Source organism: Lycium ferocissimum, chromosome 9 (genome assembly GCF_029784015.1).
Source record: "Lycium ferocissimum isolate CSIRO_LF1 chromosome 9, AGI_CSIRO_Lferr_CH_V1, whole genome shotgun sequence".
NCBI classification, from domain to species: Eukaryota; Viridiplantae; Streptophyta; class Magnoliopsida; order Solanales; family Solanaceae; genus Lycium; species Lycium ferocissimum.
In genome coordinates this window covers 20,473,742-20,617,920 of record NC_081350.1, presented here as the reverse complement: position 1 = coordinate 20,617,920, position 144,179 = coordinate 20,473,742, and the positions used below count along the sequence as shown (strand labels likewise).

The window sequence follows — 144,179 nt, the reverse complement described above, 5'->3', positions numbered from 1 at the left end:
ACCAAACAACCAAACCCACCTTCTTCCGCCCCACCCCCCACCCCACCGCAACGAAAAAAGAAAACTCAAATTCATTGTCATTTACCTCCATTATCATCAACGCTCCATCAACAACAATGGCTACCTTTCTTCTTCCATCAACAACAATGTCTACCTTTCTTCTTCCATCAACAACCATGGAACTCCAAAAATCCGGAAAAATCAACAACCATGGAACTCCAAAACTATCAATAACATTATTAATTACAGAAAAAACCACATTAGTAGGTTAAAATTATAACCCCAGCACCGCCGCCATCAAAACAGCAACAAACAACTATTACCGGTGACCAGACATAGTTATTTCATCACTACCACAAAATAGAGAATGACTCTTGCCCAATATTAGAACGATTACTGCTACGACAATGAATAGAGAGAGAATAAAATTTCATTCAACAAGGAATCCTTGTCACAAGTAAAGATTTATACCACGGTAAAGGAAATAACTTTAATGCCGCCATAAGCAGTGATAAAATAATCCAGCGGACACCCATTGAGATTAAGATAATAAAAAATCACCCCATCGGAAAAAATGGTGCCAGCGAACTTTAATCTTTCCTGCCAATTGAATTTTTTTTTCTCAACCTTTAATCTCATTTGCATTTTTCTCTTTTGCTCATTTAATACCGAAAGAGCAGGCTATGTGATTAATGGAGAAAAGACATCTAGGAAGAAGACAAACATGAAAGGAGAAAAAAACGACCAAGGAAAATGGAAAAGAATAAGAAGAAATATTGCAATTTGGGAAAAGACATCTGGGAAAAAGAAGAAGAAAGAAGGAGACGGAGGAGAGGCGGGTTTGCGGGGGGGGGGTGGGGGTTGGAAGAAGGAGAAAGGGAAAAGAATAAGAAAGAAAAGGAAAAAGTTAATTTAAAATGGAAAATAAAATATTAAGAAAATCTTAATATATCATCCAATTAGAAGATGACATATCTATAGTTGAGACCACTTTTAATGTTTTTTTTTCCTCCCACGCGCTTTTAAGAGATTGGGTACACTTTCTTGCCACGTCACCCGCTAAGGGGGGTATTTAATTAACTTGAAAGTTGTTAAGGGGGGTAAATAAATACAACTTAAGTTTAGTTCTTCAAAGCTAAGTTTTAAAGCTTAAGTCGGGGGTCAAATGATGTCTTTTCTCTTATTATTATTACAGCTAACAAATAGATTCTCTAGTGACCACAACCTTTCCTTTTCTTCTTCCTTTTTTGGAAGCGGAAACGAGGCTGGACGGAATTACAAGGGGAATTGAACCCTTACAAATAAGGTAAAAGTTCGGGTAGCCAACCAACTAGCTACTAAGATTCCCCTAATAACCACTAACCACAACCTCAATCTTGTTATTTTCCTTTTTAATGAAAATTGCTTGTTTGCTAGCCCCAAGCTTTATACGTCAGCCATTGAATTAAGGGCTCTTGATTATTACTTGTCAAATGTTATCTGTCACAATTCTCATTCTCTTTGAAATAAAAAGTCAAATGATATTCTCATTTATATTAAAATTTATGTACAACACCAAAAAGAAATAATATTATAATTTCAATTAAAAAAAAAAAACTTTTCCTAGTAGAACTAAGAACCCCTTTTCTAAACCCGAAATGACCTATTAAGAACATCAGTGAACTTGTTGCCATAGCTAGAGCTGAAGTTAGCATCATCTGTTTTCACTAGGTAAAAAAGTACTAATAGGCTGAGTAAGGGTTGCAAAAAAGTTGCTACCAAGAAGATAGAAAATCAAAATAACTGACAAGTACTTTCTCCAAATGCCGAAATGGCCTATTTAAGAAGGCAAGTGAACTTGCTACCATACCCGGTGCTGAAGTTGTCATCATCATTGACTTTTTTAACCTGGTGAAAATACGATGATGCCAATTTCAGTAGCAGTCATGGTAGCGAGTTCACGACCTTCTTAAATAGGTTGTTTCGTCATTTAGAGAAAGTCACTTGTTGGTTATCCTGATTTTCTCTCTTTTAGATAGCAACTTTTTGCTACCCTTACACAGCCTACTAGTACTGATTTTTTTTTAAAATGTGATGATAATAAGCTAATAGAGAATTTCTTTATGATATAAACTTTGTAATGTAGGAACCTCGTATTTATAGAGTTTTTCCATCACCATGTACCTAATGTGAGTCTTCAGTTTTGGTAGTTGTTAGAGATGAATCTAGTTCATTCATTAATTTTGTATTCACATGGTATGTGAATTTGGATATTTAATCATAGTGGTGACTGCACTATCCATTTTCTCAAAGATTTTCAAAATTTACCTTACGATATTATAACACTACAAGAAAGTACAAAAATGCCAACAACTCTTTGGCAACAAAAATAATATTATTGGCAAAAATCAATATTTTGCAACAACTTAGTTTTATTGTTGGCATATATGATGAAACTTTTAAAAATAAAGTTTTTTTTTTGTTGCCAAACAATATAATTTTGTTACCATATATTGACTATTGTTGCAAAAAGTACATTTGGCAACTACAAAAAGTTGTTGCACGTCGTTGCAATAACAACCGATGCTAAAAGTTTATGAAACAACAAAAAAATGTTGATCCAAAAGTATTTTTTGCAACAATAGTCAATGCTATGGCAACAAAAAGTTTTCTTGGCAATTGTCTTCTTTTTTGTAATGTAATTACAATGGTCAAGTAAGTCAATTTTAGGCCTAGATTACTGATGATTGATTTGGTGTCTAAGATTATTAGTAGTGATTTCTCGGCACGTGCGTTGCTTGTGGGTGCCAAATCATGTAATTAAGATGATTGGACATTGTCGTTTGACATTAAATTGTACATATTTTTGTAAAATAGTAGTATCAATATTATTACTAAAGAAGAAGTGTGGAGTAAAAAATTTATATGACCATAAGATGACTTTTTTTTGTTGAGATCAAGATGATTTGATATCATGATAGCGTGATTTGCAACGATACCAATATTATAAGTTAATCCTTGTATTGCTAATATATGCGTTCTTATTCCACCTTAATAAATACTCCCTCCATCCCAAAAAGATTGACACTTTTCACCTTGTGAGAGTTAAATGAGTTGTTCTTTGACCGTAGTTTTTTCATATGTTGTTTAAATATTTTTAAGGGATAAGGCACCATTACCCCCCTGAACTATACCCGAATTTGCTACGACACACCTTACCTTTCCCTGGCCCTATTACCCCCCTAAACTTATTTAAAACGGAATAATTACCCCCCAAACGCTCGATGTGGCAAAGAGAGTGTGTTTCACACTCTTTGAGAGTGAGAAACATAAAAAAGGGGAAAACTTTTTTTTTTTCTTAAAAATCTGCATTTTCTTAAAATTTGAAAATAAATCTAGTCTTCCACATTTAGTTTTAAAAAACGGGTTTTCCACATGTTAAGAAAATAATTAATTTTTTCAAAATTTTATAAAAATTCAGTTTTTTTCACATTTTGGCAAGAAAAACATTTTTCCGGATTTTATTTGAAAAATAAAAGTGTCCTAAGAAAATGAAATCAAGATTTTTTAAGACATTTTAAAAAAATAATCAACTTTTCCATATTTTTAACAAATCCATTTTTCCATATTTAAAAAAAAATCATTTTTCAGTTTTTTTTTTCTTTTTCAAAAACGGGTTTAAAAAAAAAACAAATTTTCAATTTTTTTTTTTAAAAAAGGGTTTTAAAAATCCTTTTTTAAAAGAAAATTCAGTTTTTTAATCCATGTTTTTAGTTTTTTTTTTTTTAAATGGGTTTAAAAAAAATCAAATTTTCAAATTAAAAAAAAAAGACGGGTTTTAAAACTCATTTTTTTTTAATGAAAATTCAGTTTTTTATTTTTATTTTTAAAAAAAATTGACACGTAAGCTGAAAAATTAAAAAAAAAGAAAAGAAGAAAACAAATAAATACACATGTGGCAAGGAGAGTGTATGTCACTCTCCCATATGAGAGTGGGCATCGTCGTTTAGGGGGTAATTATTCCGTTTTAAATAAGTTTAGGGGTAATAGGACCCGGGAAAGGTAGGTGTGTCGTAGCAAATTCGGGTATAGTTCAGGGGGATAACGGTGCCTTATCCCTATTTTTAATTATTAATAATAGTGACTTACAGTACTTTTTACGTAGTTTCCAAATATGTAAATATTATTTCAAAAAATTTAAAGATTCTATGTTTTAACACACGGTCAAAATTAGAAAACTTGACTCTTGAAAAGCGAAATGTCAAATATTTTTGGGACGGAGGGAATAATACATAGGCTGTCACATAACTTTAATACCGCTATTATTTACCACTGCCAACAACTGTTGCATTGTGATGCAACAATTTTTTTTCTTATGCGGCCAAACAAAATTGGAGAACATTCAATAATGTACAATCCAACATAAGAAATTACATTCACGTAGCCATATTTTTAATTTACATTCGTATAGCCAATTTTTCACAGTATACAACAATATACGACTTTACACATCTATTGTAGACAATGATTGTCAACCTTGTATAAAAGTGTATAATAATGTATAAGACTAGTATACAATATCATACAAACTTATACAAGAGGTGTTTATACATAAGAGGGGATTAACATAATTTATAAGAGGTGTATACACACTTCTACTGTATAAATGTGTATAATAGTGTATAAGAGGTATTTATAAACACTTACCGAAACCCTAGATCTGGTTCATCGGCGCAACCACTGGCGACGGAAACGACAGTGTTCCTTAGAAAGCGCTCAGCCATCGGTGACGGCGCTGACAACAAGGTTTACCGAAACCCTAGATCTGGTTCGCTGGCGCAACCCCCGGCGACAGCAACGTCAAGGTTCCTCAGAAAGTGCTCAGCCCGGCTCTCGCTTCTCTCACATGTAAAAACATCAACTAGAGCTGTAAAAAAATTAAACATGGGCTAATCCGGTTGAATATTTTCTTCAAATTGTCATACAGTGTTATTTTCTCAACAATATTGTTATCATGTTATGCAAAATTTAAAGTTGAGATGCCTGTTTGGCCTAGCGGTTAAAAACTGCTTATTTTGAGAAGTGTTTTTTTTTAAAAGTACTTTTGGTGAGAAGCAGTTTGTTTTTGGCCAATTCATTTGAAAAGTGTTGTTGATTGCTTTTAATAAGCAGATTATGTATGACTCATCTTCTTAAGAAAGTGTTTTTAAGTATCAAATTACGAAAAAGGACAATTATCAAGATTACTTTACAAAGAGAAATTATTTTAAATATCTATTATGAAAGATTTTAATCAAGTTTTTACTTTTATTTAATTAAAATTTAAAATTACATATTAAAATTTTCAATTAATATAATACATTTAAAAATATTAAATATTAATATACTATCAACATAGCGATTTTAATATACTAAAAATCTACAACCTGAATAAAATTCAAAATCATTCCATAAATTATAAAAGTCTATTACATACGCGAAAGCTAAATAAGAAAAAGAATTATTAATTAAAAATTAATGGATTAATGAGGGATATACTTGGTAATATGTATTTATGGTAGGGATATTTTTGTTTTGCAAAAGTAATTTTCTGCTTCTTCCCAACTGCAGAAAAAATGCTTCTGCTTCTACTTAAAAAAGAGTGCTCCCCCCCCCCCCCCCCCAAACAAAAAAAAAAGACGCTTTTAATCTCAAAACCGCTAGGCCAAACAGGCTCTTCAATCTATGAAAAAATATCTTTACCGAATGAATAATTATTGGAAAAATAGTTGACGAGATATAATTTTTCAATAATTTTTTATTTGCTAAAGACATATTGCGGGAGAAAAAAAGAAAAAAAAAGTGACGTAAATAATAGAGGTCAGGTAAATGAGGATTAACTGAAGTTTATCATATATCATCATCTAGGTTTGAAAATGAAAAAATTTCATATCTATTCTCTACGATTACTTTTAATTGTCTAGTCTTATAAAAATAGAGTTTCATTTTTCCTTGTCACTTTTAGTATATCAGGAGAAAATTATTTCTTTTTATTTCTATTTTACCCATAATATTGATTACTCATTTCAAATTCATAAAAATATGCACCAGTTAATATAAATATCATGATAAATTAATCACTTCATAATTAGGGTGTGTAATGTTATTTTTAAATATTTTATGTGTAAAAATGAAAAAAAAACAACTTGTAAAACAATGCAAAATCAATTGACAGAAAGGGTAAAGGAGAATTTACAAGTCCTTAAACAGAGTCCGCGACTTTTGTAGCACAAAAAAAAAAAAAGTTGAACCAAAAAAAAAAAAAAAAAAAATTACTAGGTTTCACGCACTAATTTAGTGCGTGAAAGGACCATCGCAAAAATGCAAGTTGGGCCTTTCACGCACGAATTTCGTGCGTGGAGGAGGCCTTTTGTTTTTTTTTTTTTTTTTTGTGATACCTTTCAAATCACGTTTTTTTCCATACTTTGGGCAAAAATTAGTCATGTTTCAAAACCCCAAAATATCAATATTTTATATAAAACTTAATATCTTTTTTTGCGTATAATAATGTCGGCTCATTACATCAAGTCCACCTAAAGTGCCCCGAAGTAAGTTTTGAAACTTTTCATATTTATAGGGTTTTGATTTAAGTGTTTTATTATATTTGAATGTACAAATATAAATATTTGATTTAATAATAATTCATCAATACGAGAGGTTTATACTAATTAAAAAATAATTCATTCCATTTAATTACAATACTAATTCAAAGCAATATAATAATAAATTACAATAACAATACAATCTTCAAGTTCTAGAGGCTCTATTACTTCGAGACGTGCTTGTACTGCCACGGCCTTGTTGACGCTTGTTATGGCCATATTGCTTACATGTAGAGCACTTGCGAGAGTAAGTTCTTTCACTAACATTCATTTGATTGGGTCTACGACTCCGTGAGTTAATTCCCAATTTCCTGATGTAATCTTGTTAGCAACCATCGAAAACGGCTCGTTTGCCAATAAGCTTCATTACCAAGTGGGTGGAATTGGCGGGAATATGCTCTAGGCACCGTGGACCTTGTATTCCCCCGCCCATAACTTGTTACCGTTTTTCTCATTCTTTCGAAACACTTGAAGCGTGAACACGACATGTAGTACGTTTGCCACTTGCACAAGTGCATGTTCTTGTTGCCTCATAAAACGTATGTACGTTTCCACCCTTATCATTGTAATAACCCGTCCTAACTTCATACACATGTTGAATTGGGTCATACTCGGTCATTTGGTGATGCTCACGTTTTTTTCTATAATGCTCCATATTTTTTAAGGGCTTTGGCATCCGTATCTGCCCCGTCGCTAATATCGCTCTGCTTTGCCTTTTCCTAACCACAAATCGCTCCACAACACGGCTGAAAGTCATTCTCACCATTGCGGTGACGGGTAGTCCTCGAGCAGATTTTAGCAAGCCATTGAAAGACTTCGATGTTGTTGTGAGCATGCCCCATTTTTTGCCTACATCGACATGAAGCGTCCATTTTTTCAACTTCGAGCTTCATCAACCAAACGTATGCGGGTTCACTCACCGCCTGATCAAATCCATTTTGCGACCCATTTTCGTTGTTGATGCTCCATCGCGGCCCCTCGCATCAATTTGTTTAGAGTGCCGTTGTGAAACTTTGATTGCAAATTTGCCTTCAAGTGCCTTAAACAATAAGCGATGGTAAACAAAGGAGAGTACCACCCGGTAGAATTATCCATATTGTGCAATATGCCTTTATGACGATCGAACGGCACGCATATGCGTGTACGATCCTTAATAACATGAGTTTTCAAATGGGTCAAAAGATCCACATGTCGTTGCTCTCGTTAGCGACGATTGCGAAAGCAAGAGGAAATATTGACCCATTGGCATCTATTCCTATTGCAATTAGGAGCTTGATGTCGTAGGCACCATATACGTGCGTACCATCTATGGATATCTGGTCGGCATATGAGCAAAACCATCAACGTATGGTTTGAATGTCCAAAATACGAAAGTTAAAGATTTTACCTCTATAAGCCGCCACTCTGCAACGGTACCATGATTAAAATATTGTGAGCCGCCATATACCTTAGCGGTATTGAAAAAATATGCCAATTTCCAAAGACCATCTCAAAAACGCGTCTAAGCCCGAGAAATCCCTTTCTGTTTCTTATAGTTTTACTATATACGGTTTGAACGTTTCGAATATAATCTTTGATGGAGAACCCGCACAAGTTTAAACAAACAACATTTAGTAATGATCTTTCAATTGATATAAGACATATAATGTACTAGTTAGGATAAGTAACCTTGGCGTTTCGGCAATGTCTTTAAGTAACACTTGAGCAATCATGTTTGTATCTAAATTATAATGATCTTCGATTTTTTTCATATCACGTTCGTGTGTCTTTCGCGAAATTTTGTGATAGCCCTCATACCATCAGGCTTAACAATTCTCCGGAATTTAGATTTATTCTAAAATGAACCTGAAATAAACAAATAATTAATAAATTATTTTATTTTATTGTAAAAATCAAACCTGTGTGTCGACGGCCTCCTGAGATACCTGGTGAGAGGGCTCCTGAGCTGGCTCCTCAACGGTCTCTTGAGTGGGCCCCGGTGCAGGAGATGGGTCCACGGCGTAGAAGAATGAACTCGAAATAATATATAAACAATTTAGATTAGATTTATTCTAAAATGAACACGAAATAAACAAATAATTAATAAATTATTTTACTTTATTGTAAAAAGTCAAACACCCGTGTCGACGGCCTCCGAGATGCACTCCGGTGAGAGGCTCTGACGGCCCGGAGCGGGGAGATGCAGATGGTGCCGTATCAAACACGAAGTCCTCGATCATGGAGTCATCGAAGTGCAGATGTAGGCCACCCTATAGATCACGAACCGGCCGCTCACCCTGTGGATCACGAACTGCTGGATGTGGAAATAAAGGCCAGGGCACATAATCTGAAAAAGGTCCGCGCGTGTATCTGAGAGGGTGTACGTCAAGTCGACGGCCGGGAATGAGGGGATATGCGGGATATCTCGTAGTCGTTGGCCGCAGTTAGAACTCGCGGGATCTGCGAAGTCGACGGAGCCTCATCACCTCTGCAAGCCCTACCACCTCTACGATGGCCACCAGCTCCTCGGCGACCACGACCACCTACTGCCCCAGGTGGGGCACCGGGAACACACTCATGGAGACGCTCAAAGTCATGTGCACATCTCCCGCACCGGTCTCGCAAGCTCAATCATCCGTCTTTGCATACTCCGCCGTCTCGGGGGCCTCCGTACGGGCGGTGCTCTCGTAGCGCATCGTGCGAACGGTCCGTACCACATATGTTTGCTAATAGTTAACAATTGAATAAATTTGTAAAGTAGTACATAAGACGATGGTTTAAGTTTAAGACTAATAAAACTTACCCGGCGCCTCGTACGCTCTGCGCGAGCTACATATCCCGAAGCCGTACGGGACGACGCCTAAGGGGTTGCCGGTAATGATGCGGCCCGATCCGCGTGTGCCACTCCGTACGTACACATGGATCGGAGTGTCATGTCGACCACCGCTAGGGTCGTCGTCCTCACATCCAAACTGCGCCGGACTCGCTCGTATGGAGTCGCCACGAGATGCGCACGCCCGCACGCTTGTCCCTCGCATCGTGGTCGTGCCCCAAACCGTAGCCGCGGGTATATTGCACGTACATACCCGAGGGGCCGCCGTAACACGCGGTCGGGCGCGTGATACTCAACGATATCCATATGTATCAATGGACACCGCGACATCCAAATGTCCGACCTAGCCTACAAAACGCCGGCACTCATCCAAAATATGATCATACGGCGTCCATATAAAAACTTCGTAAAAAGAATTGAACTAGTTAACAATAAAAGACTAAAATAGTAGCTATGTGGTCTAGCGTGTGGATCAAAATATGAACATACCGTCCCGCGCCGTCATGCGGTCTAGGCCCCGATCCTAACGGGAGAAGGGCGTGGGTGCGTCTCCGCACGTCGGCGTACGCCTCGCGACCATCTCCGCGCGTATGGCATTGGCACGGTAAGATAGTCGGCGGGAGGGGTAGCCGGTACGGGCGGAAAAGGTCTCAACCTAGTCCACACTCATATCGATATAGTCATTTAAAAAATATTTTATCGTTTGTCGTTTTTAAAAATATATATTTGTGTTTACCACACACACTTAAATATATTACACCGAAGGAGCGAGCAAAAATGCGGGGACCTCTACCCTCGTGCCCATAGAACATCGGCGAGAATCCTCGATACATGTAGCCCGGCACGGCGAGCGCCCCCCCTAACTACAACATCCTATCTCGGCGAGATCGTCGATATACCGAAGATATGACTCATATGCGAACCCGAAGTGTTCGGGAACGAGGATGGCCCCCGAATATGATGAGTAGGTATAAACGTGCATGTCGGTCCAACATCGGCCTAAGGCGTGTCCCTCCAATCGGATCGACGCATGTACGTGAGGCACGAGCCGAGCGTAAAGGGTCGATTAACAAAAGCCGACTCGGGCCGGAAATATGACCATCCGGAGGCGCGAAACCAGTGAGCCTAGTCAACTCATCCCGGTAGGCGGCGGCGGGGAGGCTCCTCAACATACAATGGGCGTCCATCACACCGTAGCCCATAACGACCTCCACATCTGCGAAGGGTAATGGTAGCCTCGGTGCGGAGATGAAATGTGTGCGTCTCCGGTCGCCACCTCTCAATCAATGCGCGTCGGTAGAGACCTGTCGTGCGTACCGACCGACCAACTTCGACACAGGTAGAGCACGTCCCGACGTAGTATATCCGGGACACGAGGATGTAGTGGGCGGCGGCTAAGATCTCCCATGCCGAGTCCCTGCAACCGGTACGGACACCGAGACTCAAGTGCGAGGTCGGATGTCCATATATGTTGCGACATGCTCGCCGAAGATACGGTAACTCTCGATCGAGGGCCCGGATCGCAGGTGGTGATCCATCTGTTTCTACGCATTTTAAATCAATCATTAACAAGTAGTAGTAGTTATGTAATCTTTTATCGAAAATTTTATTAAGGATTGTGGTGACTCATCATCCGTTTTTTACGTATTTTAAATCAATCATTAACAAGTAATATTAGTTATGTAATCTTTTATCGAAAATTTTATTAAGGATTGTGGTGACCCATCTGTTTTACGTATTTTAAATAAATCATTAACAAGTAATATTAGTTATGTAATCTTTTATCGAAAATTATATTAAGAGTTTTCAATCCTAAGCTACGGGTTATGAATCCTAAACTAAGGGTTTTCAATCCTAAAATATAAAGATTAAAAATTAATAAGTCAAATAATTAACAATTAGTTAACATACAATTAGTATAAATAATTAATAAATAAACAATTAACTAACTAATCAAATAATTAACAAGTTATTATCATATATTTAATAAATAAACAATTAAGTAACTAATCAAAAAAATTAATAAATTATTATCCTATATTTAACAAATAAATAATTAATTAACTAATGAAACAATTAAGAAATTATTAACAAATAAACAATTGGCTTAACAAAAACTAAATAAATAATTAGCCGACCTAACAATTGAAATAGCTAGTCTAACAATTAATAAATACTTAAGTCGCTCATCGAAAAATTAACAAATACTAAATAAACAAGCAATAAATAATTAACTAATTAACAATAGATAAACAAATTTTTTTTTAAAAAAGTAAAGGGGGGCGATCGCGATGGTAGAAAGTGCGAAATTTTGCCCAAAAACGCAAAAAAAAATGCGCAATCCACCACGTATCCCTCCCACCATACCTAAGGTAATAATATATTTAGCAATGTAATAAAAAATTCATAGTAAAATACCTAGAATGAAGGTGTTTTTGAGTTTTCAAAATGAGTTTGCGCTACGCTCTATTCCAAAATCTAAATTAAACTTATTCTCTACACTTTAATATCTAAAGAATATTGAGTTTTGGAAAAACAATACGAAAATAGCATTTTGGGGGGTTGGGGACCACTGAAAACGGCATTAATGGCGGGTTGGTGGGGAAGTGAAATGGTCGGATTTGTGGTGGGGAAGGAGGGGGCGACTTTTTGTTGCCTCCTACGCGCAACTTGCATTTTTGCAGTTTAGTCCTTTCATGCACTAATTTAGTGCATGAAACCTAGTAATGTGTTTTTTTTTTGTGCTAGTTTGATTCAATTTTTTTTTGTGCTACCAAAGTCGCGGACTCCCTTAAACAAGGTGAAAATTGAGACCACGTCAGCGTGTAAATAAATGGACAACATATGAAAACCCCACCAGCTGCTGTCTCTACATTCTTGATTTTCCGGCAATGAAACAACTTCAGCTTCAGTATCATTTGGGGTTCAAACACAATGTTTATGTCCACAGATTGATGCCCATGGCCATGCCACTATCTACACCTCTGCCTAAACTTCCCCTTAAACTCAAAATTTCACCTATTACTCCATCTCCTCTTCTCTGTAAATTCAATGATTCTGGTAACACCCCTATTTCTTTCCTTTTTCTTTTGATATATGGCTGGCTATTTATTAAATTTCCACTCTCAAGTATACTGATTGGTAGTCAACTTAGGACAAGAATTGCTATTCTATCTCTTGTTTTTAGGTTATTTTTGGTGACTCTACTGTCTTTTGCTAGCTAAAATAAAGTCAAATCTGTATCTTTTTTCTTACATTTTTTTTATTTTAAAGAGTTAACAGTAGAAGTGCTAATGATCCTAGGTCCTGTAAATACAAGGGGCTCTTAGATATAAATAACAATGTGGGATTTTTGAGCAGAAAACAGCACTAGTGTCAGTTGAATTGATTATTGAAGAGTTGTATTAATTACTTGGGCGTCTTTAATGCCTTCACATCTATGTATGAACCAGGAAATATACACAATTTCATGTCCTATTTCTAGTGATCAGATAGACAATTCAAACATGAGAAATGCTACTGTGGTAAAGAAAAGGATTGGATAAGAAGCTCTTTTGCAGCTCCTTTTTTATTTTGGGTGGATAAGGTTTTGAAGTGTGTGACCGTATCATCTAAAATTAGTGTGACCGTATCATCTAAAATTATAAGGCAATCTAGATATTTCCATAGTTTTAGTTACTCTACATAGATTGCCATATGTGGCCTGAGTTTATCTGGGATCGGTTGCTCGTGTATTTTCCCTGTTCGAGTGTTTTTTAATGTAACAACATGTCTGAAGAATGTGGCTAAGGAAGTAGTTTAAGCTGCAAAAAATGACACCTTTATTAGATATGACCTCACAGCTAGAAATGCTGAAGCCTGAAGGAAAGAAGCCAGAGAAGCGTGTCAATGGAATATTCTGGATTCTGCTTCTTAACCTTGGACTATATGTAGCAGATCATGTCTTCCAGGTTTGGAGTTTGCGTTTCCCCCTTATTGCAGCTTTCGTTGAATATATTTAATTCGATTGCATGAAGATAATTGGCACAACATATATTTAATGATTCTTCCTGGATGCTATTAAAAATGCACCCAACCCTGTAAGGTGGCTTAGGACTGGTGAGTGCAATTGAACATGGGTGGTTGTGGTGGCATGAGGAGAGATGATCAATTGAAAACATAGGGTCTGTTGGGTACGAAGGAAAATGTTTTCCTAGAAAATGTTTTCTTGGAAAACAGATTGGTTTCTTACCTATTTTCTAGTGTTCGGTAAGTAAGCAAGAAAATTTTATCCCAAAAACATTTATATGTAATCTCTACAAAACACTATAGGGGTGGGATGGGTTGGGGAGTGGGGTTCGGGGGTGGGATGGTTAAGGGTTGGGGGTTGGGGGCGTTGGGAGGAGACAATGAACTTGGAATGTCACTTATGGAACTTGTTTTCCCTACTTCGATTAGGGAAGTCATTTTCCTCATTTTTAAGGAACTTGTTTTCTAGAGCAACCGAACATGGGAAAAGAGAAGTGGTTTTCTAAAAAATGTTTTCCTCCACCACGAATACACCCATAGTGCCACTCGACCATCTGAAGGGTGTTATCCACCTGGACTCTGTGAAGATAATGTTACTCTTGTCTGCTGGATTAAAGGGATCTAATTGAAAAAATACTTATATCAGGTTCAGGCAGTAAAAGCATTATACTTATACCACAATCGGCCTGATTGGTACCAGTTTGTGACTGCAACATTCTGTCATTTTAACTGGTGAGTATTTAAGTTCTTCTTGCAATTACTAGAAATGGAAAGTGAAAAACTCATAATCCAATTATCAGTTTTTTTGATGACACATAATCCAATTATCAGTTTTTTTGATGACACATAATCCAATTATCAGTTGCTTTCTCTCTTCATCTGATATCACTTATGTTTCTAATTGTTTCTTTTTTTTTCATCTGCACTTCACTCAACAGGAACCACCTCTCAAGTAACCTTTTCTTTTTGTATATTTTTGGTAAGAATTCTGTTTCTTGTTATACTTAGGGTATGTTGTTGTTGTTGTTGTTGTTATACTTAGGGTGTGTTTGGTATGAAGGGAAACGTTTTCTTGGAAAACAAGTGGGTCTCTTACTTATTTTCTAGTGTTTGGTAAGTAAGCAAAAAGAATGTTATCCCAAGAGCATTTATGTGTAATCTAGCAAAACACTATGGGGGTGGGATGGAGTGGGAGTGGGGTTCGGGGTGGGCGGGGATGGGATGGTCAATGGGTGGGGGTTGGGGGTGTTGGGTTGGTGGGGAGGAGACAATAAACTTGGAATGTCACTTATGAAGCTTGTTTTCCCTACTTCCATTAGGGAAGTCATTTTCGTCATTTTTAAGGATCTTGTTTTCCAAAAATTTTGACCAACCAAACATGGAAAAATTGGAAAACATTTTCTGGAAAACTTGTTAAGGATGGATTTTCACTATACTTGATAGCAGATGATAAACGTAGATGTTAACCTATTTTAAGCCCCCAGGAAAACTCGTTGAAGAGGAGGAAGGGAACTTTGGATTGTGGCTTTCTTATATATTAACTGGGGCTGGAGCTAACCTTGTCTCGTGGTTGATTCTGCCAAGAAATGCTGTGTCTGTTGGTGCATCTGGTGCAGTGTTCGGACTCTTTGCTATTAGTGTACTTGTGAAGGTGATTCCTGCATCTTTCTTTTTTATTGCATTCATCTATGTGCCTCTGTTTAATATCAGTGTCTGTGTGTAGATTGACGTATTTAGACAGTTTACTGCTGCGCTTGATTGATAAACCAGTCTAACCATCTTGGTTTTTATTGCAGATGTCTTGGGACTGGAGAAAGATACTTGAAGTACTTGTATTGGGCCAGTTTGTCATAGAAAGGGTATACCCTCGCTCTTTCCTTTCTAATTAAAACAATAATCAATCATACGTAACATTGTTACTTATTCAAATCATGCTAATTCTCTTCCATTTAGTCACAAACTTTGATCTTTAAAGGAGCTAAAACTTGATAGTTCACTCTACGATAGGTTTGGTTTCAAATGAAATTCCTCATCTGAATGATAGATTACGGAGTACCATAAATCAATATGATTTTCTAACTACCATACCATATTTGGCCAATGACATTTCTTGAAGTTTGAATTCAGTATTGACTGGTTGTCCCACCTTATCTCATAATCCAAGAAGATGACGTTGCATTTTTAAGTGCTAAAGTTATAGTGGAGCAATAGAAACCAGGGAGGGGGAAGCTAGTAGAGATCCCAGATTCAGTTTTAGTTGTCTTCACTTTGTTTTGTCTAAGGAGTAACCTAGAGTAGAAAAAAGCCAAAAGCTCTATCAACAAAATCAGTTCTTTTTTAGAACCCCAGTGGTGATGGTCCGGTAAACCAACTACTTCTAATGATAAGGATAAAATCAATGAATGCTGCAATTTTTTATCCAAGTAACTTGACCTCTGCTATGGCTGTAACTCGGCATATCAGGTGATGGAAGCAGCCCAAGCTTCAACAGGATTAGCGGGAGGTATTAATGGAGGGTCTGCCTTACAAAATGTTAATCACATTGCACATCTCTCTGGCGCCCTAATTGGTGTTGCTTTGATATGGCTGCTGAGTGGAATTTCTACTGAACCGGATGCACGGAACAATAAAAAGTGACTCCTAAGAGTTGATAACAAGGAAAGATGTTTTACAAACATGTAGTAAATTGCTCATTGAGTAAAGAAAATCAGTTCAATGACAAACAAAGGCATTTTACGCAGAATTTTTAGTAGACCGAACATTACCAAGGACATTTTTGGTGATTTTTGTGTTGATAGGATGTATCAATAGATGATCAGATTTGACATGGTGTATAGATTTTCTCAACTATTGAGTATTATAGCATGGATAGGTAATTGTTTTGTTCAGTTAGCCAACACATTGTCATAGGCTTGTTTGATCTTCAGATTGCACAAATGTGGATCGTACTATTACTGAATTATCGGCAGGGAATCTTTGAAGGGGTTAATGTTTGATCAAATTGAACATATATTTTAGAAATAAAAACAAATTGTTTTTAAAAAGCAATTACATAGTTTTCCCTCCTCAACGTCACTAGTTTTTCTTCCTTAGTTATAAAATCTCCCATTTAAGCCACAAAACTGTAGTAAGAATTTTCTAGTTGCTCTTCTCTTTATATTTTTCGCTTCATTAGGCCAAGTTGTCAAGGACATGTATATGCATTGGATTATGACACATTTTTTTGTGCGGATTATCCTTCAAAGGCACTGGTCTTTAACTTTTGGCCCTCAAATTGATGGTCTTTAATTTTTAGCCTTCGCTTAATATTCCGAGGTTCTGAGTTCGAATCCCAGCTCAGTAAAAAAAAAATTAAAAAAAATCGCAAGGCACTTGCACCTTAACTCTGCATTCAAAACTCTACCTGGCATTCAAAACTCTGTATGAGGCCTAACTTTGGCACGAAATAGGCCTAACTTTGCTACGAAACTCTGCCTTGTGATTTTTTTGTTTTTTGACTGAATCGGGGTTTGAACCCCAAACCTTATGTTATTAGATGAAGGCCAAAAATTAAAGACCACCAATTTGAGGGCCAAAAATTAAAGATCAGTGCCTTCGAAGGGTCATCGTGCAAATGACCCATTATGACATTGCATAGTGTCATATTTCATTTGTGAGAAAAATGTCATATTTCATTTTCCGGCTTATACTTGAAAAAGAGACGGAGTGTGTAAATTAATTGAATAATAATTATTTTTAACGCAGAGATAAGATTTAAAGAATACTGAAATTCACGGAAAAGATACTGGAAATCACCCAAAAAAAAAAAAACAAATGCAAGAAAGATCGACACGTTGAACCAACTTTTTTAAATGTTGCTTGTACAAATTCTACCCAACGAGAAATGGAGGAGTAATATCAGCTGCGACACAGTACTAATTTATAGTCTGTTTGATAAAGTTTTTTTTTTTTTTTTTTTGGGGGGGAAAAGTTTTTTTTCTTTTTTATAAATAAATAATTATTTTTAAAAAGTGAGGTGTTTTGTCAAGCTTTTGATAGAAAAATAAGGAGTCCGGAGCCTAAATGCCATAAATTTGCCACAAAAAAACCAAAAGGGGTTTATCGTGGAGGGGGCAACGTTTTACACAAAAAAAATTGTCAGATCGGAATTAAAATAAAAAAAAAAATTGTCAAGCAAAACGTTGGCTAATCAGATTTTGCAAAACGTTGGCTGGCCAACGTTTTACAAAATAAGATTTTGCAAAAATGTTGGTCACCCAACATTTTACAAACTAAAGTCTTTTTATTTATTTTTTATTTTTTATTTTTATTTTTTAAAGATGAGGTACCTTTTGATTTTTCCCTTTTAAAATTTTAGTGAAGCTTTTTTTTAATTCAAACATACACCACAAGTCATATAATAATTAACTCAAACAAATATTCTAACTCTAACCTTTCATACAATAATTTAAAATGCGTTTTCTAATATGTGAACATAAAAAAAAAAAACTAAAAATATAAGTTAAATAAACGTCACACATTATCTGAATAGTAAATGTTAAATTAAAAACATAATTAAACACCACAAGACATATTATATATTTATTATAATAAAGACAACAACATATTCTTGGAAGATTACATAAGGAAACAATGATCGTACAACTTAGGAAAAAACATAAAAACCAACAAGCAACAACAACTATTGATTTCTATCGGGGCAGCGATTCTTGTTATGACCTGTTTGCTTGCACGCTGCCCCGACAGAAATCAGTAGTTGTTGTTGCTTGTTGGTTTTTATGTTTTTTCCTAAGTTGTACGATCGTTGTTTCCTTATGCAATCTTCCAAGAATATGTTGTTGTCTTTATTATAATAAATATATAATATGTCTTGTGGTGTTTAATTACGTATTTAATTTAACATTTACTATTCCGATAATGTGTGACGTTTATTTAACTTCTATTTTTAGTATTATTTTTTTTTATATTCACATATTAGAAAACACATTTTTAATTATTTTATGAAAGGTTAGAGTTAGAATATTTGTTTGAGTTAATTATTATATGACTTGTGGTGTATGTTTGAATTAAAAAAAAGCTTCACTGAAATTTTAAAAGGAAAAAATCAAAAGGTACCTCATCTTCATAAACAAAAACAAACAAAAAAAAAAAAAAAAATTATTTAACATTTACTATTCAGATAATGTGTGACGTTTATTTAACTTATATTTTTAGTTTTTTTTTTTTTTTTTATGTTCACATATTAGCAAACACATTTTAAATTATTGTATGAAAGGTTAGAATTAGAATATTTGTTTGAGTTAATTATTTTATGACTTGTGGTGTATGTTTGAATTAAAAAAAAGCTTCACTGAAATTTTAAAAGGAAAAATCAAAAGGTACCTCATCTTTAAAAAAAAAAAAAAAAAAAAAAAAAAAAAAAAAAATTAGTTTGTAAAATGTTGGGTGACCAACGTTTTTGCAAAATCTGATTTGCCCAACGTTTTGCAAAATCAGATTTTGCAAAAACGTTGGGCAGCCAATGTTTTCCTTGACAATTTTTTTTTTTTTTTTTTTTTTTTTTTTATAATTTCGATTTGACAAATTTTTTTTGTGTAAAACGTTGCCCCTTCCACGATAAACCTCTTTTGGTTTATCGTGGAAAGGGCAACCCCTTTTGGTTTATATGCATCATTTTTTTAACGAGAGATATATCTGTTCTAAATTAGAAAGTTGGAGGTTATATTTGGAACTTTTCACTTTTTAAAACTTGGTCAAACGGGCTAGTAATTCACTGAGACTGCTGCTAAAGCCCCATTTATTACCATAATCAAATTCAGTGAATATCAACACGTAATTGCCATGCAATCCTTCCCCATTTCCTATAAATACCCCCTTTTCTTCTTCTTCTTCCTTACCAGTCAACCACAATCAATCACATATGGATCAAGAGAACTCCTCCACCTTCAAACACCAAATCTCAGCCAGAATCCGCCTTGTAACTGACCCAAACAACGACATTCCACATCTTCACAAACTCATCACTCAAATGGCTAATTACCATAACCTAACAGAATACCTCACCGTTACAGAAACCTCTCTTTCCAACACCTTATTCAAATCCCCACCTTTCCATTCTTTCACTGCCCTTATCCTCGAAGTTTCACCCAACCCATTTCCCATAACTCCCCACAAAGACCTCAGTTTTAACCCTATCATCAAGAACAACTTCAATCTCAAGGCCCCAGTGCTTGACCCGCAATCAAACACTTTCAGGTAATGGTGTCAAATGGGCGAGTGACGAGTCAAAATGAGTTGAGTTAATGGGTTGGGCTGAAATGAGCTTAAAATGCGGGTTATAACCCAACCCATTTAATTTTTATTATAAGTTTGACTAATGGCTTTATTGGTTCTTTTATACACCCTCAGTCCCAAAAAAATTGGCACTTTTTCCTTTTTGAGAGTCAAATGAGTTATTCTTACCATAATTTTTTCATGTCTATAAAATATTTTAAATTATTAATTATGGAAACTTAGTACTTTTACGTAATTTCCAAATATGTGACTTTTATTTCTAAAAATTAAATAATTCTATGTTCAAACACACGATCAAAATTAAGAAGTTTGACTCTTGAAAAGCGAAAAGTGTCCATCCTTTTGGGACGGAGGGAGTAATTTTTTAGTACCTCAAAAAATTATTATTTTTCTTTATTATAGTTCTATATATTTATATAACATATTAAATGAAACAAACAAAAATTGAAAATATTTTGACAAAATTTCTCATGAGTCCATTTGGGCTACATATCAGCTCAATTATGGATGGACTGAGCTAATAAATGGGCGGATTATGTTTTCATGGACTAATTTTGCCACCTCTACTTTCAGGTCTGAAAACGATGTTTATGTAGCGGGTCATGTGCTGGTTTTTCCAAGCTACAATGGGTTTTTTGAGAAACCAGGTTTAAATATGGACCAAATATTTGTGAGGAAGTGTTATAGGGGGTTGGGTTTTGGCAAAATGCTGTTTTCTGCTGTTGCATCAGTGGCTGCAAGTATGGGAATGGGGATGGTTGATTGGCTTGTGGCTGATTGGAATGAAGAGAGTATTAAATTTTATGAGAAAATGGGTGCTCATTGTGTTAGTGATTATAGACTTTATAAATTGTATGGAGAGAAGCTTCAACAGTGTGCCAACATCTCTGGTTGATATCAACTCCTGTTTTTCCTTTTTCTATTAGTGGAGTACTATTAGTTATGCTTGTTTCAGTTAGACTGGAGATGGATGAAATGGAAAAAAAAATGCTTTCTCCTACATTTTGATGTGCTTTTGACTAGTTAACCACGTTTCTTGTTTTCATTCTTTTTAATTTTCCATCTCTTCATTTTTCCAATCTGAGATTTTAAAGGAACAACTCTCTATTCAATGGAAATATGCTTTTTGATGCATTGTGGTAGTTGCGGGATGAGAAATAATACTCCCATCTTAATTCTTATTAGTCCTAGTTATAATTTGGAGAGTCAAAAAATATTTTTCATTAACCACTATAACATTTTGAATTGTAAACTATTACTGTATCATAATTTATTTTTTATATAGTTTTTAAATATGTCATTTTTTTTAAATATTCCAAATTATAAGAAAGTTATGGTAATTATCGAGAAAGAATAGTTTCAATCTAACAAATAGAAAGATTGACCAAAAATAACTATGCCGGGAGATTTGGTTTTGTCGTCCAATATATTACAGATGTTATTATTTTATGATCTTTAATTTTCACTGAAGACCAACAAAATAAAAAGTTTCTAAATATGTCAATTTTATTTCAAAATTATTGAAGATTCTATCTGTTAATTTTTTCCGCAAGTAATTCCTCTGGATTTTCATATGAATCTAAAAATTCCTAATTTCTAGAATATTTTCCTGCAGATACAGTTTTTGTGTAAATCCACAAGTAAATTTAGCGCAAATTATTATTTGGGAATTCATTTGAAAACATAATCCCCAACTATTATTTTCGTAGGTAATTCTGCAGGTAAACAACCAAAAATCTAAGAAATATATTTCTTCAGTGAACTCGTAGGAAAATTCATAGGTAATGCTACTTGCGGATTTACCTAGGGATTAGTCTTGGGAATTTACCAGGAGATTTTATCACTTAGGGAATTACTTGGGGATTTTGTTCTTGCGATTTAGCTGAGGATTATTTCTTGGGGATTTACCTGGGATTGTTTTACCTACGAAATTACTTGGGGATTTTGTTGGCTGTGAATTTAGCTTGGGATTATAACTTAAGGATTTTATTACCTAAGAAATTACTTGGGAATTTAGTTGTTGCGATTTTAGCTGGGGATTATTTCTTGGGAGTTTACCTGAAAATTTTATTACCTAGAGAATTATTCGGGGATTTATCGCTGTGAATTTAGTTGGTTATTTATTAGAGATTCTAAGAATTATGTATTCTTTACAAGTTAACAGATTAGTGATCGTATACAAATTAAATAATTTACTATTAACCTCCAAATAATAAGAGATAATGTTCGAATAAAGTCCTTCAATATTGATTTTATCAGTGATGTGAAATTTTTGGATTTACTATTACATGTCATTAGGCATTGTATGGTTGGTATTAATATTTTTTTTGGACATCCTGTACTATTTTATATGGCACACTTTCCTTTTCGTTTGTCCTAAAAAGAATGTCACATTTCTATGTTTTAGAAACTGTTTAGTTTTGAACTTTTCACTTTACTCTTAATGAAATGACTCCTAGCAACATAAATTGGGAAGAAGGGAGTAACTCAATAATAAAATAATTGTCACTTTTTTTTTATAACTAATAATTTTATATGATTGACATAAATTGGTTTGATTTCATATGCTGGTTTCATCTTCTAGAACGGTTCGAACTGTTGTAATTAATTGGACAAATTTCGAGGAAGTGAAGACAAAAAAGTTTCATTTGTGTACAATATTTAATAGTTTCTCTAATAAAGTGCTCAGGGTGTAACACAATTTGATTCGTTTGGCTTTTGTTGACAATCCAACATGCAAAAGTTTCAATATTGAAATCACTATTAACTGTTGAGCACAATATGGGGAACACTATCTGCACTAGATTCAGCTAACGTTCAAGGACTTTAACCCTCTTTCCAAGAAGGTTATTACCAACTATTAGTGCGTAAGTAAAAAAAAAATGTCAACATTAGAATTTTGCTATATAAAGGATGTGACGAAGCATACACCAGACAACACTACGGGGCACTTAAAAACAAAACTAAATACAAAGAAATTGTAATTAGGACCCAATGAGGTAATTTGGTACATTTTAATTATTTCATCCAAAACTGGAATATTTTGTGTACACAAAAAAAAGAGAATACGATATTTGCAAGCATTCATTAGAGCTTCTTCGTATATGTGTCTAAACTTTTAACAATAGATGACCTTTAAATTATCTGTATTAAATGGATATTAGGGAATGATCATACGTAAACTTAATGAGATGTCTTTCACCACCGTGCGAGGCATGAGTAAATTACCTAATTTAAATTATAAATAGGGTCGGGCATAAGAAATCGTTTCCTCCAAATATTTAATCAACCATGTCAAGCTCATTAGTGAGCCTAATAATATCTTTATTATGACGACTCATTACTCATTGATTAGTAATAAGCCAAAGTTTACCAGAACCTTCATTCTTTATTCACTCTTGGCCTCCTGGGACAAGTAATGCAAACAAGTTCACACCGGCAAACTTAATGAATCTACAAATTATCACAAAACAAAAAGCAACAACCAAATTTTTTTTTTTTTTTTTTTTGAATTGTATTAAAAATTTAACCCAAATTACTCTCCATTAATAGTTTGGCCTAATTATGACCTTACCGTTATTTTATTGGGTCAAATAACCTTTATTTCACACCAAACTTAATTGAAAACATATTTAAACATGCACACATACTATAACAACAGGTTTTGTCCTATTTAATTCCTAACTGCAATTATACAACAACTGGTAAAATTTGATATTTACTCAATGAAAAAGAAAAAAATAATAACAAATAAAAAATAAAACAAATACTGTTATAAAATAATAAAGTAAAGAACAAGAATAATTGTAGAAAAAGAGAGAAGAGGGGAGTGTTCTTATTTCTCTTGAAGGGATTGATTTACAATGAAGGAGAACCTCTATATTTATAGGGGAAAAGTGACTTGATCCCAAAGTCACTAACCCTAATATTTCTCCTAAAGATAGACATCCACAATAATAAATAATATTTATAACACTCCCCCTTGGATGTCTATTTGATAGATAATGTGCCTCGTTAAAACCTTACTAGAAAAAACCCAGTGGGAAAAAATCTAGTGAAGGAAAAAGAGTACACATTTCTAATAATACGCTATTTGGTTGCCTCATTAAAAACCTTACCAGGAAAACCCAATTGGGACAAAAACTTGGCCAAGGGAAAAAGAGTACAACGCGTATTAACTCCCCCTGATGGGTACATCACTCCAAAACTTGAATCTTCGCATTCCAATCTTGTGCACCATCTTCTTGAAAGTTATAGTTTGTAGAAACTTGGTGAATACTTCAGTCATATTATCGCTCGAATAAATCTTTTGTACGTTGATATCACCATTCTTCTGGAGCTTGTATGTGAAGAACAACTTTTGTGAAATAAGCTTTATCCCTTTATGAATCCACTCTCTAGTTGGGCTATGTATGTTGCTACATCTTCAGTCTTGGGATAGAGTTGCATCAGCATATAATATTGTTGAAATCACTGTAAGTGCATTCCTGAATTGCTTTATGAATAAATGTTATCTTTATATGATTTAACTATCATATAGAACAACATCGTATGACTGTAATCCCTCAAAGTCATAGCAAAATATATAAATGCATCAATCGCATAAAGATATGGCACTTCAGGACCAAAAAATCTTGCAAGTTTCTCATTTCAACTTCTTTTAGCAGATAATCTATTTCTTTTCAAAACTCTTCAAGAATTTCAATAATTCTCAAGTCATCAACTTGCACTAACAATATGACAGATTTTGATTTCCACAAAAACGTAGGGATAAATAGACCCTTAATCATTAAACATTCATTAAGGTGATTAAATCACATTCACCTTGCTTGATTTAATTCATAATAATGAACAAAACTTCTAGAACTTGTATATGCTTCTGCATTCAAAATTCTTCAAAGAATTTTCATATAATTTTGTCAAGTAATTCATATAGGATATGACAACATCTATTTCTATTTAACTATGTGACATCTTACAGTGTCCGGACAATAGCGTGTCCAACAAACTTTACGCTTACCAAGGTGCGTCATTTCACTTGATAATAATTTCTACGTTAGCATGCTTTAATAGACGTAGAATTTAGATCCTCACAATCTTTTATAATATTGCGCTATATTGTACCAAAGATATCGTCGACGATATATCATTTGTATCGGTTCGCAATGTGACATAACTTATTGAGATCTCATCACTTCCGTTATTTTTAGGTACCTAACCTCTCATGAGGTTTCATGAAGTGTTATGTCGCAGGCTCTTCAAGAGCACATTGCCTCCTTATAATGATCATTGATCATTTGCTCCTCTTTCTTTTCCATGATTATTGCGTTTGGAACCGATTAGTCTACCACACTTCATGTATGCTATAGACTCGTCCTTCGGGGACATGAATTTAATAGGAGCATTTTGGTGAAGTTAGAAATTAATTTTGGATCAACAAATGCTTCTAGCATTTGAGTAGAATTATCTTTTGAATGAGGATCGTACTAATGATATATAATTTATCACATATTACTCGTTATTCTCTCCCTTTATGTTAGAAAAACTAACATACACCCCATTTTCTTTGGGGGAATCCATCTTTATGCATCATGGTAGATTAATTAATCGTATACCACATATAAAAAACTGTTAGATGGAAATATCAGGTTCCTAACCCTGAACCAATTGTGAGGGGAAAATTTATCATAATTTAGCACATGAAGCATTGTTCTCATAAGCAATGGTTTAGCTTTTTATCGGAGGCATTCAATGCCAAACCAACTTGGATATAAACTAGCATTCACAAGATGAATTATCTTGATTACATAATCGAAAAGTACGCTCTCAACTCAATCATTTTTGAGCAAGTAACTTTGCATATGTCAAGCTACCGCAGTTGACAATAAACGCACATGTGATCGTCTTATGGATGCATCTATTTAAGACATCACATAACAAAGAACGGGCCCATATTCACCTTTTCTATATTTTCTAATTTGGGAAATTCAATCCCAACATTAGCCAGTATAATCCACTTATCATGAGAACAAGCAACAAAAATAAATTCTTGAAGAATCTTCTAGTTATTCAATATATGTCAAATACTCAATCATATTTGAATCGGGATGGCCGAACCACTCATGCCAACTGATAAAATTATTTATACTAGTAAACTTCAAGTTTACCATGCCATGTGCTATTTGTTTTAGTAAACTTCTGGTTTACTGTGACATAAATTATTATTTTTTGTACCAATAAACTTCTGGTTTACCGTAACATGAGATTTTATCATGGTTATATTTGTGTAGTACAATTTGGAGAATAAAGAGGGTAACCATTCACATACATATTTCTTACCCAATATGGTTTTGAAGATATTTAATACTCTAATCATTTATAGCTTCAATATGATAGCCATTTACTATAGTAAACTTCGGGTTTACTACGACTTGTGTTTCCATCATAACAACTTCGTATACTACAATCTAGAAAGAATGACACAATACTATATAAGCTCTTCAGGAGCCTTTAATTTATTCTCCATAATCACATTTTTTTTTATTTTTTTTTGGACACCAACTAATGTCATGATCCTTGTAGAGAAATAGTTAGCTCTTCTGGAGCTTTGATTAATTTTGTACTACTAAGTATTGCTTAAATACTGCTGGTATCATAAAAGAAATTTTAGTTAAACACTGCTGGTGTCATGAGATAAACAATAGTAGACTTCAAAATTGCTACTTCGGGAGCAGATTTCTAAGTTTGCTACTTCGGAGCAAGATTTCTGGGTTTACTACTTCAGGAGTAAATTTTAGTTCTTACTACTTCGGGAGAAGAGTATTTAGAATATTTCTTCTCAATTATTCTACCTCTTCAGGAGGTGAGGCGCGGTATTTTCATAACCAATAATACGTCTGTATTTATAATCTTTACTAAATATATCACATTCACTTCTGGGAATGGATCTGTATTTGTAACATTTATCAAAAATTCTCATTCTTTGAGAATGGAACGTAATCATCGGAACATGTCTTAAGCATATCAAATTGTGATAGCATAGAACCTCTTTCGTGATATTGCTACTTCAGGAACAAATCGAGACATACATATAATGTAGAGAATTTTCTCTAACATATCTTCTCAATTCAATTGTGACCACTATATGTCTATATAAATATTACCACTTATCGTGATCATAAACATAAATAAATCTGTTATGATTAGACTAGGAACACATAGTCACTCTAGCGGTCAAATATCGTTTTATGCAAAATCTACTGAAACTTTGAGTGCTTCTTTCATTTAAAATACACCATAATAAACATATAGTAAAACGATACAAAGTAAATAGATTGATAATGAAGCCAATACCTGCAATGTTTGCCACATAACAACTTACCAAAGCTACAAAGCTCATGAAGAAGTGTAAACATACCTCTGTAATAATAAATTAATAGGATTTGTTTGATAGAAGATCCTAGCCCATAATTAACTTAGCATCACTTAATTCCTTGTCACTTAAAAAAAAAACCGTCAACAAAAGAAAGACTCTTTTCTTTGCTCTTTGTTGCTAAATATAGAATTTCATTCACTAAAACAATTAAGTTATCGCATGGAAATTCTGATCTAGTTAGTATAATATTATATACCATGAGAAAGTAAGGCTCATTAGATCATAACAGTCAGAATACATACCGTTAGTTTTCTTTGGAAGCAGAAGCACTTCGCATGTACCTTAAATTTTCTTTTCTCATCAAGGCAACCATCTTTAAAAATATGCATGATTATTCCTCAACCTTCTTATTTTCATATTGATATGGCAGACGAAATACCCAGGTTTCCATTGGCTCAACATAATGAATTCGAGGGTTGTCGGCTCACGTAGAAAAGATTAAATATAACTCAGTTTTTTTTTTTCTTCTAGATTTACTGCTTCAGGAGTAAATGTCAGATTTACTATTTCAAGAGTAAATTTCAAATTTTTACTATTTCAAGAGTATATTTCAAAGTTTACTACTTCAGGAGTAAATTTTAGCATTTACTACTTCGAGAGTAAAGTTTAGAGTATTAAGTAATACTTTCCCAATTATTCTACCTCTTTCTCGGGGGTGAGTCGTGATATCTTCACAACTAAGTGCACGTCCGTATTTATAAGTATCATTAAATATTGTCATATTCACTTCAGAACCGATCTGTATTTATAATATTTATCAAAAGTTTTCATTCTTCGTGGAATGAAACATAATCATTTGAACGTGCGTTAATCAGATCAAATTATGATCGCTTACAACCTCTTCTAAGATCTTGCTACTTCAGGAGCAAAGCTAGGCATACGTATAGTGTAGAGAATTTTCTCTAACATATTTTCAGTTGTAGCCACAACAACCCTATGAAAATATTTTCACTTCTGGTGGTTATAGACCGAAATAAATTTACTAATAACGAAATTTAAGAAATATTATCACTTCTGGTGATCATATATTTATTGCAAACTCTTATTCTTTGCCATTAAGAGATATGAATTAATATCATAATCCCTCTTAAAATATTGTTCTTCAGAACAACTTGGAGGCACAATTAATGGCCAAGTGAACCATTGAGGTCCCTTATATCAAACGAACCATAAAGTTAATATCATAAAGTTTCTTGAATCATCATTAGTACTTAAAGAACAACGTTTGGCAATAGAATTATGGGTATCTCAGTTAATCATATAATCATGGAATTACGTACTGCCATAGTTATGTTCATTAATTGTGATCTGCTATATTTACGTGCATAGTAGTCCACATGGCTCAACTTAATTAATGGAAGAAATCACTTACCTTGGTGTCATATGTGGATTTGAGATAAACAAACACAGGCAACTTAAAAAAATGGAGAGAGTTTCGCACTCCGCGTCAAGCTCCATATTTGGAGGTTATTACCCAGTTGGTTAGAATCTCGTGCTGATAACGTGTTATAAAATAATAAAGTAAAGAACAAGAATAATTGTAGAAAAAGAGAGAAGAGGGGAGTGTTCTTATTTCTCTTGCTGATTGATTCCTGATGAATAACCCCATATTTATAGGGGAAAAGTGAGCTTGATCCCAAAGCTCACTAACCCTAATATTTCTCCTAAAGATAGACATCCACAATAATAAATAATATTTATAACAAATACTCTTTAGTGGTAGTAGTAGTAGTGTAGTTACTCGGGGTGTCTACTTTATCACGTCCACTACTTAAGCAGTTGTATTAGGAACTAATTAACATCTATTAATTAATTACCTCATAATCATCTTCTTAATTCTCCATGCATAATCTCACTTCCACTCCATAATATGCCTTCACATTCACCGTCACCGTCACCGTCACCGTCACCTGAAAATGATACAATCACTTCAACAACCACTCCAAAACCGCCACCAACATTCGTTAACTTCTCAATTCCACCACTAACGCCGTTAAAACCAATAACTGAACCAATTGATGATAAAGTGGCTTTACAACCACCACCGCCGCAGCCGGTGAAATTTACTGCTCCGTTACCGACGCCACCGCCGCCGGTAACGGCGTTATCGTATCCTGTTAATGATTCGACTATACAAGTTACTGGAGATGAAACGTCGCCGTTAAAAGTTCAAACGTCATCGTCAAGTACATCAATTGGAGCAGTAATTGGAATATCTGTAGGTGTTACTGGAGCGTTCTTCATTGTTGCTGCTGTTATATTCTTAGTTTGTTGCAGAAATAAGGTTAAAAGTGCAAAATTGCATGATCATGAATCGCCAAGGCCTAAAGGTAAACTTTTGGAAAATGTTTTAGTTATAGATAACTTTTGAATAATTTTTATACATTATAAGCATGTATAGTCCCTCTCCGTGTGATACTTTTCGCTTTTCGAGAGTTAATGTAACTAAATTTTGAAGCTAAATTGGATTAGATTAACTCAATATTTTTAATAGTATTAAAATTTGTGTATTTGAAAACTACATGAAAAGTACTATAAGCTGCTTCAGCTTTTCTCGTATCAATTTGGTGAAAAAATACATCTTAAAATATTAGTCAAAGTTCATGCAGTTTGGATATCGGGAAGCGAAAAGTGTAACATAAATTGGGACAGAGGGAGTAGTAATTTAGTACTATCAAATATCAAAAATGTTGTCTAAGGTGTTGGTTTAAATTGTAATGTATTATACAGTAAAAATTGTACAATATTTGAAGATAAAACTTCTTTTCTTTACTCATCAAGCTTTTAGTATTCTATTTATTTTCAGTTATTTACTTCCTTGCTGGCTTGACATTTTGCAAAGGAATGTAGGTTCAGGGTTAACTACTTAACTTTTCTGGAATTTTTCATTTTGCCAAAGCTGATCTAAGTAGCCATTTAAATTGTTACTCTTCTGTCTTGTGATTTAGTAGGGACTATTAATCCTTTTTACAGATTAAGTAATGACCTTTACCGATCCAAATTGTTATTCTTTCCTTTTAACAGTAACTTCTATAAAATTTTACTGCAGTGATGAAAATAGTGACTTTTGGTTCTTAAATTCATCGTGACAGATAGTCATCAAAATTTTACTGCAGTGATCCAAATGAATTTATTCCTCGGTTCATTTTATGTGATTGTGTTTGAATGCGTATGGATTATGAAGATCTAAGAAGGAAAAAAGAACTTTTGAGACATAATCTGAATACATGTCACATAGCAAAAGTACCCTTAGAATCTTATGCTCTTAAACATGTCATGTCATTTCTATAAAAGAAACTTATTAAGAATGAAATAAGAAACCTAAAACTGAAGTTGGTCCAAATGAAGTTAGTTCAAATATAGAATGTAGCAACTTCTTCTGGACAGATGCTTTGTCATTAGATAGAGAGTTAGAGAGTATACATAAAGTGAGTAACTTTTGAGGTTCTTGTGTGCTATGGCCTTCAGCGAGGGAAATGTCTGGCGAGACACATTTAACGTAGTAGAAGGTTTAATTGATAGGAATAGTTGTAGTGCGCGTGAATTCATCAAAAAGAAAGTTATGGGGGAAGATTCAGAATTGTTAATGCCTTTAGTCAATATACGCTTGAGTTTATAGCCGTTCATGTACTAAGTTTCTTATTTAGTCCGCTCAACGAGCGTGCGCATGTTCGCGCAGCCACCTTGATTGAACACCTAGAGTCAACAATACGGAGGCAGGCATTCCTCGTAAGAAGAAATGTTGGAGCAAAAAAGGGGGGGGGGGGGGGTTGCAGTTGATCAAAGAGTAAAGATCGCTACAAGAAATATTTAGAGATTTTGAAGGTTTTAATGTCTGGTAAAAGGTACTTCTGAAACTAAACTTATTGTTTCTGGGAATGTGACAGTTTGTCACATTATAAATCTTCTAAATGTGAAACTTCCCGTCTAACCAAATATACTGCTTTCAATCTTGTTTAGGCAGGCTCCTTTGCTTCGAATTTGTTTCAATTGATTTCAATTTGCATTTGTAGAATAGGTCTAAATTGTTGATTAAGAATATTAGAAGCTTAATCTATCAACATGTGTTCAAAATTGTTGTTCACTAATCATTATGAGTTCAACTCGGTATATTCATTTGTTAATTGTTTCGATTGATTCATCAGATGACTTGTACCATGTTCTGCATCAAAGTTTAAAACAGCAAAATGTAGCAAACGGTTCTCCTGTTTCCCCAAAGCAAGTGATACCATTCCGGCCACTTCACTGCTTCGACAACAATCTTCATTCCAATACTAACAATTTAGACACTGAAAATCAGTTTTCACCAAAAGACCACATAGTGGCTTTAGCTGTTTCTGGTGGCAATTTCACATATGAAGAGCTGTGGTCAGCAACTAGTGGATTCTCTACGTCCAACCTTCTAGGTGAAGGTGGATTTGGGTATGTACACAAAGGAGTCCTCCCTACAGGAAGAGAGATTGCAGTTAAACAGTTGAAGGTTGGTAGCCATCAAGGGGAGCGTGAATTTCAAGCAGAAGTAGAGACTATTAGCCGAGTGCATCACAAACATCTTGTGTCTTTGGTCGGATACTGCATGACTGGAATAAAGAGGTTGCTTGTTTACGAATTTGTTTCCAACAGGACTTTAGAGTATCATTTACATGGTATGTTCTTCTCTTTTTCCTTAATTCTGGATGTTTGTAGAATCCTGTATCAATAAGATTTTGTGACCAGCTTAAGTCATTTTCTGAATTCTGCTAATATTTATACAGCCGAAGACTGATAATTAAGGTTAAAATAAACTCTTCCTTAACGGGGGCTTCCTTAGTCCAGCTTAGTTTCACTGTAATGATCTTGAAAAGCATGTAATTACACTTCAAGAGTTATGAGGTCCGTACCAAATGGACAATCTTTAAGGGAGTAGTTAACCATGCCTTGTAAATAATATTCCTCGGTGGTCTATGCCTATACCACACAAAGGTGGCCTAGAATTTCATGCAACCATGGTTTTTTAACATGAGACGATAAAATAAGAGCTTGCAAATCCATGCACTTCTTTCTCCCAAAGCCCTTTAATCCTGCATGTTAAAGCACTGCTATTTCTATGCTTTTGGAAAGATCAATTTAATATCTTCAGCTGTCCTTTCAGTTTAATTGCAATTTTCCATGTACTTTTTATATTTTAGGTTAAAAAAAATTGGTTCATCCTGGTATCTGTCACTTGTTTTTCAAACAGTTGGTTGCGATATACCCTTTCATGCGAGGTACATTTGATGGAGGGTCCTCCATAAGTGCAATGCTGTGGATGTTTTATTTGTTTCATCATCAATTTTAAGGCATAGTTTGAAGTGTTCCTAATCATCCTGAAGCATGTTTCTTTTGAACTTTTGTTTTACAGAAATGCTCTTGTATCAGTTTGTACTTCTTTGACCACTCCTAAATATACGACTAAAAAGATTTCATAAGTACCTCTGATATAAATGTCTTTCTACCAAAATGCTTATTAGAACAGATTGTATGCTATGCAGGGGCAGCCCAAACCTTTATGGAATGGTCAGCTAGAATAAAAATTGCTATAGGGTCAGCCAAAGGATTGGCCTATCTGCATGAAGACTGTGAGTGCACTCCGTCTCTGCCTTGGCTTCCTATGTTTGTTCTTAATATGCGTATTCATCTGTTAGTTGACTGGAGGTGTCCCAAGGAGTAAAATGGATATTAAGTGGCTTGGATGCTTTTTAACAATGTTGAACACGTTTCGAGAGGAAACTTTCGTCAGCATGCTTGTAGATTGTGACAAGTTGGGTAGCTTAATGGTGTTCATAGTCATCACCTGTTCTCCTGAAAAACATGTAAATCTAATTTTTTCCTTCCAATAGATGCCATTGGTCCTCACTTCTATAATAGCACCACTTTTCTGAATCTCCTCGAGATTTGAGAGCTGCATACTATCTAGGTTCTAGGGTCTGCTAATGGGTTGCAGAAGGCCATAATAATTCTTGATTTGTCAAAGATATCACATGAATATGCATCAGGTAAATTTTACTTTCTAGGTTCTAGGGTCTGCTAATGGGTTGCAGAAGGCCATAATAATTCTTGATTTGTCAAAGATATCACATGAATATGCATCAGGGAAACTTTACTTTCTCCGTATTATTTAATGTGCCATGTTTCTTTCTGAAATGTCCAAAATACTTGACACACTTATATACAAACACTACATAGTTTTTTGGGCCATTCATAATTTGAAGAACTCAACTTTGTTAACCAATCAAAATTTTAGCTATATTTTTTCCTGTCAAATATAAAATCAAAGATTTTAGTTTATTTTTCTTCTATTACTACCAATTTAATGTAGAATTCAACCTATCTCTGATCTCTGTCAAGTGATTGTGAATAACAGGAAATGGTAGGACAGTTCAATTGTCATTACTTGAATTAACTTCGTGAATAACAGGAAATGGTAGGACAGTTCAATTGTCATTACTTGAATTAACTTCGTGAATAACAGGAAATGGTAGGACAGTTCAATTGTCGTTACTTGAATTGACTCACATTTAATAAATGTCATTTCTTTTGGTGTATCTATCACACGTAATCCTTCTCTAAAGATACGAACCTACTGCAGGTAACCCCACTATCATTCATCGTGATATCAAGGCAGCTAATATTCTTCTTGATTCTAACTTCGAAGCTAAGGTACCTTTGTAATTCAATTTCTGGTGTTGCCACGATATTTTCGGTTATATCTTTACTGTCTAAGAAAGGTCAGGCTGCATTCTTTTATCAACAACTGGCTTGTGAGTACACCTAGAATCCACTGTTGATGAAAATAGTTTTTTTTCTTCAATAATTAAATCCACATGATGAGATTAATTTGGACCCAAATGAGCATTTATGCAGGTTTAAATTTTAACTGCATTATTGATTCTTCTTTTGTTTCTTTAATTTTCCATGTGACGACAAAGTATGTGTATATCGTCGTAACTTCTTTATCATGAACTGAAACTTTGATTTGTATCCAGGTTGCTGACTTTGGACTTGCCAAATTCTTATCTGATTCAAGCCATCATGTTAGTCATGTCTCTACTAGAGTGGTGGGAACATTCGGGTAAGTTCTATTGACACTGTCTCTGCTACCATGAATTAGACATCCGAAGGAAAAAGATTTGACAAGATCAACATAGAATAAGCAAAATTACTTTATACAGGTCATCATATTATGTGGACAAGTCTGTGCTACTTTTATTAAGTAAAAACTTGTGATTCCCTTGTCCTAGAGTTACTAATATTCATTTTCTCATACTTAGCATAGGCTATGCCCTTCCCATTTTCACTTTGTTTCATCCAACTTGCCAACTGATATCATAATTAGATATCCACAGAAAATTTAGCTAGAATAGTACTCCCAAATCTAGGGGATTTTAAAGACATTCATCGCTTGCAAGACCGTGATTTTAGGTCAACCTGCTCATGATGCTGTGGTTCCTTTCAGCATTAAAACAGAGGTTTTCCTGCTACTCAGAGGATGAAATTGTTAATAGTGCCTAGGACTGTACCATTGTTTCACCGTGTCTGATAGTCTTCGGGTTCTTAGTCCTAGCTTATGCCTTGATTTTCCCTTACTAACGGGGTTAGGGTTAGGGAGGGGCTTAGATTTCGGAAACTGTAGATCTTAGCCTGGCCTACTTGAAAATTAGTACTGATTTCTGGATTACACAGCTTCAGGTAGATGGACCACGTAAGAACGAACAAGGAAAAACCTACATTTCCTGATCACTCTAGTTTCTTCATGTATTTGATAAAATAGACGTCTTGCAGGTATCTGGCCCCCGAGTATGCACAGAGTGGAAAGGCCTCAGATAAGTCTGATATCTTCTCCTTCGGGGTCATGCTTCTGGAGTTAATTACAGGGCGTCTGCCTATAATCTCAACTGAATCCTCCGCATGCAGCAGTTTAGTCATATGGGTATGTTAACTGCTCCATTTTCTTGACCGTTATTCAGCATTCTCAAGTGCCTAAAACTAATGGTTAATTAGACGGATGAGTAAAAAGTTTATGCGCAACCTTTATAACTTGTTAGATAACATAATGCTTAAGCTTACTTTCCGTGCAACTACACTAATCATATCCTCAATACAGAATAACATTCATCTATTATAATCTTGTCCTAAACAAGCTATGTATGCACTGTAGTTAATCGAGGCAGAACATGCAAGCACCTGATGCAATTCTCTGAGTTTGCCTTTCTAAATATCTCTGGATCCTCTGGAAGGTTTATCGTTGGTGGTTTTAGAAGTACTGGGTATTTGTTTTCCTTTATTCCTTATCTTTTTCCCTGAGTGATAAGGTTGAGAAACTTTATCATGGCAGCAATCAATATCACTTAATTCAGCCTCTTACAGAAAAGAAGAAAGGAGCCGTGGGGAAGCTCTGCCTTAAAATAAGAATTTGACGGACCACTTTCCTTTTACAAAAGAGATGAGCGCAAATCCGAAAGATCTAGTGTTCTTGAAAATTTCAGCACTGTCAAACCAAAGGCATAAAAATACATGGCCATCATAGAAAACTTCTAAAGGGCTTTGTCATCCTTGTACCAAAAGATCTGGTTTTGGACACCCCTTTTGAGGACGGAACATATCTCAATTTTCTGTTGCATCTCTTTCAACTATTAGATTGTCCAAAATTTCAGTCTTTCCTTGAAGCATAGAGTTTATCGTGAATTCAATATCATCACATTTATCAATTTTTATCAGATAATAAAACCCTTTTTCTTGGAAATCTTGGGGATGTGGGTTCCTAGAATCATTTTGTTAATCTCCAAAGGATTATTATTGGTAATTCTACATAAGTACCACAATTTATCAAAACTAATTACATAAGCTAATTCTAAGGATTTCAGAGTTGGGAGCTTCTTGCATGCCGCCTCCTAGCGCCAGAATTAATTATGTCATTTTAGTTGATCAGAAATACCTTTACAACTCTGCAACGACATAATTTTTTTATAACCTCGTTATCAATTTTTTTTTTTTAATAGGAATCATTCTGATATATCCGCCATTAATGCTTGCATTAGGGTAGGCTGTCTACATCGCACCCCTTAGGGTGCGGCCCTTCCCCGGACCCTGCTAAAGCGAGATGCTTTGTGCACCAGGCTGCCCTGCCCTTCATTCTGATCTATCCGATATAACCAATCAACAGTATCCTTTGTTTCTGGTTTTCATATTCTTATTTTTTTGCTTTAATTATTTCTGAATGTCGTTTAGTAACTAGATTTACACAATTAACTTCATCAACATGTTGGTTTCTTGTAGCAAAATAACAAAATATTTGGGAACTAGAAGCATCTCTAGGCCTCGGCTTTTTCGAGATATGCATGTCATTGTTGTCAACTCTTTTCGCTCTTTTCTAATGGTATACCACTTGTACATAGCATAAGAAGATTATCTCTTTCTGATATGCAGGCAAGGCCTTTGCTTAGAAGAGCGTTGGAAGATGGAAAATTTGACGCTCTAGTGGATCCATGTTTGGGACAAAATTACAACAGCGAGGAGATGGCTAATATGGTGGCTTGTGCTGCTGCTTGTGTGCGTCATTCATCATGGAGAAGACCCCGAATGAGTCAGGTAATTATATCTTCTTTTCTTAAAAATAAAAAATAAAAAATAAATAAAAAATCTTTTGATGCTGCCAAATTTTTTTATAGGGGTTTATAGACCACAACCTTGCTTGTTATTTCTTCTTTTATGCAACCTCTAAACAAAATGCTAAAGGTGTTATACAAAATTGTTCAGGTACTTCGTGCTTTAGAAGGTGATGCCTCTATCCTGGACCTTGATGAGGAAAATAGACCAGGAGAGAGTACCGTTTGTGACTTTGATTCCGATGGACGCAATTTCTTTGAGAACTTAAAGCAAATCCAGCACAGCACTTTGAAGTCAAAAGAAGAAATGGTAATACCAGCACATATTATTCAACCATGCACCAAGGCTTTCATGGCAGTAAGCCAGTTGAAGATGGAGTGAGATGAACGAAGCTCTTTTTCCTTCTTAATTTTCTTTCTTTTCACTCGTGTAGATGATAAATCGAGGGTGATTGAGGGAAAAAAATATGGTCATTACCATCAAAGTTTTGTCTCACTTAGTAACAATACTTCTGCCAGAGGATTGATGTTTATAGTTATTTGAAAGCCCAAAACGAGAAGTAAAAGGAGAAAAAGGAATCAGCATGAGATATTCAGTATATCACTAAGTAAAAGCTTTGTATATAAGATGAATGTACAGATGTACTTATAGGTCTCTTCCCCTTTTTTCTTTTCTTCTTCCTTTGTGCTGTATGAAAAAGAATTTTTGCGTAGTAGCCGTCTCCAGTGACAATTAGAGAGGGTGGGGGAGGGGGGGGGGGGTGTGGATTTTCTTTTTCATGACTTCGTCCAAAGTTGACATTCTTCTGAACCACAAGCAAGACTAAGCAACATTATCTAGGTGCTTATTATTACTAGGTACTTAATATACGTATTGGTGATATTCCAAGGCAAAAGATTTACTACCATTTATACTTGGCTCAAGCCACCTAATTATGAGACGTTTGAACCACAAAGAATAGTCCAAGAATATATCTAAGAATACGTACATGTACCATGTTATGAGCAACTAACATATGCTTAGGAGAGACATAAAAAGCATGAAGCAACATCACTGTATATTTCTCCATTTGAAGCAACATCACTGTATATCTGTCCAGTTGAACTCACTAATAGTGTAAAAAGCTCCTATATTATCGGTGTGTAATATAAACTTGAATCCTTTTATTATTGCTTTCTTTTGTGCATAATAGGAAGCTCCCTGGTTAAACAGAGACTTGATAATTAAGGCAGTCCCCTTCATGCTGTCATATTCAAGTGTTTCCCAATGGGCAGCTTCTAATTTGGTTTGGAAGTCTCATTTGAAAATCGAACTAAGCACTTTGCTAAAATCAAGCTTCGGAGAAGTTAAACTTTTTTAAAAAAATAAAAAAATAACAGTGATTATTTTAAAGTTTTGAGTTGTTTGGTCAAATACTAGCTTTTCCTCAAGAGCACTTTTGAAATTTTAGTCAAGCACAAGTTATTACTACAATCTAATAGATACAAAAATACTTTTCAAATTGATTAGCCAAACATGGCGTTCTTGACACAAAAGCATTTTTCATATTAAGGAATTTTTAGCCAAACAGCCTGCAGTGAACTCAATTTTTTCTTCTTTTAAGCTAAACTAAAGATCAAAACAGAATACTGGAAACAAAAAAAATGATTATATAAATGAAGCAACATTAAAAAGCTTTGTCTCAATACTTACAAAAGAATAAACCATTTAATAGAACAAAAATTAACATAACTATTTAGACACTACGAAGATCATACACCAGTTTCTTGACGTCTCGTCTCAACTCGAAAGCAAAATCTTGAATTGTTTTTCTCCCAACGAATGGCAATCACATCATCCTGTTTCAGATTCCTTCTTTTCACAAACTCCGTAGTCCAGGCTTTAACGAGTTGAAAGTTATTAGTTGCCCATTTCTTGAGGGTCAAAATATGTTCTGTTTGTGTATCCAAATCAAATACAGTTACATCAATCCCACATTTATCTTGACAAACTATAGCTTGTTGTTCCTCATTCAAGAAAGGCAAAATATAACTCTTCACTTCTTGTCTACGTAACAATAGCCTTGAAGCTCCATTCACATCGCTCTTAGTCAATTTCTTAGTTATCCAATGCCCTTCTTCCCCCACCATTAGACATTGCCGTTTGGGGTTGTTCGTTGATTCTTGGAACAACGACCTTTTTGTAGCACAATTACCCGATGATGAAGAATCTTGACTACCAATGAAGCATTGGAGAGTCGTTATAGTCGAAGAGGTATCGGGTGTGGATGGTAGAGAAAGACAGAGAGCAGTGGACGGTGGCGATGATGTTGATGATGGCGGATGAGGAGGAAGAGGAGGATTATTGTTTGCAATTGGTTTCAAAGAACCTAAGTTTTCAAGAAGTTCTGGAAACAGAGACAAATTGTGCAACCTTTTGGGAGCACAATTACCTGATGCATTGTTTGATGAAGCAGAAGAATCTTGACTAATTATAGTCGAAGGTGTGCCCGGCAAAGAAAGACACAGGACAGTGGAAACTTCAGGAAATAGAGAAAAAGCGGGTTCTGAAGGGTTTTCAAAAGTTTCTGGAAACAGAGACAGGGTTGAGTTTGAATGGTTTTCAGAAATTTCTGAAAACAAAGCAGTGTCGTCGTCGTCGTCATCTAGAATGGCCATGGGGTACATTAAAGAAAAATCATCAGTACTAGTACTAGAAAGAGGAGTTGATGTTAGTGTTGATGATAACTGAGGAGGAAGAAAATAGCTAATTGGGTTGGCATCTACAACACTATCTTCTGAAGACAACATTGGAACATTGTCGGGAAATTGATGATCATTCACATTATCAACGTCTTCCATGACGTAAGTGAAATTAAGCAGTAGGAAGAATATTTTTTGGAAAGTAAGCAGTATGAATGAATGAAGAATAGAGGGTCTAGTGACCCTTTTATTGATTTGTTGATTTTTCCCATGTAGACACGGATTGAACTTGAGGTTTCTTGATTTTTCTTCCGTGTCAAAATCAACCTAGGATCAATTAACGCAGTCCGAACCAGGACTGGAAAAAGGAAAATTCGTAAGATTTTGTCCCATGTACTTTCCTTAATAATAATCTCTATTTTTGTTACTTTTATAATAATCTTGAGTTATAACAATGATTTAATCAAATTGCATGAAACGGGAAAACATCAAGCAATTAACCCTTCCAAATTAACAATGTATTAATTAGTTTTTGCTTAATACATTGACAACCCTTTAAACTTGTTAGTAAATTGTATTTAAACAATCGGATCATAGCTTATTCTAATTGACTGTCTGAAAACATGAAAAATTGTTATCATTATCACCTTCTTTAGTTATACACATTAATATCAATTAAGGGTGTTCATTGTTCAGTTTGAGACAGTTTTTTCAATGAAAATCAAAATAAATCCAAATCAAATATAGTGCGCAATTAGTTATTGTTGGTTTGGTTTTTGATTTTTAAAAAACCTAATGCTATTTTCCTCTTTCATTTTCTTTACTAAGATTAGGAAAGAGATAAGGGACAAAAACATATCCTAACTATCACTTTTTTTTTTTTAGTTTCATACCTAAACTATCATAAGGTTGAGAAAACTACCTAAACTATCACTATCTAGTTTGTAAAACACATCTGAACTAAATGTGTGAACTCACTCTCCAAAAGGCAAGTGAAGCTGAAATTTTCTCAAAAAATTGTCCACAGGGCGTAAGTAATGCTATGGTGGCACATACATGAAAATTAAAAAATAATATTTTTTTATAAAAAAAACTGTATATTTTTTTTTTTTTAAATCTGGATTTTTAAAAAAAAAATGAAAAAAATGATTAAAAAAATGAAAAAGTTGATCTTTTTTTTAAAAAAAAAAAATGTGAAACTAAATAATCAGTTTTCTTTAAAAAAAAAAAAAAAAAACTTTTCCATTTTTAAGCTATTTTTTATTTTCTATAATTTTTGATATTTTTTTACAAAAATTATTATTTTTCAGTTTGTTTTTTAAAACAATTAGTTTTTTTTAATAATTTCCATATAGGTGCCATTGTAACATTATTTATCCACGTGGACAACACTTGGCAACATTTTTATATAAAATGGTGGGTGTAGATCACATGCCATTTAAGAATAATTTGAAGTGTGTTTTGCAAACTAGATAGTGATAGTTTATGTAATTTTCTCAACCTTTTGATAGTTTAGGTATGAAATTCAAAAAAAAAAAATGACAGTTAAGGTGTGTTTTTGTCACACCCCAACCTTGGGGGTGTGGCCGGCACCCGGCACCCGAAGGGGCCGAGCGAACCAACTGTGATATCTAAGCTCTATAACGTGAATCATAGGCCGTTCGAGGCGCTCGAATAACAATAGTAAGAAGTATATCATAACAACTTTAACGCAAGCAGAGAAGGCCCAACAACACATATATGCATAACTAGGCCGACAAGGCCACAACCAAGAAAGAAAACTAGTCGAAGCGGCAAGGCCAAACACAATACCCGTACACCGACCGATATACTGCAAGCCTCAAGAGCACTAATATGCATCAGCCGGTCGGGACAAGGGCACGGCGTACGATAGCTATACTCTCTCTATATATATGCATGCATCCTATTTAATGACTCGACCGAAGAACTCCGAGAATGGAGTGCGAACATCCCCGCCGAACTCGGTATCCTACCGAGAAAGGTACACCATCTGTCTACCGTACCTGTGGGCATGATCGCAACAAGACAAAATGCGTCGACGAAATATGTACCGAGTATGTAAGGTGGTAAGTGTAAATATAACATAAGCATAAGAGATACGGATAATCATGGGAAAAGATCTAGAGACAAACCTAAAACTCGAACGAGACCCACCGAGGGCAACCATAACCATGACATAAATGTAAATGCATGCCCGTAAAATCATTCCTCACCGTGGAGGCATATATCGCATCATATAACAATAATAAATCCTACGTAGAGGCGAGCTCATCATCATAACATCATCTCTGTTGATCGGTGGCAATGCCTACGTGCCTACCCGCCGCCTACAACACGGCTCGGTAAAGAAATAAATACATCTAGGTGCACAGCTACGTGCCTACCCGGCCGCCTACAACACGGCTCGGTAAAGAAAGAAACATGTCTAGGTGCACATATAAGTGCCTACCCGGCCGACTATAGCGCGGCTAGGTAATGAAAATAAATACATATATATATATATATATATATATATATAAGTGCAATGCAAGACTGACCTCAGAAGAGATATCATAAGAAGAGTCGGAGTGACCTGTCGTCGTTACCCTCCGATTTTCATTATTGTCGCTACGTTTATCATTATTTGATCATTAGGCCAAAGAAGTAAAAGTACAAGGAAACATCTTGTTATGAATTATTCATGAAGCCAAAGTTAGTCAAACTCTTATGAAATATGATCGACACAACTTTTATCAAAAAAAAGTGTGCCAACGAGAGATTCGTCACCTTGGAGCAATAGACAATTAACTCAATTAAAGGAAGTACAATCAACTCAAATTTTATGTGAAAAGTACCATAACTAATATCATTCTTCATTCCATAAACAAGAGGGATACGAAATGTGAAAGGTACTTCGATACAAACTATTCATGAGAAAAGGGTAAGCTTAACCATTTTGGGACATAATCGACACAAGCTGAATGGAAAGTCTTTTAATCGATAGCCAAAAGGAGATGTGGACCATAATTTGGTATAAGTCATAGATGAGTATGCGTCAGCTCAATTATCATAGAACGCGATCGATCCAAGTTAGCGGAACAACTTTTCAATGAAAGGTCATTTGAAATCTAGTCATGCCACAAAGAGAATAGAAAGCCCTACATACCTCGCCGATGGAGTTATATATGTTTCCCGAGTCCTTGAATGCATTACGAACGATTTCCTACATAATACGGACTATTCAAGATCAAAACCAAGGTCATAGCTTATAGAAATCTTCATCTAGACATTTAATCGAGCAACTCATGGGCATGAATTTATAGGCCCTTTATGTATTGAAATTTTCCCGTAAAACGCTACCAAATTCTACTTTTCTACTTCTCCTCTTCAATATGATCCCATCCATATCACCATAACTCCAAACAACACAACAAAACCATATAAAACATTCCCCAACAAATAAGCTAAGTTCATGAAAGTTTCATAAGAATATAGAAGAGCTTGTTCTATGGGGGTTTTCACCAATTTCTATGATCAATTACTTGTAGAAGTTCAAAGAGATCAAAAGGAAATTAAAATGTACCTTAGGTCATGAAAACCACTTCAAACTCCATGTTACTTCAAAGCAAGGTTTTCCTCCGAAAGGTAAAATAGTGAAGAAATCACAATTTCGAAGTTGCCATGTTGTTCTTCATGTTAAAGTTGATATATTTGCTCTTGGTTTGGATTGAGATTGGTGGAGGATTAATTGGAAAAAGTTTGAGGGTTTTCTAGGTCATGAAGATGATAAAATGAAGGGAAAAATCGTGAAAGGCCTTATATATATACAAGGCAAAAGTGCACCACCGACCTAGAGCACTTGTTCCGTGACCGTTTATGTCCCTGGACGGAAATGCGAATATCTCTCAACTCCGATATTGTATCGACGAACGGTAAAATGCTCTGGAAACTAGACTCGTAGAATTTCGATTTGGTAGGTGGATCACCCCGTAAATCCAAGTAGATTGAGAGAAAAGCTCCGAGACATCTGACCCAAATTTCAGTGAAATTTACAAACTTAACTTGCGACGCCCTTTGTCAACTTTCGTATTACAACTAGTTTGGCTTCCAAACTTAACAAGAGACCATTATACAATTCAAATACTTCATATCATTACTTTCTTAGCATGTGGAGCACCCCTAATCTCACCCAAAAGTACAAGTTATCGTATTCCCAACTTGCCGACTTTTGGCGAAACTCATGCGTCTTTGATTCATTCACCCTCCAAATCTTCCGCCACTTACTAATATTATTTATAGACTCTTGTAACCATTTATATTAATAAAATCAATCCCTTTTATCCTCAACATAATTTCTTTTGAACTTGCGTCGACTAACTCATGATGCGACTTTAACGTGGCAAAAAATCCGAGGTGTAACAGTTTTTGACCCTTATCTCATTAGGAAATAATTTTTCATCGGCTTAATACCTATATAGGCCCTTAAACTTGACAGGTTTTGTAAGATAGACATTCAAACTTTATCAGTGACCAGATAGACCCTTAAACTTGGCGAAAGTGTATCTCATAGGCATCTCATGATGACATGGCAAATGCATGTTTTGTACACACAGCTAAGCGATTGAATAACTCAAATTATGCTTTCTTTTTTTTACTCAAATTACTTTACATATGTAATTGACTTTTTACATTTCCAAAAACAACTCCATGTGTGTCTCGTAACTCCTCCATGATATCCTAATATTCTTCTCCTTCACCATTGGCTTCATGTTCTCCATAGCTACGATGACCTTGTTTTGGTAATTAAATTATTACTATATCACTAGAAAATATAATTTTATAGAAGAAAACCCAATAAGATACAATTATACAAATAAATCGTTTGATGTAATTTCTAATGTGCTTACTGTGAAAATGAAGCATTAAACCCAACACATGGATATTTCTAAACATCAAATCTTGTACTCAAAAAATGGATATTCTTGGCTGTGGTTTATGGCGTCAAAACTTGGAGAAAGTCTGAAGGTGAGGTCCGATTCTAAGCAAAGTTTTTTACTCATATGACCAAAAATTGAGTGAGTATTTTGAAGGGCCGGGTGTTTTTTGGGAAAAGATGGAATTGGTTTGGCGTGGGGACAGTGGCGGAGCCAGGATTTCCACTGAGGGGGTTCAAGATATAAAAAATTAAACATACGAAGAAGCCCAAGGGATTCAACATCTACTATATATACATAAAAAATAATTTTAACCTTGTAAAAATAGTGTTTTTTTCCTCTAAGGGGGTTTGGAACCCCCTCGGCATAGTGTGGCTCCGCCACTGCGTGGGGAGGTGGGGGTGTAAAGGGTTAGTGGGTGGGAGGAGTTTGTTTTTTCTTTTTCCTTATTATATTTCTTTAACATAAGTACTTTTCAAATTTTTAATATATAATTTAGTTATATATTATAAACTTTTTTAAAAACTACACGTGTCATTCAATAATTGGTCCACTCAACACATCATAAGTAAGTGTATTTCACACACTTAGACCTTATGTAAACGAGTGTTTAAAAGATTCACTTTTGCCAAGTTCAAGTGTCTATCTGTTACTAACTAAGTTTGAGTGTCTATCTTACAAAATATGTCAAAATTTAAGGGACTATCTAGGTATTAAGCCTTTTTCATCCTTTTCAACTTATAATCAGTTAATACCCTTCTATTGTGGTTTTGAATTATGAAGATAATGTCTTATGATTTATAAACTTTAATCAAGTAAATAAAATTTATGAAAAAAAAACAAAAAGAAAATCTAGGCAAAACCCACAGTTGTTTCTTTAGAATAAATGAGTTTGGATTCATTGAATCCACATAATTCTTTTTAGAAATGATCTTAACGTGTAAAGTTCATTAGCCTATAAGAGATAAATAAAAGTTTGATGAAAAAGTTTACAAAGTATTTAAGATTGTTTGTAATAACTAATATTTGCATACACAGAACTGGCAATTGAAAATGTATGCAACCCTCCTGGGAAAGGGTACTCTATTACACATTCATCTTTTGATGAAACAGAACAGATATAAGACGTATCATCCTACTCATTTTTGCCAACCTTCTCGTCATATGTAACGAAGGGCAACGGGAGCGACTTGAATGCTCGGTACTCCCCAACATTGTTTAGGTGCTCATTCTCCAATCTGAAAAGAACAATCATAACTCAAAACGTATCCATTTTCATTCGTCTATCATAAGAAACAAGCGGCGAAAAAAGAAGAAAAAGTATACCGTTGAACTCCTAATATAGCACAGGGACAATAAAATTTACCTAAAGAAGTTCCAAATGCCACGACGAAGAATTTCTAAGCTTGCAAATGTGCTTGTTATGACTTTTCCACGTAGTGGGCGCATGTCAAAACTCAATACTACTTGCAGCCACACAAATCTCAGGAGAACCTCAAGAATCTACCATCAAATGAGCAAGAAAATATTAGATTGGGAAAGAATATACAAGGGACTTTGTGTATCATCAACTTGGAAACTTTACCATAGCTATGTAATATGCAGTTTTGTGGGGTAGCAGTAGCTTGTCTCTTAGAAGAAAATTTCTCGACTTATGTTGAAGAAGACCCCAGTCCATCTTGATATCCCAAGATATGTTTGCCAGAGCTGCAACAAACGAGCTAGCCAAAGCCCACACTTTCCAAGTCGTTTTTTTCCGTAGTCTGAATGTTGACTGAAGGACAACTGACAGAAGCATCGAGAAATAGGTGAAACTGTTGAATCCATGCTGCATCTTTTTCTCTTCCACTAATCGTCGCATACACTGGACATTAATTTGATCCATTGAGTACACTCCGATAGGCTAATGTTTTGGTTATGACAAAATGTATGAGTACCTGGAAGAATCGAATCCAATAAGGAATTGCAGCTGAAATGTAATAGAAGACGATGTAGACATCACTAACGTGGCACATTTTTCGTCCAGTAGAGGCTTTTCCCCAACCATAATAACAAATGTAGTATACGAAACTTCTTATCGCTTGTGTCTGAGGTCAAGCAGATGCAGAAAGAGGTCAGAAATTAAAATTAAAAAAGAAGAAGAAGATCCATATCACTTATTGATTGTCCAATAAAGTAAGAAACCTGGCTGGTTAGCTGGTCTGATAAGAAAAAATCTATCATATTGACCTGCAGATAAACACTATCAACTCTTGTAAATTCAACCAAAAGTCGACAAAAACATATTCTACATACAGACAGACCTTTCTCTAACAGGCAACAGCCATTCTCTATAATAACATTTCATTATAACAGCTATGTTTTTTGTGGAACCGATCTTTCATTTATGTTTATATGTTCGTTATAACAACATTTCGCTATAACAATCAAAAAGTATCGGAACAAACGATGCTGTTACAGAGAAGTTTGACTTGTAAATAGAATTCAAGCATGGTAGAGTCAACCACCATTGACTTATATATAGAATTCAAGCATAGTAGGATTAACCACCTTGTAAAAAGGAGCACAACTACTACGAAATAGACTTCGAATAAGGAAGAAACGGCTCGAACGATAGATGATGTTAAAAGGACAGAGACATATGAGGACTAAACCCTGCATTTGAATCAGAGAATTGATTAGACAAAATGTAAATGATTATAGTGCTCAACCGGCATTTAACTTGTATTTGAAATCTCACAATGAGTAAGCCCAAAGGGACCAGTTCGACATATGTCTCGTGATCTTGGATCCTCGAGTCCATCCTGATATGCAATTGTACCAGGCAAGCGGTGAGTACAAGAACTGCAAGACCAGAGACTAAAAGGAAAACTTCCCTGTGATCTAATTCGGTTCCTGGCTTGAATCCTAGTATAAACGCGTAGTTGATTCTATAGCACCTCCACAAGTATATATTTGCAGCACAAAAAAGCATATGTAAGATGATGTATCCGTAGAAACTGCAAGATAATTTAAGGTATATATTTCAGATCTAGCTGTGTTCTTTCATTTTAACCATGGATTATTTGAAGATCCAAAAAATTTCTTAACCTGTAAAGGGGGAAGATGCTATCCAAGTATAATGTAGCCTCCTCCTTGTCCAATAACTTTCTTGTTTGTATGATTAACCCAACCGCAATAATTAGAGCAATTGAGAATCCACAGAAGAATCCTGAACATAGAGAACAAAGGATAAGCTATAAGCTAAACAGATGTTGAGAACTGTGAATAATTTTTTTTAATAAAGAGCAGTTCTCAACCTGAACGAAATCGTAAGCTGTGTTTCTCTCGTTTTCTTTTTGGCCTTAATAATTTGATGCCATCCCCTTGCTCAGAATTGGAAAAGTGCTTGACAAATGTTGCTTCTACCTTCTTCAGTAGACTACTAACCTAGAACATGAAAAACAAACGAAGTGAATCTATAATGGAGCATAAACAAATCCGGAGTATATTAATATGGACAAGGCATGCAAGCTTAGGGTAGTTACTAATTAAGGGTACTACAACCTGCCATCTTATCATATATAGTTTTCATTTCTGTAAGAAAATACTTCTCAGTGTTAATATTCGGAGAATTCAGAGGATTTTTAACATTCAATTAATACACCTTAAGTAAAGTGGCTTTTTGCATTCGTTTGCAGCACAATGAAAATTTCATGCATTTTAACATAACATATACTGCTTTTTGAACCATTAAAATAGTCTAGCTTAAATCAAAACACTTAAATTAAACAGTAGGTATTTGGTCCATCGAATAGCGGTTTTTTTCTTTTCAACATGTATGCTCTTTTCTTTAGCATACTTCCTTTTACCTGACAAACTGAAAAGCACTAAAGAAAATAATCCAAATCCCTTGATTGGATTCAGTGAATTTGAACAGACCTCATCAGAACTTCCAATATAGGAGTTATCCACGACTTTCATGTACGATCTCATCACCTTTCTTGAAGTAATCTGCAGTTGGCCATTCATAAATCAATTAGTGGTAACTAAAGAAGTACTGTTGTTGTCACATAATGCAATTTTTCTATACCTATTCCACGAACTGAAGTTTTATTCAGAAAGCTAAATATGCACCTGATGCGTGTCTGACCTTTTCATATTTTTCTAGGATCTTAGAAAATGCTGAGAGGTTCATAAAACTGGTTCATCAGTGAAAGAAGAGTCAGATAAACACCGAAGAAAAATTGGAAGCACCAAAATATCTCTTTTGCAATTTAAAAAGTTAATTTAGATCCTTTTCTTGAGAACCTGTACTGATTTAGATGGCGAAGTTTCTGGTAGAACTCAACAAAGGCCTTTCTCAACTTTTCTTCAACCTCCTTTAGCTCATCTTGACTGAAGCTACACTCTTTCTCGGTGGTACCAAGTAATAGTCTTTCTACCGATGATTTTGGAGTGCCAGATGTATTTTGAATTTTGACGCATTCAAGAACGTCTGAGGGAGTACGTCCATGTTGATCTAATGAAGGATCTTTATTATTGCTTGAAGAAGAAGCTGGTTTTATGGGGTTCTCGCCAAACTTGTCCACTTCTTTTGTGAAGTCGAGGTTGTCTTTCTCTGCATTTTAGACATCTAATAAGTGCAAAGCAAATCTTATGAAATAGAAGCTTACAATCAGAATGTCAGCTGCGTTTTCACCACCTTGCTAGTCCATGAACCCTTTACATCATAGCAACCAAATATATTATGTCAAAGAATTCTTCTGATAATCATGTTTGATTAGTCCTAGTACATAATCTGAATAAAGAACTATGCACTTTTCTAGAAGATTAGGGTATAATTTCCCATTAAGGCTCTCATTTCTGTTTGTATTCACCATCATTCATGATCAAAAAGCCTTTCAAGTATATGTTTATGGAATATGCGGAGAGTAGCTATGTTGCTTAGATCTTTCAAAAATATCATTATACCCATGTCAGATCCTCCAAAAATGCTAACCGTATCCCAAACACCTTTCAATGAAGTTAAGAGTACTAACTACTAAAGCAAGATAATTCAAGTAACTAAAAATAAAAACTTAAGCCATAATTACACTAATTGTATATGTGATGACGAATTTGACCTCCAGATGTGCACCCGTGTAGATAGGTGCACTCGTATCCGAGCAACATAGCAGACAAGGTTCTACAGTATTTGCACTAGCCAAAGGCTTGTAATGACTGAAAAAGGTGATAGTTTACTGGACCTACCTTCACTCAACGCCCTGCTTGGAGAAGTAATCTTTGAGGATGCTGCAGTAGTAGCTTTGTCTGCTGGCAAATCTTTGGTATCCTTTTCTTTTACCTTTTCCCGGAGAGCTATCAAAGCATCCATTTGTTTGGCCAATTCAGCAGCTTCTCCCTTTTCCTCTTCCACTTTGTCCTTGTAAAAGCTATTAACTCTTCCAAGCTCATTATCCAATTTTTCAAAAAATGACTTTTCAGCTTCTCCTAGATCAGCTGGTACACACAACTTTCCATTTGATAACTTTGTCCAATTCTTTTGTTGGCTTTTCCCAATTTCACTTTCTTGATTCTCAATATCTCCTTTCCTCGTGCAGTTTATACCTTTCAAGAGGTGTTTGAGCTCGCCATAGTCCATATAAGCCTCAATCCACTCAGGCACCATTTGATCCTTAAATTCTCTCCCAAACTTCATTTTTTAAGTAGTCAGCAGCTTGGATTCTCTCTAGCTATTATAGAAGCCAAGATCATGTAAGAACATGTATTACAGACTACCAAATATCCAAATACATGTTCTTTGGTGATAGTTGTACCCTTTTTTTTTTTTTTTTTTTTGGTTACGGTGTTGTCCGGGCCAGTTTGCGCGCATTTGGATAGTTGTAAAAATTATAGGCATAGAAACACATTGTATATTGATGAAAGAGCAGAAAGAGTTGAGAAAGAAAATGTGTTGTACTCCTAACTATACAAAGTTATTTTGCTTCAATCAATGCAAAATTCTTTTTCTTTACAACATTCTTGAGACAATCGAACAATGGAAATGAATTTGTACCTACAAAAACACTTTCCTCAAAACAATTGAGCCCAGACAAACAGAACTGTAAATGGAAAATGAAGAGAAAATGTAAGAAGGCTCACAATTAAGGTGTTCAAATTCTAAGAAAAACATAAAAGAAACAAAGTATACTTAGAACAGTACAAGAGATAGAAGGATGCAGGAGATAACTGGTGCAATCAACTTATGTCAAGTACTTAAAAATCGAAGATCATGAAAATGGAACTATGCAGAACAGAGTTTGACCCTCTAACTTTCAATTTGCCTAGGAAGACCTGTGATATCTATATGAGTTAATTTCCATCGTTTGATCTTTTTAGATGATAAGCTTTAAGCATTATGAATCTAGTTTATAGTTCAGATGAATCTCAAATATTGGCTGTTGGATAACTCAATAGTCATACCTACAAAGTTTTAGGATTGTGATTGGACTGTCAATCATAGAACTTCAATATTAAACACAAAGTATCTCATTTTTCTAAAAAGCAACCACCACCACCATATACCCCCAGCCCCCCAGCCAGTGGCAGAGCCACATGCTATTAAGGGGATTCAATTCGTCAGGAAAATTGTACTGCATAAATAGGGTGAAAACAAACTTCTCTATACACACATATATACAGTAAAATTTTGAATCCATTAATATAAGAGAAATACAGGTTCAAATATCAGGTGTAACATTTTCTATGTATTCTCCTAGTCAGAATTCCTGGTTTCGCCACTGCCCCTTAGAAAGAAATTAATACAACAAAAAGATAGATTAAAAGGTGCAAGCATATACTATATAATACTAATTCTTCTTCCTATTGTATACTTCAAAGGCCATAGAGATTATGTTTGTCTATAAGGGGAACACAATCCATAGGGGTTCTGAACTACTTCTCAATGATGCATGACAAGAACCCATCTTCACACAAACCCCCAAAGGGAAAATTTTCAAGAAACCAAGAAGATGCACATTAAATAACAGCTAGCTGTCCATAATTGTTGGCAAATAAGCAGTGATATTAATGACACAAACTATGAACTCTATCAAGCATCATAGTCACACATTTTTGTATTAAGTGGTATCACATTAAATTAGAAACAAACGTGTGATTTAATGTCCCGGAAGAATGATAGATTACCTTGGAAATCAATATTGGAGAGCAGAAAGAACTTAGCTTTAATTAGGAGCCTACACTTAACAGCTATATATGAAGACTAAAGTGGGTGAGTGATTGTTTTTCCACTTGTAGAAGGGAGAGAAAATACCGAAGCGGTGTCAGACAAGTGAAATTGTCAAACTGGAGTAATATAATATACCCGTAGTAGTAATTTGATTTTCCTTCTACCAGTTGCATGGTAAGTAACTGTACAAAGTCCCAAAACTTAACTTACTTTTTATCTTATACAATACTTAATGGAGTATGGAGTAATAATTAATTATATATGTTTTTCTCCCATTCACATTATGGTTACAAAGTGCTTTTGGACAATCTTAACCGCACAAGTACGTCAAATATTCAGTTTTTGAGTTATTATGATCCGAAGAACTCCCTCTTTATATATAAGTCTGCATTATATTAGGTGACGTCTATAGATTTTTGAGCTAGCTGGAGTCAAACAGTGAGATGGGGAAAAGAGGATTGTACATGTGCTACGTGGCAGCAAGGTACTCAGCGGCATAGCCATCTGTAACCTTTTAGCAATGTATATTATACTCCCTCCGTCTCAAAATATTTTTCGCCTTTTTCATTTACACGCCTATTAAGAAAACATTTATAAGAATAACATTTTGACTATTTCACCCTTTTAACATATTTCATCATGTTCTCAGTTTCATTAAAAATGAAACCTCTTAAATGTTAGTATGTGAACTCACAAAATCAGTCCATTGATGTAATTAATGCAAGGGTAAAATGGAAAAAAAACTATTTAATTTTATTTGAGTAAATAAAATGATAAATATTTTGAAATAAATATTTTTAGTAAGGACGACAAATATTTTGAGATGGAGGACCTACTACGTAACACACTCTTTGACGCTTCTTTAAGTCGTTGGCGCAAATCCCACTAAAATCAATATATTCTGACTTGGTTGAATAAACTAAAAGTAAATTTAGCAGTCAATTAAACCCGATTCTATCCACTCGATCAGCATATACCCTCTCCCTTCGTCTCAATTTAAATATCTTAGTTTGATTTAATATAAAATTTAACGAATACAAAGAGATTTTTAAATTTTACAGTCCTAAAATTAGAGATATGTATAATAAATTAAAATACTCTTTGAATCTTGTGATTTTAAACATGATTGATAAGATGTTTGAATTGTCAACTTACTAAATAGAAAGAGCAGCAAAGGGCCAAATATACCCTTGAACTATCGGAAAAGGATCAAATATACATAGGTTATCTTTAGGTGCTAAATATATCCTCGATTATCTTTTAGTCTTAATATACCTGGCAATATATCTCTTACTAATATAGCTCTCATTTTAACTAGAGATACACGTGTCATTATCCTATTGGTCTATTTTAAACTATCCCTAATTAATTAAAATTCTACCCATAATTAATTATCCAATTAAAAAGACTCATGGCCATACAAGCTTCTTCAATGGCCGACGATGACCATGGCAATAGGTATGGGTAACTTGTTTGTCTCGATAAGAAGATGGAGCGGTTGAAATTCAGAGGCTAGTTTCCAAGGAAGTAATTGCTCAGTTGGTAAACCAGCCATAAAAGTTCTCTCATGTTTTCATATTGAGCAAAGAAATGCCAACTGAAATAATAATTCAATTTCAATAGAGAACTGAAATGGCAACTGAAATCATAATTCAATTTCAATTTTAACCAGTAGTAAGCCAAACAGTAATAACTTTTAGGATCCTTGTGAGAAGATACAGTGCTTCAATCCCCTGATTTGTAACTGATGTTGCTGGATAAGTTGCCACATTCTTGGGGATAGTGTTGACAGTACTATGTCGAGAGTAGATAAACAGCCAGCGGGAGGGTGATGCCATCGCAGTGGTCATCGTCACTCCATGGTTCCATCAGATACAACTATCTTTCATGTGTACGAGTCTTTTAATTGGATAATTAGTTTCAATTTTAATTAATTAGGGGATAGTTTAAAATAGACCAATAGGATAATGACATGTGTACCTCCGTTAAAATGAGAGTACATTCAGATCAAAGTATAAGAGCAAGGGTATATTTAGACCCAACGTATAACGGCAGGGATATATTTAAACCCAAAGTATAACGGCTGGGGTATATTTGATCCTTTTCCGATAGTTCAAGGATATATTTGGTAGATACTTCAAGGGTATATTTGGCCTTTTGCGGTAGAAAGAAACACTCTTTTTGAAACATATTAAAAATAAATAAAACACTCAAATTGGAAAGGAAAGAGTATTTGATTCACAAGGGTCCTACCCACAGTAAAATTTTCAGTCCCCATATTTGGTCTTGATGTTGCTGGTAAAGCACATCAAGTTCGTATTTCTTATTTATTGTGGGTCAAGTTCATCGATCGTCTCTTGTGGTCGTCAAGATTTTTCACTTGAAAATCTCAATTAAATCTTGTTTCATTTAGACACCTAAAATAAAATCCGAATATGTCATTTAAACATTTTTCGCTGAGTTGGCGAGCTGTGTGACTTTCACACGAGAGAGGCTAGTGAAGGACTTTTATTTTACAACTTTATATTTTTTTTAATCTCTTCTTCCTCCTCCTTTCTCCATCCAACACCACCTCTGCCATATTTGGGTTCAACAATGGAGATAATAGTTGTCCAAATTACTTCCTAAACCAAGATTATTATCACAAGATCTTTCCGCAAATGCAAGAAAAGACAAATTAAACAGACCCATTTCAACAAAATCATCACTTTGTAAGGATTTTGAACATTGAGACCTCCGGTCCTACTATATGCAATTCAAATTACCTCGATCATTTTCTCGAATTCTCTGTTGGGAAATGCAAGAAAAACTCCAATCAAACAAATCCTGTTTTCATAAACCCTTTTGGGTCCCATGTCTAAAATCCGAATTTGATGGGAAATGCAAGAAAAACTCCAATCAAACAAACCTTGTTTTTATAAACCCTTTATTAGGGTCCAATGTCTAAAATTCAAATTATTCCCTCCGTCGACTTATCCAGGCTATGAAACTTGAGGCCTTGACGAGCAACCGGAAATGGAGGGGTGGGATTTAGAAAATATGTCTTTTTTATTTACTTTTTTTGCTGAAAAATAGTGTTTTCTTTTCTTTTCCTTATAATTTATTTTAAAATTATAATTTTGCACCCAAATGCTACATGTCCTTTTTTAATTAGTCATCATGTCACGTCACGCGCAAGTGTATTACACACATTTTGTAACTTTAGCTGAATATAAAAAAAAAAGTGTCTAATTAGAACAAATTCGATGTAGTTTGAGTGCTCAATAGGTACAAGGTATTGGCGGTTTAAGAAAGATCATATCAACTACAAAGTGTTTCCTACGCGGCTTCGCTTTATTGTGAGTATTATTAATATCGTTAATGAAACATTATACTAATGATGCAATAATTATTATTTTTTCTCTTGCGGTCAATCAACGAATCAAATGTTGTACTATTGATTTTTTCATAATACTAATGATGCAATAATTATTATTTTTTCTCTTGCGGTCAATCAATGAATCAAATGTTGTACTATTGATTTTTTCATTATACTAATGATGCAATAATTATTATTTTTTCTCTTGCGGTCAATCAATGAATCAAATGTTGTACTATTGATTTTATGCTGAAATTATATGTGTTAATATAAACTCCAAAATACATCACTTTACCTGTGTGGAATATCGATGATTAGGACAACATAATACCTTTATAGACAAAGACACATTCATGGTAGATTCAATTTTGGATTTTGATCCTAGTATTTGGATTTGACTTTTGGTTGACTTTGATTTTGGATTCATAGACTAATCTTTTGAATAGACTGGAGTAGTTTGATGGATTTCAGATGCGGTAAAGATACAAGGGAGATTAAAGCTTTTTTTGATCGAGATAAGTTAAGGCTTTGACTCTAATGAGAGAATCTTTCCCAATTAAATGAGATCTATATTACACTACGTATATTGTTTTTTTTTTTTTTTTGGGGGGGGGGGGGGGGGGGGGGGTGGTAACGTATAGGCGAGGTGATAAGCGCTTTTGCGGGTACTGGTTACATGTTGAGTTATTTGGTTGTTATGCCTAATTTCACGATCCTTTCGTGTTGCATGATTAGCTGGGCATACTTTATTGCTTAAGGTGGTGTTACAGGCATTGATTATACGATAGAACAATATTACGAATTTTCCTGTATGTCGAATTACATGGTTTAAACTGTTTGATTATGCGGTGCTTATATGCCTAAATGATTGTATATGTGATTCATGTTATTATCATGAGTTAGGCTTATGAATCCTTGTGACCCACGACTTGGGTGTCAAGTGTATAGCTGATGAGTCTGCATGATCACGACTTGGGTGTCATCGATTATGTTACCCATTTGTGTGACATTTCACTAATGAGTCTAAGGACTTGGGTGTCAACTGATTATACGTGTGGATATGGATTCGTACCCCTCGGATCACTCTCCAGGGCACCCCAAGTAATGTGGGCACTGTCGTGCTAGGAGCAACAGATACGAGACAATGGTGGTTGGGGGTTGGGAGGGGGAGAAACAGTATCATGGGCATCTTATCCATTAACACATATCATTTGAATATCCTTATATATGACGTTTTGGTGCATTCGATATGTGCTTTATATGTGCATAACTTAATATGCTTTAGCTGTGTACATTTAATTATGATATTTCTGTACTATGTTATTGTTACTGTTGGATAAGATGACTACACAAGTTGATAATGATACTTTTTGGTAAACCCTCGTCACTATTTTGTTGGGGTCGATCGATCATACTTATTGAGTAAGCATTGGTTATTTGCTCATGCTACACTTGTTGCATCACCATGTGTAGATATGAATTTGGAGTGTTGCAGAGTTCGTGAGAGATTCTTAGAGACCAGTGCTCCAATGTTAAGCTGCCTGCTAATCCGTGGTAGCTTAGAGTCTTTCATTTATGTATTAATATTCAAACAAATGTCGTATCTTTAGTAACCGAGTTGTACTTGCTATTTTTAGCAGTTGTGACTTGTGACACCAATTCTTGATGGTTATTTCGACTATTTTTCACGTTGTATTCAATTTAGTGTCATTTTCAATCATATTATTATGTTGTACTTTATTATGTTTCAATAAGCCTGGATATCGTGGTTTTGAGACTGATTCGCCTAACGGGTTGGGGTTATCTATTGTTACGGTTTAGTAGATTCTATATCGTGACATTGACAATGGAGAAAGCTTTTGTTTGCAAAGGGATAAAGTCTTGGATGCATTTCTATTGTTGTGGTAAGTAAAATGGAGATCAGGTCCTCAGCTTGAGTGTTTAATGTATGCGTGTATACATGTGAAGATGAGAAGAAAATGATGGTTATTGAGGAGTTTTAATTTTAAGAGTTAATTAGTGTAAGAATATGAGTAATAAGAAAAATGTTACTGAAACAAACAAAAAATAATGAAAATCTAACTTTATTGCATGTTTGACGTAGCGCTGATTTAGGGCCCATGTAAAGCATCTCACACCATGAAATTGGTATTGTACCTCTCGGGTTGGTATTAATTTCACTTCAAATAAGAATAGGGAGTATTAAGTTGCTCGTAAAATATTAATGTGTAAACGACCTTGTCGGGCAATTACAAAGTGCAACTAATTACTCTCTCTACTTCATTTTACTTGGCACATGTTGACTTGACACACCCCTGAAAAACCTTTTATTAGGAGTGTATTTTACTAAACTAACCTTATTAGTAATGCTTTAGAATTCTAAATTTTACTAGACTGGTACTTTATGTAGTTAAGTAATAAAATTATCTTGATTTGCTAAAATAAATAAGTAAAAAGAAACATTTATTTTTAGTATAGGGGCCAAGTAAAATGAAACGGAGGGAATATATATTTTCCTTAAATCATAATTTGAATACTAATATTAATATTATGATGGTCGTATAAACTGATAATATAATTTCTTAAGAAAAGATTTTTCATATTAGAGTAGCCACTTAATATAAAACAATCCATTCGTAATTTGAATATACAGTCAGACCTCTCTATACTTGCATCAGCATATAACAACATATCTCTATAATAGCTAAGTTTTTTCGGATCTAATTTTTTATGTTATATTTTATTTCTCTATAGCAACATTTTACGCAAATTTTACCTATAAAAACAACATCCAACTTTATGACAGTAGTTTCTTTGTAAAAGTACCCCCATATAACAACTATCTTTCTTTTTTTGGTAATATAATAATGGAAAAAGGGTTCAATATACCCCTCTACTTTGTTTTATTAATTAAATATACCCTTCGTTAGTGAGAGTTAATAAAAATACCCCTGCCGTCTTCAAACTTCACACTCATACCCCTATTTGGATGGAAATCCCCAAATCCTCTCAAATTACCCAATTTCAAAAAAAATACTCACTTTTTTTTGTTGACCCGCCCCCGCCCCGCCTATCTTCATCATCAAGCTCTAGCTTCGTCTTCTTCCATGGAGAAAAAAAGAAAAAAGTAAGAACACACCCAAATGATAAAATCCCAAAACTCACCTCAAATTTAATCTTTAAATCCAACTCCAAATCTTGATATAGCCAGTACTTGAAGTCAGAGTAATTAACAAAGTATAAATGGTGCCAGGAATAAAAAGAGACAATATATTGCAAAATGATCTTTACTGGAATCCCCTATTGACTTTACTCCCGTCCTCAGTAATTAAGCATTATATTTGTATGTTGCCAGGAATAAAAAGAGTAACAGATTCTTATCGCACTTTAGATTAGCTTTCATCTTTGTATCTATTATCATCTGATATTTGCAGCTTGTTTATCTTTAGGGTGTAGTAAGACCCTTCTTAATGATTGTAATTGTAGTTTGATACAACTGATTTGTCACCAACAGGCAACAGTTGAGTAAACTTTATAAAGCTTGATAAACAAACACCGAGATGAATTAAATGAAGGGTTAAATGTTTTAGTTCCAGTCTTTGATTGATAACAGTAAGCTGTAGCTGATAGTTTGGAGTCTAAAATCATAGTCTGCAATCCTTGGCTGCTAATTTTTGTGAAAAATGTGAAAGGATAACACATGGGACCAGTTAAAGTGTTTGGATCTGTTTCCCGAAATCCTATCTTCTGAACCTTGATTCTGCTATGACATCTTTTGCTTAATGACCACCTGAAGATTAATTAACATCTATATTTTTATGTGCGAGGAAGTATATAGGGTTACCTCTGCATTGTGGAAATTTAAGACACTGTTTCTGTGACTTAGATTTCCATTTCATCAGGACAGATTAAAGCATCATTACTGTCAGCTGGATGAGTGTTAGCTTTTTCCAATATGAGAGGGCAATTTAACATGCGAGATCACATTATTTGTGGGGCGCTTTAATCAAAGTGCTCATCTAAGTATCGGCTGCAGCTGCGCCAAGATTTGGAGTTGGATTTAAAGATGAAATTTGAAGTGAGTTTTGGGATTTTATCATTTGGGTTTGTTTTTGCTTTTTTTCTTTTTTTTCTCACAAGAAGTTGTAACTCTAAGTAATGTAATGATGACGAAGGCGGGTCGGGCGGGGCGGGTCAAAAAAAAATGGGTAATTTTTTTGAAATTAGATAATTTGAGAGGATTTGGGGATTTCCATCCAAATAGGGGTAGGAGTGTGAAGTTTGAAGACGCCACATGTACTTTTATTAACTTTCATTAACGGAGGGTATATTTAACTAAATAAACAAAGTAGAGGGATATTTTTGATCCTTTTCCCTATAATAATTAACTATCTTTATAAAAATATAATGTTTATGATTATCAATAATAAGTGCAGAGATTTTGACCAGATATTTAATTTGATACTTTAATAAACTATATTTATGATAGAATATTACATATGAATACATATTTGTAATCTAAAATTATCCCCGTCTTCTATTTTTGTTTATAAATAATTTTCAAAAAGGAAAACAAACATTATATCACCACTAAGAGATTGGAATCTACGAAACAAGCTACAATTATAAATTTCTTCTATCAATCTTGAAATAATTTAATTTTCAAGTAGATTTAAAATGTGTACTTTAGAACTTAAAACTTTATACATTCAGTTATGAATTGATTGAAATTGTATTAAGTTTCCATTAGAACTAGTGTGCGCCCATAATGGATGATACATAAGTTACAAGTTCATGAAAGAAGTTCATGAATGAACTAACATGTAACTCTAATTAAGATAAGAGTTATGTTATCTACCATAAAGTGGGAGTTAAGTATGGAACTCTTTATGAAATAAGAGTTACTTGTCATTTGGCTCTACTAAAAAAGAGAAGGACTTCTGGTCATTCTAAACCAACACATTTGAGCTGGAAAATTCTTTTAGACTAAAACTGTCTTTGTTTGTATAAATTACAAAAGTCCACAAGTGATCTTGTAAGAAACCTCATTCATAATTGGTGGTAGTAACACACAAAGATCCTAGAGAAGAAGATATGTATCATTCCGCATAAATCTTCGAGTTTAAATGTTTTATTGGTACCAGAGTCAGGTTGAGATGTGTTTATTTTTCTCCATTGTATGATTAAAATTTGGTGTACAACGGTATTTTCATTTGAAAGATATTACATGACAAAAGTTTTTTGAAAAATAAAAACATGATTGACAATCATATTTTAGATTGTATTATCTCCTTGTATAGGCTATTTCAGCATTGGGACATGTATTACTTGAAAGATCTTTTCAATAGCTTTTCTAATAGTATTATTTGTAAAATTCCAATATCGGATGAAGGAGGTATTCTCTGAATATAAAGAAATCTGAAAATTTCTGCACAAGAGCCTAATGTATTGACGAGCTTTTCTCCAACCATTGGCTATATTATAGAGCTAACCATATATCATTGGGAAGATATTTTCAAGATCTTTCCAATGACATATCAAATGTAATAATTTTCATATAACATGAGGGAGAAATTAATGTCTAAAGTTGGCTGCTCAAAGAGGGTACAAAATTTTTTAATTTTCACCGGAAGTAAGAAAAATTACTTGAAAATTTACAAATCTGAATTTTTTTTGAAAGAAAAAAATTGTGATAAAATTTTTATGTAACTTATTCATGAACATGTTGCATTTTAAAATAACAAAGTGCGATGTTAATGATTATAGTTTATGTCACTTTTATGAAAAATAATGACATTTTCTTTCCAAGTGGGAGTTCTAAATTGGTAGACAACTTGCTTAGTTAGTACTATTGTATTATTTGATTTGCACATTGTTGATCTAGAAAATATTAGGATGCTTAAGGTTACATGTGATGGAAGTAAGACAAACATAGATCTTTTAACATGGGCCTATAGTAGACAAACGTAGATCTTTTAACATGGGCCTATAGTACACCGATATTAATTTAGATGTAATTTTTGACTTAATGAACAAGCTTTTCTAGTTGAATCTGCTGGGACTTCTAATCCTAAGCAAAAGAATACGAACAAGAAAGCTTGGAAGAAGAAGGGATCTGGTAAGCCAAATCAGAAGGGTAAACCTCAATTTAAGAAGAGAGGAAAACGTGGTGATGATATGACCAAAGTGGAGTGTTATTCCAGCCACAAGATAGGTCATTTTGCGCGGGACAGCCCTGAGCAACAAAAGGCAACACCATATACGGAAAATCCTCAATTTGTTTATGTATCTAGTACAACATTAATAGCTGATGCTAATTCTTTGTGGACTATAGACTCAGGTGCCACAGACCATATAGTCAGAGACAGAGATTCGTTTGTTGAGTACCGTCGGCTGCCTTTAGGAAGCAAATGACTTTATGTAGGAAATAATGCTTTAGTTGAAGTAAAAGGGATTGGTATATGCAAACTATATTTGCGTTGCCGTCGAACCCTACTTCTATACGATGTCTTATATGTTCCAGATATTCGGCAGAACTTAGTTTCAGTTGTTTCTCTTCTTAAATTAGATTTCAGTTTAAATTTTCACAATAATTCTGTTGACATTGTTCATGACACTAATTATTATGGTTCTAGTTATTTATCTTATGGTTTATTGTGTTGGACACAATTTATGGTTTTAATTATATATCTAATAATCATGGTTATTTTGCTTTAACAACAACCCCTATTTTAGATGTAAATACTCGACATGCTAGACTTGGACATATATATCTTGAAAGAATAAATAGATTGGCAAAAGAAGGATTGGTGGGGTCCTTAACTAAAATTGAAATGCCAATTTGTGAACATTGTCTAGCAGGAAAAACAACTAGAAAACCATTTGAAAAGGGAACCAGAGCTGAGTTTCCATTACAACTCATTCATTCTGATATATGTGGTCTTATGAGTGTGAGGTCAAGGCATGGAGCCTCATATTTCGTTACATTCATAGATGATTATACTCGTTACGATCATGTTTATTTGATCTCCCATAAGGTAGAAGCATTGGAATGCTTTAGACGATTTATGAATTTGGTGGAGAATCAATTAAACCTGAGAATAAAAGAATTAAGAACTGACCGTGGACGTGAGTACCTATTAGATCACTTTAAGGATCTTGTGATGAAAAAGGAATTGTAAGACAGATAACAATTTCATACACTCCTCAACAAAATGGAGTACGAGCGAAGAAATAGAACTTTGCTTGATTGGTTAGGTCTATGATGGCGCAGGCTAACTTGCCAATTTCCTTTTAGGGTGATGCATTGATGTCTGCAACTTTTGTGCTTAACTGTGTTCCCTCTAAGTCTGTTACTTCCACACCCCATAAGACTGGTAGAAAACCTAACTTAAATGTATTGCAACATTGGGGGTCTGCAGCTTTTGTGCTTAACCGTGTTCCCTCTAAGTCTATTACTTCCACACCCCATAAGACAGGTAGAAAACCTAACTTAAATGTATTGCGACATTGGGGTTCTGCAGCATACGTGCATGATTCTTCTCATAAATATGGGAAGTTGGGCCCAAGGGCCAAGAAATACATTTTCATTGGCTATTCAAAGAAATCAAAGGGCTATATCTTCATAGGAGAAAATGAAGATGGAAGCATAACAGAACTTGAGTCACGAGATGTCATATTTATAGAGACGTAATTTTCTAGTAAGGGTAATATTGATAGAACTGTGTCATTTCATGAAGTTGTTGATCAGCACAAGAATTTTCAAGACCAAAAAAGTGAGGAACAAGAAGTTGTACCTTCTCCCGTTAATCCAAGTAGGAGATATATTCATTTAGAGGATATTTTCCAAGAGACACAGTTACGCAGGAGTAAACAAAGAACTGTTCTCTGATATTGTTTTGAGATCGAATGGGAAGCATTAATTGTTACTCCATAAGATAATGAAGAGCTTAATTTAGTTCAAGAGGCCCTTTCAGGCCTTACTAAGGATAAGTGGATGAAAGAAATGAAATAAGAGATGGAGTACATGAGTACAAACATGTTTGGGATTTGGTTGATCTTCTGCCAAGCCAAAAGGCAATTGGGAGCAAATGGGTTCTCAAAATTAAAAGAAAGAGGGATGGCTGTATTGAACGCTACAAAGCCTGTTTAGTGGCCAAGGGGTACGCACAACAAGAGTGTAGTGATTATGAAATTACCTTCTCTCCAGTTGTGAGATTTAGCTCTATTAGACTAATTCTAGTTATAGTTGCAAGCATGAACTTAGAGTTACATCAAATGGATGTAAAGACCGCATTTCTCAATGGTGAACTGGATGAAGAAATTTATTTGGAGCAACCATTAGGTTTCATCCAAAATGGTCAAGAGCACAAAGTTTTCAAACTCAAAAGGTCCATTTATGGACTTAAACAATCATCTAGGCAGTGATATTTGAGATTTCATCTAGCTATTACGTCTTATGAATTTAATATGATTGATGAAGACCACTGTGTGTATATGAAGTGGTCTGAAAATATTTTTGTAATATTATCCCTTTATGTGGATGATATGTTATTAGCTGGAAATAGCCTTAATTTCGTAAAGACTATAAAAAGCTGGTTGTTCCTCAATTTTGAAATGAAGGACTTAGGTGAAGCAGATTATATCCTTGGAGTTAAAATTCATTGAGATCGCTCTAAGAATCTAATCGCTTTGTCACAAGAGTCATACATAAAAAAGATTATTGAGCGATTTGGGATAAAAGACTGCAAACCAATCGATACTCCTACAGCTAAAGGTAAAAGTTTGAACCTTGAAATGTGTCCCACAACCCAAAGTGAAAAAGAATCCATGAAGAGGGTCCCATATTCAAGTGCAATTGGGAATTTGATGTAAACACTGTTGTGTACACATCCAGCCATTTGTTATGCAGTTGGTCTTGTAAGCCGTTATCAGTCCAATCCAAGACAAATACATTGAAAAGCTGTGACGAGAATCTTGAGATACTTGAGGGGCACTGCTAATTATAAATTATGTGACCAAGGTAGTGACTCGCAATTGGTAGGTTACTCTGATGTTGACTGGGGCGGAGACTTAGATGAAAGAAAATCCACTTCTGGTTATATATTCTTGCTAATAATGGTACTATCTCGTGGAGTAGCAAGAAACAGACATGCATAGCTTTGTCAACTATGTAAGTAAAGTTTGTCGCATGTTCTGTAGCAGTACAAGAAGCTGTGTGGCTAAAGAGATTCATGGAACACTTAGGGATCATTGACAAGCCAATGGATCCAGTGAAACTCTTTTGTGATAGCTAAGCTGCCACAGCTTATACAAAAGATCCTAAGTGTCATAGTAATACTAAGCACATAGATACAAAGTATAACTGTTACACCTCGTAGTTTCGTCCGTTAAGATTCGTTAGGCGCTAGTTGTCCTAATCGTGGAAACGGGAGTTACCTTAAGATATATGAGATTACATGTTCCCATAATATGGTTATGGGGGTTTAAGCCCATGAAATGAGCTTTGGAAGGATTTAAGAACAAATGAATAAAGGAATAGAGTTTGTGGGAACTTTGGTAAACCTTGGCAAAATTTTCAGACAGGATTTTGGTCCAGATTGGGGGAGGCATATCTCCTAGAATATGAGGATTTTTGGTGTGTTTCTTTTTCCAAATTGAATTTCATCGAGTCTAGTTTCCAACGCAACAAACCGTTCATCAATGTGACGTCTGAGTAAAAAGTTATGGGTGTTTTACGACAGACTGTCTGAGCAGAAAATTTCTGCGGACCATTTGACGGCCCGCAGGAATTTTGACGCCTCGCAGAAAATTCTGCGGCCCGTCAAACTGCACCAGCCCAGCGTAAAATGGTCACAGTGAACCATATTTGGCTGGGCAGTTCTATGGACCATTTTGACGGTCCGTAAGAATTTTGACGGCCCGTCAAAATGGGCGCAGAATTGCCCGACGGGATTTTAAGTTCCGCTTTATATAATTTACTCCACTTCATTTGGACATTTCATCTCACAAAATCAGATCCAAAAGCTCTCTAAAAACCCTCTCTTCCACTCCATAAACGAATCCAAGGGAGATTAAATATCAAGAGGCAAAAATCAAGATACCTATGTGTTAGAAGCCTTGCTAGGGTTATTAGACTCCAAGAATTCTTTGGATATTGAAGCTAGGGTTTTCATATAAGTTGATAGCTTGATCCAAAGCTCATTCTTATGAGATAAAAGGTTAGTTTTCATACTTATTACGTGTTATCAAGAATGTTTAGTTGTTGAACAATTTGGGTGGAAGGAGAAAGTAGAAAATGAGTTCCAAATGTAGTTTTTATGATGTTTTTGAGTAGTAATCTAACTTGAGTTATGATTCTTAGTATAATATGGATATAATATTGTTATGGAAGGTAGTAATGGTGATGAGGAAGCATTATATGAAAATGTGCTAAAATGGGTATGAAGTTGCTAGCATAAGTTAAACATAAGGATGAATTTTGAAGGCTTAATGAAGTGTGATCACTTGATTATGATATTATGAGTGTATTATGGATGTTATTGTGGTTGTTGGGAGTTGTTTTGTGATATGGTGGAAGTTGACAAAATAGGGGAAATTCTGCCCAATTTTCATTAGGTCATGAATTATTCTAATTTGAATTGAGGAGTATCATTAAGGCTTAACCATGGTATGAATCCTTCTAAAGGTAGATTATTCAAGCTTCAACGGGGAATGTTAAGTAGTTAAGAAGACAACGAGGTTTGTAAGGCTAACCCTTCTTTCATTAAGGCATGGTTCCCTTGCTATATATGTATATATATCCTTTCATGAGTTCCATAATGATTTATAAATGACTCTACCTCTAAGAGTACCAAAGCTCATGATTCTCGATACTTTCACGATACTAGTACTTCCTTTATATGATAGTTGATCCTATAAGGATAGATGTAACGAAAACGATGATGGCAATGATGTTGATGATACTTATGGACTTTTATGTATACGTGTCTAAGTATATATGACTATTATGTAACACCGAGCTTATATGGCCGGGTATGATAACTATTGCGCGCACACCACTGCAGTTGGGTACGGATAACACTGAGCCTTGGTGGGGCCAGGTATGTACGACATCGAGCCTTTTCATGGCCGGGTATGTGAAACCACCGAACCTTCATGGTCGGGTATGCTATGGATACGAATATATATATAAATACGGATACGAATATGGATACGGATATGGATATTTGTACACAAGCACGCACTAGAAATGGAAGGTCCCTATGAAAGACAAGTAAGTAATTATGATGATGGCTACTATCTCCTGATTCTCCCATCTTATGTTATTTCTTATGCTGTCTCGTATGCTCCTGTTATGATGTTGATTATGCTTTACATACTCAGTACATTATTCGTACTGATGTCCTTTTATTTATGGACGTTGCGTCATGCCCGCAGGTGGACAGGGAGACAGGCTTGATCTATAGATATCTTATTCAGGGACTGCATAGAGGAGCTTTATTTCATCCGGAGCTACAACTTTTGGTATTATTCTTTTGTGTACATACCTATGGGCATGGCGGGGTCCTGTCCCGCCTATATGATGTGACATACTCTACTCTTCTTAGAGGCTCGTAGACAGTTGTATATGATTAGATGTCCTTAGCCTTGTCGACTCATATTTTGTACATCATTTTGATAGCCTCGTCGGCTTGTGTATATGGATATGGGCATTATTATTAATGATGATATAAATGTGTTGTTGCCCAATGAGATTAGCACTACTGATGCATATAAATTATGAGTAAGCCATGTGGCTCACCTAGATGTCAATATGAGAGTACGATAAGAGGTACCTGGGTGGGTTAGCACCGAGTGCTCGTCATGGCCCTCGGGTTGGGTCGTGACAATAATTTTGTTAGGGACATCAAAGCACACAAGGAAATCACTCTACAGTACATTTCAACATACAAAATGATGGTTGGTCCCTTGATAAAGTCAATACCTAGGGATTTATTTATTGAGCATGTGAAATCTCTAGGCTTGCATAAATTGTAGAATGTTGTGTTTCCTTATTTGAATTTTTGAATATTATATCTGGATATTTCTTTTTGGAAGAACACACATATTTATTTTGTTTCATGAATATTTCAGTCATATTTGTTAATTGGCACATACACACTAGTAAAGTATGTCGTACAAGATGATATGCTTGGCTTTCTCACACGAGCAACCACCTTGGGTGCTTATGGGGAGCCAACCAAGATGAGACATTCGTGTTTCTTATAGCTAAGGCAGTTAACAAACATTATACTGCGAGTATGAACACATCATTTAATGTCGCCCTAGTGGATGACTAGGATGAGATTCTAAAGAAATGTTAAACAGAAGGATCGAATTATGGATTCCCACCATCCATAATACATGTAGCCAGATGTGAGATCTCCTCTAGAGGCCAAAAGAGGCTAGCAAAGTGGTAGAACTCAGGTAAGGTAAACGATTTACCTGGACCAAGATCTGTACAGTGTAAGTAAATAAAATCGGCATACGCTTGGGAAATCAGAGGTACACTATAGCATGCATTTCATATTGCATGTGCTTTATTATCGCAAATTGGGAGTTAGGTGAATTAACCCCGTTCATCATCACAGGAGACCAGAAAGGAATATATCCTTTCATTGGTGCTCTTAGACTTTGACAATATCATGAGGTGATGGGTTAGCGTATGCTACTTTAGTATGCATCCAAAGGTTATGATAATATGATCTAAAGGAGTAATGCCAGGAAAGCAGCTAATCTTGATCTTAATGATATGTGGGCGAAAGGAAAATATGTCAAATGTATACATATTATACTTGTGTCTTAGACGGGTCCATTATGAAGCCTGTTGTAGATGGCATCATAAGTGTAGACACATGGCATAGTTGAAATGAGAACGACATGAGGGTTAGAGAAGCCGTATGTACATAGGCATGTCTAAGGCATCTGAGACATTTTATATTACAATATAAAATATCATAAATAACAAATGGGTAGTAGTCTCTTATACTGAATCTGAAAAAGATTTCTAGTGTAAGAGCTCCCAAAAATCAATGTCCGAGCGGTTACGACAACACACTCTGTATAAAAGTCCAAAAGGAAGTTTACTTTCAAAAGGCTGTGTGTGATTCAATCATGTGTTGAGTGGGAGATGTTAGAACTAGTGTTCGCCCATAATGGATGATACATAAGCCATAAGTTCATGAATGAACTAACATCTAACTCTCTAATTAAGATAAGAGTTATGTTATCTACCATAAAGTAGGAGGTTATGTTATCTACCATAAAGTGGGAGTTAAGTATGGAACTCTTTATGAAATAAGAGTTACTTGTCATTTGGTTCTACTATAAAAGAGAAGGACTTGTGGTCTAAACCAACACATTTGAGCTAAAAAAATTCCTTTAGACTAAAAGTGTAGTTGTTGTGGATAAGTTACAAGAGTCCACAAGTGATCTTGAAAGAAATCGTTTGGCAACTGGTGGTAGTAACACACATCGATCCTAGAGAAGAAGGTATGTATTATTCCGCATTAATCTCCGAGTTTAAATCCTTCAGTGTCTTTAATGTTTAGTCAGTGAAGTATGCATATCGTTGAGATTTAAAATTTAAATAATTTTATAATTTTTTTATTACATTAGAAAATATAAAAATAGATTTTATGCATCTTTTTTGTCTTTAACAGCCAATTATTATTTAAATGTCAAATGTTGTTATAGATGTATAACATACATTCTCTATAACAACCAAAAAATTTCAGACTCAACAATGGAGAGGTTTTAAGAAAGTTGTTACTCCCTCCATCCCAATTTATGTGATATAGTTTGACTCGGCACGGTGTTTAAGAAAGAAAAGAAGATTTTTGAAACTTGTGATCTAAAACAAGTCATAAATATTTGTCTGGTTGTAAATCATTTCATTAAGGGTAAAATGACAAGTTTTAAATTAAATTATGTTTTAAATATAGGAATGTGTATTCTTTTTGGACATACAAAAAAAAAAGTGTATGACATAAATTGAAACAACAAGTAGATTATGAAAATCCAATAAAGAAAAGAACGAGGATTTGATCCAAATTGTCTCTTTCAAAATTTCCAACCTCTCTTCTCTCCATTCCTTATCTATTGGAACTTGGAGGGACTATATTCTTATGCAATCCAATTATATATAAATTTGTGGATAAGATATTTCAATAACAAATTGTGTCAACTCATTTCTCTGATATAAGAAAAACCAAGAAGTGATAATAGTACCGCATGCACATAAACTGTCCCTCTCTCATTCTCCACAGCCAATCCCAGAACTCCAACAAAGGTACTACAAACACTTCATTTTTTTTCTTCCTTTTTTTCTTTCTTTCAAGAACTCAAAGATGGTAAATTTGGTTTTTGCTTATTGTTTCTTGAATGTATCTTTTTGGGGTTGATGAGGTTTGTACTGGGATCATTTTGTTACCTTTGTCTTGTTTCTCAGTTCTCTGGGTTGTCTTTAATGCTTTTCTTGGTCTGAAATATTTTGTTTTGTTTGGGGAGAAATGGTTTTTTTTTTTTTTTTTTTTTTTTTGGATGTCATTAGAAATTCTTGTGTAGTATTTTTGCAGTGTATTCTGAAACTTAGGGGGGTTGCGGGGGGGGGGGGGGTGCGGCAGGTAATTTTCTCAATTTGGGCCATTTTATTTTCAATAGTCAATGATTAGCCTACAAGAAAGTAACCCTGATTTTAACTGATTGTAAACAATGAATGTTCTGTTGTTTGACCTGCTTTGTTATTGCTTTATTCTGAGTCAAGAGTCTGTCGGAAACAGCCTCTCTACCTCTCAAGATAGGGGTAAGGTCTGCCTACACTCTACAATCCCTAGACCCCACTTGTGAGATTACACTGGCTATGTTGTTGTTATAATGAATGTTCTGTGGTTGCTGATGATCAACGTGTACACTACTACTGTTGTAGCAAACAAGCTCCTCCTTTCTGGAACCTGCAACTTACTTTCTATTAGTTATTGGTCGTTAAGGTTGTATCAGCTCCATTTTAAGTATTCTAATGTATTTGTATATAGTACTACCCAACACTTGGAAAGGTGATGTTTATCTTATGTAGAATAGGTCTACAAAGAAAAGCTAGTTCAAGTAATAATGGTAAAATATCCAAGGAAATTCAGCAAAGAAGTCCTGCTCCCTCTGCGTTCATATATTGAGTTCGGGAATCATGCTTAACTCAAAAAAGTTACTAGCGAGAAAATTGTTAACATCATAGTCCAACTCATCTGAATTTTTTTTTTATTTTTTTTTTTTGAGAAGGTAACATAACTCATCTGAATTATTTTGGTCAGTGGATATGATTTTTTGTAAAAATCTGTTTATTCTTGTTTTGGATTGAAAGAGGAATATGCTTGAATCCCCTAACATAGGTGGAAATGGGCGTAATTTGCGAGTTCTTTTAAAGCTGGAGGATTGAAGTAAGATTAAGTCGGAATCCCAAATTTAGGAAATCACAGGAAATTTAGAATATTACAGGTATTAGATTGGATTTTTTTTTTTTTTTTTTTTTTAAATCTTTAGATGAAATGTCATTCTGTGGATCTCTAGTTTAGTCGCTCCATATTATGTAGAACTTGACCAAGTGCCAATGATAAGTCTCAAGAACTGCTCTTGATTTACATTTTGAAGCTTTATCCGAAACTTGAAGTCAACATTGAAAAAACCTCACTCTTATTATATAAATTGCATAAAAAAGTGGTGCATCTTAAAAGTGATGCGTTTTTCTTTAGTGTTTCATTCCAAAAACCAGACCTCGATCTATATATTTTACTTTCAAATGTGCTAAAGTTTACCCCTTTCTAGTTAATTTGTCTGTGGGATTTGTGGAGCTTCCACGGTAAGCCTGTTTACGTATTTTCTATAGCCAATCGAGGGCACCAATATTCACTTGGCAAACACTTTCACGTTTTCAGGAAATTACATGGATGATTTTGGAAAAGAAAGGCCCAACTGTGAAACATCTCGCAAGAAGTCGGGAATGAGGACCCTTATCAGAAAAGAGTGGCTGCATGCATTACCAATCAAGGTACATTTAATGTGATAACATGTTACTCAATCTCTTCCAATCTATGACACCTTTCACGGTTTGGAACGTTTCAAAATGTTTGACATCATTGTATTTTTATACAACTCACGACTTTCAAGTCCATTAAACTATTTGGCTTTAGACTTTGATGCGATGTTTTCCGTATCTATCTAACTTAGTATTTTTCCTAATATCAGTAATTCAATATATAAGTAAATTAACATCTTAAACTTTGTGCCCAATCAAATAACAGAGTACAAAGTAAAAATGAAACACTGCAAAAATCATATTATGTTGTAAATTAGTCACATGGTCAACGAGAACTCATATAGCTGACCTCAACTTGTTTGGGATTGAGGCGTAGTAATTGTTGTTTTTGTTGTTGTATAGTTGTCTTACATAGAGGATTAGGTTGACTACCGCATGAAGTAAAAACACCAAAAACTCTAGCTAATTAATTAGATTCATTGTATCTTTGCTGGTGGGAGGTAGCATGTACCCAGTGGAATTAGTCGAGCGCGCAAGCTGCCCTGAGCACCACAGTTATCAATAAAAAAATTAGATTTCAGTTTTTACTGGAAGTTCTCTTTGATTTAAAAACAAACATTTCTAAAAGATAAAGAATAACTGCTTTGCTGTTGTGGTCGAAGTATCAGTGATGTTGCTAAAATCTGAAAGCTTTCATGACTGCAGGAAAAGGATCTAGACGACAAGATGCCACTGCGACCAACACCAGAATCTGGCCTCTGTACCTTTTGTGTGAATGGTAATAACTGTAGAACTGTTCGGTCAAGAACAAAACTGATGAACACCGTTTTAGAAAGAGGGAGGCCCGAGGAAGCCAACCTGATCTTTGATAGCTTGATTAAAGGAGGGCATAAACCATCTCTAATTACATACACTACCCTGTTAGCGGCTTTGACAGTCCAGAAGCGTTTCAATTACATCCATTCCATTATATTTGAAGTGGAAAAAAGTGGTATGAAGCCAGATCCAGTTTTCTTCAATGCTGTTGTTAATGCATTTTCTGAATCTGGAAACATTGAGGAAGCAATGAAAACTTTCTTGCAAATGAAGGAGAGTGGGATAAAGCCTGCAATCAGCACTTTTAATACTTTGATCAAAGGGTATGGAATTGCTGGAAAGCCTGAAGAATCTATAAAGATAATGGAGTTAATGTCGCAGGAAGTTAACGTGAAACCAAATTTGAGGACATACAATGTACTTGTTAAAGCATGGTGTAACAAAAAGAACTTCACCGATGCATGGAATACGGTAGATAAAATGATAGCTTCTGGCTTAAGACCAGATGTTATTACTTACAATACGATAGCAGCAGCTTATACTCAAAATCATCAAACTGAAAAGGCTGAAAGAGTGATTTTAGAAATGCAAAGGAACAATGTGCACCCTAACGAAAGGACTTGTGGCATCATTATAGGTGGATACTGCAAAGAAGGTAGACTAAAGGATGCCTTAAGGTTTGTATACAAGATGAAGGATCTTGGAGTTCATCCTAACCTTGTCATTTTCAATTCACTGATCAAAGGCTTCCTTGACATGTCAGACAGCGACAGTGTTGATGAGGTTAGTATTGGTGTGGCTTTTGATTGATAAGTATTAACCTTGTATTAGATGTCAGAAAACAATCTTGTGATTAGTTGCAGATTAGATGCCACTGTTCTTCGATTTCAGAAAAAAAAAAAATAGGGGGGAAAAAGTAACTTCCTCTTTCTTTGATGTTTAAACTTTTAAGAATAACAGACTGATATAGTATGACTTTGAGGGAAGGAAAGGTAGGGGTTTTGTATACTTAAATGTTGGAAATGTCAAAGTGCAACATATAGAAACTCAAGTATGAGCCACTTTCAACTTTTTCCCCTTTTTATGTTTTTGGAGCAAAGCAATGAACATAAAAGCAAAAATGTGATTGGCAGACTGCAAATCAGATGAAATTATATCAAATCCAACCCAATGAGAAGGCACCCAGTTTAGCGAAAGTAGATACAACAAGCTTACCCTACTTTTAGGGAGATTAGAGCCAATGACCTCAAGGGTCCTTGCACCTCAGCCATACTATTTTAGAAGGTCCTCATTGGCAAAATATTGCTACCTCCCATGTTGGGATTTATAGTAGGCCCCAATTTTGACAAGACTGTTTAAACAGAATATCTGAAAATCATGTTATGAATCGTTTCATCTTAAATGATGGAAACTTTTGACTAGCCAGAATGAAAAGCCTACTTTCCAATTGAATCAAGGGGTAGGGGGTGCAGAAGAGGTACTTTACTTTTCTTTTACTCCCCTTTCTGTCTTCTTATTTCACAATGTGATGAAAACATGCTCTGCAGGCTAATAACCCATAAAAAGAAAAAAGAAGAGTGGAAAAGCGTAAAGAACTGGAAGTCAAAGATTCAAAACAACAACAACAGCATAACCCAGTATAATCCCACTAGGTGGGGTCTGGGGAGGGTAGAGTGTACGCTGAGTTGACTAAAAGCATTCTATGCAGTCTCTAGTAGCTTGGAGCTGAAAGTTAAATGCACCTTTCTTAAGTTGCTTATTCTATCAATGCTTTAACCTAATCCAAAAAAATTGAAAGATCAAGCAACATCTCAACTTACTGAAATGTTACAAGGCTGTCAAAATGATGCAACACAAGTATTATCCATGTTGTACAAGGCTGACAATCTTCACTCCCCAAATGAAATCTTTATTAATCTTACCTAACAATGCCATTTGGAGTCTTCTTATCCAATTAAGGACCTACAAATATGTCGAAATAAACTTCACCAGTACATTTTCTTGTGGAAATGTTAGCATAGATCAGTACAGTCTAGGAGACATGATACTATTTAAAATGACAGTTGAGGATGTATGTGTGCATGTACACATGATTTCAAGTTTGCCTGCCTTATTTATTAGCCCATTCGTTCACTAGCTTTTTCTGCATTTGAAGGTTGAATGGTTGAATTTTGCAGTTATATGCTTCTGTAGGAGTGTAGAACTTGTGCATTTTTTTCAGTTACTCTTCACACGCTTGCCAAATTGCAAAATACTTTACTTAGTATGATGCTAAAAGGTTTTACTCTCCATCATTTTGATCAGGTTCTTACATTAATGGAAGAGTTTGGTGTCAAACCTGATGTCATTACTTTCAGCACCATCATGAATGCCTGGGCCGCTGCAGGATATATGGTTAAGTGCAGGGAGGTCTTTGATGACATGGTCAATGCTGGCATTCTACCTGATGTTCATGCGTATAGCATTTTGGCCAAGGGTTACGTCCGTGCAATGGAACCAGAAAAAGCAGAAGAAGTCCTGAATGACATGATTAAATCTGATACTCGTCCAAATGTTGTGATTTTCACTACTGTAATTAGCGGATGGTGCACTGCTGGTAGAATGGATTCTGCAATGAGGATCTTCGAGAAGATGTGCGAGTGTGGGATATCTCCTAATCTGAAGGCTTTTGAAACTCTGATATGGGGCTATGCAGAAAATAAAAATCCTCAGAAAGCGGAAGAGTTAATCCAAATCATGGAAGCATTCAACGTTCAACCCGAGAAAAGCACTTATCTGCTTGTTGCAGAAGCCAGACGTGGCATTGATGTGGCCAACTCAGTTGAAGAGCAAAACTGGAGTAGTAAACTCGATATGAAAGACGAAACGGAAGTGGAGAACTTAGAAAAAGTCTACCATAAGGATGCTGTCCATCATTGTTATCCCAAATTTTTGCAGATACCCAATGAAATAATTAATGAACCAAAGGGGCCATTAACTGCAGCTAAAAGAGGTCGCATGGTGCTAAGAGAAGCTGAAATTTCGTCTGATACTTTGTCTGGTGCGACAAGGTCATTGCATATTAGCTGTAGATTTGGAATGCGTGCTCCTTTTATTTGCCAGAGACAATTCCAAGTACAGCTTTGTGCATCTGGTCAGGTTGGACACTCAAGTACAGTTGTGTTCTTGACCTGAAGAGAGAAGTGGCTGTGAAGGTAATGTGAGTCTTGTACATACAAAGAGCGACTTCAAATTGCTGATATCTACATCTGTATCCACAGGTCTTGTAAAGCTTTACTGATCATTTAACTCAAATTTCATGTTGTCCATTGTATCGGCATACTGTGCAGCTGTAGAAATCATATTTGGATATATGCAAAGTCCAGTTGTAAATGCACTGTTCGATCCTCAGTATTCTTACATCCGTAAATGACTCAAAAATGTAAGGAGAAAATTTATGCAGTTTGAAATTTTACAAAGTATGCCTTTGTTTTTGTTCTTGGTTTTGATTAGAGTAATAGGAGGTAGCAATACTATACACGATCCGTTGCAAGATACGTACTCCTCCCCATTTTATACGACTCATTTTTCTTTTTAGACAATCTCAAGTGAATGACACCTTCGTTTATTGAAAACTATTTCAAATTACCATCCCAGTTTACATTAGGACTCTTACCAATGACCACCACTCATCTAAAATGGAAGGCCATGTGAAACTCATTTAAAAGGATAATTTAGGTATTTTGTATACATTTAGTTGTCTTCTAAACTCCGTACTCAATCAAACACGGTCAAGGAGCTGCATTTACCTTTGGCTTGTTTATTGGATAGGAATCCTCCTATTTATTGAAGTTTCTTTAGAAAGACTAAATCATTCTTCAGCTTTCACTTCGTAGAAACATATAAAGAATCCAATATATCAAATTGCAAGACCTTATAAAATGATTATTGAAATGCAAAAAGAAAATGCTATATTTTGTTTATATTACTGCTTAAGCACCAGAGTTTATGAGATGGCAAATAGCAACAGCCCAACCTATCGGTATCCCTGCAGCAAGTTAGTCCAGCGCAGTATCAGACCGATAATACCCTTTCTACAGAAAGACTAAATCTGAAGCTTCTAGGCTTCATAATAACTGCCTCTGCCAAACAATAAGCTCTTAACTGCTTGTGTTCTCATCAAAGTTGTTAAAGTTAAACAAGTATCAATATTGGGCCACATCAAACTGCATAAAGTACCCATGACAAGGTTTCAGCAAGTATATCAGTATATGATGTCAGGCTGAAAAAAACAAAAGCCGATAAGCACATCCATACAAAGTTTCCACCACCACAATATTTTATCAAAATAGAGGCAGAACATCCATTCACTGACTATGTTTCAAAATATTTGCTTTAAATCAGAGACCTAGAAAGAAACAAAAACTAGATCGCCTTCATAGTGGCTTATAACTTGTTAGATTTATGCTCCATGAATCACTCGACAGTTGACAAATCAGAAAAACTTATGTGGCTGTCTTCAGCTCAGCAGTTGTAGTGCTTGAGTAGACTGGGTGAAGTACGTGACCATCCTTGGGCTCAACATGCACCCATTTGCGCCCACTCAGCTTGTGGTGCTCAAACTTAACATTGCCTTCTTTCAAAGCATAAAGCGTGTGATCTTTCCCGATTCCAACGTAGTTTCCAGGATGAAATCGTGTTCCCCTTTGACGAACAATAATATTTCCTGGTATCACTCTCTGCAAGTAAAAATCTATGTTACAATAAGAATTTAATTGGAACATAAAAGTTTCTCTAAACTTATTAAAGCTTCATCTCATTTTTCAGAAGAGATTTTCTTACCTCCCCACCAAATTTCTTCACCCCTAGATTCTTTGGTTTTGAATCACGGCCATTCTTTGTAGACCCTGCTGTCTTTTTGGTAGCCCACCGCCTAAACATCAAGCTCAATCCATCTCCAGAAACATCTTGAATTTGCACAACAGAAACATAGGTCAGAGTTTCTAAACATTTCATCTATTTCCAAAGCAAATGATTCAGCAACGAACGGAGTACATTACCACTAGCGGTATTGTAAGCAGGTGTGCTTGTTACCAGCTCTCTGATATTTAACCTCCTAAACAATGATGTTGCAGCGTTCATCGTGTAATTCACCAAAACCAAGTCGGGCTGAAGAAATGGATTAGAATCTACGTTAACTATAAGAGTAATTCATCTATGCACCAGCATGAGCATTTGCAACTAATCAACTATTTGATTAAGCATATATAAGAAGAAAAAAAGATCAGACCAGATGCCCCATATCATTTTTTGATAAACATAGTAGGGAAAGGAAAACTGAGTCAAATTTACACCTTATCCTCCTGCCCTTGATTCTGGGGTTCTAGAACAAGTGAAATTCCAATTATTTGGAAACTACTTTTGCTTTCCGCCCCTCCAATCACACCCCGTTTGGAATTTCTGCTCTACTTAATACTTACTTAAAACCTTCCACCCACCATTTTATTCCCTAATACCCCATCCTATAACGAAGAGGGTTTTTCCAGGCAGAGCGGCAGAGACAAAGAAGCATTTTTTAAGCATATCAATTTCTACTAATCAACAGTTAGGGGTTAGTTGATTCAGCTCTCTAATAACCAATATCATTGTAAATCATTAGTGAAATTTTGAAACTAATTTCTTTTTTGTGAAATAAATTATGATATTTAAAAAAAAAAAAAAAAAAATTAATTATGAATTCCCATCATATTAACCTAGCTCAACGATTGGTTTAAATGAACTAATTTAATTTTACGGATTTTTTAACTTAATCAAGGGCCATTTCGATTAAAGGATTCTTATGTTGCGGAATGGAATTTGAGCTAAAACTAAGCTAAGGTAAGCTATACTAGATAGAGCTAAAAGATGATTTTCATTGATAAACTCTAAAATGGTTAAACCAATAGAATATATACTAAAGAACCCTAGCTAGCTAATGGTCTAAAGAAACAATTACAATAAGAATTGGGGTAAACTACATAACTAAAGAACTAAACTTAATGGGGTCTGAGTGTAATTAATGAAACTTGTGTCCTCCTCCTGAATATCAAGCTTCTAACAGCTATGTACTGCACCAATTGCACTCGGTACAACCACCCCATGCCTTAGCTCATCTCCCAATTTTCAGATTGCATCATCCTAATCCTTCAAACTGTCATAATTTACCTAAGAAAGATTGGATTTTGCGCACAAACTCAAATCAAGATTTGGGTTTGTTACACATACAATCTTTAACAGTATCCTTAATATGAGTTTCTCAAATAATCAATTAATTACACTCCCAAAAGGAGATTAATAAAAGCCACAACTTTGGAGCCATAAACAAAGTAGCAAAATGCATATTCCAAATTACAAGTGAACCACAAGTAGCAATAGAAGAAATTATCACAAGGGCCAAACAAGAAACCTAAATTTGTGTTTTTGAGTTGTTGAGTATGTGTGTAATAATATATATATATATATATATATATATATATATATATATATAAAGAGAGAGACACATACAAATGCCTATTTACTTGTAGAATTCAGAAAGAAGCACAGGATTGGATGCAAACCCCGAATTTCAGAGTTGGTAAATTACCATTCAAAGATCAATTGGGGAGAGAGAGAGAGAGCACTTACAAGTAGACCTCGCAGGAGAAAGCAATATTGCTGAAATGTGAATTTGGGTCCAAAAATGTATACATGTTCGGGTGAGGCCTGTTGAGTTTGATCCAAAAAATATGGATCAAGTGCACCAATAGCCACTTTTAGGCCTATTAAACTTAAGCCACTTTTTAATAAGTACTCCCACCGGATCAAAAAGAGTGTCCACTTGAGTAAAAAAGAGTGTCCACTTATCAAATCAAGAAAGATTTAATCTTATTTTTTCATATTTTTCCCTATTAAGTGTTATGTGATTAAATCTCAATAGCTATTTAATTAGAGTCAGTTTAGTCAAATTACCTATTTTTTCTTAGGAATTAGTATTTTCTCAAGGGGAGTGCAAATGACTAAGTGGACCCTCTTTTTAATCGGTAGGAGTATTTAAAAGGCCATTCACACAAATGTCCCAATTTCTGCGAATTGCCCTTCTTTTGGGGTGGTCTTTAAATTTTGCCCCTCATATTTGAAATCTTTAAAATTTGCCCCTTGCCTAACACCCATAGGTTTCGGTGTTCGAACCCACGCGCAAGCAAAATTTTAAAAAAATTCGCAATGCGTAGTTTAATTTCGCTATGACCCGCAGATACTTTTGTTATGACAAAAGTTATGCGACTAAGCATACTTATGCTCAGGCAGATTGGGTATAAAGATACGGATCCGCATAACTTTGATAATTCCTTCACAGTTATGCCGGTCCGCATGATAAAAGTTTATGGATAAAGTGGATCCATGCCTACTATGTCAAAGAGTAGGATTTGACCAATTTAAAGTTTTTGGCAGACATATTGGACGGTTAGACAAATTATTGGTTCTTGGAGAATCCTGGAGCAAGTGCATACTTCTTCTCAACCTCCGGAAAAAGCTTGATTCGAACTAAATTCTTGCAATTATTAGGTAATCCTGAAAGAGTCAACTGAAAATTTATGGTGTTTCAACATGCCACTCGATTAAAATATATTTCACAATGTGATTGTGCTTACATGGAAGATCACGATCGCTAATAGATCATACAATGGGGCTTGAGTGTAGAACCAATTTGTGTTATGTGCAAGTGTTGTGATGAAGAAAGTTTGCCCATTAAAAGTATGCCCCCACCAAGATAACTTTGTATGAATTATCAAAGTTATGCGGACTGAGCATACTTATGCCTTATGGGCGGATTGGCATAAGTATGCGGGTCCGCATAACTTTGATAATTCCTTCACAAAGTTATGCCGGTCCGCATAAAAGTTTATGGATAAAGGATCCATGCCTACAATGTCAAAGAGTAGGATTTGACCAATTTAACGGTTGCTTGGCCGGACATATTGGATGGTTAGACAAATTATTGGTTCTTGGAGAATCCTCGAGCAAGTGCATACTTCTTCTCAACCCGGAAAAAGCTTGATTCGAACTAAATTCTTGCAATTATTAGGTAATCTGAAAGAGTCAACTGAAAATTTATGGTGTTTCAACATGCCACTTAATTAAAATATATTTCACAACGTGATTGTGCTATACGAAAGATCATTGATCGCTAATAGATCATACAATGGGGCTTGAGTGTAGAACCAATTTGTGTTATGTGCAAGTGTTGTGATGAAGAAAGTTTGCCCATTAAAAGTATGCCCCCACGGCATAACTTTGTGAAGAAATTATCAAAGTTATACGGACCCAGATACTTACGCCTAAGTCCGTTTTATAAGGTATGAGTATGCGGGTCCTAAGCATAACTTTGATAATTCCTTCACAAAGTTATGCCGGTCCCAAGATACACGCGATTCAACCCTTGTCTTGCGATTTTTTTTTTTAATTTTTGCTTGAGCGAGGGTTCGAACTCGTAACTCGCGCGAAGGGCAAAAATTAAAGACCAAAGAATATGAGGGGCATAATTTAAAGACCACAAATATGAGGGGCAAAATTTAAAGACCACCCCAAAAGAAGGGCACTCCGCGCAAAAAATTGATTTCAGAGTGGTCTTTAAATTTTGCTCCTCAAATTTGTGGTCTTTAATTTTGCCCTTTACCAATTTTGGCCCGGTTTAACTTTAGATTTCGCTTAGCAAAGTTTACATTTAGCTCGACATATGTATCATAACATCCACAAGTTATTCCGGACACGGCAAAACTTTAAACACTCGATATAATCTTAAAAATACTATACAATTTATGCCGCATAACTTAATTCCTACATAACTTGTGCCAAGCGAGGCAAAAGTTCAGTTTCCGAAGATAAAAATGTTATAGAGCTTATGTCGAGCGAAGCAGGTCTGGATATTTTCTTAAATGAGCATCAAGGGAAAAAATTAAGACAAGTGTGTTTGAAGGAAAACCTGTGCAAGAACTTCGTGTTTAAAGTAAAGCTACTTTTAATACGTAGCTTTATAACATAGGAAATATGTACAATACTCTTCCACTTGTTGTTGTGACGGGACATTTACGAGAATGACCTTGAACTTTTGACCTCGCTGGCCCCATGTGCAAAACTTCTAAGTGTTTTAACCTTTGACCTTGAAGGTTTGCCTATGGAGCAAGCCGGGGTCAAAAGTTCAAGACCACCCCTTTTCAAAGTCATTGGTTGTAAGTTCTTCCTCTTGCTCCATTGACGCTGCTACTGTGTCGCTTGATGCATTTTGGAGTTTCATTGATAAATAAATAAAGCAGAGACTGGACTCTTTTTTTCCTTTATTCAAGCACCTAAGTATTTGTGAAGCTCACCGAGCAGAAAGCTAGCTTGAAATGTGGTGCTGAGTTCAATCATCCATGATCTTGATTTCCCAATATAAACACTACATAATTATTTTTGTGAAAGACATGAGAGGTTTCTTAGATGTTTATATAACTATAATTTAGTATAGATTATTATATTTCATAGTCTGCATAACACAAATTAAAATAGGCCTCAAATTTGAATTACACAGTTCAAACTTTAGGACACTTATTCTGAAGTTTGAACTACAAAGTTAAAACTTAAAGACCCTCAGTTCAAAATTCTGGCCAATTTCAATATTCACCTGATTAAGCAAATACTGATGTATGTCATTCTTATATATTTGGGAAACAGCACAAATGCTTTGAAGTGGACTGCTTTCTCATCTTGATTCAGAGAGTTCTTATTAATTCTCATCAGATATGGATCATTATGCAGTCCCTTCATGCTGAAGCCACAAAAAGTTTTTCTCAAGTGCTTGAGAAGCGACTAGTTATTTGCTGAACTTTGAAAGATCTTTCATTTCTTTAATCATGGCAATACTATACTCAAAACTTTTCCAATAGCTTGTTGCTCAGAATTCTCATGACCATAATTTCTCATATCCATCCACCATGTAACATAAAAGAAATGCCTAATAAATCCGACACATTTGGTCTTGAGAAACATTAGCCAGTTGATTTTGTTGTTGGACAGAGGAGTCTATCCATAGAAAAAAATACAGATAATAATAGATAGAGAACTTGGAAAAGACCACTTGAAATTGGCCACAAAGGTACACACGACGCCCCCGTGGGATTTTTCAATTCAATCACAAGGTACAAAAGTAATTTTTTGCCGCAGAATTACAGGGTAGAAGCATGAAACACTCATCTCGACTCATGTTGTACACCACATTGTGACTCTTATTTAACTTGCTACAAAATAAAATTACAAAAGGAATGTTGAATCCACTAATAATTCTAAGGAGCGTTACAACAAGAGGGTCTCATCCGAATGACTATGAAAACCCGAATTTGGACAAGGCTGACTGGAACAACTCAGAGAAGGCCTGAGATGTACTCTGATCATCAGCTTTGATTTTTAACTGTACTTTACACGACGATGAATTAACTATACACTCTACCAGATAGGTAGACGGTTCCTCTGCTTTTTGTGCATAGAAGAAGAACTTGAAGTTCGGGGCTTGACCACCAGAAGCTATGCAGTGGATTGAATGGCCTTGCATGTGACGGATAAGCACTTGAGGAGTTGTCATTGCAGCCACTCCTTGTGGATTAATGGATGTTTCCTGATAAAGGAAAAGGCAAAGTGGTATCAGCATTAAGGAGATTTGACTAATAATAAGCGATGTCTTAATAGTAAAGTTCTCATATTCAAATCAAGGGCACAAACGGAAAACAAGTATCCAAAGGTTACAGGGATGCAGTCCCAGTAATACAATAACGCCCTTTTTATCATTATTGTAATATGATAACATTTTTCCTATAAAAATGACCACGAAAGAGATTTGGATAATCATGCAATTACTGCTTGATACTTCTAAGTAAGTTTTGAGTTCTCGTTTACAAGTACTAACTGAAAACTCCTGACATGATTAAAACATTATTTTCTTGTGAATAGGATATTTTAAAAGCAAACAAATATAAGGCAAAGTATCAGACGGTGCCAGATTTTCTGGGAATAACTGCCCCCAGTAACCCCTCATATGCCAGATTCAAATGTTTCCTCTTCTACCTTCAGAAATTATTCAGTATATCCTAGAGTGTAATGGAAAGAACACAAGCCAAAAGGTATACACTCTAATTAAGCCAAAGCTGTAAGTAGTTCCTACGTCTGCCTCTGTAGTGAACAAATGAAATGATGAAGAGAACACGTCATAAAAGTAAATATTCAGTTATTCACCTGTGATATTGATATTGGAAGTTGACGCCATTTCTGCTGGAAAGCGTTTGGTTCTAGAGCAGCTTTAGTATTGAGTTTCAAAACAGGAGGCGGAGGAGGGGGGCTAGCTGCAGCAGGCAAACCAAGACCAAGTAGATCATCAATTGCCAAGGAAGCTGATGGCACATTTGGAGTAGGTTTGTAATCCAAGGAAACAAGATCAGTTTGAGAACCATCATATCCAGGAGCACTGTATGCAGAACCATTGTGGCTAGAACCTTTACTTTCTTCTTTATCGGACGTACTCAAAAGTAAATCCTTGTCATTTGCCTCGATTCTCTGCGCTGGGACTACATTATCAGTTGATTCTGTCCCAATAGATAAATTTCCGATTTCCTCGGAGAACGCAAATGGCCCTCTATGTTCCTTATCCGTGAACATGTAAGAAGGCTGCAAAAATAGCCATGCTTGAGAAACAGGTAAAGTAGATTACTGGGGTCTTAGCAAGACAATAATGAGAAACATGTTTCATCTTTCACTTATGTGCCGTAAGCCCGTAACATTGAGATTACACTTCTGACTAAATTCCTCAAATTATACAACTGGTATGAGCGAAGAACAAATGGCATACCTTTTGATAAACAACAGAGAGGCTGTTAAACTCATCGAAGATGCGATCTTTAATTTCATTACTTTGTGTATCAGCAAAGACAGAAACAGCTTGCTTTGGAGGATTCACCACACGCTCTGCTATGGAGACATTGTACTGCAGAAGTCTATAGTATAATAATGCCCTATCATGGACATCCTGCAACAATTCTTGCCCATCATTTAGAGGCACACAAACACTTCATACTAATATCTGTTAATCAACTATGCAAACCTCAATCAAGTTGGGTTAATCTGAAAGAATCTGCTGCAACCATTCTGTTCTATTCGGGCCTACTCCATTCCTAAACTAAATAATTTGTCTATCCTACCAGTCATTTTCTAAAAAAATTATACAAACAGAAGGGATACCTGATGAAAGTCATTAATACCAGCAGCCAATGCAGCTCCCAAGGCTTTCTGAGTCTCTGGTGGTCTTCTAAAAAAGCACTTTACTGCTGCTGTAAGAAGATGCAGACGAACCTGCAGAAAACATTAAAGCTAAGTCTAATTAAACCTCATAGACATTTTATACCTCATAAATGAAAAAGATAGAAGAACTATAGTAATGCCGTTTATTCTGACATGCCAAACATTACGAAGATGAAAAGCTCAGTTACACAAGCTGGAGAATCGAAAGCACACATAGAAATAACAGAGAGTAGAAGACAAGTAACATTTGCAGCCGGTCACACACAGTAAGGCAGTGCATCTAAAAAATAAAAATTGTACAAGAGGCTTGGCTTTGCTTTCAAATGGAGGATTTAAATTTCACGATCACAATCGCAAAATTTAAATACAAGGTACAATAGACCCTTGTGGTCCGGCTTCCCCGGACCCGCGCATAGTGGGAGCTTAGTGCACCGGGCTGCCTCAGGTTCTTCAATTTCCTTTTCACATAAAGCCAATTCTGAACAAGACCTCACATGGAAAGCCCCACCAAGAAAAAGAAATAAGTATGTGTAACCAAATCAAGACAACAAGGTTATTGTCTTGTACAATCATTAGAGACACAGAAGGTGCGGTTCTGTGAAGGGAAAAAATAGGTGTGATTCATTCTGTTATAATTATCCACTTTATAACAATAGTTTTTTTTTTTTTTCAAATGCACTTTATAACAATAGTTAGCACTTTATCCTTTTAACATGACATTATATGCATGCAGTACCAAACAGACGACCTAATCAAGCAATCTTAGAGCTTTATCACAATGACTGTATTTGTTACAAGAGCGTATGAATGGACTAACCTTACTAAACATCTTATGTATCTATTTTTATTATATGTATACATTTTTTCCTCTATGAAAACTGCATTTACAAATGCCTTTTAACACATCCCAACCTTCCTTCCGTATTTTTTTTAGATAAGGTATAGAGGAGCCCAAAGAAGAAATTCAAATTTCTATATCATTCATTTTCATTGCCACACAAAGCTTTTCTTGTATCACTCGTAAAAGGAGACTGATGACCACGGATGATATGAATGATGCGGATGACTTTAAACTATAGAATCAAGAGATCCTAAATTGAAGCAACCAGGAAGGAGGCAACTGAACAGAGGACCACCTTTTGCAATTTTGACGTCATCACCTTTGTACTAAGCAAGTTACTTATTGGCTTGCATTAACAAACCACAAGGTCACTGACAAAAGTTAGAGAGGACTGTTTACTCCAAAAAAGCATTTTCAAGACTAAGAGCCTCTTGAATGGACAAATAATCAAACTATGGTATTACGACACTCTTGGCAATGCTCAACAGTTAGAAAGATCAACAGCAGGGCACAAAAGAGTACAAAAATACTTGCATAGGAAAGAAAAGTCAAACACATAAAAAAGAAAAATGCAGCTTGATTACCTCTGCAGAGTGCTCCTCTTCCCAATTCTCAATAAGACTCTCCAATACGTAAGGAGCATCTTGCATGTCTTGAGCATATTCCCCTAACATCCAAATAAGAGCTGACTTGGCTTTGGGTTCCTGGACATGTTTGCTACTAATATTCCCAACAACTGCTATACAATCATGGCTCCACTGAGGATATTTCCTAAGGAGATCTTTCACAAGTACCTATATGAGAAAAGCTTAAATGGTAAGACCAAACAAGAATAGCAAGACATGAGGTCTCACGCAATTTCACATGTTTAATGCACTATTCCTCTAAAGCAACATCATTAAAGGCTATTGTCCCCCAAAAAAAAAAAAAAAAAAAAAAAAAGCCCCAAAAAATAAGGAAAACCAGTGACAATATACCAGAGTTTCCGCAGTCACATGGTCCTTCTCCATTTCCAAAAACTGGAGAAGCCTATCTACAATTGCATTAACATCATATTGTTGTAATGCTATTTTGCCAACAGCCCTGATTGATTCTCTCGCCATTGGAATGTCAACATTTGCAGCATATTCGCATAGCTCCGTCACTGAAGTCAATCCACAAAGAAATCAACGTCAGACTGGCTAGTCAAAAGATGCAAATTAATCGGTGATGGAGACGATAACTTGAAGTTGTATAGAATTTAGCTATTAAAAGCCCTTGACAGTATTCAGATGACCTACCAATTATCAAAAAACAAAATGCAATAACAATGTGAAATTTCACCATATTAAATTCTCCACAACAGTTATTACATGCATAAAAGTTAGTGGGAAATCTTGTGAGCAAAACTTAATTACCCAAAAAAAAAGGTAAGTAAAGGTTAAGTCTTTGTTATTTGAGTTGGTTAACATCTTGGATGAAGATACTTACACCGTCTGTTCAGATTTATATGCTTTTTCATTTATTTTTGGGACGTTTCAAAATGTTCGACACTACTTCATATTTCTACAACTTTTAAAAGTTCAAATAAATTAAATTACTCAAAATATAATTTTCGATGAGACGCCTTTTTCCATCAAAATGATTTTTCAACATTCGAATATATTTCAGAGATATGAAGCATATTTTCCAGGAATTTCCTTCCACCAGATAAATTTGAATCAATTTTTTGGTGTTAGATAAGGCAAATGAGAACATGTCTATACATATGCCTATATAGGATTAGCAACAAAGTTTCATGTAAGAGTTTGATTGGAGAATTATATGAGTCTAAAGTGTATGGAACTTTGCAGCCAAGTGTGTGGCCTAGTGGTCAATGAAGTGGGTTGAGAACCATGAGGTCTCAAGTTCAAATCCCAACAGAGACAAAAACACTAGGTTATTTCTTCCCATCTGTTCTAGCTTTGGTGGACAGAGTTACCTGTTGCTGGTGTGAGGTGGCAAGTATCCCCTGGAATTAGTCAAGATGCGTGCATGCTAGCCCGGACACCACAGTTATTAAAAAAAAGGATGGAACTTACAAGATATTTAACACTTCATTAAATTTACTAATCACTTTTTTTATCAGTAAAAATTTACGTACTGATCACTCTAGATATCAAAACCAACAGAACACGCTCTACACAGCTTTACTACTAGTTTTACTGATTATTGCGCAAAATGACTCTTTCTACCTTTATCCCCTTAATTTATTTCCGATCTTTGGCTGGTGCAACACCAATAATCCCTTTGACAGTGACCTGACACCAGGAAATAAGGTATACACTACGACCTTGAGGTTGAAAACTTCGGTTTAGTTGAATGATATTGATACTCACCAATTTCATATGTGTTGCTTTACTACTAGTTTTACTGATTACTGTGCAAAATCAGTCTTTCTACCTTTCCCCTTAATTTATTTCCGATATTTGGCTGGTGCAACACCAATAATCCCTTTGACCATGACCTGACACCAGGAAATAAGGTATACACCACGACCTTGAGGTTGAAAACTTCGGTTTAGTTGAATGATATTAATACTCACCAATTTCATATGTATTGCTCTCATTTGCCACGGCAGTCAGCATCTCAAGCTTTAGCTTTTTGACATAAAATGGTTCATTGTATTGGCAGTAGAAGTGCTTGTAGTCTGCTGAAAAAATATATGGTGCACGCATCACCAGCAAATGTAGATGGCTTAACACGGCATAGGATTGCTCTGGACCTCCGGAGCTAACTAACGTAAGTAGAGGTGCTTTTAAACGCTCATATACCTAAACATAAGAAGAGTAAACGAAAATTAAAACTCAGCCTTAGTTAAGCATTACGATGCCTCACAGATGAAGATTACAGAAAATTTTGCACAAACTAAATTTTGAATAACAGCATTATTTTGCATTTTATTCAACTGTTAGGTAACAAAGGTTGTCAGACAATTAATTATCAAGTTTAGGCGGATACATAGCTAAGTGTGAGTAGTCATACGTGATGTAATACAGTTTTACATGGCCCCCGTCGGCTAAATATAGCTATGAGCATTGTAATGTTTTTTTTTCAACATGAACATTGTAATGTGTGCCTATAGAAGGAATCAGATTTGAAACATTAGTTCTTATGCTTTTTCGCTTTTTCTCCTATCTCCTCCTTGTTTCTCTTAGAGATCACAGAGACTAAATCTGGTGAAACATTTGGACCAATAGAGTATGCGGACCCCATTTGTCTATAAAATATACACTGGTACAAAAGATTTGTTCCAAGGCGGGCATCATCAAGGGATGATTTCTCACAAAACAGCATTTTTGTTATATTTGTTTTAGGTCCTATACTTGCTTCATCTGTACGTAAGAAAAGCTATATCTCAAAATGTATTGGCCTTTCATGTTTCATCCTTCTTTTTCAATACACAGCAAAGATTCTTAACATTTTATATAAGGTAAATAATTTTATTTATGTTGAGAAAATCCCCATAAGCAGTATACTAAGAGCCTGTTTGGACAAGCTGAATTTAAGTAGCTTTTAAGCACCACGTGCTGGAGCTGAATTTATTAACAAGCAATTATGTGTTCGGATAAAAGTGTTGAAGCTGAAAATAAGTTGCTTATGTGTTAGGTAGAAAAGAACTGATAAGCACTTTTTCCGTCAAAATGACTTAAAATACCCTTAAGGCTGTTAACACTAAAAATAAGTTTATTGGTGCAATATTTTTATTTTTAAATTGATTCAAGTACATATCTTGTGTAGCATGATTTCTGTAAATGATACTAATTCTTTACTAGACTTGATAGATTTCCTATACTGTTAGCACTTAGCAGGGACTTCTGAGTCAACCAGAACAAACAACTAGGCTTCAATCCCAAACAAGTTGGGGCCAACTATATGAATCCTCACTGATCATGTTTCTACAATTAATATTCACCTCAGGCCAGTATAATACAAAATAAAAACAAAAGCAAGAAGTACTAGAAGTTCTGTATATTTTGTACCAGCATAAAAAAAATTGTACTAGGGCTAAAAGACTCCTCTAGAAAGCATAGGGCGTTAAGTAAACATACCAAAATGACTAAAACATATTCCCAACTAAAAGATATCGCCTATATAGATCTTTTTCTTTCAATCTTTTGCTAAGTTCCATGGATTCCAAGAGATTGTAGGATTAAAACAAGAGGGGGCTTCTTAGTCCCTTTTCTATATATAACATGCACTTTGTTGATACAATTTAGTGAAGACATTTAAATTACTTTACAAGAGAAGAGAGAGAGAGAGAGAGAGAGAGAGAGAGAGAGAGAGAGAGAGAGGCGTTGCCGTAGGTTGACGGCTAAATAGTCAAACTATGATACAGACAATTATTTGATATAGAGGATTCATACGGCCAGCTCCAACTAATTTGGAATTGAGGTGATGTTAATTGATAATACAGGTAACAGCATCGAAAAGGATAAGGCTAAGGAATTGCTGAGTTACTGGAGGAAATAACCCGCCAGAAATAACCAACTCATTAGATATTTACATTTTATGTGTAATGCACAAAGGGTTAAGATCTTAAAATTGGGTCATTTAAGGTCTCAAGTTCGAAACCCGCTGGGTGCAAACAATTTCTGAGAGCCATCGGACTGGGGAAACCCTGAATTACCCGTGGTGCACTTGCGGGAAACTCCTTGCCGAGGGCCTGTGCACCCCCGGGATTAGTCGGGGCTCAAAGAGACTCGGACACCCGGTGCTTAATCAAAAAAAAATTGGGTCATTTAACAATTCAAGTTGCAGGAAACACTAGTTCAAGCTGTCTGTTTTCCGTGTATGATGCTGTGGGATCTCATTGACTAAACTCAAACAGCGGTTAAAGGAAAAGATTTGTCAGGAAGCATAGTCAGAAGGGTAGTGGAAAATAAACACAGCAAAATTAGTTGACTTCTTGGACAGTAGACACTTTAGCTGGATGATTAGTTAAAAGAGATGGCCGAGTAACCATAGACAATACTATCTACTAAGGAAACATTTCAGATGAATACTAGAATGGGAACCTGTTGATGAATGTCAGCCATGGAGAGTGTCAGTTGTAGAAATAACTTGATTGTTGCCAAGACAACAGCACCATTGGCATGTTGAAGCCTATCTTCAAGAAGATTCATCATGTCAAATATCTCATTACTATCAGAAGGCACATACTTAGAAACCAGCTCAAGAACAGCACATTGAGCCCATTCGCTGAATTCCTTGAACCTGAAAAATCATGTTTGAAAGATAAGCCAATCTCTCACAAGAAAGTCCAAACAACTAAACGACAGACAAAGGGGAGCAAGAGAATTCTGCTTTAATTTCATGGCATTTGACAAGAAAAAGATAGTAAAGTTAACATTGACACACAGAAACTTTATCATCCGTGTACTGTATATCTTTTAGCAGATTAAAGAAGAGCCTCCCATGCAAAAGAGTATTACATTACTGCAAGATCTGAAGCACAACATACCCAGTGTAGTCCCACAAGTGGGGTCTGGGGAGGGTACGATATACGCAGACCTTACCCCTACCTAAGTGGGGTAGAGAGGCTGTTTCCGATAGACCCTTGGCTCAAAAGAAAAGACAAGGATGTGAAGCATGGTATCAAGAAAAATATGACAATAAATACTGCATGATCTTAAGCGGTTAGAGAAAATATTGAACCAGTATCGCACCAAGTAAGACGTAAGGACATATCAACTTCATTCAGAAATGACTGACAAAAAGCACACCACAAACTGGTTCCTTTTTTCTCTTTGATGAATACACAGAGTTGATTTACTCCATACAGTACACAGACATGAACGGAAAAAAGTAAAAAGCAGATTGGAGACTTTATTCAATCAAATAGTTATGACAGCAATCTACCTATTCAAAAGGTAATAAATAAGTGGCTTGCTTAGCAGGGTTTCTCTTTCTGTTGATGCTTCCTCAGATTTGGTTGCTTCCAAACCCCAGATTTCCTGTAGGGCGCACAAACAGTTGGCTACAACCTGAAGAAAGAAGACAGATGAATATGAGTAAACGATAAGCAGAGATCATGAAAGGACTGCTTCTTTTGCACATGAAATTAGAGTTGCTAAAATGCTTTCTGGTGATAAATAAAGAGCTTTGAGATTTGTTGAAAGCGTTCCATGTTTGAAACACGTATATGGAAATAAACCATGATTGGACAATCTTAAACATATGGCTACTTTATAACTATCTAAAGCAAATGATGGAAGACTAAAAGGAAAGAAATGTCAAATTTCTTGGAATAGCGGCATTCAATATACACAAACACAAACACAAACACAAACGTAAGTGACATCTCAAGACTATTACTTGAAAGTAGCATGCACTCTGGGATGGTAAAAACAAGAACTTCAAGACCATCTAATATCAACTGAACAAAAAGAACCCCAGAGAAACGTCCATCAACCTGAACTTAGTGGCAACACACCTAAGGGAGAATATAAAATTATACTCAACTTTTTGAAAAACATGTTCCAGCAGACATCAATAAACCAGCACAGGATTTTCTTTTCTCTCGAAAGTAAACTAGCTTCCAAAAATTCCAATCCTTAAAGAAACAACAACATACCCAGCGAAATCCCACAAAGTGGCGTCTGGGGATGGTAAAGTGTACGCAGACCTTACCCCTACCTTGGAAGGTAAGGAGGTTGTTTCAGAAAGACCCTCGGCTCAAGAGAAAGCATGGCAGGAAAAAAAAATCAGATAAGGACAAGCATTTTGAAGCAGTATGAAAATGAAATAATGAAAGCGAAAAGACCATGATAAAACAGTCTGAAAAAAGGAGCAGTTGCTACCACAAATAAATAAAATAATCGAAGTACAAGAAACAACAGATAGTAGCATAAAACTATAGGGCAAAACTGAGAATATTAAAGTAAAAATGACAGAAAATAATACTGATCCTACTGGGAAGGAAAATCCTACTAGTCCTACAACTAGCCTTCTATCCTAATCCTCGATCTCCACACTCTCCTATCTACGGTCATGTCCTCAGTAAGCTAAAGACTTGTCATGTCCTGCCTGATCACCCCTCCCCAATATTTCTTCGGCGTACCTCTACCTCTCCTCCACCCCTCCATCGACAACCTCTCACATCTCCTCACCGAGGCATCTGGGTCTCTCCGCTGGACATGTCCGAACCATCTCAATCTCGCCTCCCGCATCTTGTCTGCCACAGAGGCTACTCCCATCTTTTCCAGAATATCTTCATTTCTGACCCTATCTCTTCGAGTAAGCCCACACATCCATCACAACATCCTCATTTCCGCAACTTTCATCTTTTGGACATGAGAGTTCTTGACTGACCAACACTCTGCGCCATACAACAGCGCTGGTCTAACCACCACTCTGTAGAACTTCCCTTTTAAGTCTTGATGGTACCTTCTTGTCCCAATCCTTAAAGAAACTTGTAAAGATATAGAAGAAACTTATTATTGACTTGGTTAAAGTGTACAAGATGCGCTCCTTATATAGGAGTCTTATATATGGTAGGTAATCAATCCTTAAGATTACAAACTATGTAAATATTTTTTAACTAATTATACAATATCTTAAGGAATCTTTCCTTTTGATAAGGTAAATAATTTTATTGATGATGGGAAATTCCACATATAAGCCGTATGCTACAAGTAGAGAACTTAAACCAAGATAGGGTACTCTACGAAAGAACACCAGTCATCAATACACATAGGCACCTCATGGGTGCACCAAAAAGAAATAAGAAACAAGAGATAATTTTGCAACTTAACAAAATCACTATCGACTCCTTCATATGCTCTCGGCTCTCCTGTTTATCTCTCCACAGAACCCACATTACGGCCAATGGAGAAACATCCCAAGCCCTCAGTCTTCTCTTCCTCCTTCTAAAGGCCCAACTATACAACGCCTCCTTTATTGTAACCAGCATCACCCAAAGTAGACCAAATCGATTTTGGCCCACCAACCAGAATCGTGTTGCCACCTGATCAGCAAGATATGATCTACATCTTCTCTCCCACATCTACACATATAGAACCAACTAACATAGGTGATCATCCTCTTCCTCAAATTCTCTGTTGCCATGATCTCCCCTTGCTGCCCAGCACATGAGGAAACACACTTTCCTAGACACCACAGGATCCATATAGACCTATATGGAAACTCCGACTCCTCTCTCATAACAAGCTCTCTAGTAATGAGATTTCACACTGAACAAGCCATCCCTACTTTCGTGCCATCCCCACAGGTCAGAAGTTTCACGCAATGCATTTTGCCTATAGAATAGCTCAACCAGCCTTTGGAATTCACCCAACTCCCAAACCTGGAGGTTCCTCCTAAATCTCAAATTCCAGTGAACTTCCCCGCATGTACCCCACAAATATGTAGTATATTCAATTCTTTCTGACACGAGATTTTGTATATGCTGGGGAAGACAAACTTTAACCCACTCTCTCCACCCCATCTGTGCCCCCAAAAACTAATCTTACATCCATCTCCTACCCTAAAAATAATATGAACGTTGAATTTTTTCCATCCCTTCACAATAGTCCTCCAAAGGTCGCACTCGAACAGATATGTGATATCTTTAGTCGTCCACCCGCTTCCATCGTTCCGTATTTCTCTGGTACCACCCCCCTCCATTCACCATTCACCATTCACCTACATCCAAACATTTAGATCCATTTTCATGTAGAACCTTGTTAAGACCTTTAAGATCTTTCACTCCAAGTCCTCCTCGTTTCTTCGGGGTTCTAACAACATTCCAATTTACTAAAAGAAACTAGCTAGTGCCATTCGCCGCATCCCATAAGAAATTCCTCTGAAGTCTTTCCAACTTCTAAGTCACAATAGCCGGAGCCTGCAATAGTGACATAAAATATGTGGGAATGCTACACAAAATGCTTTTAGTCAATACTTCCTTCCCCCCTTTCGAAAGGTATCTCTTATGCCAACCTGCTAGCCATTACTCGACTCTCTAAATAACCGGGTTCCACACCACAAGATCCCAAGATCCTTGTTGGAAGCACCCAACGAACCAAGGTAGGTAGCAGGTATTGCACCTACTTCACAATTCAACACCTGCGCTAGCTCTTCAATGTTTTCCACCTCACCCACTAGTATGATTTCACATTTCCTAAGGTTAATCTTGAGACCTGAAGCTACCTGAAACCAAATAAAAATTTGTCTCAAGTATGCCGGCTGAGAAACATCTTCATCACATAAGACCAAGGTGTCATCAGCAAATAAAATATGGGTGACCCTTAGATCACACTGCCCTATGAACGAGGCAGAGAAGCCCCTCAAGAGCCCTCCAGCAACACTTATGTCCATCATTTAACTCAAGGCTGCCATTACAAAGATACATAACATGGGCGATAAAGGATCCCCTGTATCAACCCCCTCGAGCTTCCGAGGAAACCGCATAAACTCGCATTTACCAGAATCAATGTTTGCTCCAACTCTCCAAAATTACTAATCCCAAAAAAATACAAGATCTCGAATATCTCGTCATTGTTCTAACTTTGAAAAAATCGCAATTCCTAGAAAACTTTACCTTAATGGTAAAGAGACTAATTATCACCATCCGTTATGCCTTAGACTAATTATCACCATCCGTTGTGCCTTTCTCAAATTTACACATTTTAATCTTTTAAATCCTTCAACTAGCATAGCAATTTTTTTTATTGGTACCTTCGACTAGCATAGCATTTTTGTTGTATGTTTATTTACTTAAACTAATACTTATAATACATGTACAGAACTTTAATCTCTATACTAATTGGGCCTCCAATCCCCAAAACAAAAAAGATTTTTCTAATATCACTTAAATCTCCAATGTTGTAATCTTTTCTATCCCATCGACCATTTCCCAACATAAGAATCCCTTCAACGAACATAGTCTAAGTTCTATATGGTTTTTCACATGAGTTGCAAGGAACTAAGTTTCTAGAAATGATCTATTTCCCTGAAATTTATCCAAAAACAGTATCAAATTATGCCAACGTGTGCTGCAAATGTTGAAACGATTATCCATTATGAGATGCATGGAATCATCACCATCTATGCTGAAATTCTACCCAATGGCACAGAGAGAGAAGGAAAAACTGAAACCAGAAAAGAGGGAAAACTATAGCTATATCAAAAAGTGTCTGCAGCTACTTTGTTGTCATTGAAAGTCATGTTGCAACCAAATAGTAGGTGAAAATTTCTTTGAAAAACTCAAGCATAAGAAATAGATAAAAAGAAGAAAGATGTCATGTAGATCATAATGCCAGACCTGAGCATCTCGATCATTCAGCATCATATGCTTAAGCGTGGCAGGAAAATCAGTATCCAAGCAAGTTGATGCTGAGATATGGTACAACTTCAAAACACCCATCGCTGCAACTGTCCTAACATAACTATTTGAATCCTTCAACCCTGAACCCAAGGGGCCGACCAAGTACTCGACCAAATTTGTCACACGTAGAGAACACAAGCTCCTTAGAGCCAAACCACGAATCATGGGATCCTCATCTTTGCAGTCCCTCTGAAGAAAGTTAATGGTCAAAAGAGCGAGATCCGGGTTGTTTTTAGCATAGTTACCAACATAAAGGTAGCACATCTTTTTTAGCACAATGTCTGAGGTTGCTGAGCACATAACCATTTCGCTGAAAACTGAAGAAACGTCGATCCCAATTGTCATACACGAGATCACCTTCTTAAACAGCTCCCTCTTTGCATCATCAATCCCCGGAGCTCGACTACCTGCCAGCTGCCTAAGCTGCATCTTCAAATCTGAAACTTCTCCTTTTCTGGCCGTATCAAAATTAACATCAGCAAAATCTAATAGCATATGTTTTATGTTGTAAGTAAAATTCCAATCTTTTCCATTCCAAAAGCCCAAATCTTTATAAAATTCCAATCTTTTCCATCCAAAAGCCCTAATCTTTATAAAATTCCAATCTTTTCCATTCCAAAAGCCCTAATCTTTATTTACTTTTCGACAAGAAGATTGCCTTATGCAATCATAATCATAATAAAATGGAACATATGATACAAGCAATCATTAAGACTAAAACAATTTACGGTTGTTAATACAGAACAATTAAGCAAAAAGAAAAAAATGTTACTATTTGAATTGGTGCACTGTTTAGGCCAATGTGGGAAATACCCATATCATAATCAAAGATAAAAGTTGCAATTTTGATAGATTCTTGAGTAGTTCAGTTAGTATTTACAACTTGGGAATTTCAAGAATTCAACTAAAGACAATTAATTTCATCCCCTTTTCCAAAAGGGTCAATGAAAAAGAGAGGGAAAAAAAATCATACTGGATGTGGGTTTTTGAATTCTAAGTCCTAAAGGGTACATGAAAAAAGAAAGAAAGAAAAAAAGTTAGAATAGTTATTATTAGTTACCCAGAAGGCTGAGAAGGTGAAGGTGATCGATGAGTTTGAGCTGGAGGAGCCATTGATACACACCCACTGGATCTTGATTTTTTGGATCTCTGTTTTGGTTATGTAATTAGTACCAGTAATCTAATCCAAAAGTAGTAGAGTTTTTTTTGCTGGTGTTCTGAGGCTCTCTTTGCTACTGTGACATGGATGTGGAAGTAATCAATATTTACTTTGGTAGCCCTTGAATTTGGTGAATTACAAACAGATTGTGTCTCAAATTAATGGAAAACGGTCAATAGGCAATGTTGAACACGTTAAACTCGGTTTCCACGAGAATAAAACCTAGATAAGTCCCTTGAGTTAAAGAATGTTAATGTTTGGTTCCTAATGAGGTTTAAACTCGGTTCTTATTTCCTAATGTATAACTTGGATATCAATATTCAATCAATTCTTATTGGATGCTAATCGGTCAGTTTGATTTGATTATGAATGGTATCAGTTTGTAAATATGTTAAACTGATAATTGAATTATTAAGATATTGATAATTGATTATTGATTAATCTGGTAGCAGTCATTAACGGTTCGATTATCGATTTAATCTATATAGACAAGTACCTTATATTTTTCAAACACTCACAATAAAATATAAAAATAAACATGTGATACTCCATGATATAGTAATATGTTGATGCAATATTTGAGTCCTCAAAAACTACTGAAGTAATTAACAATACAGGAAAGAAAGCTAGTACGTATCAGTTGTGGACAATATTGGAGAACTAGAATAAAAAAAGAACCTAATAGATTACTAGATAATATATTCAAAACCAGCTAAATATCTATGAATCTTGTGCTAAGGAAGTGATAAAAATTAGTAACTTATTGGGATGAAAGGGAAAAACTAACGAACATTATTGACTAAACCATAAAAAAAAAAAATTCAAACAACCATTAACCTAACCGATAAAACAATAGCATAAAATACAAAATTATTTTTGAATTGATAAATCAATAGCACTTTTTCGGCTCAATTTATCGGTTAAATCAAAATTTATACAACCTTAGTGCTTACTGCTTACCATGCAAATGGTATGGCGGATTAGTCATTAAGTGTCACTGACTTCAATGAGATGTTTTGAATTATTATAACGCTATGGCCTCATTTTCTATGCCCGGTTCATTTCGAATTTTTACTGTAACAATTCTCATTGTGTCATGTTATTTTCACTAAAAGTGATAGAATATTTCTTCTCACTACCTATCAAATAAAATAACTTGATGTTATTTACATTTTAATTTTTTCTAAATAAGAAAAATATTTATATCCTATAAACAAAATTAGGAGTTAACTTCGTTTTATTGACCATAATATTCATCATAAAGATTGTTTTTCTCTTTTATAAACTTGAGAGAGGTTGGAAAGAACTTTAAAAGAAGTATTTGATAAATATTTAACCTTTCACCATTAAATAATTCTCACATTCATTTTCCAACAATATACAAATGAGAGTTTAACTTTTATGCATCAGTGTAATATTTATTTACTTCTTCACGTTAAATTAACTTACTCTTACTAATAGTAGTTAGTAATTCTTTATAATAAGTCTGATTTAACATGTGAAACATAAAATATAATTATCGGAACTCTATATAATGTGAAACATAAAATATAATTATCGGAACTCCATATAACAACTGTTGAGTTTAAAGTCTACAAATGCATTAATTGAGGGACTTTAAAGGTGAAGTATGAATTGGGAAATGGGGGGAAATGAAAGTTTGAAAAACAACCTTTTAAGTGAGCACTTCTCCCACATTGGTGGTTGAAAGTGTTATGTGTGTGCTTATATTAAGCAACACATTCTCTAGCTCATAAAGGGTTGAGAAGAGGACCACCCCTCGCGCCGTCGTCGTCGCTTGGCTCGGCTTTGGCTTCGGAGTTGGACCAAATTTAATTTATTTCCATTTTCGTTACTTAATATTTCCAATCCGGATACTAATTAACTCACGCGAAATTTAACTTAATTCATTAAATTCGCAGAACCGAACAGGCACTTCCACACCTGTTCAGATCAAAATAACAGGCTATAAATTTACAGAGGCTTTGCCTCATTTTTGACACACCAAAAAACGAAAAACTGCAAAATTGTTTGCTTTCTGAAAAACGCATTTTTCTTTCCCCTCATACTGCATTCTTTTCAAACACCAAAAATCAGTAAGTGTCGTGTGATTGCTACCATTCGTTGAGTTCGCTGAAATTCTGCAATTTCCATTGCCGGTATTGCAGAATAGAATTTCGTTCTATCCTGGGAAGAATTAATCCAAACCTTTGGTAACTGTGAGGGGATTAAATTCTTTAAGGAAACACAGTTTTTCTGTGGGCTCGAAATAAACTTATTTCATATTGTCCTTTAGTTTATGTAAACAGATTACAATTTGATTAACAAGATTCATAAACTTAAACAATTTATTAATTATACTTCTGTTTCATCTAATATTCCGTTCTGGTTGGAGACTAAAATCCTCAGATTTTCTACTCCAGTAATCTACTCGATTTGAAGATATAAAAACTTCATCGAGATTATTACTTTGTGTGTTCGATTAGAAGAATATAAAAACTTCATCGACATTATTACTTTGTGCGTTCTATTTATTGATTCGGTTCGTTTTGTTGTCAAACGAGAAAATGGCCGATATCACTGTCGAGAACGCTACTAGTTCTCGGTGCAAAGACTGTCGCCTTTTCCAGCCGCACCACAACTATCCTCGCGATGGCTGCGGCAGTAGAAGTTCGGAAAGTTTTTCGGCATAGACTTTAAGCGCTGGCAAGAAAATGTTCTTCTATTTAACAACCCTCAGTCTGCAAAAATTTATTACTGAGGAAGTTCCAGTTCTACCAGAAGAGACTCCGGACAACGAACGTTTCATCGTAACGGAGGCATGGAATCATTCTGATTTTCTATGTAAAAACTATATTCTCAATGGGCTGGATGATGGTCTTTATAATGTCTATAGCGACTGTAAGACGTCTAAGGAATTATGGAATGCTTTGGACAAGAAATATAAGACCGAGGACGCTGGGTTGAAAAAGTTTCTTGCTGCGAAGTTCTTGGACTTTAAAATGGTAGATAATAAATCTGTCATGTCGCAAGTCCAGGAACTTCAAGTGATTACACATGATCTGCTTGCAGAAGGAATGAAAGTAAATGGAGCTTTCCAGGTTGCGGCCTTTATTGAAAAATTGCCGCCTTTGTGGAAGGATTTTAAAAACTACTTAAAGCACAAACGTAAGGAAATGACATTAGAAGATCTAATCGTCCGGCTTAGAATTGAGGAAGACAACAGATCTGCTGAGAAGAAGGTCAATGGCAAACAAGCAATAATGGGGGCAAACATCGTTGAAACTGCCCCTACAAGTTCAAAGAAAGGAAGCGGACTTCTGGAGGGAAGAATGTTCCAAGCAAGAAGAAATTCAAAGGAAGTTGTTACAATTGTGGTAAATTTGGACACATGGCTTCAGACTGTCGTGCTCCGCAAAAGAATAAGGAAAAGAAGAAAGGTCAAGCCAATATGGCTGAAATGAATAATGAAGTGGATAATCTATGTGCCATGTTGTCCGAATGCAACTTGGTAGGTAACCCGCGAGAATGGTGGATAGACTTGGGCGCTACTCGCCACGTGTGTTCTAACAAGGAATTCTTTTCTTCTTGATGCGAGTTAGCCCCAACGAGACGATTTTCATGGCCAATTCCACATCGCCAAAATCGAGGGAACAGGCAACATTGCCTTGAAGATGACGTCTGGAAAGATTGTGACGCTCAAGAATGTCCTTCATGTTCCAGAAATATGGAAGAACTTAGTCTCAACTTCACTACTAGTCAAGAATGGATTTAAATGTGTTTTTGTTTCTGATAAGGTTGTTGTTAGTAAAAACGATATGTATGTTGGAAAGGGCTACCTCACAGAGGGCCTTTTCAAACTCCCGGAAAAGAGAAGAAGGTGTGTCGACTGGTTAAGTCACTTTATGGACTTAAGCAAGCACCCAAACAAGGGCATGCAAAATTTGACCAAACAATGTTGGCAAATGGATTTAAAATTAATGAATGTGATAAATGTGTTTACGTTAAGAACGTTCCAAATCACTCAGTCATTGTTTGCCTGTACGTTGATGATATGTTGATAATGAGCAAAGATATTGCCGACATAAATGCTACTAAGCGTATGCTTGCTAGCAAGTTTGATATGAAAGACTTAGGAGTTCTTTGATTTAATTCTAGGAATTAAGATCCATAGAACTCCACAAGGTCTAGCATTGTCACAAACTCACTATGTTAAGATGGTACTTGAAAAATTCAAGTATCTGGAGTTTAACGTTGCAAAGACTCCGATTGACGTGAACCTTGCTCTTACAAAGAACCAAGGTCAAAGCAAGTCTCAGTTAGACTATGCTCGAGTGTTGGGAAGTTTGATGTACATTATGAACTGTACACGACCAGATATAGCTTGTGCAATAAGTAAACTGAGTCGTTACACAAGTAATCCTGACCAAACTCATTGGATGGCAATGAAAAGAGTTTTGGGGTATTTACAATACACCCAAGACTATGCTTTGCACTATAATAAATATCCTGCGGTAATTGAAGGATATAGTGATGCAAATTGGATCACCGGATCATCTGAAGTTAAATCCACAAGCGGATATGTTTTCACCATTGGAGGAGGAGTAGTGTCCTGGAAATCATCCAAGCAGACATGTATCGCTCGCTCTACAATGGAGTCAGAATTTATAGCTTTGGATAAAGCTGGTGAGGAAGCTGAATGGCTACGGAATTTCTTGGAAGACATTCCGTTTTGGCCTAAACCAGTGGCACCTATATGCATACATTGTGATAGTCAAGCTGCAATAGGAAGGGCTGGAAGCGTCATGTATAACGGAAAATCTCGTCACATGCGACGAAGACATAATACCGTTAGAAAATTACTTTCTAGTGGAATTATCACAATTAACTATGTAAAGTCAAAGGATAATGTGTCGGATCCACTTACAAAAGGCCTAACTAGAGAGACAGTTGATAAATCATCAAAGGGAATGGGATTATGGCCAAGAACAAGTCATAATAATGGTAACTCCACCTAGCTGACTGGAAATCCCAAGATCTAGGTTCAAGGAGATCAAACAAAGTTATGAATGACGGTTCAACATTGTCGTCAAACTCAATCCATTCTCATGATAAGACAATGTTCAGAAACAAGGATAAAGCGCAAAGGCTTTTTAATGGTTTCTAAGTTTGATATGAAGTATATCAAATTGTGTATCTACAGGATGACACGTTTAGGAATCACCTATGTGAGCGTGAAGTGGAAGCCGCTTCAAGGAGAATTAGAGTAAGGCCAGTTCTCTACACACTCATGAAACCAGGCGGTGTTCAAGGCTGAAACGAACACAACAATGAGAACCAAGAATGGTTAAGGGTTAAGTGTGTGACATATGTTGTCTAGATATACATTAAAGATCGACGGTTCAAAGATATCAAATCTACCGATTGATCGAGTATATCCGATGTATGTTCACTACAGAAAGTTCAAAGGGAAACCTACTTACGTAGATGCGGTTAATCCTTACCTGTAATCACACAAGTTTTTTTTTTAGGCATGTTGCATATATAGCCATTCCCCATTCATGTGGGGGATTGTTGAGTTTAAAGTCCACAAATGCATTAATTGAGGGACTTTAAAGGTGAAGTATGAATTGGGAAATGGAGGGAAACAAAAGTGGAGGGAAATGAAAGTTTGAAAAACAACCTTTCAAGTGAGCACTTCTCCCACATTGGTGGTTGAAAGTGTTATGTGTGTGCTTATATTAAGCAACACATTCTCTAGCTCATAAAGGGTTGAGAAGAGGACCACCCCTCGCGCCGTCGTCGTCGCTCGGCTTTGGATTTGGATTTGGTCAAATGATTTGATTGATTGATAATCTTTTTGGACCAAATTTATTTTATTTTCATTTTCGTTACTTAATATTTCCAATCCGGATATTAATTAACTCACGCGAAATTTAACTTAATTCATTAAATTCGCGGAATTATTTTTTCCCAACAGAATTCATTTTCCCAACGGACATAACGATGACCAACGGTCATCTCCTTCACCGAATGCGCACTTCCACACACGTTCAGATCAAAATAATAGTTATAAATTTTGAGGCTTCGCCTCATTTTTGACACACCAAAAACGAAAAACTGCAAAATTGTTTGCTTTCTGAAAACGCATTTTTCTTTCCCCTCATACTGCATTCTTTTCAAACACCAAAAAAGAAGTGTCATGTGATTGCTACCATTCGTTGAGTTCGCATTTGAAATTCTGCAATTTTCATTGCGTATTCGAATAGAATTTTGTTCTATCCTGGGAAGAATTAATCCAAACCTTTGGCAACTGTGAGGGGATTAAATTCTTTAACGAAACGCAGTTTTTCTGTGGGCTCGAAATAAACTTATTTCATATTGTCCTTTAGTTTATGTAAACAGATTACAATTTGATTAACAGGATTCACAACAACATCAAGTAATTCTTTATAATAAGTCTAATTCGATGACATAAAAATTAAATCGAATAATTTGTTGTAACATGTAGTGCTATAAAAATTCTTTCAATATCAGGTAAATCTATAATCTAAAGTTCAATTATAGCACATAAAACTTGGGAGTAATTTGTAATTGTACTCATATCTCAAGGAGCTTCTGCAATTATCTTATCCCAAAGGACCAACACCCAAAAGAATGTGAAAATATCTTTTACAAACCACGGCAAAACCCACACCATGGTGGCAGTGACCAAATTGAAACCCAAAGAAACAAAATGCTTATCACTCATCTTCCAAAACTCCATTACGTCTCCATTTTCTACTCAAAACCCAAGATTATAATCACCTCAACACTCTTATCCAAATCCAAACTAACCCCAGTTTCCCATTTTTCATCCATTACATCAGCAGCCAACACACTCCTCCAAACAACACCAGAGTTACAAGAAACCAAGAATTTGGAAATTGAAGATGTTCTTGAAAAACCCCACATTGAAATTTCAGTTGAAAAGCTGTTTTTCCCACCTGATACTGATGTTTCTTGTTCTGGTTCAAGGCCATTGAGTAGTAGGATATTGAAAGGGTCAAATATTGTGCTTAGTAAGTATGCTGGTGATGCTCAAGTGGAACAAGCTGAGTTTGTGAAGAGTAGTGTGGAAACTGAACAATGTCCCTCTGATGGATTGCCTGAGTTTGCTCTTGTTGGAAGGTCTAATGTGGGCAAATCTTCTTTGCTTAACTCTCTTGTAAAGCGTAAAAAGCTTGCTCTTACTTCCAAGAAACCAGGTTGACATATATTCTTTGTTGAACAATTTTGTAGAATATGATAATGTGTGATTCTTTGTTGTAGAAATATGTGAGTTTTAGTTCTGTAGAATAGCTGTAAATTGATTCTTAAGAAAAGATGTTATTTTTAGTCTTGTAGAATAGCTGTAAATTTATTCTTAAGAAAGATGTGATTTATAGTTTTGTAGAATAGCTGTAATTTGATAAATTGTGATTCTTGACTGTAGAAAAGATGTGAGTTGTAGTTTTGTAAAGTAGCTGTAGTTTGATAAAGTGTGTTTCTTGACCGTAGAAAGATGTGTGTTTTAGTTTTGTAAAATAGCTGTAGTTCGATAAAGCGTGTTTCTTGACTGTAGAAAAGATGAGATTTTTAGTTTTGTAGAATAGCTGTGGTTTGATAAATTGTGATTTTTGAGGGCTATTTGGTTCATTAAAGATAGCTGTTTTGACTTTTGAGTATAGCTAGATAGTAGGTCCTTACTTGATAGAGAATTTTCTGATCCTTTCATTATTGATTACATGTTTGTGTGCCTTTCAGCATTATGGTTAACTGATCCCTGCACCAAAGTGGCACGTTTTTGTAGCCTAAAGACCAAAATAGCGTGCCAAAATTTTTCTATACCCAAATGGGTTTTTCGTTGCACGTGCAACTAAATGTTAAAAAACATTAATGTCTCCTTCTAAAAAAAAAAAAATACATTTCGCCATGATTATAACGAAATGTAGTTAATTTTTTTTTTCCTACATTTCGCCAAGAGCCCAACAAAATGCTCTTATTTTTTATTAATTTTTTGCACTTCGCTGGACATGTTCTGTGCTTTTTTTTTTTTTTTTTTTTTTTAACATTTCGTTTATATTGTGACTCTCGTGACTTAAAAGAAGCTAAAGTTGCATATCAAATTTAAGCCGAGCATTGATTGGTCACATCAAAATAATTTGTTTTTGTAGTTCGTGACTCAGTTTGCGAACTACTTTACTTAAATAATTTGTTTTTGTAGTTCGTGACTCAGTTTGCGAACTACTTTACTTTTTTCCGTCAATAAATACTGCCTATCTTTACCCATGTTATATCCTTCATCTTTCAATTTTCTTTTATCCATTTCATATCTTATTTTTCTCTTATTTGTTTCATATCCTTCAACTTTCACTGTTCTCTCATCCACTTCATAAAGGATGACGGAAACTTATGTAAAATTGTACTTGTTTTGGGGTGATGAAGTTGTGTATGACGCGGGTTTGGTTAGATACAGTTGACGTCCTGAAATAGGGCAAAGGTTTCCAATTTTCCTAAAATATGATCGTCTGCAACGTGTCTTAAGGAGTAAAATGTTCGTAAATAATCCTGAACTTTCGGTGGTTATCACCGGACGATGTCCAAGGTCATTTACAGCCGATGGTTTACTAATTTATGGTGAGATGCCGATTACGGACGATGAATCTTTATCGTTATTTCTTCGTAGTCCTGAGATTTTTAAAAATCACATAAGCATAGCGGCGCTTGACATGTATCTACCGTCGAACGCACTACCTGTGTGAAGTACCTACCGACAATGAGTTCGATTTCGGAGGTACTACCTATCTCCCAAGTTTGAATATTAGTTTTTCAAGGGGTGTAGTTCAACAACAAACAATGGTAGGATTTGGTAGTCAGTCAAACTATACGACTAATTATGGTACACAGTATGATGGTGTGGATTAAACGCACTATCATAACTTTGATTGGAGCGGGCAAAACTGTGAGACGGGGGACCAAGTAATGCTACTACGCATTTGCAGAATTTGGATTGTAATGTCCGACACCCTTCACGTCCAGGTCCAAGTGAATTGGACAATGATAGGTAAATATAATCATATTTTGTTCACTTTATTCATGGATCTTATAATTGTGTTTGACTTGGAAATTCTATGAATTTTCCTTATCTATAGGCATAACGATTTTGAAGATAACCCCACATTGACTCAGCTCACACAAATTGTGAGCAACAACGATTTAGCTCATGATATAATAAATGAGTCCGATAGCGATAGTCCATTAGATCATGAAGGGACGGATGATGATCAATCGTCTGTCACGACAACGACGATGCTGATGAAGACGTTGCGGCCCCCAGTGATCTTAGTGTTAATTATCATTCAAATGTGATCCCATAATCGATAATACGGTAAGAAGGACCGGAAGATTTTGCATACGAGGTAGGTACAATTCGTTCGAGCCGCACTTTGGAATTTTAGAAATCCTAATCCGATAGCGATAGTCCATTAGATCATGAAGGGACGGATGATGATCAATCGTTTGCTGACGATGACGATTCTGATGAAGACGTTGCGGCCCCCGGTGATCTTAGTGTTAATTATCATTCAAATGTGATCCCATATCTGGATAATACAGAAGGACGGGAATATTTTGCATACATGGGAAATAATGGGTCTGTTCGGGCTGCACTTTGGAATTTCAGAAATCCTAAAGTTACCAAATCATGTTAGTTTGGTGCGAATAATTTTTTTGATACTCCCTCCGTCCCAAAAAGATTGTCCTAGTTTGACTTGGCACGGAGTTTAAGAAATAAAGGAAGACTTTTGAAATGTGTGTTCCAAAACAAACCTTATATATTTGTGTGGTTGTAAATCATCTCATAAAGTTAAATTGTTTCTAAATATAGAAAGGTGACAATCTTTTTGGACGGAGAGAGTAATATATTGTTTTGTGAATTTTGTGATTTTAATTGGTGTCATTAGAAGTTGATATATTTCCTTGTATATGCAACTAGGTATGTTATTTCACAACAAGAAGCAAATGAAAGGTGCAGTGAGACTCTACAATATAGCCAACAAAAAAGAATTTAAAACGGATCAGGCCAAAGGGACATTTTGGAAGGTCATTTGCAAGAGGCATGAGTTAGGTTGAAGTTGGATGATCCGTTTTTTGTTGATCGGAAATGGTATGTGGAAAGCAGGCAAAGTGGTTGAGCCACACACATGTCCATTTAGGAAGTTATAACAGGGATCCACAAGTATAATCCTAGTTATAGAAAAGCGCAAAAAGGGTGTAAGAGAGCTTTTGAGAGGGTGTATGGTGATTTCGAAGGTTCAGGGCATTGCCTCGATATTAATCGCTTCTACAACATTTCAATCCGGCATGTTGTTGAGTGGACACACGAGTCAACTATAATGCAAGGCGAACACATCTTCAAGTATCTTTTCTGGGCCTTTCAACCAAGCATCAATGGATTCAAAAGTTGCAGGCCGGGTATCTCAATAGATGGCACCCATGTCTATGGTAAGTATGAGATGAAATTGTTGATTGGTGTTGGAATTGATGCAAATGTAAATATTTTCCACTTGCATATGCTATAGTTGCACATGAGAGCTTTGAGTCATGGACTTGGTTTCTCTGTTATTATGGAGACATATTGTTTGTGATAGAAAAAGAATTGGACTAATTTCTGGCCGTCATCAAGGCATCTTCAAAGTGTATCCAAACACATGAATGGTTACAGGTTACAGCCACCCAACACACACCATAGATTTTGTTTTCGACATTTGAAAAGCAACTTTAACAAAAAGTTTCTTAACTCTAATCTTGAGAACCTAATGTAGTTGGCGGCTACAGAGCACCAGATGAAGAAATACCGAATGAGGATGCAACAAATCAAAACTTTGTCACCTCCCGCGCATATGTGGTTAAGCAAACTTCCGAAGGAAAAATGGACATTGTATAAGGACGGTGGTTGTAGGTGGGGAGCTATGACGACAAATGTCTTTGAGTCGTACAACGATTTATTGAAGAAAGCCCGTGGATTGCTTGTTACTGCCATGGTTCGCATGACCTTTAAAAATCTTGTTGATCATTTTGTTAAAAGAAGTGCCCTTGCTGCTTTGCTAATTGTAAATAAGAAGACTTGGCCGCCTGTTGTTGATAAGAAGTTCCATGAATATTGGGAAAGGGCCAACATGCACACTGATGTGATGAACTAGGGCGGAAATGTCCATAAAGTCTCTGACAATGGAAAAAAGTGTTTATGTGGGAAGTTGAAAAACTACCATATGTCATGTTTCCATGCAATTAAGTTTTGTCGGATCCGTAAAATTCAGCCCAAGGACTATGTTAGCAAGTACTACAATTGCAGGTATTACAACGTACAATGGAAAGTTTTCTCCTTTGGGGGATGAGGCATATTGTCCTGCAAGTCCCTTCCGTTTAATTGCAAACACTGCGTACGAGCGAACTTCTGGAGCCCAGAGAAAAACTAGACGGAGGAATGAAATGGATATTGCTCCTACTCGCATGGCTAGGAGGTGCAGTACTTGCTGGCAAACCGGTCATAACAAAAAGCGCTGCCCTAATCGTACCTAGTAGTTGTTGTTGCTTATTTGCTATTGTTTACCTAACTGTCCAATTCACTTGGACTTGGATGTGAAGGCTGTCGGACATTACAATCCAAATTTTGCAAATTCGTAGTAGCATTACTTGGTCCTTTATCTCACAGTTCTGCCCACTCCAATCAAAGTTATGATAGTGCGTTGAAGCCATACCATCATACTGTGTACCATAATTAGTCGTATCGTTTGACTGACTACCAAATCCTACCATTGTTTTTTTGTTGAACTACTCCCTTGGAAAACCAATATTCAAACTTGGGAGATAAGGTAGTACCTCCGAAATCGAACTCATTGTTGGTAGGTACTTCAACCTGGGTAGAGCGTTCAACAGTAGCATACATGTCAAGCGCCGCTATGCGTATGTGATTTTAAAAAATCACAGGACTACGAAGAAATAACGATAAAGATTCATCGTCCGTAATCGGCATCTCACCATAAATTGGTAATCCATTGGCTGTAAATGACCTTGGACATCATCCGGTGATAACCACCGAAAGTTCAGGATCATTTACGAACATTTTACTCCTTAAGACGCGTTGCAGGCGATTGTATTTTAGAAAAATTGGAAACCTTTGCCCTATTTCAGGAAGTCGGCTGTATCTAACCGAACCTGCGTCATACGCAACTTCACCACCCCAAAATAAATACACTTTTACATAAGTTTCCATCATCTTTTATGAAATGGATGAGAGAAAAATGAAAGCTGAAGGATATGAAATGGATAAAAGAAAATTGAAAGATATAACATGGGTAAAGATAGGCAGTATTTATTGACGGAAAAAAGTCAAGTAGTTCGCAAATTGAGTCATGAACTACAAAAACAAATTATTTTGATGTGACCAATCAATGCTCGTATTAAATTTGAATCTGCAACTTTATTTTCTTTTAAGTCACGAGAGTCCCAATAAAAACGAAATGTTAAAAAAAAAAAGCACACAACATGTCCAGCAAAGTGCAAAAAATTAATAAAAAAATAAGAAATTTCGTTGGGCTCCTGGTGAATGTGGGGAAAAAAATAATAATTTAACTACAGTTCGTTATAATCATGGCGAACTGTTTTTTTTTAGACGGAGACGTTTATGTTTTTTAACATTTCATTGCACGTGCAACGAAAAAAACCATTTGGGTATAGAATTTTTTTTAGCTATTTTGGTGTTTAGGCTACAAAAAAGTGCCATTTTGGCGCCGGACTCATGGTTAACTTCTCACAAGGTAAAATTTGGGTAGATTACTTCATATACACTTTCGAAAAATTAATAGCCAAGTCTTTGGTGAAGGTAGAAGGTTATAAAGATAGCAGTAACAGAAGAAAGAACAAATCAATTGAATTGGCTATCAACAAGCTCCAAGTAGTTAAATTAATTTGAAAATGAGCTTTATTTTAGGGGTTGATTTTCTTTTGAAATTTCCGAGACTCTAATCAGGAGCAAGTGATTGTCTTTTAATGTAGTAAACTTCACCCTTATCCCCACTCCACCCCCCCAAAAGAAAGGCACCTCTGCCCAGTAGCCCAATAGTGGCTATTTGATATTTCCCACTTTGCTTCCTTGGTGACTCGAAAAAAGGTAAGTTTTGTTATATTGGATATTATAACACCGATGGAGGTCCTATAGTTTCATCATATAACAGTTCAGGTACTTACTACTTAGGACCGTGTAGATGGTAGTAGGGAGCTTTAAGCTAGCAAAGTGACAAGGGTGATCAAGTGGAATGAGAGGGGATGCACAGGGCTCTTTTGGTGACAAATGCTGGGATTTTTTCCTGTAGTAGGCGAATAGACAGTACCTCTCCCCCCTCCGCCAAAAAAAAAAAAAAAAAGGAAGAAGCTGGAATAGTTGGCTTAGTTCCATATGTGGAAGAGATGGAGGAACATAAGTACGATGACACACTTTTTTGGACCTGATTTATAGGGACTGACCGACTGAAGAATTAAGAAGGAGAAGAGTGGAGAAAGGGAGAAAAATACGGGGTACCTTGCAGGAGTCAATGCAGGTGCAGCAGTTTTATGTTCATTCTTTCATCCGATTTCCTTCTAAATCCTTCTGCTCTTTCGATTAGCATCAGCTGTCATTCCAGCGTGAGAGCTATTGAGTTTCCCGGAAAAGACTACAATCAAAATTTGATTTTACTGGGCTTTCCAGCTTTACTGTTCTGCCAGCCAATTCTTCCTGGTGGGTACAAACTGCAAGGGTCCTCTCTTGTTTTATGTTCTTTTATGGGTCATATCTTGCTTTATTCACTCCAGTGAAATTGTATCGGCTGTAAGCTTTTCACCATAAGGTATGATAAATACGATGTGGTTAATTAGTAACTCAGTATATGGAAATTTTGATGGTACAATGTACGTATCTTTTCTTTTTTCTGATAAATTTGATATCTTGTAAGTGCTCTCTTTGTTTAGATAGCTAGATCAACAGTATATATCGTCATCTTATGAAGCTTCCGATGTGTTTTACTTTTCAAGATTTTCTTTACAGATTTACTATAAGGAACCATAAAAGTAAACATGTTCTTCCATCTAATTACAGGAAAGACACAATGCATCAACCATTTCCGAATAAACGACAGCTGGCATCTTGTGGATTTACCAGGTTACGGGTATGGAATTCACTGCAGAATGTTTAAATAAAGTTGTGTATGCTTTCCTGCACCATTTGAAAAGCTACTGTAAAATGCACCCAAGGGTGTGGCTGTGGTCAATGAAGTGGGTTGAGAACCATGAGGTTTCAGGTTCAAATCCCAGTGGAGGTAAAAACACCAGGTATTTTGCCCATATGTCCAAGTATTGGAGGGTAGAATTACCCGGTACCTGTGCTGGTAGGGGATAACTGGTGCCCTATTGAATTAGTCGAGGTGGCCGCAAGCTGCCTGTACACCATGGTTATAAAAAAAAAATTGTAAAATGTGATATTCACACTCTGTCATTGCCAATGCACTTTCATGATAGCTTATCTGATGGCTTTCTATAAGTATTTGATGAATAAGTCATTGTTACCAGCTGTAGTTTGAATTGTCAGAACTCTGTGGTCTGTCAAATAAGGTTGACTAAATTAATATAAACGATTTTTCATTTCACGGCGAGGAGAATCTCAATTACATAAAATAGAAGTTACTAACTCGAAATCTAATTCTAAAAGTAAAAGATTAAAATCAAGAACTTTATCAAGATGAAGAAGAAGAAGAAGAAGAGGGTCGTGGATGACCGGCCTAGGATCAGGTGGGGGAGTTTGACCATGACTAGTGCCCTGGAGATGGGTGAATTTGAGGGCTATGGGGGCCTGGGAGAGTAGTGGGGATGCGACCAGTTTGTGGGATAGGACGGCTAGTTGCATTAGGGTAGTAGCTAAGAAGGTGCTGGGGGTCTCGACAGGTAGTCGTGGTAGGCATCGAAGGGACTGGTGGTGGAATGGAGAAGTTCAAGGGAAAGTGGAAGCAAAGAAGGTGGCGTATGCAAAGTTGGTAAAAAGTAATGATGGGTGGAGAAGTGGACGAATAGGGAACTTTATAAGATGGTGAGGAATGAGGCAAAGGTGGCGGTTTCGACGGCAAAAACCGCAGCTTTTGAACGCCTTTATACTGAACTAAAGGACAAAGGCGGGGATAAGAAATTGTTCAAGCTAGCCAAGGGAGGGAGAGGAGGGCACATGGTGTGGATCAAGTGAAGTGCATCAAGGACGAGCATGGCAAAGTTTTGGTAGAGGAAGCTCTCATTAGACGGAGATGACAGTCATACTTTCACAAACTCTTGAACGAAGAAAGGGACAGAGACATTGTGTTGGGAGATTTGGAACATACCGAGAGGCAGTCGCGGTTTTGGGTATTGCAGGAGTATGAAGGTTGAGGAGGTTAAAGGTGATGGTCGTATGATGCGCAAGGGAAGAGCGATCGGACCTAATGAGATTCCTGGGGAATTTTGGAAGAGTGCGAGCTCGGCAGGTTTGGAGTGGCTGACTAGGTTGTTTAATGTCGTCTTTAAGACGGCAAGGATGCTCGAAGAATGGAGTTCTAGTGTAATGATCCCTTTATACAAAAACAAGAGCGATATCCAGAGTTGCAACAACTATAGAAGTATCAAGCTGCTAAGCCATCCATCTTGTAAGGAGACTGGTAGAGCAGTATAGGGAGAGGAAGAGGGACTTACACATGTTATTCATCGACCTAGAAAAGGCTTACGACAAAGTTCCAAGGGAGGTCCTATGGAAATGCTTGGAGGCTAAAGGTGTACCTGTGGCGTATATCAGGGCGATCAAGAACATGTATGAGGGAGCCAAAATCAGGGTAAGGACAGTAGGAAGCGACTCAGAGCACTTCACAGTTGTGATGGTGTTGCATCAATGATCAACTCTTAGTCCGTTTTTATTTGCCTCAGTGATGGATGGATTGACGCGGCAAATTCAAGGTGAGGTGCCATGGTGTATGCTTTTCACAGATGATATAGTCCTGATCGACGAGACTCGTAGGAGTTAACGCTAAGGCTCGGAGGGTTGGGGACAAACTATGGAGTCTAAAGGGTTCAAAGTCGAGTAGGACCAAGACAGTAGTTGAGTGCAAGTTCGGTGAGAAACCTCCTACGAGGTCAAGCGTGGAAGTGAGGCTTGGTACCTAGGCCATCCAAAAGAAAGTAAAGTATCTTGGGTCTATTATACAAGGCAACGGAGAGATTGACGATGATGTCACACATCGTATTGGGGCAGGGTGGATGAAATGGAGGCTCGCTTCCGGAGTACTATGTGATAAGAAAGTGCCACCAAAACTTAAGGGCAAGTTCTAGAAAGTGGTGGTTAGATCGACTATGTTGTATGGGGCAGGATTGTTGGCAAATTAAGATCTCTCACGTTCAAAAGATGAAAGTTACCGAGATGAGAATGTTGAGATGGATGTGTGGGCACACTAGGAGGGACAGGATTAGGAATGAGGCTATCTGGGACAAGATGGGAGTGGCCTCGGTGGAAGATAAGATGCAGAAAGCGAGACTGAGATGGTTTGGGCATATGAAGAGGAGAAACACAGATGCTTCAGTGCGGAGGTGTGAGAGATTGGTCATGAATGGTTTCAGAAGAGGTAGGGGCAGGCCGAAGAAATATTGGGGAGAGGTGATTAGACATGACATGGCGCAGTTACAGCTTACCGAGGACATGACCTTAGATAGGAGGGTATGGAGGACTCATATTAGGGTAGAAGGCTAGTAGATAGTCTCGTTTATCCTTTCATATTAAGAGTCGCATTATCGCGCTATAGTTTCTTGTGCTTTGATTTTTGCTACTATCTGTTATTCCTCTACTTTGATTATCTTATTTTATATGTGATAGCTACTGTCCCTTTGCAAACTGTTTCATCATGCCTTAGTCACTTTCGTTATTTTCATTTCCATATCGCTTTGAATTTCTTGGCCTTATCTGACCTCTTTTTATGCTTTCTATTGAGCCGAGGGTCTTTCGGAAACAGCCGTCTTACCTTGGTAGGAGTAAGGTCTGCGTACACTCTACCCTCCACAGACCCCACGTTGTGGGATTTCAATGGGTTGTTGTTGTTGTTGTTGTTGTCGTCGTCGTCGTTGTCTTAGTAAATGTGAATCAGAACTTAGCATAGGAAGTGTCTGTGGATATCGAGACTTGGTCAAGGGATATGGTTAAAGTGCTGGATTGAATACAACTACACGTCATATTGTGGTAGTGCAAGATTTTAGCCAACTTTACAAGATTGAGAAAGCTGTCCGAGAGACAGGCTGAGATGTTCATAAAATGCTTGAGCACCTAGCAGACATATTCTTTAGAGTGACTTTATGTAACTGTTGTATTCCCTCTCTCCTGTAAATCCACTTAGAATAAAGCCTCTTTCTTGTGCATGTAGATTATCGTGCCCAGCTGCAACCCACTTTATTTTGGTGTCTATCTTCATGGTGATCAACTTCTGTCCACACTGTGTCTCTCAATCATATTTTGCAAATTTCCCAGTCTCTCTATCACTCTCAACATACATTAGCATAATCTTTCTCCTTTTCATGCCTCAAATTGATATCTTTAATGTGTACGCAGTACTTGTATATTCAAGATTAATTGCTGAGTTTCTGTTATATGGTGAAGGTATGCAGCTGCACCACATGAAGTACGAACAGATTGGGCTAAGTTCACTAAAGATTATTTCCTAAACCGGCCAACCCTTGTCTCAGTCTTCCTCCTAATAGATGCTAGCATTCCTGCAAAAAAGATTGATCTTGAATATGCAAGTTGGCTGGGACAGAATAAGGTTAGTCGAAATGCCTGACCTATTTGGTTTGTGGAAAAATGTTGATGCTCTTCTGTTTATTTATGAAGACTCTTCTCTAAGTTTTGTATTGTATCGTGGGTGCTCTGTTTCAGATCCCAATGACACTAGTTTTCACCAAGTGTGATAAGCGGAAAAAGAAGAAAAATGGAGGAAAAAGGCCTGAAGAGAACTTGCAGGATTTTCTGGAGTTGATACAGAAGTTCTTCCAAACTGCACCACCTTGGATTATGACCAGTAGCGTCACCAACCAAGGCCGAGATGAGATACTGTTGCACATGTCCCAGCTGCGAAACTATTGGCTTAAGCATTGAGTTTGCGTCATATGCTTTATTGGTGTTGTGACTAAATTTGTTCTAAAAACTAACCTTTGTTGGCACAAGCTATGCACAAGGACATGCAGAGTGCAATTGGTTTTATCAAGAATCGGATGCCTTGGAAGCCTGAGTTATTGAAACAAATGGGACAAAAGAGTCTTGTGATGACTGCCTCAAACAATTCTTGTTATTGTTATATACTTTGTTAGAACTAGTTATCTTTCTCCGCATATACCCGGTCAGAGAGTCTGTCACTAGGTTGAATAGGCTGCAGTTGTTAGTGAAACTCAAACTGGAGAATGCCCAGCTAACTGGATTGTCTCTTGTATATACATAACCCTCTCTCTCTTTGATCTACGTAACGTATTTTTTGCCAAAACACATTGTCGTTTATTTGGGGCTTGCTGACAAATGGTTTTTGATCTGTCAAATTGAGATCGGAAGTCTCATTTTGAATAGCAAAGCATTACAATTATTGGCATGACACGCTCTTGGAAAGTTATTCTTAAAACAATAAATGAAAACAAGTTTTTGAATTTTTTAAAGAAGGAAATGTTCTTAAACGTATGGATGATGATCATTAGCTCGGATTGACACCCCTGATTCTGAGAAAATGGGGCTAAACGATACATATTCTCATGGTAACTTTGCTGGATTGTCATAAAATCGCAAGCAACTTACTAAAGCTTCCATGAACTGCTCATAGACTAAAACAACATACCCAATATAGTCCAACAAGTGGAGCCTGGGAAGGGTGAGACATACGCAAACCTTACCCCTACCTTTGTGGGGTAGGGAGTTTGCTTCTGATAGATTCTCAGAAGTTCTGCTCAGTGCCCGTGACAAATAAAATTCATTTAATTGCACCAAATAACCGACAACAAGTGCCGTCATCACAACTCTACAAAAGATACGTTGATAGTGTTCTAAGTTCAATTTGTGACTAAGAAGCTGCATATTGACCTTGTCGCCCACCACCACCACCAATCCAATTATAAGACGTATTACCACAGGATTGGGCACTCCAATCCATTTCAATTCAAATGCACGAGTTCATTAGCAGTGTTATAGGACAAATCTGCAGACGAAGTTCCACCACTTATCATTTAAATGTATCTCATTAGCCTTAAATGATTGGGCCAAGAGGAATTGAAAACGAATACCATATCAAAGACAGAAAGCAATGAACATTGGACATATATCTTAAACAGCAATAACTCCAATCTAACAGATGAAAAGTAATACTCGAGGTACAAATATTCAACACTTTCATCAGGCAATAAAAGGCAAAATTAAAAAGAAACAATGTCAAACTGCCTCTCTAGACACTTAAGAGGCCGCCGCAGTGCCCTTCTTCCTTGGAGTTGCCTCGGTTCCTGAAGTGCCAACAAACAATAAAGCCAGTTATTAATCAAGCATTTAACTGAGCCAAAGTTTGCAAGCATCAAACATTTAACCTTTACTTTGTTAGAATCTACAGATTGATCCATCTTAAACAGAAACTAGGTAAGCTTATATAGCCTTAGCCCCACAACATAAGTAATGAGTGAGTGATATTTTCTAGCCAGACGTGTTCATTTACTAGAAAAGATAATGGATAAAAAAGAAAAGATCACAAGAGAAATGTACCAAACAAAGGGAACCCAGATAAAGAAACTAGGAAACAAAATCTGGGCAAAAAAGAAACCCTCGAATTGGAAAAGATAACTATATGCCCCCAGAACAAGGCCATCAAGAAATATGTCCTTGCAGCCGAAAGAAGAGGCAATTAGGGAAATAATTATTTTACTATATGCATCTCCCAAAAATAGCAGTCTTTCCTCAAAATAAGACCTATAGAAGATGAAAATGAACTCTAGACAAATTAAGCATCAAAATATTAGTTGTAAATGTTACGGTTGTTAAGATTAGCTAAGTTTTTTTTTTTTTTTTTTTTTTTTTAATATGATGATCGAGAAATCCACCTGGGCCAACACTTAGGACCAATCGCAGCCTTGAAAGCTCTGGGGTAATAGGCGAGGCCCTGTACCCTTCTTCACTTAAATAGCAGGCTTAGTTCATATGGCGCTGGGCTCGAACATGTGACCTAACTAACAAGTCCCTCAATCTTTGCCCTAGGGGCTAACTAGTTTGTGTATTAGAGGAATAAGTTAATAGAATCTGCTAAATCGAGGGTTAGATGCACAAGGTTGTAAAGTTGAAGGTAAAATATGCTTTATTTACAAAAGATAACAAAGACAACTTACCCTCTCTGAAGTTCGTCTTAAACCTGCGGGGTACATTGCGGAGATACCTCATGCGACCAGTTCCAGTGGTCTTTCTTCTAAGTGCCTTGACGCTCCAGTTATCTACAGCCAAATACAATAATCAGCAAATACTATCCTACCGTATTAGGTTGCAAAAACCACCCATAACAACTTGGATTGCTTTTCAAAACTAAACAGTTATAGCAATTGTTTCTCAAAATATCAATTGGATCTTCGAGTTGGTTTCAGAAATCAACCATAACGCTAAGTTCATTTAGATTGTAATGTGTAAAAGTTCGCAGAGCCCTTTATGTCTTTTTTAATTAAAAGAAGAGGTCGTTTGAAACAGATACTGGAAACCCAATTTTCATGAAGCGCCCTCGTGGGGCCTCAGACCTCTCTATTCATTTAGATTACCATATTTTAAAACCAATTTTTTTGCTTGTCAGCTGTTTAACCTTATGGACGGAGGTCCAGTCTCTTTTTCCCTTTCCCTGTTTGATCCATATGGCTAGAAAGTACTTGCTTAAAAATGAAGTTCAGTAGCAAAACAGGTTTTAATTGATTTCTTGTAATATATGTTATTCTCAAAGGTTGATAAGTGATAACCAAATCAAAACACAATATTTTCCAAAACCAATTCATTCCAAACCAACCCAAACTCACAATGGCTATCCACGAACCAAACTTGAGACCTTCCAAAACACATTCCAAAACCAAATAAGATTAAGCCTTAATCAAATAGCATTGTGAGACATATGAAAGGCAAATACTAAAGTGTAAAAGAACACCAATAGCTAAAAAGCAGAACATGATATCATGCAAATAATTTTTATACTATCCCATTCATTATAAAGCCAAAAAGAACCCATTTGGTTCCCATTATTTTACCCAATTTTTCCAGTTCCCATAACAGCACAAGAATTTCAACTTTTCAAGCTAATAGCAAATTGCTAGCTCAGTAAAAGTGACTATGACATTTAGTTTTTAAAAAATGTGACGATGACATTAATATTTTAATAATTACTTATTCAAGAACTAGAAACTAAAGGATGATCCAAACTAAAAAGGCCCAAAGTTTGATGAGATTCAACACTAACCACTTATCAGCCGGAAAAAAATACATCAATTTTCAACATCCAATTGAAAAAATATCAACCGAAATAGTTCCCTAATCCAAACCCCTCTTAAACCATGCTAGATCCAACAAGTAAATGGCAATTTGATATTCAACAAGTAAATGGCAATGGGCCAAAAATCACAAAAGTAAACAAAAAAACTCAAATCACGGTGCACTTCAGAACCTGTTTCCATTATTTCACCTTATTTATCCAGTTTCTTAAATCAAAAAGTTAGCTGATGGTACAAAAAAATCAACTTTTTGACCTAATAGCAACTACTAGCTCGGTATAACCGACTTTCTCAATCAGATATCTAATAATTACTTATGTAAACAAGCACAGAACTTTTTTATTCCAAACCAAACAGGCTCATACTTTAATAAGATCCAAACAACCCTCTAATCAACTAAAAGTATTACTTCACCTTATTTACCCAGTTTCTTTAATCAAAATCACAGTTAAATGACAGTACCAAAAAAAATCAACTTTTTTGTCCTAATAGCAAATACTAGCTCAGCTCAGTAAAGCTAACTTTCTCAATCAGATTTGCTATAATTACCTATGTAAACAACCACTAACTTACCATCTAATCAACTAACAAGTTACATCAACTTCCATCATTGAAACACATACGTCACTAATTTCAGTTCCAACATGTAAATATCAATAACAAGAAGCAAGAAAAATCACAAAAGTATTATTTCACCTTACTTACCCAGTTTCTTTAATCAAAATCACAGTTAGATGATAGTACCAAAAAAAACAACTTTTTGACCTAATAGCAACTACAAGCTCAGTAAAACTAACTTTCTCAATCAGATATCAGATAATAACCTATGTAAACAGCCACTAACTTACCATCTAATCACCTAAAACATCTCTCAATTATTCCAGTTCCAACAAATAAATATCAATAACAACAAGAAAAAATAAATTAAAACAAGTTAATAATAATATGTAAATGAATTAAAATTTACATATTACTATCAAATTGACTGCATATTACTATTAACTTGACAAATTGAGATCTGGTCACTTAGCACTTAATACGGGCAAATCTTGAAAAATAAAGTTAATGCCTCGTTGATTATGTAAGTGCTCGCTTATTTTGAACCAAAATAAAAAGGCTAAGTGGATGCTTATTATGAAGAGGAGATACTTAAATGAGATTCAAAACTACCATCTAATCAACTACAAAGTTACATCAATTTCCAACAGTAAAACATATCTCAATTATTTCAGTTCCAACAAATAAATATCAATAGCAACAATAAAAAAAGAATTACATTTTCTGAGACGAGCAGCAGGGTAAGCACAAGCAGAACAACGACTCTTCTGGATATGGAAACTACGACGACCACATCGTACACACAGTGTGTGTGTCTTATTCCTTCTCTTACCAAAACTCCCTGTTCCTTTTCCCTATAAACACATTAGACAGACATAGTTAAACAACACATATACACAATCAAAATTGTTTCTGTGTTTGTAGATTGGATAGTTACCATTTGTGCAGCTTAGATGATGTCTTGGATACAAGAAAAGTATACAAGTTGCAAAGGAATTAGGGTTTTAGGATGTTCAGCGTTTTTATTTGGTTTTTGTTTTATGATTTGGGCCTCGAAATGAAGCCCATTTGTTACTTTGTTCAGGCCTGATACTGTTAGTTAATTAGCTTGGTAGGATTTGCCCGAGTTGCCAATTAAATGGATATCATTTATTCAACTTTTAGAAATTATTTAAACTTGTCGTGCAACTTAGGACCCGTTTGGCCATGAGAAATTTTCCAAAGTTTTTTTTCACTTTATTTGAGGATCAGCGTTTGGTCATAAAAATTTCAAATACAACTAAAAATTGTATTTGAAATTTGAAAAACAGTTAAAACCTTGTTTTCACTTTCATTACATTCAAACAACCAAGTATTCTTTGCAAAGAAACTATAACCAAACACAACTCCACCTTCAAAATTCCAAAAAAAAAAAAAAAGTGAAAAATATTTGATTTTCATGGCCAAACGCCTACTGATTCTTCTTCTTCTTCTTCAGACATATTTTTCTATTGCTTTCTCTAAGGTTTGTTTCTGCAAGATTTTCTTATTTGGTGTCATTGCTTGGTGGTTGTTTTAAATTATCCATTGCTTGGTGGTTGTTTTAAATTATCTCATTTTAATTTGTCTATGTAAGTATGGGAAGAAGAGCTAGTTTTCTAAATTGTTTGGACCGATAAGGTTGAACTTCAAAAACACAAAGGTCTAAAGTTAGTCTTAGGTAGTTTCCAGCTTCAAAAATTTGGGCCGAAAGTTATCAAATTTTCAGTCCTTCAGGTCTGAAGTTTGGATTGTCAAAAGCGTGATTTTAAATATAAAGATCTGAAGTTCAGAACTGATAGGTCTGAAATTACACTTTGATAACGCCGATATCAAACCTAAAAGGCTGAAGTAGAAAGTTCAGACCCACAATCTTAGCTTCAGTCTTGCATGCCTGAATTTGATTTTGAAGCTGCCGAATATTAAAAAAATTGTCACGTTTGGGTTTTCTTTAAACAATGGTCCTCAACAGGGGAGGATCTACAAAAAATTACAGTGTATATATAGGGTAAATTTTCTGTGTTTATGTGCATATATTAACTTTTGAACACCCTGAATAAATTATATTTAGCTTCTTTTTTTTCCGAACACCCTGACTGAAAATCCTGGATCTGCCACTGGTCCTCAAAGCATGATTATTTTTGCACTTGCCTCGTTAATTTGTTTCCTTTAGACGTTAGTCTACTGCATAGGCCAGTCTAATGGAGTAGAAATGACACTAAATAACCGCTTTAGCACACCTATTTAAAATATACTCAATCTTGTAAGATATTTTAATTTGAGCCGATTTTAGATAACCTCGTATCGCTGCTGCAACTACTTCTGCTTCATCTTTCTTCCTCTTTTTCTCAATGAAAATCTGCAAACTGACTTGCTTTTTATTTTTGCAGAATTGGGCAGATTGACAACCATGACAACTGTAAATTTGAATATATAAAATTAACCTTTTACAGTTCACTCATATCGATAATTAGAACTTATAAACCGATCTTGTATAATTTCAATATGGTTACTCAAAAATTCTAAATAAAATTTCCTTTTTAAAAACAGCTAAATAATCAAAACCAAAATGAAACCCATGAAATATAGCTACGAATTAACATTGGGTGAGATTACGCAAACTAATTAAAGGCCTCAACCACAACTGAAAAAAGAAAAAAATACGCATACAAAATGAAAGAACAAATAGTAGCTAAGCGAGGCTCACGAGTTCAAATCGCTGGTGGTCTCATTAGATAACAAGAATAGTAGCCTCAAATAGTAGTCAATAGCAGCGGACTCACGAGAAAGATACATTATCTTTAGTATTCACTAATGTCTCAACATACATGAGTTATGAAGTTAGGCTTTGGTAGAGCCTAACTCACCCTCAAATATGAAGTTTGAAAGCAAACTCAAACTTAAACCTTCGAGGTTTGAAGTCAGGCTTTGGCAGAGCCTAACTTCAGACTCCCATATTTGAAATTCGAAAACTCGTACTTGCATTTTTGAAGTTTAATGCTGAGGCGATTAAATTTTAAATATTTATAAATTTTGACAATTCTTTAAATAAGGATCCTAAAATGGCTAGTCGTGCGCTTCTCCCGTAACTAGATCAGATCAACTCTTTTGAATTATTTACATAGTACGACCACTTTTTTTGCTAGTAATCAAAAGTTAGAAATATTTTTAAAATACCGTTAATTTAGCAAAACAAAAGAGTTACCGATATCAACAACACATTGATTCCATCATGACCTCTTTAAAACATCATTTCGTGAAGATATCCATTCACTAATTCCTTTACTGCGTCATCAATGCAAACATCAAGCAAACCTTTCTTGTGATCTGTAGCCTTATCCTCTGTTATATCCCGTATTTTGTACATTGGGACAATCCGAGTTAATTACGATAAGTTAGGGACAAGACTATTCCGGGATGCGAAGTCGAGACTTTTGATCCCCGATTTTGTTTTAAGACATAAGTTGCCTATGATTTTGTTGGCATGGAATATTAAGGAAAATTTGGGGCCAAAGTGAATTATGAGAAGTTGAAAATTCATGAAAAACTAGGCCATGTGGCCGTGTGGCCTTGGTGTGGCCCCCACACATGGTCTTGGCCAAATTTAATTGATCCAACCCATGTGTGGGTCATGCTACACTTGTATGATTCATATAAGGGCACAAGAGATGACTAAGTCATCATAATTCATCATCTCCTACACTTAGAAAAATCAAGAAACTTGGAGAAGCAACAAAGGAGCCATTCGGCCAAGGTGAAAAAAATTTGAAGACCAAAATCCTTCGCAAAAAAATAATTTCTTCTAGCAATTCCAACTATCAAGGGTCCTCTTTAACGTAAGAGAGTTGTTGGAGTCGTTAAACCGTTCGTTTTGTCGTTGGCAAACCCTAGCTAAGTTGTGAAGTTGAAGGAAAAAGGTAAGGTTTAATCTCCTTTTACATATGTTATGGGTGATTTGTGTATGTTGTAGTATGCAAAAATGAATGAAACTCATGAAATATTGCATGTTGAAGTGTCATGGTCATGGATGGTTTTGGCCGTGTAGGTGTGTGTGTTGTGTGAGTGATGAATTAATTCTATTTAGCATGTTTGGTTATTGTGGTGTGTGGAAATGAATGAAAATCATGAATTTAATTTGGGGTGGTTGTGGCCGAATATAGCCTCTCATGTTTGGCAAGGAATGAATTAATTTTACTTAGTGTTTTGGTTGTTGTTGTTATGTGGATTCTATGTTGAAAATGAGAGTTTAATGATTCAAATTAATGTTGTGGTGGCGGGTGGTTTGAAGTTAATGCGCTTTTAATGTAATTTTTTGTATTTAAGAGAAATGACATTGTTAAAGTGTGGATTGTTGATGTAATTCATGAATTTGGGAGAAAGGAATGTAGTGGTGAGGTTCTCGGGTTTGGGGCAGTTTTTGGGTGGAATGGTATTTTGTTTGGGTTGTTTGAAATATTGTGTGAATGGTTTAAAATGTTCTTGAATATTGTTGGTATGGGTTCGGACTAGTATTTGAACGTATGAGCATTGAAGTTAGTTTGAATGTAAGTAGTGGAATTGAATATAATGAATGTTGTTGGATTATGTGGAAAGGGCTACTAACGTTAGAATGTGTTTTGAATTGAGTATTGATGTTGTTAGTTTGGTTGTTGGTATTGTTGTTGATGAATTTGGCCGAGTTGAATTCTCGGGGTTGCTCTATTTATAAGGGAAATGCTGCCCAAATTTCTGTAGAATTTGGTATTCGTTTGGAGTCGAACGCCTAAATGCCTATAGCTAATGTTTGATATCCATTGATGTTGTATAGATTTTGGGGAGCCCGAGGTTTGAGTTTGGACTAGCTTTGAGAGCGGACGAGGTATGTAAAGCTTACCTTTCCTTCTTTTGGCATGTCTTAGATATGGCTAAGCTATGATACGTTACGAGTCTTGGGGCAATTCCATTCCTGTGATCCGAGCATACATATGAGTCTTATTCGTTTCTTGATGTTCGCATTTTAATATGGTCGGATTATGATCCTTACGTCTTCCGTATGATCGGATTTCAAAAGCTGCATAAAGAGATTTTGTTGTAAAAGATCTCGTAACTACGAACGTCCGTAACTTTTCATATAGGCAGTAGCCGATTGCTTTGATATGCTCGTAAATGATTCTATAACGTATAATGACTTTAATTTTTATAAGGGCCCGGATTGGGTTCGACGCTCGTCCGTGGGTCCCGCGACTTTCCTTTGTATAGTGCTAACGACTTTTTGAAAGAACTTAATATGACTATCTTTCCGACCCCCGAGTATGATTACTTATTTATCTGTTGAGTCTCGAAACGAGGATTTTTACGCAAGTGATTTTGATACGTGACTATGATTTCCAAGTTCGGCTGATATGTTCCCGAGTGATATTCGAAAGAAAACCTGATTTGACTACTGTCCTGGTTTTGAAATAATAGTTCGCTTTGGTTATGTTATTGAGTTTGTAATAATGATTTTTATGCATATGGTTACTTACGATTCGCTTTCGCGCGTTTTGTTGTTACTCCTCTTTCGCCGAGTCCCGCTAGGTATGTTATCGTGCGCACTATGCTATATTTTGAAGTATGATGTGTTTTCCGAAGTATGATATGTTTTCCGAATTCTGATGTGATACGAAGTATGATGTGTTACGAAGTATGATGTGATATTTAAACATGATGTGGATATGGAGTACGACGTGTTCTGGTTGCAATATTCGAAGTATGATGTGTTAGTGGCGCCCGAGGGCAGGAGGGCGACCATGTTCGTCCGCCGGTCCCATCATGGACGGTATGTGATATATGATATGATATGTGATGATTTGTCGATATGATAATCTCACGATATATGATATGATATGCGATAATATGACGATATGATGATTTCACACGGTCCCTCACCGGAGGGCCGGAACACGTTATATATGCATATGTATATGGTGACTATCTACTTATGCCACTCAGTTCCCTTATGGGCCGGATATGATACAGGACATTAATATGCGTGATTTGTATTTCGGGAGGAAACATTTTGGCATTCTGATTATCCTATTTGTCTTCTGAACCTCTTATGTATGATTTGTATGTCAGATGCAAATACTTTGGTATTCGGGTTATTGTGCTTACTTTCTCTCTTACCGGTTATGACATCATTTTTCGTATTTTATGCTTTGCATACTCGCATATTCCGCACCGACCCCCCGTCTTCGGGGTCGCGTTTCATGCCCGGGCAGTACATACACGTTTTGGTGATCCGCCGGCATAGGATTTATTCTATCGTTTGAGTGCTCCTTTGTTCGGAGCCAATATTTTGGTATATACTCTTCCGTTGCATATGTATATATTTATCCGGGGGCACGGCGGGGCCCGTCCCGTCATATGATTCGTTGTTCGTTTAGAGGTCCGTAGACATAGACGCGGGTTATGTATAGTTTTGTTCGTACGCGTTACGCGAGTTGTATTTGGGCGGCCCATCCGTAAGCGACTTGCCTGCCGCACGTGGTGTATGTAGCTTTGATACGTTATGTATATTGCATGTACCCCGCCGGTTTTCGTGCAAAAGATATATATGTTTGAATGCGCGCTTGGAACCACGTCCGACATTTATATATGTATGAGTCGTTTGTATGTCGAATCTGGTTAATGAGCGCGTATGGGTGCCCAGCTCGGGCACTAGTCACGGCCTACGGGGTTGGGTCGTGACATCCTCAACTTACTCTTCTGGCTTCAGCTATGCTCCCTGTTGCTCCCAAACACACACGCAAGTATACGTGGTCGTACAAGTAATATAGACTGTTAAGTCCAGATATCGATCCCACAGAGACTTAGATTCTACTGTTAAGCTAATTCAAATTCGGATGAAACTATTCAAGAAAGTGAAAATCAAGATGTTTATTGTACTAAACTAAAACCGAAAAGTAAACAATTTGTGATGGGTGTTTTTGTGGACTGGAATATCTTGACAAAGATTATGAGAATTATCGATGAGAGAAAGATCTAGGGTCATGGCTTTCAACAATCCGGTTGATTTCGGACAATTCCACCTATTTTATTTCCTGGGTTACTAGTTGACGGGTTAATTATACTTTATGATATTCTCTCGAACTACTCACAAGCCTGTAGATGTTACTATAACGCCTATATCTCTATGGTCATCAGAGGTAACAAAAACGCATTTATTTCTTCGTATTCAACTAAGTAGGGCTAAAGGGTATATCTCTATCCTCAGTAGCGAAATGATTAAATCAAACAAACTCTATTTATTCTTATTACGTACGTGAATTCCCTTTCTCAAGTCTAATTCGCGCACTACGTATAGTGTCTAACTATTGGCCAGATAATCAAACAATTAAGATCAAGAATAAATAAGCAATCCAAAATATGGAAAATCAATAGATAATAATTGTCATCAAACCAACTTTCAAATCTTTCGCCACAACCCTACAATTAAGAAGTTTAGCTACTCATGATTCGATCATAGACAAAAGAATTCATGAATAATCTAGGGTTGAAAAAGATGAAAAATAAAATAAACCTAGAGAGAGAAAATAGAACGGTGGCTTACAAGTCTTTGAATAATCCCAAAGACACCAAGCTAGCCTAATAAAACGTCTATATATAGTCTAGGGTAAAAACAAAAAATAAGTAAACCTAATCCTAGTCAAACCGGGAAAGCTTGCGCAGAACCCCGCTTTCCTTCCGCAGATCGCGCAATGTATTGAGGCCTCCCGCTTTCCTACCACGATGCAGAAGGAAAGCCTGATGGTAATGCCTGGAGCTGGTTTTGTCCGCTTTCTTCACGCGATGCGGAAGAAAAGCGACCTCGCCGAATTATTTTCCTTGTAGTTCATCCTTTGTGGTCTTCGACTCGTCACCTCGTCTAATCGTCATATGCTCCAAAATCAATCACTTTAAGCCCAGTTTTCCATCGTTTGTCATCATCGTACCTATACACATAAAATATAACGACATAAGTTCAAATACGACGATTGCATCATAGATTAAGCGATAAAAGTCATAAGAATAGGATGTAAAATGACACAAAACATGATATTTGTGCCAAATATCACCACCCCCACTTAGACTTTGCTTGCCCTCGAGCAAACTCAAACCAACACTAAACTACACTTCTAGCCTAACTCATTCAAACAGGTCTGCAACGGGATTCGACTAGTATGCTATCTCAAAAGAAAGATTTCAAAACCAAAACAATGAGCCGAGTTAAGTAAAAGCCATGCCAAAGATTTAAAAACTTTCAAATTTTAGCACCAAGGACCACCTTCTTAAAAATAAAACACTTCACTTTTAAAACCAATTGACCCAACGACACCACTTTAAAACATGTAAGCAACCTTATGATCAAGAAATCAACACTTCACCACTCTGTTGCTAATTATGTGCCCTCACCAAAATAAAGTAGTCCATATCTCTCAAGAATATCACACATGTTTAAATCAATGGACATAAAATCAATAATTAAGCTCACTCTCACAAAGAACATACATGCAAAGTACGGCATACCATAGGCTTGCCCGTAGTGTAACCACTCCACTACTACAAGTAAGACGAACCTAGAATCAAGTAGGACTTCGAGGGTTGTAATGTAGGCTAAGGGACGGGTAGGAATTATTTGGATAATAGTGACTATCCTCCCTAAGCACTTTAATACATATACTTCTATCATTCTTGCACAATTTCTTCATTAGCCCTTATTCAACACCGACCAACCTTTAAATTTCTCCCAATTCACCCATTTTTCTTTGTTTAAGCACCACTCTTTTAAAAGTCACACAAGTTAGAAGGAAAACTTTTTCGCTCCATTTTTTTTCTTCAGATTTCTTTCTTTTCTCCCTTTTTTTTTTTCTTTTTCTTTTCAATTCTCAACTAACAAGTGAATTAGTTCTTTTCATTCGGTGCTCCCATAGTCTTCCTAGATTACAATTAACAACAACTTCCCCTTTTTTTCATTTCACATTCCAACTCCCATTATATATGTAAATGATTAAAGTGCTCATAGAGTATTTGGATCAAAAATCAAGTTTTATAGAACGAAGGGGTAAAGGCTAATTAACTGCTATCAAAGAAAAGGCTAAAGGCTCAAAAGGGTTAACTCAGGTGCTATTTACAAGTTGGTAGGATAACTTTTTAGGCTTTTTAGTGACTAATCAAAGAAACGCCTCTGTCATTTTCTAGGCTCAACCGAACTTCATTTCGCTTCGCGAACACACAAGGCAAGTTCTAGACGTCAATACCAAACATGGATACAAACGAAAAACCTTACACACATATGGCACACAATCAACGCAAGAGGGATCCGGTTGTCCCTAGAATCAAATAACAATAAGAAACAACAATGCCAAGTGGGCCATAACGAGTCAAACAAAAATCATTTTCAAGTGCTTTCAAGAAAAGTGATACAATTTCAAGGCATGTTTTCACAAAAAAAAATTCAAGATCACTCATATGCCAATACTTCACCTAACCCGTGCGCCTAGCATTTGAATACACCTATCCTAAGGACTAATTTTCCCTCAAGCAGGTTGTCATCCACCCGTCATCAGGAATAGCCCTTTCTATGACTATAAAAGAAAAATCTACCTACGCCCAGTTCAAAGGGCCCCTCTTGGGAAAGAACCGAGGCCATAAGAAAACCAAAGGGGGTGGATGATGAATGCCTACTAATGAGGGACTTAAGAAGTTATCAAAGAAAAATAAGGAAAATAAAATCTTTTTGAACTTTTTTTTTTCAACTTTTTTTTTTCGACACTAAGACGCAAAACTATTAAAAAAAAAATTCCTAAGGTAAGAAATACTCCCTGGGCATACTAATCATCATCTGCAAACTCAAAATATGTTGTTACAAACCAGGGACGTATTTTCCCACCCCACACTTAAAATTATGCAATGCCCTCAATGCATATATATATATTTTTTTTAAAAACAAAGCGCAAGCAAGGTAAGAAATACTCCCTGGGGCCCACTAGGGCCTAGCTAGCAACATGCTCTCATCATCAAGGGGCGAATGACCCCACACTTAAAACTCTGGCATGCTCCTCAGCTTTCAACTTTGGGGTACTCGACTTCCCTAATCGTCGTGGCACGACATGAATCAATTTTTTCCTCCACCTTGAACTTATGAATTTCACCCCTAATTTTGCATCCAATTTTCTATCACGCTTCGGGGCGGTGTGAAAATAAAGGAACTAACCAATAGATATCGTTTCTTGAACTTCTTGGCCCTTAAGTGAGGAATGTCGCTTTGTCTTTTCGGTGTGGCAAATTTCAGGATGTAAGACTCTTGTTCCTTATCTATACATTTCCTCATCGGCGTGGAAGGCTCGATTTCCATGTCGCCAACCACGCATAATGTAGAAATATGTTTAGAACGAGGACCAACCCGCCCTAACTCTAAAACTGCATTATTTCTGACATCCTCACTTTTGTATACCTCCTCAACAATGACATTATCAACAAAGATCTAATCAAATGGTTGGAATTCCTCTATCTGCTCTACATGCTGGCCACTATCCAAGGTAATATGTAGTTGGGCATCAGACGCCTCAACCTTTTTATTCATTTGTGCCTGCAAGCCATAGATATCTGAGCCAAATTGTTCTATCTCTTGTCCGAGCTCAGTTCTACCTTCTATAAGTTGTGTAGCCATGTTTGTAAGACCATCACGGAGAAACCCATGAAATTTTATTTGTTGAGCTTGTTCTGTTAGCCAAGATTGGCTCGCTATCTCTGCTTCTTCAAAGCCATCTACTTGTGGGAACTCGCTCTTCTTCTATTCGAGGTTCGTCTCGAGTATTGGCTAAGCTCGTAACTTGTAGATCATTATAAGTTTCGGCCCCCGCCTCGCATCTCGTGAGTTTGGCACGAATCCTCTCTATGGCTTTCCACATTTTCGCGTTTTGCTCTCTCATTAATGCATCATGCTCCATCATTTGCTCCCCTATTTGCTTCATCATATCGCTAACCCGAGCAAGACTTTCCGCATCCTCCACTTCGTTACTACTATCAACATCACAAATAACAGGAGAATCATAATATGGGCTCGGGAATGGGGAGTAAGAATTAGGACAATCATTCCAATGACCGTCTTGACCACCACATATATTACCAATATTCCACTCAAAAGATTGGGAAGGTGCACACAACCCATTCTCGAAAATATTTTTACAGTGTTGCCACAAGTGGGGTCCTCCACAAATCAGACACGGATCACCAAAATAGGAACAACCAATATTCGACCAATTTTTACTCCAAGATGCCATGTCAAGCAAGCTAACCAAAATATTAAATTAAAAATAAAATAATAATAAATAAATAAAAACTTGAATAGAAATTCAAAATCCAAATTAGAAAAACAGTAATACTGCTAAGTCCCCGGCAACGGCGCCAAAAACTTGTTGCTCCTAAACGCACACGCAAGTATACGTGGTCGTACAAGTAATATAGACTGTTAAGTCAAGATATCGATCCCACAGAGACTTAGATTCTACTGTTAAGCTAATTCAAATTCGGATAAAACTATTCAAGAAAGTGAAAATCAAGATGTTTATTGTACTAAACTAAAGCTGAAAAGTAAACAATTTGTGATGGGTGTTTTTGTGACTGGGAATATCTTGACAAAGATTGTGAGAATTATCAGATGAGAGAAAGATCTATGGTCATGGCTTTCGACAATCCAGTTGATCTTCGGACAATTCCACCTATTTTATTTCCTGGGTTACTAGTTGACGGATTAATTATACTTTATGATATTCTCTCGAACTACTCACAAGCCTGTAGATGTTACTATAACGCCTATATCTCTATGGTCATCAAAGGTAACACGAACGCATTTATTTCTCCGTATTCAACTAAGTAGGGCTAAAGGGTATATCTCTATCCTCAGTAGCGAAACGATTAAATCGAACAAACTCTATTTATTCTTATTACGTACGTGAATTCCCTTTCTCAAGTCTAATTCGCGCACCACAGATAGTGTCTAACTATTGGCCAGATAATCAAACAATTAAGATCAAGAATAAATAAGCAACCCAAAATATGGAAAATCAATAGATAATAATTGTCATCAAACCAACTTTCAAGTCTTTCGCTACAACCCTAGAATTAAGAAGTTTAGCTACTCATGATTCGATCATAGATAAAAGAATTCATGAATAATCTAGGGTTGAAAAAGATGAAAAAAAAAAAAAAACCTAGAGAGAGAAAATAGAACGGTGGCTTACAAGTCTTTGAATAATCCCAGCACACCGTTTTCAGCTAATAAAACGTCTATATATAGTCTAGGGTAAAAACAAAAAATAAGTAAACCTAATCCTAGTCGAACCGGGAAAGCTTGCGCAGAACCCCGCTTTCCTTCCGCGATGCGGAAGTATCGCGCAATGTACTGAGGCCTCCCGCTTTCCTTTCGCGATGCGGAAGGAAGGCCTGATGGTAATGCCTGGAGCTGGTTTTGTCTGCTTTCTTCACGCGATGCGGAAGAAAAGCGGACCCTTCAGTCGAATTATTTTCCTTTTATTTCATCCTTTGTGGTCTTCGACTCGTCACCTCGTCTAATCGTCATATGCTCCAAAATCAATCACTTTAAGCCCAGTTTTTCATCGTTTGTCATCATCGTACCTATACACATGAAATATAACGACATAAGTTCAAATACGACGATTGCATCATAGATTAAGCGATAAAAGTCATAAGAATAGGATGTAAAATGACACAAAACATGATATTTGTGCCAAATATCACTCCCGACAACCACAACATCATCGATGAAGAAATCACCATCTGCTTCTACATAGGACAATGTTCTTATACTCCCTCCCTCTGTTTCAATTTATGTGAACCTATTTTACTATATTTGGGAAGTCTACGAGGCAGTTCTTTGACCGCATTTTCCTACGAGGCAGTTCTTTGACCACATTTTCCTTACATTTTTTTAAAATTATTTGAATTATAAATTATCATGACTTATAGTACTTGTTATGTAGGTTCTGAGTATATAAATTTAATTTTTATGAACTTGAAAAATCTATATTCAAAATACAACCGAATTTAAAATACAATAAGTTGAATACAATGTAAAATTAGTTAGGAATGAATCCAGCTTAATTGAATACATCCGAAGTGAATACAACGAAATACAACCGAATTCGAATACACGTTACTGTAGCTACGAAATGTAATTAGCAAAAGTGTAGCTATGCTTGGAAAAAGCCCAAAGTGTAGTCATTTGTGTAAGTTGCCCTTAAATTAGTTAGTAAAAGTTTTAAATGCTATTTTGAGAGAATTTTTCTTTCCTAATTCTTTCTTCTTCTTTCTTACAAGGAAAGAGAAAAAATAGTTTTACATTCCAACCACATTTTATTCTACAAAGGAGATTGTTTATTAATTATGATGCCTAATGCTAAAGATCGTCATTATTAATTGGGATCCTATACCATCATATTCCATTTCGATCGTTCAATTTTCATATTATGTAAGTTAAAAAAAAAAAAAAAAAAAAAGTAAAATTGCAAGAAGAATTCACTTGAGAATTTAAATTTGCAAAATAGAAAGAAAAGAAGAAAGAGAAAAGTTGAACAAAATTAGAAGAAGATATGAGTGTTCAAGAATTGCTAGAAGAGCAATCAGATCCCTTTGATTCCAGCGATCGAACATTTAGCATGGTTGGCCTCAGCTACACCGCTAAAAGTGTCTCCAGAATTAGGGGTATAACGTGGACTGATCCACGTTATACAAATAATTTTGTATAACGTGGATCAGTCCACGTGATACAATTTTTTTTTTTTCATTTTGTGATTCTGACAGAGGGAAAAAAAAGTTGGGGTATAACGTGGATCAGTCCACGTTATATCCCTTTTGGTATATTTAATTTCGGCTACTCCCTTTTGATTTATACCGTGTATTTTTATACCCTTTAGGCTCCGGAGAAACAACACTAAGAACCATTGAATAACTTCTTGTTTTTACTACCAACAATCAATGGCTATGCCTTTTAACATGGTACATAGTCAAAACCTCTTAGTTTCATATTCCTCCGTGAACATTTTACTTTTGGTCACATAAGTGAAATTGTTTAATATTATTGTTATTTTGTCATAACTAGTAGGCATGTGGAGTTTAGAATGCACGGATTCATCTATGAATTTACCATCTTTGGTTTCTAATTTCTTCCCCGTGAGATGCATAAGGAGAAATGACGTATAAAGAAAGGGCTTGAGGTTACTGCTCTGGCGGCTAGTGAAATAAGGATGAAGTTGGGTAGAAAAAGAAGGCTAAATTTGCACTGTTTTTATCACGGTGATGATTAAAATAGTAGCATTAAAGTAATAAAATATATAAAAGTTCCACAAATTTTTTTTTAAAAAACGAACAACCAAGAAAAACTGAATTAAGAGAATCTCTCAACCTTCAATATCTACTTGAACCTAAATTCATTATACACTGCTTATATACATTATAGTTTATGTATAGTCATTGCATAATATGGGTATAATTTGTGTATATTTCGATTATACACTTGTTATGCACATTATAAATTGTATAATTATTGCCTAATATGGGTATAATTTATGTATATTCTTATTATACGCTTGTTATGCACAGTATCATTGTATATTTATGTATAATTATTGCATGATATGAGTATAATTTTTTTTTTTGATGACATGGGAACCCGCAGCCGCTACCCTTCGGGTGCGCACAGGGTAAACCCAGCTCCTGTGAAATAGCTCGCAAACCGCACGGGACGGAACCGGCACTAGGCAAGCCGGTGCGGCACGAGCTCGACCGAAGGAAAAATCCCCTGTCGTAGGCGGGGGTTTCGGAACTCTGAGACCTCCATTACAAAGTTCCCATGCTCAACCAACTGAGCCACCCTTGCGGGTTATGAATCATCATATCTTAATAGTCAATTAAAAAATGTTTTTGGCGTTAGTTTGTTGGCTATATGAATTTTTACTTTTGTTAGTGGAGCTTAATTTCCACCTTGTCATCTCTTTCCCCATTTTCCCTCCCCTTTCCCATATTTATAATTTATAAAAAATAAAACGAAATAAGTGCATTTATTTGTTTCTTCTACAAACATTTATTTTTTCTAAATTGGTTTGAGTTGTGTAGATCTTGCAAATAGTTTTAAAATCATTAAGTTGTTGTTTATTAGATTTAAGATCATTAAGTTGTTGTTTATATGAGTTGTGATATTTTATTTTACTATATTCATCGTTCTTTGGATAACCACTACCATAAAGTTTTAGCATATAATCACCACTATTAACCACTTTCATCACCAGCCACGACTGTCAACCACATCTATTAATTAAGCACCTCCACTACTAGCCTCCATGACGCAATCAATATTGTCAATCACCTCCCCTATTAGCCATCACACAATCAATTCCACTGCGAACCACCACTTCATAACCACCATCTTCGACCTCTCCACCACTAGACTTCACCATATAATTGCCGCCACCACCACCCACCTTCATCAACCCTCCCTACCAGCCACAATCGCAACCAACCACCTCCACCACCAACCTTTAATTAATTGTACTACCACCATCTCTATCGCCAGTCATTGTTGCACAACTATCACCACCGGTCACCGACCAAACACTACCCAACCGTAATAAAAGTATTGAAAGACTTTTTAGAAATTTGTTTAGATCATTTATTATACAAGGGTAAATCTGAAAAAGAAAAACTAATATAATCTTAGTTTCCTAGATAATCAATTATCTTGTGAATATGTTAAAACATAGCTAAAATATCACACTTTCGCGAGTTTCATACCTCAAATGTCTAGTATTTTCATTACATATCTAAACTATAGCACCTTGTATATAAAAACAGTACACCTCGTTCCATAGCTACACGTGCGTCTAATATACGCTCCATTTTAACTAAACAAAATGTGCCAAGTGACACTCCGTGTGGCTATTTATTTCCAACTAATCAGAAACTAAATTACTTAATTGGTTAAAACTTAAGGGGGGTAGAATGACTCCATTTTTTAAAATTTGAAGCATCAATTTGAGCTAGGTAGTTCACATATGAGGTGTGGGTGTTAGATTCAAAATCTGCGTATTGTTTTAGAGTTATTATTGAGTGGGTGGTTGAAGAGTCGAGCCACCATTGGCCGTTAAAGCTTTTTGGGTCTATGTGAATCTGAATTTTTTGCCTGACCAATCAAATGGATGTTGTCTAAATCTGCAGGAAACTAAATTGAGAGTCTATATTAGTTTGGGTTCGTTTGCAATTGATCTGAATTAGCTCGTTAGAAATTTTAGAAGTCGATTTCTTGAAGAAGATGACCTGGGTTTCGGAATTTTCAGAGTATTGATTCATATTTCTTTATGGTACTAACTCTTTAGGTTGATCTTATAACACGGTTAGATTTGTTTAACTAATTTGTGTATACATTTTGTTGAAAATGATCTTTTATATGAGAAACTATGAGTTTGTATTTTTCTTATACGAAGGTAGAATTGGGTATATTATATTATAGTTATAAAGTTTAGTTTAAATGCTTTAGTGTGATAAATCATTAGTTCAAATATCATCCATAATTTATTTTAAGCAGATCAACTAGGGCGAGGTGCCTACGGCTAGGCTTTTTTATTTATATAATAGAAACGCAGGTCAAAGGAAAAATACAAGCAAGGGGGGCTAGACCTTATCTTTACTAATAGGATTGAGGTGTAAAAAAACCTCTACTAACATGAGTGTAAAAAATAAGAAGATTAAGAACTAAATATTCTATAATCATCACAGAGGTTATAACACACTCTATGATGATATTACAAATGATAATACTTAAATAGTGAGAAATTAAAATAAACAAGAATGTAGAGTCAGATCTTTTTTTTTCTTTTTTTCTTTTTTTTTTTGGTGATATTAGAAAATCTTCAAGGAGAAGTAGCCCGATAAAATTTTGATTCTTCACCTTGTCTTCTTCCTCCAATAGCTCCAAAATCTCTTGATACTTAATCAATTCTTATTGGATCTATTGGACCTAGTTGATGTAGTTGAACCTTGTCTCCTTCCATTTTTCCACTATCATTGGTAGCTACCTTAGAACAACCTCCTCAGACACTTTACCATCCCAACTATGCTTTTTTTCCATGTTTTTTGTGTTGAATCCTTTGCCGCCTAAGTGAAAGATCTTCATCCCTAGCGATTTTAGCAAAGTATTTATCTAATAATTCATTCTTATTTTCTTCGTCAAATATGTCAAAGTCCAAATAACACCAAAATCTTTCAATGGATCTTCTACTAAAGCTCATGTATCATACATCTTGGCCACTATTCCAATAGGCTTTCTTTTGGTAGGACTATCCATAACATTCAAAGGTGCACTTGTTTGAGCCATAAGCTGCCCCGAGACTAAAAATGAAAGGACCATGGCTTGGCTTGACACATATGTCGGGGCTACTTGATTCAACTTGTTGCGCATTTGAAAGGATAAAACTACCCACCCACCCCCCACCCACCACCCCCTCTCCCTCCTCCACTATGTCCTCCCAACTCTTTACACTCGTACCACCTTTTTTGTCACTCTTCGTTTCAACCTCTTTGCTTGAATGTGCTAGAGTGGAGGCCACAATCTTATCCATATCTTAGTCATTTCCTGTGGGCATTAATTTATGCCCAGAGTCATCACGTTGCTCACAAAATGACTCCACAGCCTGAGAAGGGATCTCAAACGGTGTTCAATGTGATCATCAACGGCTTCAAGATGGGAATGAGACAAACCAAGCTTGCAACATGTTGTTGCATTATTATGTTTGTCAATTATGGATGTGCGATTTGATTTTTAGGATTGCCCAAACCAGATTGATGCTCCTCTCTACCTAAAAGAGCCTCACAAGTATTAGGACACACAATGTCCTTTATTGTAAGGCCTTGTTTCTTTGTCACATTAATTTCTTTGCCAATTTGAGGACTAACAAATTGTTTGTGTGAGACCACTATCCAGCCCACACCTCCAGCATCATCTCTACCATTGTTCAAATCAATAGCCTGCTTGGAAACCGTGAAAATCCCAGTCGCGACAGCCGTATCCACAAAACTAGGCAGCTCGTTGATTTTGATCGGTTGCACTCCCTCTTGCACCTTTCCAACCAAAACTTCCTGATTTTCATTGCCACTAAGAGAACGGGTTGCCTCAATCCTACTTTTACCTGATGGACTACCCTCATTCCCATTCAAATTAGAACGCAAATCTAGAGCAAATTTTCGTTCAGCTAGGTTTTCGAACACCCTAGCCAATGCTCGAGCTATTGGAATATCTCCCATATTAGCTCCCTTTTGTTGTTTCCTTTTAGTGTTTAGATAATCACGTGCATCTCCTTGTAATTTCTCAACCAAAGTTCCCTCAATCTCCATTGCCGGAACATCTTCTTTTTGAACCATTACGTTTTTTCCAGTCAATAACCGACACTTCTTTTCATCATGACCTTGGTGCTTACAGTGGGTGCAACATTGAGGCAAATTATCATACATCACCTCCTGAAACTCCTCAATAATTCTGCCCGTAACTTTGTCCACACTTTGAAGTCGAATACGATTCAGATGCTTATCCAATAAATCGAGGATCACCCTAACCATAGTCGTGTCGTGATAGGTCTAGATCTCACTTGCGTGGCCTTATCAACAACAATAGGTTTCCCTACTGCCGAAGCAATTGCGTGGCCTTATCAACAACAATAGGTTTCCCTACTGCCGAAGCAATGGAAAGCAAAGACCTTTTAGCAAACAAATCCATTGACAGGTTTGGAAACGAAATCCATACTGTCGCACGTGAAGTCTCCTCCTTAGGGTTGAATTCAATCGTACATGGGAAAACCCTAATTTGATGCTCTTTGTCGTTGTGCATGAAATAATTCACGCCTCTTGATAATGCAGCCACGAAATCATCATATTGATCCATACGAATATGAAATTGCCTTTGAGCAAGCAACCCATGAGACAATGTCCCTTAATGCCGAGGAATTTAGGCAAAATCAATCTTAAAGTTGGCAAATCCGGTGATTCTATGGATAATTTAACCACGATGGATTGATGAAGTCCTTCCTCCTTAGCGAAAGTTTGTCGTTCATCCAACATAAATTTTAATGTAGAAATTCCATGAACAACTTCAATAGGTATTAAACTAGTTGAGAAAAGTTAATGGTTGGTTTTGCTTGATTCAATCTAACGGCATAAGTATAGTTTTTGTAGGGTTTTGGGGAGGCCCTTCCGCAACAATAAACATGTTTAATTTGTGCTTGTAATACGTGAATACAACATTTGTTTTTTTTTTTTTTTTTTTTTAAAAGGAGTAGAATCTCTAGTCTCTACTACTAAAAGATGAAATTTAGTTAGAGGCCGTGAAAATAATTTTTTCGTAGTTTTCTATCTATTGCTTGATGCAATTGCAAAATGATGTGAATACTGCTGTTTGCTAGTTTTTTTTTTGGGTTAACTATGACATGACATCATAAGTTGACGGTGCTATGATATCATACGTTGAAAATAATAAGATTTCCACTATCCAAATTCCAAGACTTGATACTAATTTCATAAATGACACTCTTGAAAGAAAAAGAACAAAATGTGTGAAATTTGACATGGAAAAGCATATTCTAGCTAGTGAGTAAACTACAAATAGATAATAAAAAATTTAGAATATTAAATTGCTAAAAAGAATCTTGAAAATTGTAGTTCACGAAATTTGCAGTTTCATCTGAATCTTCTCTAGCACTCTTTTCTTCTCCTCTGAGTGAGTTTATATCATCTTCATAATCAAATAGATAACAAATTCAATTATATGAAAGAAGTAAAGCCTACACTCCCTCAGTCTCAAATTAATTGTCATGTTTCGCTTTCAAAAATTAAACTATGTGAACTTTGACAACATCTTAATTTATTTTTCATCAAATTGACATTAAAAAAATTACAACTTATAATACTTTTTATTATAATTTTTGAATATTTTAATTTTAATTTTAATTATAAAATATTAAGTTGATTAATTTAATTTAGCTTTTAAAATTAGTCAAATTGACTCTAGAGAAGCGAACCATATTTGAAATGGGAAGTAACTTTTATTTATAATCAAAAGTGGAGCCAAGAATTCAACTTTTTGGGTTCTTATGGGTTCTAATTTAATTTAATTTAATTTAGCTTCAAAATTAGTCAAATTGACTCTCGAGAAGCGAATCATGACACCTAATTTGAGACGGGGAGTAACTTTTATTTATAATAAAAAGCTTAGCCAGAATTTAACTTATGGGTTTTGAAATTTAGAACGCGACATCAAGTGATAATAACTGACTATTTCTTAATACAAAATAAACTATTTGAACAAACGTTCTTTGGATTTGACCAAACTCGTATCCAAGCTTCTAGCTACTCCACCCACCGACCAACTTAATTAAACCCTTTGACACTTAGCCAAAAAACACCAAATAAGACACATTCGTTCACTTTTGAAAAAAAATAATACTTTAGCAGGTAAATTGAGACTCGGGTAATGACATCATGTTAACGTAGTATATGCACTTGGTTCAAAGATAATTTAATCATTGAGTACATAAGTAAACAAAAATAATTAGCTCTTTTTAGGATTTTGCGCCTTATGCCGATGTTGGAGTAACTACATAATGTAAAAGACAAAATTTACTCCAGACTCCATAACACTAAATCACCATAAGTCAAAATCCTTAAGAGACAAATAGAAAATAGACAAAATTAGGTTAAGATGTGTTTTGAATTTCAAAACTAAGCATTGTGGGAGAAAAATGAGCTGACATGAATGCAATAATGAGTAAATTAAGTGACACTGTCACGTAAGATTTGTGAACTCAATAGATCATGGAAAAATGAAGCCACCAAGTGCCCAAGTGCGATGTCTTTTTGCTTTTGGTAGGACATGAATATGAAATTTTCGAAGCACAATTTCGTGTGACTATTTGGCCCTATATTCTTGGAAGTTCTTTCATATTTTTGATGCTGTTAGTTTAAAATTTTTAGGTCATAATATTTATTGTATTTAACTTATATACACGGATAGTAAAAACTTATTACTATTAACCATCAAGTCACCTAAATATATCTATGTTTAATCGCTCACAAAAATGGGAATGGTAATCTCGAAAAATAAGGCAGGTTACTAATTAATAAAAAAAAAAAAAAGGTAAATAATGATCCGATAATATAAAAATTCTAACACTCAGTGTATATTGCTATAAATTCATATTTATTTTGTAGCTTTAGAGGACATATAGGCTAGTGCTTTTTCTGTGGGTGGGGCTGGGGCTTCTTATGAAAAGGTCAGTTAAAATAGTCATTTGCTTGTCTTTCATCTGAAGGAACTAGGTATAAGACATAGGCATATCGACATTTTGCCATGGAAAATGAGTCGTTGCATGTTGGAGCTTTCTCCTCTGAGCTTTACTCTGCTCTATGTCTAGTTGTAAGTTTTAAATTTAAAGTTTCACCGGTGAGTATTAGTTTGAAATGGTAGGAGTGTAATCCAGTATTTTCTTGAGATGGAAACGAATGTGTTATATTTTATTATTCAGTTTCTACTTTCTAACCAAATTACTTTGACTTGGCCAAACTTTAGTATCATGAATTAGTTTGTAGACATTTAACAGTTGTAGTTGCATTGTTTTGAATTTGACAGTACTTGACTGAACATATATTGTGTTACAATCAAGGGTTGAAGTGAGATACATATGATCTCTTCACTCTTAATCAGAGATACTTTGAAAAAGAAAATCTATGTAAGGAGTCGCATTCCCCTTAATGAGCCTTATAAGATGCAAATTCAAATTAATTAGGATACCGATTAATGTAGTTATACCCACACCAAAAATTAAAGAAATAGTTTGCGCGAAGAACGATTTAATATTATCTCCAGCCTATATATTTGTCTTTTTAATGTTTTTTTACATCCTTTAATAAAGACATTTGATAATCTTAAATCATAAGAGTATACTTGTCCATTAAGAGTTTACTTATCCAAGCTATCCTTTATCTCTCATTGAATATCTTAACTAACAATCCACTAAACGAAATAATAAGGAAATATTTAGAAAAAATATATGAATAACTTCTTATTTTTGTAGAACGTCAAATATTTTAGACAACCTTATTTTGATAATGAATAAAATTTTGGAGCTTAAACGAGCTCTAAAAAATTTTACTCTTCGAAGATGAAGGCATAGTAGTATCTTGACTTTTGGTGTACGTACGTTTGAAATCAAGACAACCAACTCAGAAACCATCAAAGCGAGTAGTAATATTTTCTGGATGTCCGTTTCCCAAAAATGCCTATTCAATCACAAGCTACAAAGTTTGGTCAGATATGTATTACTCCCTCCTGGAGGCGGAGCCAGAATTCAAAGCTTGTGGGTTCGGAGTTCTAATTCTTTAAAGCTACTGGGGTTTTTAATTAATAATTTGTACAAATTTGACAAAAAATTTAATACAAATATATGGTTCGGACAAAAACTACTAGGTTCGGCCGAACCCACGCCCGAAGGGCTAGCTCCGCCCATGTTCCCTCGGTCTCAAAAAGATTGTCTTAGTTTGACCGACACGGAATTTAAGAAATAAAAGATAACTTTTGAAATGTGTGGTCCAAATCAAGCTTTAGATATTTATGTGGTTGTAAATCATCTCATAAAATTAAATTATTTCAAAAAGAAATGTGTCGATCTTTTTTAGACCAAATAATAAAAAAAGTAAGACAATCTTTTTGGGACGGAGGTAGTATAATTTATAAGCTTATTCCCTCCATTCTGCATGTGAATGAGCTCATATATATTTATCAATCCTGACATAAACCAATACTTTGAGATTAATTTGAATATGAACGAATAAAAATAAAAATAAAGAGTTTAACTTGCTTTCTATTTGCAATCCATCACCATTTGTCTAGAGTTTAAGTTATATACCCATTGTTATTGTAAATATTTTTTACACTATCAAGTCATTTAAAAAATTAAAAAATATCTATAGGTAAGCATCATTAAAATATGAAATTTGTAATTGTAAAAATAAGACAAAGTACCTGTTGCAACAAATAGATGTGATTTGATGTTGTAAAAAAAAAAATTAGCCTCTTGGTGAGTATAACTTAAACTCCTTTGTTTATTATTTTTATTTTTGCGCTCTTTCTTTTGTTCTGTTTTTGTTTTTATTTTCAATCAGTTGAGCTGATAGAGGAATTTTTTTAGCAGAATAATTGAGAAAGGGATTTACGTATATTTTGAATATGAGATCAATAACCACCCTTTCTTTATTCTTAAATAGATATTTCGAGTTCGAGGAACAATAAATTTATGGTAGCTAGGAAGCACTTACCCTTTAATAGGTTCTACGATTATTCTTCACACTTTAAATTAGCTAAGTCAGTAAATTTTGAATAACAAATAATTATACCAAAAAAGAAAAAGGAAAAAATATAAGTTCAAGTGTTCAACTGAACATATTACACATCATCAAAACTTAAATGCCAATAAAAACGTTTTCCTGAAATCTATAAACTCCTTTATCTTCTTGCTTATGTCATGTTAGGTGTTTATGTATTCTGAGTATTGTGACAAGACCGTTTGTAATCACTTACCTTGTTTGAGTCCATAGTATAATAGCAAGAATCGGATTCGTAGCAATATTTTCTTTTGTAGTACCTTTTTTGGTTTCCTTTCAAAGCGAATGATCATAAAAAGAAAAAAGAACAAAAAGAGGATGAGACGGTAATTAGAAAACTGAAAGGGATAACTTAAGTTGTGCAGAATTGAAATCCTCATCAAGGACATTATATTCCTCTATTCTTGCATGTCCTTATCAGAGACTTGTTCTCCGAAAACAAATAAAAAGGTGATAAGTCAGTACTCTAGGTATATATATATATATATATATATATATATATATATATATATATATATCTTATTTTTTGGTTGAAAGTTTGAACTTAAATGATACTATGAGATTCAAGATTTTATTAAACGCCATCTGAACACAAAAGAATAAACGAAGCTTGAAAAATGCGAGAGAATATTGAATTTTATATTTTTCATATTTTGTCTAATAAACAAAATAACGTGGATCTTTTTATTGTATCACCGTAATTTATATTCCCACGAATTCATGATTGTCACGTGTGGAGAGAATCATCGAGTACTGGATAATTTTTAAAATGTTCTACCTAATTCCATCTATTAAATTTCATTCATTCAAGTGACCGACCGGTTCTACTATATTGTACGTAGTATTTAATCATGTACGGGACCAAAGTTTGAACAATGATGGCAGTAACTTGACCAAAATGTTATCCTAAGTCCTCAAGTTTGGCATGCCCATTCGTTTGAAATCGGCAACTTTGAATGGTCAAACTAAAAATTTTAAGATATAAAAGAATCTTTGGCATTAGATAACTTAGGTATAGCAAAATATTTGAAGCCTATACAAGTTTTAGATGAAGATACAATACCTTTCCACCCAATTAAACTAGAATCAAAATATTTGAAGCCTATACAAGTTTTAGATGACTATACAACACCTTTCCACCCAATTAAACTAGTTAAAGAAAATTGAGTTTAGCTAATTTACTTTTCTATGGAACTTAGCTTACTGTTAAGATTGTTATGTTAAAAGATTGCAAGGTCTCAGACGCTCGCACTTGTATATAATTCATTTAAAAATATTTTAAATTATTAATTATTGTGATTTAAAGTACTTTTTAAATGATCTTTGAATATGTAAATTTATTGTTAAAATTACTTTGTTCAAATTCATACCAATATTTAAGAATTATTTATTTTTTCTTTTTTTGTTGAAACACAAGACCATTCAAAAGAAGAAGAAAAGGTTGGGCCGGGGCGGGGGGGGGGGGTGGGGGGCCCGTGTGGAGGAGGGGAAATATCATAATGCGTACGTGAAATGGAATGATTCATCCTGCTGCTTCCATGTGACTCACTAGAATTTACTATTCACAAGTTTGAAAATATGTGGATTAGAAATTCCACCGCGATTTTTTCTAGACTTCCATTTCTAATGAACTTTTTAAGAAAAACTTAAACTACACCAACTAAATAAACTATGTTACTCGATGTGATATTATTGGTTTTGGGATAAATTCATACAATTTTCTCCGAAAAGCATTAAGTCTGGCCCCACGCCATCACTCTGGCATCACCAAACTGGCCTCGCTGAACCACAGGCTATAATATTAGTTGTTGAGCTAAAACAATCTAAGGATATTTTTAAGGAAAAATTACTTGGTGTATCTCCTTCTAAGAGATAATTATTGATAATAACTACCTTTTGTAACAATTACATTTCGTAGCTTTATGATACATCAAGTGGCCGTGGCTGGAGTGGTTATTGGGTGTGGGCTCTGGCCCTCGCCGTACAGGTTCAAATACCCAGCCGACCATATATATTTTTCTTACATATTTTTCACAGTTTCTTCTCCTTTGTATGAGT

The 144,179-nt window shown here is 35.7% G+C and overlaps 10 protein-coding genes across 13 annotated transcripts; 5 read left to right on the top strand and 5 right to left on the bottom strand.

Annotated features, from left to right (window-relative positions):
• The first annotated feature begins 12,253 nt into the window (after positions 1 to 12,253).
• On the top strand, positions 12,254 to 16,328 carry LOC132029848 (rhomboid-like protein 11, chloroplastic). Its single transcript, XM_059419229.1, has 7 exons — positions 12,254 to 12,492; positions 13,261 to 13,382; positions 14,087 to 14,172; positions 14,379 to 14,419; positions 14,925 to 15,091; positions 15,237 to 15,299; positions 15,904 to 16,328. The coding sequence occupies exons 1-7, from the start codon at positions 12,324 to 12,326 to the stop codon at positions 16,075 to 16,077; spliced, it is 822 nt and encodes a 273-aa protein (XP_059275212.1). The 5' UTR covers positions 12,254 to 12,323; the 3' UTR covers positions 16,078 to 16,328.
• Positions 16,329 to 19,345: 3,017 nt separating this feature from the next.
• Positions 19,346 to 20,805, top strand: LOC132069285 (GCN5-related N-acetyltransferase 8-like). Its single transcript, XM_059462686.1, has 2 exons — positions 19,346 to 19,695; positions 20,308 to 20,805. The coding sequence occupies exons 1-2, from the start codon at positions 19,361 to 19,363 to the stop codon at positions 20,627 to 20,629; spliced, it is 657 nt and encodes a 218-aa protein (XP_059318669.1). The 5' UTR covers positions 19,346 to 19,360; the 3' UTR covers positions 20,630 to 20,805.
• An 8,087-nt stretch (positions 20,806 to 28,892) lies between these two features.
• Positions 28,893 to 37,505, top strand: LOC132029847 (proline-rich receptor-like protein kinase PERK1). The gene is made up of 8 exons (XM_059419228.1): positions 28,893 to 29,499; positions 31,315 to 31,815; positions 32,680 to 32,766; positions 33,777 to 33,847; positions 34,174 to 34,259; positions 34,970 to 35,117; positions 36,614 to 36,775; positions 36,944 to 37,505. Exons 1-8 carry the CDS (start codon positions 29,040 to 29,042, stop codon positions 37,172 to 37,174), a joined length of 1,746 nt encoding a protein of 581 aa, XP_059275211.1. The 5' UTR covers positions 28,893 to 29,039; the 3' UTR covers positions 37,175 to 37,505.
• Positions 37,506 to 38,295: 790 nt separating this feature from the next.
• On the bottom strand, positions 38,296 to 39,651 carry LOC132069284 (uncharacterized). Its single transcript, XM_059462685.1, has one exon. It carries the CDS (start codon positions 39,631 to 39,633, stop codon positions 38,545 to 38,547), a length of 1,089 nt encoding a protein of 362 aa, XP_059318668.1. The 5' UTR covers positions 39,634 to 39,651; the 3' UTR covers positions 38,296 to 38,544.
• A 5,695-nt stretch (positions 39,652 to 45,346) lies between these two features.
• LOC132029845 (phosphate transporter PHO1 homolog 10-like) lies at positions 45,347 to 51,868 on the bottom strand. 3 transcript variants are annotated; one of them, XM_059419226.1, is made up of 15 exons: positions 51,576 to 51,868; positions 50,446 to 50,491; positions 49,641 to 50,122; positions 48,699 to 49,008; positions 48,541 to 48,589; positions 48,330 to 48,401; positions 47,708 to 47,837; positions 47,499 to 47,619; positions 47,149 to 47,407; positions 46,959 to 47,063; positions 46,593 to 46,637; positions 46,346 to 46,495; positions 45,994 to 46,272; positions 45,775 to 45,911; positions 45,347 to 45,646 (listed from the first exon to the last, which is right to left on the bottom strand). In XM_059419226.1, the coding sequence occupies exons 3-15, from the start codon at positions 50,086 to 50,088 to the stop codon at positions 45,544 to 45,546; spliced, it is 2,208 nt and encodes a 735-aa protein (XP_059275209.1). In that variant the 5' UTR covers positions 50,089 to 50,122; positions 50,446 to 50,491; positions 51,576 to 51,868; the 3' UTR covers positions 45,347 to 45,543. The 3 variants fall into 3 exon arrangements, with proteins under 3 accessions (XP_059275209.1, XP_059275208.1, XP_059275210.1); XM_059419225.1 differs by lacking the exon at positions 50,446 to 50,491; XM_059419227.1 differs by lacking the exon at positions 51,576 to 51,868 and having other exon boundaries at positions 50,446 to 50,500.
• Positions 51,869 to 69,119: 17,251 nt separating this feature from the next.
• On the top strand, positions 69,120 to 75,313 carry LOC132029844 (pentatricopeptide repeat-containing protein At5g25630). The gene is made up of 4 exons (XM_059419224.1): positions 69,120 to 69,308; positions 70,945 to 71,057; positions 71,751 to 72,644; positions 74,166 to 75,313. Exons 1-4 carry the CDS (start codon positions 69,251 to 69,253, stop codon positions 75,033 to 75,035), a joined length of 1,935 nt encoding a protein of 644 aa, XP_059275207.1. The 5' UTR covers positions 69,120 to 69,250; the 3' UTR covers positions 75,036 to 75,313.
• Positions 75,314 to 76,178: 865 nt separating this feature from the next.
• LOC132029843 (uncharacterized) lies at positions 76,179 to 78,550 on the bottom strand. Of its 2 annotated transcripts, none has more exons than XM_059419223.1 (4): positions 78,504 to 78,550; positions 76,901 to 77,009; positions 76,683 to 76,807; positions 76,179 to 76,579 (listed from the first exon to the last, which is right to left on the bottom strand). In XM_059419223.1, the coding sequence occupies exons 2-4, from the start codon at positions 76,980 to 76,982 to the stop codon at positions 76,346 to 76,348; spliced, it is 441 nt and encodes a 146-aa protein (XP_059275206.1). In that variant the 5' UTR covers positions 76,983 to 77,009; positions 78,504 to 78,550; the 3' UTR covers positions 76,179 to 76,345. The 2 variants fall into 2 exon arrangements, with proteins under 2 accessions (XP_059275206.1, XP_059275205.1); XM_059419222.1 differs by lacking the exon at positions 78,504 to 78,550 and adding an exon at positions 78,398 to 78,453.
• A 3,408-nt stretch (positions 78,551 to 81,958) lies between these two features.
• On the bottom strand, positions 81,959 to 96,641 carry LOC132029842 (beta-adaptin-like protein A). The gene is made up of 11 exons (XM_059419221.1): positions 96,426 to 96,641; positions 95,303 to 95,819; positions 90,901 to 91,025; positions 90,057 to 90,255; positions 87,584 to 87,812; positions 85,998 to 86,164; positions 85,605 to 85,814; positions 84,120 to 84,230; positions 83,731 to 83,907; positions 83,121 to 83,549; positions 81,959 to 82,506 (listed from the first exon to the last, which is right to left on the bottom strand). Exons 1-11 carry the CDS (start codon positions 96,476 to 96,478, stop codon positions 82,216 to 82,218), a joined length of 2,508 nt encoding a protein of 835 aa, XP_059275204.1. The 5' UTR covers positions 96,479 to 96,641; the 3' UTR covers positions 81,959 to 82,215.
• Positions 96,642 to 103,197: 6,556 nt separating this feature from the next.
• LOC132029841 (GTP-binding protein At2g22870) lies at positions 103,198 to 115,111 on the top strand. Its single transcript, XM_059419220.1, has 4 exons — positions 103,198 to 103,771; positions 110,680 to 110,749; positions 114,235 to 114,397; positions 114,511 to 115,111. Exons 1-4 carry the CDS (start codon positions 103,261 to 103,263, stop codon positions 114,727 to 114,729), a joined length of 963 nt encoding a protein of 320 aa, XP_059275203.1. The 5' UTR covers positions 103,198 to 103,260; the 3' UTR covers positions 114,730 to 115,111.
• A 791-nt stretch (positions 115,112 to 115,902) lies between these two features.
• LOC132029840 (large ribosomal subunit protein eL37) lies at positions 115,903 to 119,747 on the bottom strand. The gene is made up of 4 exons (XM_059419219.1): positions 119,605 to 119,747; positions 119,386 to 119,521; positions 116,979 to 117,080; positions 115,903 to 116,108 (listed from the first exon to the last, which is right to left on the bottom strand). The coding sequence occupies exons 1-4, from the start codon at positions 119,605 to 119,607 to the stop codon at positions 116,062 to 116,064; spliced, it is 288 nt and encodes a 95-aa protein (XP_059275202.1). The 5' UTR covers positions 119,608 to 119,747; the 3' UTR covers positions 115,903 to 116,061.
• Between the last annotated feature and the right edge of the window lie 24,432 nt (positions 119,748 to 144,179).

Excerpts from the sequence above, each read along its gene's own strand:
- LOC132029845 (XM_059419226.1), bottom strand. The coding sequence starts at position 50,088 with ATGAAGTTTGGGAGAGAATTTAAGGATCAAATGGTGCCTGAGTGGATT. Across the intron at positions 49,009-49,640 it reads AAGCAGGGCGTTGAGTGAAG|AGAAAGACAACCTCGACTTC; the intron begins GTAGGTCCAGTA and ends TCTAAAATGCAG. Across the intron at positions 48,590-48,698 it reads CGCCATCTAAATCAGTACAG|TTTTATGAACCTCTCAGCAT; the intron begins GTTCTCAAGAAA and ends CTGATGAACCAG.
- LOC132029843 (XM_059419223.1), bottom strand. The coding sequence starts at position 76,982 with ATGAACGCTGCAACATCATTGTTTAGGAGGTTAAATATCAGAGAGCTG. Across the intron at positions 76,808-76,900 it reads TGCTTACAATACCGCTAGTG|ATGTTTCTGGAGATGGATTG; the intron begins GTAATGTACTCC and ends TGCAAATTCAAG. Across the intron at positions 76,580-76,682 it reads TGAAGAAATTTGGTGGGGAG|AGAGTGATACCAGGAAATAT; the intron begins GTAAGAAAATCT and ends TTTTACTTGCAG.
- LOC132029841 (XM_059419220.1), top strand. The coding sequence starts at position 103,261 with ATGCTTATCACTCATCTTCCAAAACTCCATTACGTCTCCATTTTCTAC. Across the intron at positions 103,772-110,679 it reads TCTTACTTCCAAGAAACCAG|GAAAGACACAATGCATCAAC; the intron begins GTTGACATATAT and ends ATCTAATTACAG. Across the intron at positions 114,398-114,510 it reads GTTGGCTGGGACAGAATAAG|ATCCCAATGACACTAGTTTT; the intron begins GTTAGTCGAAAT and ends GCTCTGTTTCAG.
- LOC132029848 (XM_059419229.1), top strand. The coding sequence starts at position 12,324 with ATGAAACAACTTCAGCTTCAGTATCATTTGGGGTTCAAACACAATGTT. Across the intron at positions 14,173-14,378 it reads ACATTCTGTCATTTTAACTG|GAACCACCTCTCAAGTAACC; the intron begins GTGAGTATTTAA and ends TTCACTCAACAG. Across the intron at positions 14,420-14,924 it reads TTTCTTTTTGTATATTTTTG|GAAAACTCGTTGAAGAGGAG; the intron begins GTAAGAATTCTG and ends TTAAGCCCCCAG.
- LOC132029840 (XM_059419219.1), bottom strand. Across the intron at positions 117,081-119,385 it reads TGCTGCTCGTCTCAGAAAAT|ATAACTGGAGCGTCAAGGCA; the intron begins GTAATTCTTTTT and ends ATTTGGCTGTAG. Across the intron at positions 116,109-116,978 it reads TAAGACGAACTTCAGAGAGG|GAACCGAGGCAACTCCAAGG; the intron begins GTAAGTTGTCTT and ends TTGGCACTTCAG.
- LOC132029842 (XM_059419221.1), bottom strand. The coding sequence starts at position 96,478 with ATGGCTCCTCCAGCTCAAACTCATCGATCACCTTCACCTTCTCAGCCT. Across the intron at positions 86,165-87,583 it reads GAGCAATACATATGAAATTG|TGACGGAGCTATGCGAATAT; the intron begins GTGAGTATTAAT and ends GATTGACTTCAG. Across the intron at positions 85,815-85,997 it reads ATGTGACTGCGGAAACTCTG|GTACTTGTGAAAGATCTCCT; the intron begins GTATATTGTCAC and ends TTTCTCATATAG.
- LOC132029844 (XM_059419224.1), top strand. The coding sequence starts at position 69,251 with ATGCACATAAACTGTCCCTCTCTCATTCTCCACAGCCAATCCCAGAAC. Across the intron at positions 69,309-70,944 it reads ATCCCAGAACTCCAACAAAG|GAAATTACATGGATGATTTT; the intron begins GTACTACAAACA and ends TCACGTTTTCAG. Across the intron at positions 71,058-71,750 it reads TGCATGCATTACCAATCAAG|GAAAAGGATCTAGACGACAA; the intron begins GTACATTTAATG and ends TCATGACTGCAG.
- LOC132029847 (XM_059419228.1), top strand. The coding sequence starts at position 29,040 with ATGCCTTCACATTCACCGTCACCGTCACCGTCACCGTCACCTGAAAAT. Across the intron at positions 32,767-33,776 it reads GGCCTATCTGCATGAAGACT|GTAACCCCACTATCATTCAT; the intron begins GTGAGTGCACTC and ends AACCTACTGCAG. Across the intron at positions 35,118-36,613 it reads GCAGCAGTTTAGTCATATGG|GCAAGGCCTTTGCTTAGAAG; the intron begins GTATGTTAACTG and ends TCTGATATGCAG.
- LOC132069284 (XM_059462685.1), bottom strand. The coding sequence starts at position 39,633 with ATGGAAGACGTTGATAATGTGAATGATCATCAATTTCCCGACAATGTT.
- LOC132069285 (XM_059462686.1), top strand. The coding sequence starts at position 19,361 with ATGGATCAAGAGAACTCCTCCACCTTCAAACACCAAATCTCAGCCAGA. Across the intron at positions 19,696-20,307 it reads CCGCAATCAAACACTTTCAG|GTCTGAAAACGATGTTTATG; the intron begins GTAATGGTGTCA and ends CTCTACTTTCAG.